The sequence below is a fragment of the Myxine glutinosa genome, chromosome 9 (assembly GCF_964187855.1).
Source record: "Myxine glutinosa chromosome 9, kmMyxGlut1.1, whole genome shotgun sequence".
Classification (NCBI taxonomy): domain Eukaryota; kingdom Metazoa; phylum Chordata; class Myxini; order Myxiniformes; family Myxinidae; genus Myxine; species Myxine glutinosa.
This window is the reverse complement of record NC_136269.1, coordinates 109,169,380-109,313,558: the sequence shown is the minus strand read 5'-3', so window position 1 is coordinate 109,313,558 and position 144,179 is coordinate 109,169,380. Positions and strand designations below refer to the sequence as shown.

At 44.8% G+C, this 144,179-nt stretch overlaps 2 protein-coding genes across 5 annotated transcripts in view; one reads left to right on the top strand and one right to left on the bottom strand.

Annotated features, from left to right (window-relative positions):
- The first annotated feature begins 38,625 nt into the window (after positions 1 to 38,625).
- On the top strand, positions 38,626 to 117,435 carry LOC137435103 (E3 ubiquitin-protein ligase Siah1-like). Its single transcript, XM_068128571.2, has 3 exons — positions 38,626 to 39,439; positions 85,244 to 85,539; positions 115,149 to 117,435. Exons 1-3 carry the CDS (start codon positions 39,044 to 39,046, stop codon positions 115,402 to 115,404), a joined length of 948 nt encoding a protein of 315 aa, XP_067984672.1. The 5' UTR covers positions 38,626 to 39,043; the 3' UTR covers positions 115,405 to 117,435.
- Positions 117,436 to 127,749: 10,314 nt separating this feature from the next.
- The window catches only part of LOC137435104 (brain mitochondrial carrier protein 1), a 69,918-nt gene continuing 53,488 nt past the window's right edge, over positions 127,750 to 144,179 (bottom strand). For 3 of the 4 annotated variants that reach the window (XM_068128574.2, XM_068128572.2, XM_068128573.2), the window contains 5 exons: positions 137,306 to 137,401; positions 136,043 to 136,167; positions 134,313 to 134,445; positions 133,288 to 133,368; positions 127,750 to 128,698 (listed from right to left, as the gene is read on the bottom strand). In XM_068128574.2, the coding sequence (XP_067984675.1) occupies positions 128,657 to 128,698; positions 133,288 to 133,368; positions 134,313 to 134,445; positions 136,043 to 136,167; positions 137,306 to 137,401 (477 nt within the window). In that variant the 3' untranslated portion in view covers positions 127,750 to 128,656. Of the gene's footprint in view, positions 128,699 to 133,287; positions 133,369 to 134,312; positions 134,446 to 136,022; positions 136,168 to 137,305; positions 137,402 to 144,179 lie in introns of all 4 variants that reach the window. The other variant, XR_010986000.2, reaches the window with a different exon arrangement.

Genomic DNA, 144,179 nt, shown 5'->3' with positions numbered 1-144,179 from the left:
AATCACACGTAGTCGGCCCTGTGGGCCATAAATAAAGAAAATAAAAAGGACACATTGGGCACACTTTATTGCAAATAGGCCGCCAGTAAGAAAATGAAAGAATGACAACATCTGGAAGACCAAATAATAATAACCAGCAGAGGGAGCCGAAGAGCAAGAGATCACCTGCAGGGTTAGGGGTTGTTGATTTATTTTTTATTCTTGAACAATGGTGACTGTACGGATTGGTGCTTGGGTGTGTATTGGTGCGTTTTTGGGTGCTTTAATGGTGCGTCGATGCAGAGCAGACTGTCTCCCCCCCAGAAAGAACAATCACAGGTCCTGGGTTAGTTTTGTAAATAAAAATAGCATCATTGTAAATAATGCTCCCCACCGTCAGTGTATAGTTTGAAGACCATTCCGCAATTCGGTTAACTGTGGGCGTAAGTCTGTTAGGCAGGGTGCAATGGAGCAGCGGGACACATTTATTTATGTTTTTAAACTGTCGCACTCAGGGTCAGGTTAAAAGTAGAGGGAACTACACCTACGTGTCACACTAAATAAAAGTTGTAGGCCCGGGCTGTGCCTAAGAGGAGGAGGGTGCAGTGTTGCGGATATGAGAACTGTATATTTTTTTTGATTGTGTAAATTATTATTATTGTTTATTCTGCGCCCCCTGCCTCCGGAGCTGTGTAAAGGTGAAAGGGCATCCCATAATTAGTCCACAAGCATACCCATCAGCCAAATAATAGAATATCCCTGTTTGATAGTTATCTCTTATTCTGTGTTTTAGAGTAAGGCTGTGTCTCCCATTAATTGAAGTACTCCATTGCACCAGTAAAAGAGAATAGATCCCCTTTCCTTCCCATCCCCAAAATCTCCATTTCCTTTTAACATCCCCTCTCGTGATTGCCAACCCTCGATTACCAATTACCTCCCCTCCAAAACCGCCATTGAACATGTGCTCGAGTCGGGGAAGAAAGGCGTGCCCGCCCGTCGTCATCAAGGGCGGAGCCAGAGGGTCGCGCGACCAACCAGGGCCGAGGTGAGCACCCCGATGGGCGTGTCCAAAAGGCCGGCGGCTTAATCGCCGGAGGCGCTATAAAAGGCGCGCACGCAAGTCAGTAGTGAGTTGGTCGGGAGTGAGTCGTCAGAGTCAGTCAGAGGAGTCAGAGGAGTCGGTGGTCAGTTGGTTGCGGTGAGGAGTCGGTGGTGGTGGTCAGTGGTTGCGTTGGTTGCGGTGAGGAGTCGGTGGTAAAGAGTGAGTGGACCAAGAAAGAGTTGAGGGTTGGACCAGACGAGTCGGACAAGGCCTGGCAAAGCACGCGACGTCCACAGCAGCCACAACAGCAGCTTGGGGGCCTGAACGGCGGTTTGGAGCAGGGCCGTGAAGGAACGGCGGCTGCTAAACGCGCCGGTTGTGCTGCAGGACCCCCTTGGACCTTCCTCTCCCTCCAGCCATCCACCTCCTGCCTTTCCACCCTTCTTGTGTACGTGAGTTTGTTCTGTTTGTTCTGTCCTGGGTTAATTAAGTCTGTATAAGCTAGTATTTTCACTGTGTCACCTGCGTCTTATGTGCTTGTAAATAAACGTGACTGCTTTCTTTTTGCTTATGTGTGTAAATAGTAAATAAATTCAGTAGTATTTCCAAACCTTTCTTTGTCTTCTTCATTTTCTTCTTCTTCTTCACATCCGTGTCGCCTTTGTCTTTTCCCTATTGAATAGCTGCGGTGCGATCCGGCCAACGTTTGGGTGAAATCGGGTTCTAATCGGGGAGTAACTGTTCGGTCGCGGAGCCTCCGCTCGGCAAACAACATCTAAACCGCGATCAGTAACAATATATATATATATATATATATATATACATATATATATATATATATATTTATATATATTTATATATATATACATATATATATATATATATATATATATATATATATATATATATATATATATATATATATATATATATATATATATATATATATATTGTTGCGGATATGGGATTTGCATCCATCCATATCCGCTTGTAAATATTCCCCTATTTCCTCAATACTTCCCAACTATCCCCAATCCCCCATTCCCTAGTCCCATTTTCTGTAAACAACACTCTGTAGACCCGACTTCCCCCTATTTCCCCCCATTAAATGTCGCATCCAGGTCCACCGCATCTCACGTAGACAACTATAGGACATCTTGCTAGTTATTCTTAGTCTATGTCAGTTAAGGATTCGTTTCCATTAATTCTGACCCTTCGTTGCACCAGAATGTGATTGTATGGCACCGTTAGGAAGTTTAGGACCTCCCAATACCTCCCCGCAGCTCTTCCTCACGGTTCAGAAACAACAACAACAACAACAACAGCGCGGCGGCGGTGTGCACAGGGAGTGCGCGTCCTCACTCCGGCTTGGTTGGTAGGGGGTGTTGGGAGGGCATGAGGCCTTCCCAGCGAGCCGCCATCGAACATGTGCTCGACGGGGTTACCACATAGGGGCTCTCTGTCAGCTCCTCGTCAAGGGCGGAGCCCGGTAACCCCCCGCAGCCAATAGAAGCGGCGGACCGGTCCCATCTGGGGCGGAGCCAACCAGCCGAGGGCGTGTCACTCCCCGCTGAGCATGCGCAGGAAGAGGGAGGTGACGTCAGATGCGCGCTGAGCTTGGAGAAAGAAAGACGCCACCTCCGAGCGCTGTGAGGCCTCCCTGCATCTCTTGGACCGTGCTTGATCCTGTCCCCGAGCCAAGGTGCACCTTGTGCTATCGAACTACCTGTCCTTCCCTGCCATCAATCCCTGTGTAAGTCAGCCTTGTCCCGTTTGTCTGTGGTCTGTCTAGGAAAAGATAAGACTGTAACTAAGTGCCTATCTCTTCTGTGCCTTTACCTCACTACCTTGTAATCTACCCCTTTTCTCTCCCACTGTAATTATATCCTCCTCCGGAGGTCTTGAGAACTGTACCCCTTGCGTCGTTTCATCTATCCCAGTCGTTGTGTCCTTTCCAATCATTGATTTAGCGTAGCGCGATTTGGCCAACGTTCGGGTGGAATCGGGTGAGTTGGGGAAGAATCGGGGGAACTGTTAGGTCGCGGTGGACCATCCGCTCGGCCCATCATAACATCTAACCGCGATCCGTAACAATTGGTGTCGAGGAGTGAGATACGAGGCCCGAAGCGCGCTTAACGCGCTCAAAATTACAAGCAGTTGGAAATTGTTTTGTTTTACAAAAAAAAAAACGAATTTTGAAAGTTGCGCTATGGCAGATCAAGACGGCTGGGTTCCGGTAGAGGAGAGTGAGGCAGGGTCGATCCAGGACCAAATTGAGGGACAAGAGGAGAGCGAAGCAGTGAGTTCGGCAGGTTCGCAAGATGGCGCTCTCGCGCACGAGGTTGCGGGCGCGCAAAATGGCGCCTCGCACATGGCTACGGCGGCCGCACCCGCTGCACAAGTGGGAGGGATGGCCCAAATGCAGGCCCTCATGGAGCAATTTATGGTACAAATGCAGGCGTCCCTCAACCTGCAGAAGGACGAGATGAGGGCTGATAGTGAGCGATTGGGGGGCAGAATGGGGGGCAAAATGGGAGAAATGGGGGAACGGTTAGAACAAAGGATGGGGTCCAATAGCGAGAAATTGAGGGATGACATGGGAAACCAGATCGGGGGTTTAAGGAATGACATGGGGGCCCAGATCGGAGGGTTAGGGAGTAGAATAGAGGGATTAGACAATAGATTAGGGGAAATACAGGAGGGTTTAACGGGGGTAGAAAACAGAATGGCCGCTCAAGAGAATCAAATGGAAGGGATGAAAAAGGGGTTAGAGGGGTTAGAAAACAGTATGGAAGGCAAATTGAGGGACATGAGGGACCAAGCGGAAAGGGAAGTTTAAAAAATGGGGCAGCAGATAGAGGGGGTCAGAATGGGGGTAGAAACTAAATTGGATGCTCACAGGGAGGAAATGGAGCAGATGAGGGTGGCATCTGGGCAGGAGATGCAAGTGATGGGAGAGGAGATCAGAAGAGGTGTGAGTGAGGAGGTCGGAGGAGTGCGCGAGGAGGTGAGGCACTGTAAGGAGCGCATGGAGAAGGAGGTGAGAAAGGGGACTGTAAAATTGCAAGGTGGTATAGAGGAGTTGACGCTGGGAGTAGAACAACTGACAGTGGGACAAAAGGAGTTGGGGGACCAGGTAAAGAAGAACACAGCGGTAATAGAGGGTTTAAAATCGACACAGAAGGAGATGAAAAAGGACGTAGGGGTAATTAAAAAAGAGTGTCAGACGGTACATGAGGACCTGACGAGGAAAATGAACAAGGTGTTAGAGGTGATGGAGGTTAAAGAGCGGGAGGTGCGGGAGCACATAGAAAAAAATAAGGTGGAGTTAGAGGAAGAACTTAAGGGGGCGCACGAGGAGATGAAGGAGGTGAAGCAGAAATTAGAAGAAGTGGAAGAAGGGGTGAGCGAAATTAAGAAGCGACGGAGAGAGGATAAGAAAGAGATAAAGGAGGAAGTAAAAGAATTGGTCCAAAGTCTGTGTTCGGATCGTGATGATGTGCTCATTAACCGGATGAGGGATTCGCAGGTGATGGAGGAGAAGCGAAGAGAAAGAGGACCCGGTGGAAGTGGTGACCAATATGGTCGTGCGTATGATGCGCCAGGTGATTTAATAAGCTTGGGCGTCGAGATAGACCCGGATGTTCGTGAGAGGCCAAGAGTGAGGTGTATGGCTGGTCCGGAGGGTATGGAACGAGGGTGCGAGCGAGAGGGCCCGGTGATGGGAGAGGTGCGAGGTGTGAGTGAGCAAGGTTGTGGTGGTATGGAATGGGTAGCGGGTTGCGGAAGTGTGACCCATGCATCGACACCAACAGGGGTAGTTTTTAGAGGGACAGGGGAGGCACGAGAGCCCCTTGGGGGTAATGTACTGTGGGGGCCCGGCCGGTTCGGCCCCGCGCTGACCCCGCAAGGGGCGACGCACGGGGTCCGGCAGGCGGGCAACGACTCACATACGAGGTGGTCCCACAAGGTCCCACTAGCGCCGTTTGACGGTGGGTAAGGGTGGCATCCCTGCCACCCTTCCCATGATGGGGGCAAATGCGCTATAGCTTATGGGGTGTATGGCAGTGAAAATTAGCCCGGGTGGGTTAGGATATTGTGTGTAGGGATCTAGCGAAGAGGACATTAGGTAACGTTAAGGTTAGTTAGTGACAAGGATACCTGTAGTGGGGACGCAGGTAGATTAGTGTGGATGATAATGACGAGGGAGCGCAATAGTTTAAAGGGACGACTGGGAAGCGCAAGTTTCAGAGGGGAGTAGTTAGATGAGATGATGCTGTGTGAGAACTGGACAGGTGTGTGGAGCAGTGTATGAGTAGTGAGTGTTGTGGATCAGCGCAAATGCGCTTGGGGGAGAGAAGGGTGCAGGCGGCACCAAGTAGGAGAGCACAGGTGTGTGGAATACATGGAGTATTGGAATGAGTGGTGTGAGAGAGTTGGAGTAAGTGGTACGGAGTGGTGTGCATGGTGCGAAGGTGTGGATGGGGGAAGAGTGGACCCCTTTTCACGAGTACCCGGGGAGGGTAGTTTAAAGAATAGTTAGAAGGTATAGGTAAATTGTGGTTGGATATTGGCATTTGTGGTGCGGATGCAGAATGGTATTGTGGATGGGTGCATTGGTGTGGTGAAATTGGCTGGTCGTGTGGCCTGTTAGTATGAGTGTGAATGGTTGGGCACTCCGCCACTGTTAGATGTCAGCCAGGTGAGGCCGCAGGTGGGCTCTGGGAGCCGTTAGTGTCAGTGGGTGCCTGAGGATCCCGGGTGTGGATCTGGCAGGCCGTGCCAGAGAGGGCACTGAGGGGGTGAGAGTGCGAGAGGGCCTTCCCCAGTTAGTTAGGTTAGGGTGAGGAGCAGGTGAGCTCGGTAGGCAACAACAGTGGTGGAGGTGTGCAGGTGGGCGGACCAGCTGGGAGCGTCACACGACCCAGCCACCGAAATTGTGCGGGGGCACCGAGTGATGAATCGGGGGAGTGAGACCCCAACTTGAGAAGCACCACAGTTTGGTCAATGGGAATTGGTTTTTAGAACCCATAGTGTAAGTGGGCCAATGGTTTGGCAGGAGAAAGACCACGGGTAATTTAAAGTTGTTAAAGTCATTTAGGAAATAGTTAGGATTGATGAACCTGTCGCACCATACGCAGCCACTTACCTGAGGTGGTGATGATGACTCCACACCTGTGTTTCTTTGTTCTGTGTTGCAGGAAAGGAGAATTGCTGTTTGGATTTGTGAGACGCATCACGACGTGGATAAGACATTGGGGTGATTCCATCTCTCCCTCCTTAGGAGGGACTGATGATGAATTGGTGATGGCAGATTTTGATGTTGAATTGGAGATGGCAAATTTTGATGAGAGTTGGAAATGGCAAATTTGATTGGTTAGGAGGGAGAGAAGACGAATTTGGTTTATGGGAGGAACGGGGAAGACAGTAGGGACGTTTGTTGATGTGTAAAGTAGATGTTTATGGGTAGTGTTGTGTTTTGTGGATACAGTAAGGGGTAAGGGAGGGGCAATGTAGGTTACCTGGTGGGGGGGGGGGGGGCGTACGGTAGGAACGTACCTGTCTCACCTGGTTCCCATGTGCCCCCAGTGTGCATTACCTTGAATTGCGTGCACTTTTGCGCCCTTACCACCTTACTCACTTGTCTTCTTTTGTCTCCCACCTCCGAGGATCTGGCTTTGGGGCAGAGAGAGAGAGGAGAGAGAGGTGCTGGCTCCGCAGTTGTGGGCCTGTACTTCCGCTGCTTGCTGCCTGGATCGATACACCATATGGACCGCAATTTTTGTGGCCGCCCACAATGGACCGCAGTTCTTTTGCGGTCAAGCACCACCCGTGGATGGACCTCTGGGTCAACGTGGCACCTATGCCATACAGGTGAACCACTTTTAGTTGGCCCCCCTGACGGCCACAATTTAGAAATGGACGCGGTTGGCGCCTTTCTTTATTTCTAAAGAAGCCAGAAGGCCAAGTGCACTCCATGAAGGCAAGACCAGCGGCAGAACATCGGCCGGCTGCGACACCACCGGTGACCATGGACACTTGATTGTGCATTTATTATTGAACACTTTATTGGTGCACCGGATGGTGCTGACTGTGCATAATGGGGTGGTGCTTTTGGTGCTTGGACGGGGTGCTCTGCACATTATTAAAGGCCGTAGGGCCACAGGGCACTCGTGGGTTGGTGTATCGATGCTGGCATGCGTGCTCTCTCTCTATGCATAACATCTGCATGTGTTCCTCAAAGAACAGGTCCTGGATCGTAGTGTAAATATCAGTCTTGTATAAATGATGCTCCCTACCGGCTGTATGTTTAGTTTGAGGATGCTTTCCACGATTCGGTTATCCTGTGGGTGTGTTTCTGTTAGGAGTAGGGTGCAACGTCGCAGGGGGACATATTTACTCATTTGTGAACATCTGTAAAACTGTCGCACTCAGGGTTGAGTTAATAGTCGAGGGAACTACATCTGAGTGCCACACTAAAGTAGGTAAAAATTTATCGGGTCGGGACGCCCCGAGGTAGAGAAGGGTGCAATGTTGCGGATATGGGATTTGCATCCATCCATATCCGCCTGTAAATATTCCCCTATTTCCTCAATACTTCCCAACTATCCCCAATCCCCCATTCCCTAGTCCCATTTTCTGTAAACAACACTCTGTAGACCCGACCTCCCCCTATTTCCCCCCATTAAATGTCGCATCCAGGTCCACCGCATCTCACGTAGACAACTATAGGACATCTTGCTAGTTATTCTTAGTCTATGTCAGTTAAGGATTCGTTTCCATTAATTCTGACCCTTCGTTGCACCAGAATGTGATTGTATGGCACCGTTAGGAAGTTTAGGACCTCCCAATACCTCCCCGCAGCTCTTCCTCACGGTTCAGAAACAACAACAACAACAACAGCACGGCGGCGGCGTGCACAGGGAGTGCACGTCCTCACTCCGGCTTGGTTGGTAGGGGGTGTTGGGAGGGCATGAGGCCTTCCCAGCGAGCCGCCATCGAACATGTGCTCGACGGGGTTACCACATAGGGGCTCCCTGTCAGCTCCTCGTCAAGGGCGGAGCCCGGTAACCCCCGCACCCAATGGGAGCGGCGGACCGGTCCCATCTGGGGCGGAGCTAACCAGCCGAGGGCGTGTCACTCCCTGCTGAGCATGCGCAGGAAGAGGGAGGTGACATCAGATGCGCGCTGAGCTTGGAGAAAGAAAGACGCCACCTCCGAGCGCTGTGAGGCCTCCCTGCATCTCTTGGACCGTACTTGATCCTGTCCCCGAGCCAAGGTGCACCTTGTGCTATCGAACTACCTGTCCTTCCCTGCCATCAATCCCTGTGTAAGTCAGCCTTGTCCCGTTTGTCTGTGGTCTGTCTGGGAAAAGATAAGACTGTAACTAAGTGCCTATCTCTTCTGTGCCTTTACCTCACTACCTTGTAATCTACCCCTTTTCTCCCCCACTGTAATTATATCCTCCTCCGGAGGTCTTGAGAACTGTACCCCTTGCGTCGTTTCATCTATCCCAGTCGTTGTGTCCTTTCCAATCATTGATTTAGCGTAGCGCGATTTGGCCAACGTTCGGGTGGAATCGGGTGAGTTGGGGAAGAATCGGGGGAACTGTTAGGTCGCGGTGGACCATCCGCTCGGCCCATCATAACATCTAACCGCGATCCGTAACAATATATATATATATATATATATATATATATATATATATATATATATATATATTGTTGCGGATCTCGGAGTACGGCGGTCCCCTTACCGAGGGGGGGTTAATCCCCTCGTCAATTAAGCTGGCCGTCTCCGGTCCTGCAGCTATGACATCACTTCCGGTCAGCGCTGAATAGGGTGGTAGGCCAATTGTTCCTATTACCTAATTACCAGCGCCTTCTGGTAAGCAAGGAAATGAGCCCCGCCTGAGCCGCGGCTGTAATGGACACGCCGAGCGAAGCGAGCCACGACTCAGGCCGTTAACAAAGACTAGACCCGATTATAAGCGGTTCTTATGTCGTGCCACCGGTATTCAATTGGGAAAAGACTAAAGCGACCGGATGAGAGGAAAACCCAAAGAATAAGAAGGGTGAAGGAAGAACAAATATGATTTATTAACTACACTACAAGAGGAAATGAAAGGCAGCAAGAATATACAAAAGGAGGAAATAAAAGGACATAGGGCAACCTTATACACTCTTATATAACACACCCAGGACAATACAAACACACTTACACGAATGGGGTGGTGGTGGTGGGAAGGAAGAGAAGGGTCCAAGCAGATGGTTCCAGGCTCCGGGTCCGCCGCGAAGAATGGCAGGCAGCTGGTGTCGTTGGCGCACGACCGGACCTTATAATTATGCGGGGGGCTGGGATGCCGTGTACTTAATCTTCGTGCCAACTCTCTCTCGCCCAACGTTTGTCTCAGAGGGTACCCTCGCGCAAGTCACTCAAACAACGTGACAATCAATCGAGCGCTCCCCGCGCAGTTCGTTCACATCAGCATCCCCCGGCGCAGTCTGTCAAAGGGCTTCACGCTCGCGCTTATATGATCGCGCGTTGCAAATCAAACCGCCTTCATAGGGCTACACCTACTAACGAGCTCACATCAGCCCTGGTTGGTCAGTGAGGGCTCACTGGCTCCACCCTCGACGGCTCGTGGGCGAGGCCACACCTCTTCCCATGGCTCCGCCCCTTCTTTCCTCGAGCCAACCTCGTGTTCAATGGAGTTTGGAGCCAGCGCTAAGGCAGCGACGATGGCACAATGCAGCGAACGCTGCTAATAAGATTATGTGACAGCATTGGGAAGGACAAGCCCTGTCTGTAGGTGCTACTGGCACTTTGGAGAGAGAGAGAGAGAGATTGGGGGTAATTGAAGGGGCCTAGGTTATTTGATTAATACAACGCAGATTCAACTTTTGGAAACAGATCCTTAACTAGAACACATACTAATGAAATAACTAAAGAAGAAGCCTATGGTGTCCTACGTATTGCAATATGACCTAACTAGGGTGTGACCTTTGACCTTTTACACCAAAAATGGGAATATTTACAGGGGATTATTTATAAGGGATATTACAATATTTACAAAGTGGAGGGTTCTAAAAACCACAACACTGCACCCTCATTACCTCCAGGGCCGTCCCGGCCCGACAGAACTTTAACTTAGTGTGACACTCAGGTGTGGTAACCCGCTACTATTAACTTCACCCTGAGTGCGACATTTTTAAAACAACTAAGTATGTCCTGCCTGCTGCGCTGCATTCTGTCTATCAGACTCACGCCCACAGAATAACCGAATCACGGAATTAATTCTCAAGCTAAACATTGATGGTGGGGAGCATTATTTACAAAGACACTACTTGGTATTTACACGCGAACCCAGGACCTGTCTTTTGGGAAACAAAAAGAAGATGTTTTGAAAAGAGGAAAGGCATGCACTGCACTGCACCGATACCACCAATAAGCACCAAAAACACCAAAGCACTAAAATGCACAAAAAGCACCAAAATGCAAAAAGCACCATACGGTGCACAGTCATCACAGTTCAAATAATAATCAGCAGATGACGTGCGACGTCTTCTCTGCTGGGCCGATGTTCTTGGCTGCTGGGCCAATGGTTCTGGGTGACTTCTTTGCCTGCGGCCTATTTGAAATCTAAAAAAGGCATGAGACCGCATCCACTTTTTAATTATGGCCAGCAGGGGCCAACTTAGGGTGGTCCACCTGCATGGCTTAGGTGCCACCTTTACCGTGGTCCGCAAGCAAGATCTCCTGGCCACAATGGCCGGTCCCCAGCAGAGGTGCCAGGCCCCAAAACGTGGGGTCCATGAATGTGGTGCTCGGCCACAGACCTGTGGTCCATACAGTGGGGTACCGGTCCAGGCAGGCAGCAGCAAGGGTGCGGGCACACAACTGCGGGCACCTGCACACTTTCCCCTCGGCACACAAAGACCACGGTCCATGAGTGGGGAAGGAAGACAAGCAGGGTTAGCAGGGTGCAAGGGCGCAAGAGTACACGTCAACACAAGGTAATGCAGAGGTGAGGTGCGCAGGAGTGCGAGCCGAGAAAGCTCGTCCCTACCGTATGTTCCCCCCCTGTCACCTAATCTCCCCGTGCCCTTACCCCGTATGTACACAATTTACAAATTCGTCGCTATCGTCTTGTCTTCCCCATATCTCCCCTAATACCAAATTCGTCAACAATCCCTCTAAACCCAATTTGCCATTAATCAATTCATCATCAATCCCTACTAAGGAGGAAGAGATGGAACATCAGCACAATGTCACCCCCATGTCATAATGCGTCTTACATACCAGACATTTGCACAAACCGGTGGTGTGGAGTCCTGTCACCTTGGTGAGGGGATGCAGATGGTGTGAAGAGACTTTCAATCCTAACTACCTTCTAAATGACTTTAACACACTTACTCTACCCGGGGTCTCTCCCTGCCAAACCATTGGCCATTTTACACTATGTAGTTCTAAGAACCGAACTCCCATTGAACAAACTGTGGTGCTCACCAATTTGGGGTCTCACTCCCCCGATTCTTCACCCTGTGCCCTCGCACAATTTCTGGGCTGGGTCGTGTGGTGCTCCCAGCAGGTCTGCTCACCTGCACACCTCCGCCACTGTAGTTGTCTCCCGAGCTTACCTGCTCCTTACCCTAACCTGCCTGGGGAAGGCCCTCTGGTGCTCTCACCCCCTACTTATATTCCTTATACTCTTATACTCTCTGCCAGAGAGTATAAGGAATTCCACCTTATACTCTCTGGCATCGGGCTACCCGGGTCCGTCCTCCGGATCCTCGGGCCCCATTGAACTCTAACTCTACCTGGCTCCCAGAGCCTACCTGCGGCCTCACCTGCCCGACAGACTAACAGTGGCGGAGTGCCCATTCAATCACACTCGCTAACAGACCACACGCCCAGCCAATTTACTCCACTAATGCACCCAACACAACACTTCTGTGCTACTACTCGCACCACAGATGCCAATATCCAACCACAATTTACCTACTCCCTCTACCTACTTTTAAACTACCCTCCCCGGGTATTCGTGAGGGGTCCATCCTTCCCCATCCACTCCTTTCGCACCAACCACTCCACTCCATGTATTCCACACTACTCACTCCACACCATCCATTCCATACTCCATTTATTCCGTACCATCTATTCCATGCTCCATTCACTCCAGACCATTTATTTCATGCAACCATTCTCCATTCACCTGTACTTTCACCTGCACACCTTGTGCCCACACACCTGGTGGCACTTGCACACCTGGTGGCACCTGCACACCTGGTGGCACTTGCACCCTCCTTCCCTCCAGGACCATTCACTCAATACAATACACTCAACTCAATGCACAATCACACCTTTCACAATACTCTGCTCAATCACTTCCTACACACACACTGCATCATCTGATCTACCTGGTTTTCCCTCTAACTTAGTGCTTCCCGTCTTCCCTTATACTATTGCACATCCCACGTCGTTATCATCCAAACTAATCTACCTACGTCCCCTACTACAAGTATGATTTCGCTACTTAAATCTACAGTTACCTATGGTCATTTCTAAACCCTAACATTATCCAAGCCCTCCCTGGCTAGGTTTTCACCGCCATAACCCCATAAACTATAGCTCCTTTGCCCCCCAAAAAAGTGTGAGGGATGGTAGGGATACCACCCCCCGACACTGGGTATCAATTTCCAATCATCACTATTCCCAATTTCGAATCACTAGTAATTTCAAGCCAATTCCAATTTCAAATCCCTATTAATTCCAAACAATAACACTATCATCATCACAGTCCGCTATATCTGAGCCTCCTCGGTACGTCCATGCATTCTTTACAGCTCGGCTTCGCAAAGCCGAGCAATGCATACGGGTGGTTTGGTCTGCTGTAGGTTGAGTCCGTCCGGCACTCGATTCAGGGGAGGAGGTTTCGTCGGGCCAAGGCACCAGGCACCATCCCGGCGCAAGGCCTTGCGCTGCCAAACGCGATGGCCCAGCCTTGCCCGGGTGGAACGTCGCCACCACAAGGGGGCACCACTCCGACCCCTCCTCCTCCCTCTCGAACTGGGCCGCCCGCTTTTCCTGGCAAAGCGCGGATTCGACCGTGCAGGGCAGGGCCCGGCCCGAATCGGGCATGGCGCTCCGAGCAGGAGCGACGCGCCACCGATCCCCGCTGGTTCCCGCAGCACATAACGAACACCACGCACCGAGAGCTTGCGTCGGCTATCCGTCAGCCTAATCGCTGCCCCGGTCAACGTCGATGCCCTACTCGCATGCTCACACCACTCGTTCCGTTCTTTACTCACCAAACCCGGCGCTCCAATGCCTCTCGTACATCCCATGCATTCTACTCGCGCACATTCTTGCACATCCATTCCACCATTCGCACACTGTTATCACACACTCCGTTCCACACCTTTCTTCCCCCGTTACGTCCTCCATAACACTCACCACGGGTGTGCACTCCTGCACATACCCACTCACGCGCTCCGATGTGCCCTCCTGCACACGCGCCACAACCAACTCAGGTGTGCGTTCTCGCACACCCGCCACAACCAACTCAGGTGTGCATCCCCGCACACTCTCCGTGTCACTCTCATCACACATACACTCTGATGTGCATTCTCGCTCACACTCGGTTTCACTTCCATACTCTGTCGTGCACTCTCCCTCGCTCTCGGTAACACTCTCGCGCTTCGACGCCATTCGTACACGCGCGCCATTGCCATTCACACAGCGCACCATGGACCTTTTACGAGCGCCCGGGTTACGCCTGCATCCCAAGCGCGCGAAAATTCTTTTTGCACCAAACACAGCCCGACTCACCTGGGCGCTTCCTCTTCCTCCTCGCTCCAACACCTGCAAATCTTTATAAGGATTAAGCATGGCATCACGATGTGGAGACGGACTTTGGGCATATTCCATTTCTCCCCTCAATTCCTGGACTACCTCGGTCGTCTTTTCAATTTCAACTATAATTTCTTTGATTTCTTTTTCCTCGACGACCGCTGGCACTACTACAATAGAATTTTCCAATTCCGCGGCCGCCGGCTTTCCCATAACCCGGGTCGCGATTTCTATACCCGTCCACGTAACTGCGCTTTGCTCCAACTCGCTTCTCCCGCGTTCCTCTAGCCACGTTACCTCGTCGTGCACCGATGTGCCTCTCCCGCTCGCCATGCGGTCTATGTTCTCCCCACATTTTTGTATGCGGTCACCCATTCTGTCCCCAAATTTACTTATTTGCTCACTCATTCCCCCAATTTGGTTTCCCACATCGTTTCTCAATCCTCCAATTTGGTTTCCCATCTCATTTCTCAATCCTCCAATTTGGTTTCCCATCTCATTTCTCAATCCTCGAATTTGGTTTCCCATCTCATTTCTCAATCCTCCAATTTGGTTTCCCATCTCATTTCTCAATCCTCCAATTTGGTTTCCCATCTCATTTCTCAATCCTCCAATTTGGTTTCCCATCTCATTTCTCAATCCTCCAATTTGGTTTCCCATCTACTCAATTTGGTTTCCCAACCCCATTTGTACGGCTGCCTGCAGCTGCGCAATGAGGTCCTGCATATTCATCCCCCTAATTTGTGCAGCGGGCGTGGCCCTTGTCGCCGCCATGTGCGAGGCGCCGCCATTTTGTGCTCCTATAACCTCGTGCGAAGTGCCGCCATTTTGCGCGCCTGCAACCCCCTCTACCGCACCTTCTTCAACCTCCGCTTCCATTGCTCCCACTGCCTCCCTGGCATCCTGGGTTGACTCTGGCCCCTCTTCTATCTCCCCCACCGGCATCCGCTCACCTTGATTAATCCATGGCACGATGTAAAATTTAGATGTTATAATAATAATTTTCGGTCGCTCCTAATTTTGACCAAATTTTTCAGATGGATTAAAAATTTGGTTCGGGCTTCAATCCCACTCCTGACACCAATTGTTGCGGATCTCGGAGTACGGCGCTCCCCTTACCGAGGGGGGCTTAATCCCCTCGTCTATTAAGCTAGCCGTCTCTGGTCCTGGAGCTATGACGTCACTTCCTGGTCAGCGCTGAATAGGGTGGTAGGCCAATTGTTCCTATTACCTAATTACCAGCACCTTCCGGTAAGCGAGGAAATGAGCCCCGCCTGAGCCGTGGCTGTAATGGACACGCCGAGCGAAGCGAGCCACGACTCAGGCCGTTAACAAAGACTAGACCCTATTATAAGCAGTTCTTATGTCGTGCCACCGGTGTTCAATTGGGAAAAGACTAAAGCGACCGGATGAGAGGAAAACCCAAAGAATAAGAAGGGTGAAGGAAGAACAAATATGATTTATTAACTACACTACAAGAGCAAACGAAAGGCAGCAAGAATATACAAAAGGAGGAAATAAAAGGACATAGGGCAACCTTATGCACTCTTATATAACACGCCCAGGACAATACAAACACACTTACACGAATGGGGTGGTGGTGGTGGGAAGGAAGGAAGAGAAGGGTCCAAGTAGATGGTTCCAGGCTCCGGGTCCGCCACGAAGAATGGCAGGCAGCTGGTGTCGTTGGCGCGTGACCGGACCTTATAATTATGCGGGGGACTGGGATGCCACGTACTTAATCTTCGTGCCAACTCTCTCTCGCCCAACGTTCGTCTCAGAGGGTACCCTCGCGCAAGTCACTCAAACAACGTGACAATCAATCGAGCGCTCCCCGCGCAGTTCGTTCACATCAGCATCCCCGGCGCAGTCCGTCAAAGGGCTTCGCGCTCGCGCTTATATGATCGCGTGTTGCAAATCAAACCGCCTTCATAGGGCTACGCCTACTAACGAGCTCACCTCAGCCCTGGTTGGTCAGCGAGGGCTCACTGCCTCCACCCTCGACGGCTCATGGGCGAGGCCACACCTCTTCCTGTGGCTCCGCCCCTTCTTTCCTCGAGCCGACCTCGGGTTCAATGGAGTTTGGAGCCAGCGCCAAGGCAGCGACGATGGCACAATGCAGCGAACGCTGCTAATAAGATTATGTGACAGCATTGGGAAGGACAAGCCCCGTCTGTATGTGCTACTGGCACTTTGGAGAGAGAGAGAGAGATTGGGGGTAATTGAAGGGGCCTAGGTTATTTGATTAATACAACGCAGATTCAACTATTGGAAACATCCTTAACTAGAACACATACGAATGAGATAACTAAAGAAGAAGCCTATGGTGTCCTACGTGTTGCAATATGACCTAACTAGAGTGTGACCTTTGACCTTTTACACCAAAAATGGGAATATTGACAGGAGATTATTTATAAGGGAATATTACAGATATTTACAAAGTGGAGGGTTCTAAAAACCACAACAATATATATATATATATACACATATACACACACATACTAGTGTAACTCGACCCGCTCCGTGCGCCCCACCACACGACCATTTCCGTGTCTTTTGTGTCTTCAGGGTCTTTTGGTCTTCATGGTGTTTTGGGTCTTCATTGCCATTTGAATCTTCAGGGTCTTTTCGATCCTCGGGCCTTTAAGGGTAGTTTGGGTCTTTAGGGTGTTTTAAGTCTTCAGGGTCTTCAATGTCTTCAGGGGCTTTTGGGTCTTAAGGGTGTTTTGGTTCCTCTGGGTCTTTATGGGTCTTTGGGGTATTTTGGTTCTTCAGGGTATTTAAGGGTCTTTTTGGTCTTCGGGGTGTTTTGGGTATTTTGGGTCTTCAGGGCCTTTTGGGTCTCCTGCACCATTTGGGTCTTAAGGGCCTTTTGGATCCTTTGGGCCTTTAAGGGTATTTTGGGTCTTTGCGGTGTTTTTGGTCTTCGGGGTATTTGGGGTCTTCAGAATATTTGTGGTCTTTTGGTTCTTCAGGGTCTTTAAGGGCCTTTGTGGTCTTCAGGGTGTTTTGGGTATTCAGGGTATTTTGGGTCTTCTGGGTCATTTGGGTCTTCCGGGTGTTTTGGATCTTCGGGTGTTTTGGGCTTCGGGGTGTTTTGGGTCTTCGGGGTGTTTTGGGTCTTCGGGGCCATTTGGGTCTTCAGGGTATTTTTGAGCCTCAGGGTATTCAAGGGTATTTTGGATATTTGGGGTGTTTTGGGTCTTCGGGGTCTTTTGGGGTCTTCAAGGTATTTTGGGTGTTTAAGGGTGTTTTGGCTCTTCAGGGGTCTTGGTGGTCTTAAGGGTCTTGGGGGACTTAAAGGGTCATCAAAGGTCTGAGGGGTCTCGGCAGTCTGAACGTAATTAAGAGGGTGTTAATATTTTTGAAGAAGACGTTCTGATCATGTTTTAGCATACATACAAACCGACACAACGACATAACCATATACGTTTGCTCTATTATAATATATATATATATATATATTCGATCTGGACAGAAAGTTGTAGATATCAAAAAAAGGAGGTGACCGTCAAAATGAAGCAGACGGATGAGAAGCTAATAATTTGTCTTACTTGGCCTAAATATACTTTATCATGATCGACACCTGGATACATTTTATTTTTGTTCAGTTTCTTCCTCCTTACTTTATCTTTTATATCCAGGAATCAAAAGCAACAACGTTTCCATCGACAAATGACACATGGTTTTCACACGCAATGAAGAACCGACAAAGAAACACGTCATGATGTTCCATTATTTCAGCTTTAAAAATGCCACAACTTGCTCCTTGAAATGTGATTAGAAAAAATAAATGAAGACGGATAAGTTGAGCCCCGGGAGTTATGGCCCTGTTTTGCCTTCTTGTACCCACCTAAGTAGATTACAAACCAACAAAGACATGGCTGTCTGCACAGAAATGCAAGGGAATTTAATCAAGTTGCAGTTGGTGCTTAATGGTGAAATTTTTTTCATATAAAGATATAAAAGTGAAGAATAAGCCCATCATCAGATTTGGTATAACCTCTTGTACTTTTTGTTTGAAATTTCAGTTTAGTTTTTCTTATAATCAAGGACTGGACTGTGTTGTAGGCCTGCATGATTCACAGAGTTGAGGTTCAATGTTGCAGGATCTAATCTGTGGATTGTGAGCACCACATGGTCAAGTCTCCATGTCTGAATAAATCAACCTGCGTTTGTGCAATTGGCCAGAAGATGGTGGAAAAAGGTATAATTTCTCGTTTGTGTTCTCAATGCCCTTTATGTGGCATTAAAACATAGTACTACATGTTGTTGTTCCATAAGCAGCCAGTGGCTGCTGGTTGCATCATTTTCTGGAAGTGTGGCTGTGTTGTTGATGCAGTGCCCATTTCCATCTGGCTCGTACTCATTTTGGGTCTTTTGGGTCTTCGAGGTGTTTTTGGGTCTTTTGGGTCTCCGAGGTGTTTTGGGTCTTCGGGGTCTTTGACGGGCTGAGTCGACCCACCTGGTGTTAATTCAATGTCACGACAGGGGCTCGAATAACAGGCTGAGTCAACCACCCTGGTGTTAATTCAACGGCTTGAAGGGAATCAAACTCAAGACCCGAGGATCTAAAGCGAGCTACTTTAACTATCAAGCCAACACCAGGCACAGTAGGCTACTACATAATATTTATGCATTTGCGTTAATCAAATTGAAACTTACGTAATCATTAATTCAAACTCGATGGTATTCATAGAATACTTACCCTGCGTAGTCAACTTGATGCGAGCCAACTCTTCTGTTTTAAAACATTTTTTTTCTTTGATCCAATATGGCTGCCAGACCACGTGAGCGATGGCATCATAAATTTATATTCTCTAATATAATTGTTGCATAGATCACGCTCAATACATTTCAAACTGATCAGACTAAGCGTTGTCCCTGTCGAATTATGACGTCACAATTATGGCACCAATGACATCATCGTTAACAACACCTATTCCCCATATGAAGTTCTTTACAATGAGCCATGTTTCACTTTTTTCCATGCAGCGGTTTTGGAGATTTCGAGGTGCAACATTTTTCGGTTTTTCCAAGATGGCGCCTGTACCACATGACCTATGACGTCATAATTATCATTAAAATATTCTACATGAGGAGGCGCTCCTAAGGTAAAAATTTCGTGCCCATCAGACCAACAGTTGCTGAGAAAAAAAAATTCACAATGATCGGATAAGTGTTGTACTTGTTGAATTATGACGTCATAACGAAGGCACCGATGACATCATCATTAACATATCTTATTCCACATGGTGAGTACTTGACAATGAGGCATGTTTCAATTGTTTCCATTTAGCGGTTTGGGAGATATATAGGTGTAACGTTTTTCCAAGATGGCGTCCGTATCACGTGACCTATGACGTCATATTTATGAATAAAAAAATTCTACAGGTGGGGGCGCTTCTTTGGTAAAATTTCATGTCAATCGGACCAACGGTTGTTGAGAAAATGAATTTTTAAAATGCAGACACGGCACACGTACAGCACACGGCACACATACGCAACTGAATGCTTAAGCCCACTTTTCGCTTCGCGAGCGCAGGGTAATACACATTGGTTCTACAATAATGAATGAAAAGGTAGGACAAGATGGTGATGTCTGGACTGGTTTACCACAGTTTGGGGGACGTTGTGGGTTGAAATGTGATTGTCAAAAGGCAAAGGTATCAATGGTTTGGATGATATAGGTTCGTGGAACCAGAACGAGCCTCAAGGTAAATTTCTACGTTGATATCAGATTGCCTTTAAGTATCTAGGGGGTTAATTAGTGACCTCAAGCCAGGTGTTTGTTGCCGTAACAGTTAAGGTGGCTGGCTTGAGATCTTAGGGTTGGGTTTGAGCCCCTGTCATGCTCCTGAATGAACACCACGTGGGTTGACTCAGTCTGTCATACTTCCGAGGTCGGCAAAATGACTACCAGCTTACTGATAATGGGGGACCCTGTATCAGTAGCACAGCCGCACTTCCAGAAAATTATGCAACCAGCAGCCACAGGCTGCATATGAAAGAACAACAATATTAGTGACCTCCAGGTGTGTTCCTAGCTGTAGCGTATATGCCATATTTTATTCAAGATTGGCACATTGGAATGTTTATCGGTCTTAAACCGGTTTATTGTGCAGTTTTATGATTTGCCCTGTCTTTGTGAGAGCTTGGAGAGTGGATATTTAGTTCACCGGATTGAGAAGCTTCAACGGTGTGGGCGCAGGGGGTGTAGCTATAGCCCCGGCCTTGAGGGAAAGCAAAGTGGGGCACTTAGTTCATACCCAACCCCCTTTACCCACCCCAGTCCCCGGTCCCTCGATTCTCACTATTCCGGCCACCTCCAGCGTTTACCTTGGTGCATTTCTCACATTTAATAGACCCAATGTAGACGCAGTGATCCCAATGATGTGGGTGTCACTGCCCAGTAACAGCAGGTGATCTCGGATATTATGTCATCGGATGCCAAACCTGAAAATGGGACCGGCTGAAACCATCATGCTGGTTTTTTTAAGCTTTAAAGGGATTTGTGTGCCGAGCTTCTGATAATCTAGGTTGCTTTCAGGTTGAAATCAACTGTATATTTATGTCTAATGCAGTGACATTTGTTGGAAGCACCGAGGATGGTCTAAGGCTCTGAGCAATCGCATATAATGGTTATTTTCAAATTATTCACATTGTATTATATATAGTTGGTATAAAATATCTCTCAGTGTGAGTAGGAGATCGATTTCCTTGGGGCATTACTGTAAATGGCTAGTAAAACGAAGCAGGAGGGAATAGTCACGTGGATTTGCACAAGTTTGTATCAATACGCATCTTGGATAGGGCTGTTTCTGTCTGAAGGGCAACAAAAGAATTTTTTTTTTTTTTTAAACCGTTAAAATACAGCTTTAGGTAAAGGCAAAGGTATAAAGAGTAGGTTTAATCTTTGACAAGACACCTCCAAATTGTTGAAAATGAAACGGGAGATGATTGGACAAAATGATCAATAAATGGATGCTTTGTGACAGGTGAGGAAGTCTCCGTTATGCTTGAGCCGGCATATTCAATGTCTCACTTGAAACCTCTGAGCTCACTGAAATTGCCCTCTTACTCCCGATGATCTCCCGATGTCCCTGCTCCCAAGACCTGGTGGCGCATTGTTCACCAGTCCTGGGTTTAGTTTTTGATCCGTCATTTCCGTCAACTAGAGGGGAAATGTGGGGCATAGCTCAAAACAACACAAAATTCCTTAAATCTCCATTGATGAACAACCTGAACTACATAAACATTTTGATCACCCAAGTGGAGAAATTGCTGAGGTTATTGTACAGGGTTAGTGACAAAATTGTACACAATTTAAATTACCTCCGCCAAGGAAGGTGAACGCAGGTTATGTTTTAACCCCTGTCTGTTTATCAATTCGCACTACTGGAGATGGAGTTAATCAACCACTACTGGAGATGGAGTTAATGAACCACTACTGGAGATGGAGTTAATCAACCACTACTGGAGATGGAGTTAATCAACCACTACTGGACATGGAGTTAATCAACCACTACTGCAGATGGAGTTAATCAACCACTACTGGACATGGAGTTAATCAACCACTACTGCAGATGGAGTTAATCAACCACTACTGGAGATGGAGTTAATCAACCACTACTGGAGATGGAGTTAATCAACCACTACTGGACATGGAGTTAATGAACCACTACTGGAGATGGAGTTAATCAACCACTACTGGAGATGGAGTTAATCAACCACTACTGGAGATGGAGTTAATCAACCACTACTGGAGATGGAGTTAATCAACCACTACTGGACATGGAGTTAATGAACCACTACTGGACATGGAGTTAATGAACCACTACTGCAGATGGAGTTAATCAACCACTACTGCAGATGGAGTTAATCAACCACTACTGGAGATGGAGTTAATCAACCACTACTGGAGATGGAGTTAATCAACCACTACTGGACATGGAGTTAATGAACCACTACTGGAGATGGAGTTAATCAACCACTACTGGAGATGGAGTTAATCAACCACTACTGGAGATGGAGTTAATCAACCACTACTGGAGATGGAGTTAATCAACCACTACTGGAGATGGAGTTAATCAACCACTACTGGAGATGGAGTTAATCAACCACTACTGGAGATGGAGTTAATCAACCATTACTGGAGATGGAGTTAATCAACCACTACTGGAGATGGAGTTAATCAACCACTACTGGACATGGAGTTAATCAACCACTACAGGAGATGGAGTTAATCAACCACTACTGGAGATGGAGTTAATCAACCACTACTGGAGATGGAGTTAATCAGCCACTACTGGAGATGGAGTTAATCAACCACTACTGGAAATGGAGTTAATCAACCACTACTGGAGATGGAGTTAATCAACCACTACTGGACATGGAGTTACTCAACCACTACTGGAGATGGAGTTAATCAACCACTACTGGAGATGGAGTTAATCAACCACTACTGGACATGGAGTTACTCAACCACGACTGGAGATGGAGTTAATCAACCACTACTGGAGATGGAGTTAATCAACCACTACTGGACATGGAGTTAATCAACCACTACTGGAGATGGAGTTAATCAACCACTACTGGAGATGGAGTTAATCAACCACTACTGGACATGGAGTTAATCAACCACTACTGGAGATGGAGTTAATCAACCACTACTGGACATGGAGTTACTCAACCACGACTGGAGATGGAGTTAATCAACCACTACTGGAGATGGAGTTAATCAACCACGACTGGACATGGAGTTAATCAACCACTACTGGAGATGGAGTTAATCAACCACTACTGGAGATGGAGTTAATCAACCACTACTGGACATGGAGTTAATCAACCACTACTGGAGATGGAGTTAATCAACTACTACTGGAGATGACCTCTGGTTGATGGCCTTCCAGTTATTGACATATCTTTTGTCTGTTGCAGAGGGTTGCTGCTCCCAATGCAGAAGTGTCTTTTTATCGGGAGCTTATTGCCGGAATCGTTGCTGGAATTCGACGTGCACTTCTTCCATTGTTTTTCCTGTTTGTGGGCGTTTGTGAACCCAGACACTGACAACAATCCGTTGTTCAATGGTGTAGTTGGTTGTAACAGCCCTGTTAAGTGTTAATTCACCCCAGATCCACTTTTCTGAAATACCGACTTCTTTCCTGGAAGTCCTAGCAGTGTCCATGTGTTGTTGTTTTTTTTTTTACCTCTCCCACCCCCCAAACCCCTTCCCACGCCTTCTCCCCCCAAGCCCTCTAACTCCCACTGTCCCTGTTCTCAAATGTTGTACTTGTGTGCTTCCCCCTCTCTCCCCATTTTGTCTCCCGCTCCCTTTATTTCGTCTTTTGTGTCCGTTTGCTTTTTTGTCATTAATGTTAGCTCTTACACGAGCCTCGATCTTGTATACAAAAGGAAAAAAAAACACCCGTGGGTACGTTCACTGAACCTGAAAAAAGGGAACGCATTAACACTCTGCACCCAAAGTTAATGCCACAACTCTTACAAGGGGTGACAAGACATCGTTGCCACCCTGTAGAATACAGCCAAAGACTTCACACATTTTGAGGAAGACGCTTCCTTGATCACCACTCTTTCAAACTCATTTTTGCCTTCTGCAAAACTTCGATGTTGGATTCGTGACATTCCAGTCCCATGAAATCAGCCTTTTGCTGTTGTCAACGAAGGATCGTGATCAATATTGATAACAGCCGCTGATATGAATACATCGCTATAAAAATGAGGAGGACATACAACTTGGTCTCTCTCAAAATGCTCACAAATAGCATTTGCAGGATCAGCAGACATAGTACCAGGGGCGGATCCGGGGGGCGCAGGGGGTGCGCACCCCCCCCCCCCCCCCTCCTTCGATCCAGGATGAGGGTGCAGGCGGTGCGAATCTGCTGAACTGTTGGACCAGGGAAAAACACAAGGAACTGCAGAAACTTCCAAGAACGCACGAAATGCCGTTTCTGACGATCAATATTTTAAAATTTCCTGGGGGAGGACCCCCACACCCCCACCCCTTTATCCCCCCCCCCCAGCACTATAGTTTTATGTACCCCCCCCCCCCTCCCCCATCTTGAAATTCCTGGATCCACCCCTGCGTACTCTATCATATGACACACACAGGCCAAGTTCATGAAGTCGATCAATGAGTCCTCTTTTGCGGGTGGTAGCCCATGTAGATTGGTAGAGGTGTTTCTTGGCTTCATGTGTTATTGAATCCCGGTGCTTCTTGCTTTTAACAGTTAAATTTGATGAACTGGGTATAATAGACAGTGCTGCTCCAGGGGGGGGGCTCTTGACCTTTAATGCTTCGTCCTTCAAGATTCATGTTTACAAGTGCAAGTATGGACGCAGGAACCTTATCGGAAAATATTCCACTTATTGCTCTTCAATGCAGTGTCTTCCATCTTTCTGTAGGAGATTCTTCCATCTTCCATCTTTCTCGCTTCATCCCTTACATCAAAAATTGATTTTAAAGAAAATTATTTTTCGTTCATGTGTACTGGGCTCATGAGTCCTGGTCAACCGTTCCCTTATTCTCTAGCCACTTCGTCTTCGCCCTTTGGTAACCCATCCCGACCCAACCCTTTAAAAATCCTGAGTCCTGAGAAAAATCGGCATTTTGATCCTCTCGAGCTGTAATGTGTCTTTTAATGGATGAACGTCCTACGCACTCTCTTTATCCCTCCAAGAACCACATGGTAAATCTCCCATTGTATTTCTGTGGTCAGCTTTTGGGAGAGTTTAAACCTTTGGATCTCCTAGGCCTTACCCATAGCTATAAGAGATCTTGGGCAAAACATCTGTCATAGCTGGGCACAAAAGTTGGCCACGACCTTGGAATGGTGCACTCCCTCAAAATTTGGGCACTACCTTGAAATGGCGCACTCCCTCAAAAGTTGGGCACTACCTTGGAATGGTGCACTCCATCAAAATTTGGCCACTACCTTGGAATGGTGCACTCCCTCAAAAGTTGGGCACTACTTTGGAATGGTGCACTCCCTCAAAATTTGGCCACTACCTTGGAATGGTGCACTCCCTCTAAAGTTGGGCACGACCTTCGAATGGTGCACTCCCTCAAACGTTGGGCACTACCTTGAAATGGTGCACTCCCTCAAACGTTGGGCACTACCTTGAAATGGTGCACTCCCTCAAAATTTGGGCACTACCTTGGAATGGTGCACTCCCTCAAAATTTGGCCACTACCTTGGAATGGTGCACTCCCTCAAAAGTTGGGCACTTCCTTGGAATGGTGCACTCCCTCAAAATTTGGCCACTACCTTTGAATGGTGCACTCCCTCAAAAGTTGGGCACTACCTTGGAATGGTGCACTCCCTCAAAAGTTGGGCACTACCTTGGAATGGTGCACTCCCTCAAAAGTTGAGCACTACCTTGGAATGGTGCACTCCCTCAAAAGTTGGGCACTACCTTGGAATGGTGCACTCCCTCAAAAGTTGGGCACTACCTTGGAATGGTGCACTCCCTCAAAAGTTGGGCACTACCTTGGAATGGTGCACTCCCTCAAAAGTTGGGCACTACCTTGGAATGGTGCACTCCCTCAAAAGTTGGGCACTACCTTGGAATGGTGTACTCCCTCAAATCTTGGCCACTACCTTGGCTTGTAATGGTGTGCAAGGCTTTTATCTAAAGGTCCATGGAATATGGGTCACCATTACGTGCTGGTCCCTCATTGAGGCCATGGAGTATACGGCCTGTGTCAATGACATCTCACAACATGAGGCTATCTCAAATTCTGCTCATTTCTCGTCGCAGGCAAATTGTTGACCTCGTCATATTTTTCTGTCTCTTTTCCGATTCTTTGTCTCTGGTTCTCCTGCAGCAGAACCATCGGTCACACGTTACATGAGAAACATTTTGCTTGCAACATTCTCCAAGTCTCAAATGGATCCTCACCTCAATACATTCATCCCTGTCTTCTCTCATCTGTGGAACCGTCTTCCAAAGTCTCAGGCTTTCCCTCATGCTCTCAAGTCTGCTTTCCATCGCCACCTCATGGTCTTTCCCATCTCTAGCTCCAAGTTCACTACACCCACTGAGACACTGTCCCCCATTCACGTGTGAAGTCTAAAGGTGAGCAGGCAAAGATACTGCTGCAGCTAGTTAGTTGTGAAGGTCATCTAACTGTTGAAAGGAAGTTGGAGTAGTGAGCAAAATAAAACAGAAGCTTAGCCAAGAAAATTTAAAAGGTCTTTGGGCCAATAATGCTGCCATTTATTCAGCAGAATGTAAGTGCAATTATCGGACCAAGGCCATAGCCTGAGAGTAAAGAAGAGGAGAATGAGGGAAATAAGGCAAGGGTTTACATTGATGATGTCGGAGCAAATTCCAAAAAGTTAGACAGATTTTAATTGTGACGTCATACTCATTGATTAGTCGATTGTTGTTAGCGGTAAGGTAATGTCGCGTTTTTAGTAACCATGGCAACTGCATGTAACTTCATTGTTTTCATTTCAGGTAGTGCCGATGGACAAACAGAGCACAGAAATGGCAGAGAGACGATGCATTATCCACAAGGAATCGCTTCATATGGACCACGATGACAGTTCAGTACATCCACAAAATGTTGACTCTTGGAAGATCTTGTTGGAAGCTGCCGAAATCAGAAATGATGCTCCGATTTATCTGTCGCAGACAAAGAAATACGAAAAGTATTGTTTATCATAGAAAATGCAGAAACATATTCACCATGAAAAGAGATCTGGAGGCCTTGAAACGCAAGGCTCACCTAATGTCTGGGGAGGAAATTGAATCCGAATGTTCCACATCCAAGTGGCCGAGCAGGAGGACATCATCCGAATCATGAATATACGAATTGTGGAAAATGTGCAAAAGTGAAACGACACAAAGGAACAAGTACATGTGAGACATTAGTCAAAGCAGAGGTCACCTTCACTCTGTCATACCTCTTTTTTCACCTCTCTGAAAGAAACGCCCTCACTCTCTTCAACCCCACGTCTCCCTCCAGGTCTTCAAAACAGCTGTTCACCTCCATCTCATATCTTACCCCATCCAAAACCTTGATCTTTTCTACCCCGATTAATCCACCCCAAACCCACCTCCTTCAAATTCCGTTTTCTTTCCTGAAAGTCCTTGCAGTGTCCATTTTGTTTATCCCGTGTACCCAACCCCAACCCTCTCCCTTCCACAGATCTCCTCATGTCACTGTTATCTACTGTTGTTGTGCTTCCCTCTCTCTCCCCCTCTTGTCTCCCGCTCCCTTTGTTATGTGTTAGCTGTTACACGAGCCTCGACCTAGTATACAAAAAAGTAAAGCTAATGGCTGATAAAAAGCTTGGAGAATGTACAATTCAAAGATGTGACTCAAAAGTCTTAGCTGTCACCAGCAGGGACATAGTATCTGCAGAAGCGCACCATCATTTTGCTTGTTCTATAAATTACACAAGACCCAGAAAAGATACAGATGTCGACGACATGAAGACAGGGAGTGATCAGGAGCTTGAAGCCGACAATGTCTTGAAGAAAGAATCGTACTAAGAACTGCGCCAGTACATACATGTTGTTGTTGTTGTTGTTCTCCTATTCTCTTTATGAGGGGTGAGGTCCAATGGCACCAAGCTCCTGCCCGGCCTTGACCACGATCCTCCTCAACTCTCCTTTGTCCTCAGCCAACTCTCTCCACTCTCCAACCACCGTCACCTTACTTATTTATATCCCTCTTCACACAATACTCCCATCTCAACCACGGTCTATCTCTTTTCCTCCTTTCTTGTTCCCTCAACCTATCTGCTCTCTTTGCCATTCTCGCTTCCCCCATCCGCACCAAATGTCCAGCCTATCTTTTTTTTTTTCTTTTTTTTTTTTTGTATACTGGATCGAGGCTCGTGAAAGAGCTAACATTTACTTCACAAACAAATCAACCAGACAAACAAAACACAAAAAGAGGGAGCGGAAAACAAGATGGGGAGAGAAGGGGAAGCACACAAACACAACATTTGAGAGCAGGGAGATGTGTGGAAGGGAGAGGGCTTGGGGGGAGGAGGCGTGGGAAGGGGGGGGGGGGTGGAGGGAGAAGTATAAAACACAAGGACACCAAGGACTTCCAGGACAGAAGTTGGTATTTCAAAAAAGTGGATTTGGGTTAAATTAGCGGGGGTAGAAAAGATCAAGGTTTTGGATGGGGGAAGATAAGAGATGGTGGTGAACAGCAGTTTTAAAGACCTGGAGGGTGGAGTGGGATTGAAGAGAGTGAGGGAGTTTGTTCCAGAGGCGGGAGAAGAGAGGAATGAATGAGTGAAGGTGAGCAGAGAGTCTTGATTTTGGCAGTTTGACCATAAGAGGGTTGCAGGCAGATCTTGTGCGACCTGTAGGAATATTTGCGGGACAGAGCCCAGAGAGAGCTGGGGGGGCAAGGCCAGAGAGGAGTCGGTAGAAGATGGAAAGACCACCAACCTGCCTGCGGTGAGTGAGTGAGAGGCCCTTGGAGTTAGCTTCATCGCGGGAGATTCCAATGATTCTGAATGCTTTGGTTTCAACAGCGTGAAGACGAGCTAGGTGTGAGGCAGGAGCACCAGCCCAGAGGGGAGAGCAGTATTCCATTGAGCTGCGGATGAAAGCCTTGTATGTGGTGAGGAGCTCAGGTGTGCCAAGGAAGGACTTTGCACGACGGAGGATGCCCAGTCGGCGACTGGCTTTGGAGGCCAGATTTGAAATGTGGTTTTCCCAGGAAAGATCATGGCAGATAGTGAGACCCAAAAGCTTGAGTGACAGAACTTCTTGGAGAGGATTATTCAGAAAGTGGATGGGAGGGTTGTCCAGTCGGTCTTTTCGGAGAGACATCGTAAGAGTGTGAGATTTGTCAGGATTGAAAGACATGTTCCACTTGTTTGCCCAGTCTGTGATTTTGTCCAGGTCTGCAGAGAGTAAGGAGGCAGCAGACTGCCGATCTGAGGGATGAAGAATGGAGCGACAGAGAGTAGAGTCATCAGCAAAGAGATACAGAGGATTTTCAAGAGAGTCGGAGAGATCATTGATGAAGACCAGAAAAAGCACAGGGCCCAGAACACTGCCTTGTGGAACTCCAGCCTGAACAGGAAGAGGAGATGAGAGAAACCCATTCAGGGCCACACGTTGACTACGACTAGAGAGGAAGTCCGCCAGCTATGCATGGAGATTTCCATTGATACCAAAAGAGGAGAGTTTGGTGAGCAGAGCGGGGTGCCAGACCGTATCGAAGGCACGTGATATGTCAAGGGAGACTGCTCTAATTTCCTGTTTGGCATTGAGGACCTCCATCCATTGTTGAGAAAGCAGAAGCAGCATGTCCAGAGTAGAGTGTCCAGGTCTGAAACCAAATTGATGATCAGAGATCAAGCCATTGGAGAAGAGGAAAGATTTCATATCTGAAGCAAAGATGGATTCCATGGCTTTGCTGATAATTGGGAGAAGGCTGATTGGTCTGTAGTTGCTGGGATCTGTTTTTGCACCTTTTTTGTGCAAAGCGGTGATGTTGGCAGATTTCCAAGCAGATGGAAGATGACCTTGAGCAAAAGAGAGGATGAAGAGAACAGAGAGAGGGAGTGAAAGAGCAGAAGAACAGGATTTTAGGACCCGTGGGCTGATGCCGTCAGGTCCAGTTGCAGAATCCGAGTCGAGGGTTGACAGAAACTTTGCCACCTTGTCAGGAGGAAAGGACACAGAGTCCAGGAGCAGCTGGGTACGACTGGGTACGGTGGGTACAGAGAGGGATGGGTTTGGGACAGAAGATTTAGAGGCAAACACAGAGTTGAGGCATTCAGCTTTTTCACGCGCAGAGTCAGCCGTGTGGCCATTTGAGGTGAGGGAGGGGATGGAGGGGGAACAAACACCAGAAACAGATTTGACCAGACGCCACCAGGATTTGGAAGAGGGAGACAGATAAGAGAGTTCAGTCCTGAGAACGGAGAGATATTGTTTCCTGGCTCTCCTGAGGGTGGACACACACTTGTTTCGGGCTTTGTGAAAGGAAGTGAGATTTCCTTCCGTTGGATTTGCTTTCCAGGAGACGAAAGCAAGTTGCTTCTGGGCAATAGCCTCACCACAGGATTCCGTGTACCATGGATGGGAGGAAGGGTAAGACAACAGAAGACGAGATGGGATAAATCTGTGTATGAGAGAGAGCAGTTTGCTTTGGAAGAATTCCCAGGAAGAATTTATGTCAGAGGCAGTCGAGATGGGAGACCAGTCCAGATGATTGATGGCTGCTTGAAGACCGCTGAAGAAGATCTCAGCCGGCATCTCCCCGTCAAGCTCATCTGCACATCAAGCTCCTTCCTCAGTTCATTCATTCTCCTTCTATCCACCCTCTTCACTCCCACAATGCTCCTGACCCAGTTGTTCTCGCAAACCTGTAGCCTCTGTTGTTGTCTCTCTGTGGGTGCCGCCATCTCGAGACCGTAAAGGTAGGCCGGCATTACACACTATATCAGAACCTTTCCTTGAAATTTCCTTGAAATTTTTCCGTCTGCTATTACACCCTCTACCCTCCTCCATGCATTCGTACCAACCTGAATCCTCTTCCACATCTTTGCGTCTGACTTACCATCCCCGGTCACTGTCCCGCCCAGATACTCAAACCTATTTCCTTGTCTGATCTCCTTCCCCTCTAACCTGATATTAATGTACTAGCCGAAACCCGTGGAACATCCACGGAAGGGAGGATGTGGTGTATGGATAGATTGTACCATTATGGATGGCATAGGGGATTTGCTTGTCCGAGTAAGAGTAAGGAAGAAAGATGAGAATGAAGAGTGCGTATATGAACAACCATCGCTGACACCGGCACAAATGCATGCTCTGGATTGTCCACTCAGTGGACGGCTTGCTTTCACCTTGGCCTGTCCAATCAGCGGACGGCTTGCTTCGCCTTCGCCTGTCCAATCAGCAGACGGCTTGCTTCGCCTTCGCCCAGCAGACGCCAATACGATGGCGTCGTAAGATGGCATCGTATCGGCAGTTAATCGGATGCTTTTGGGCCCCAACGTCGGCTAATTCACATTTTTCGAGTATGGCTGTACATGATAAACAAAGAGTGCGGTTCGTAGATCGTAAATCCATTAGTGCCGTGGGCATCGGGTCACTGGGTGCGGCGTAAAAGGGATAACAAAGTCGAGTCCTTACGCTATTATTATATAGATTTTCTCTGCTGCCCGACCCACATCACCTCCATCTTCTCCATGCTCATTTTCAGCCCATGCTTCTCAAATACATCCTTTCACTTCCCCAGTACTTCCTGCATCTCCCACCCACGCTCCACCACAACAACCAGATTGTCCGCATACAATATCCTCCCCGGAATATCTTTCATATTTGCCTTTCTGTTTTCCAGGAAAAAAAACAATTGTTAAAGTCAAGAAACTAATAGAAAAGTTGGAAGCAACTATGAAATCCAGAGGAGCACATGGCTTAAAGGAAGGAACAAAGAAACATATTTGTCAGAAGCTGAAATTCGATTTGGGGGAGAGTACTCATATTTTTCCAAGAATAAAGGGAAGCTTGTTGTTATGCCTGACCATATTACTCTGCAAGAAGCGCTGTTATTTAATGTACCAAAGCTAATAAACAGTGGGAAAGTTGCAGCCACACTCGGATCAAATATTTGTGAAGGGGTCATTGGCATCCATTCTTTCACAGAATGTTACCGTCAGTGCATTTGCTGGTAAAGGGAAGCGTGGACTCAAACGAATCACGTCAAACAAAGAGGTCCAATCTGCCGATGCAGACTTGGGTGAAATGTGGGATGTAACCGATGAGCTTAGGGGCAAACTTGAGGAGCTCACTTGTCTGATGTCTGCAGCGAAATCTGAAGTATCGCCATTTTTCATCCGATTGACTTGAAAATTTAACAGCTTTTGCATATTAAGTCAATATATTTGGAAACCAACAATTTTTAAGGTCAAAAGGTCAAAGGTCATCTCAAGGTCAAACTTCCAAAATCATCAATTTTCATCTGATTGACTTGAAAATTAAATAGCAATTGCATAGTACCTCGCTGAATTGGGAAACCAACTATTTTTAAGGTCAAAAGGTCAAAGGTCAACTCAAGGTCAAACTTCCAAAATCATCAATTTTCATCTGATTGACTTGAAAATTAAATAGCAATTGCATAGTACCTCACTGAATTGGGAAACCAACTATTTTTAAGGTCAAAAGGTCAAAGGTCATCTCAAGGTCAAACTTCCAAAATCATCAATTTTCATCTGATTGACTTGAAAATTAAATAGCAATTGCATAGTACCTCACTGAATTGGGAAAACAACTATTTTTAAGGTCAAAAGGTCAAAGGTCAACTCAATGTCAAACTTCCAAAATCATCCATTTTCACTTGAAAAATCATCACTTTTCATCATATTAACTTGAGGATTAAACAGCAATTACATAGTACATCATTGAATTGGGAAACCAACTATTTTTGAGGTCAAAGGTCAACTCAAGGTCAAACTTCTAATAACATCAATTTTCATTTGAAAAATCATCAATTTTAATCCGATTGACCCGAGCTTTGATTAAGATCGTCGATTTTAATGAAATTGACAATTTGATGTATCCATGGCAACCTTTTTGGAGGGGTGGGTGGATTTTGCAAGTACGTGCTCTGCATGACGTCTTCTTGTTTTTTTATTGACCCTTTGTTTGATTTTTTTTTTCAATAAAAAGGCTGAGGCCATTAAATCCACCAATGACCCCACTGGGGATAGCGGGATAGCTGAGAGATATTCCCACTCCATGTTTAGATGTCCATAGTCTGGATTTGAATCTCAACCCTGACTATAAACTGCCACCCTGGTGTTGCACATGTTGCAAACTGCCAATGTACCAACAACGTGTTCAGAAGGATGATAAGCCAGAGAAATCATCTCCTGGTAGGTACAGGTGAATCATCACATTCAATATCTCACAGTTCAATTCGCAAAGAGTTGGCAAGTCATCGCCGGCATCCTGGCCAAATTCCATATACCTGCGCTGACCTATAGCATCAGCAGAAGCACAGCGCTGAACTCCCAGCAATGATGCAACGTGCAAGTGCAAGTACTGAACTCAAACGAATGAATGACTGAATGAATGCATACATTCGGTTAGAGATGGAAGAAAAACTAAATAAGGAGGGAAATAGGGAGAGTCGGTGATTAAATCCCGCCATATTTGCGTACATTAGAGAAGGATGGTCACTCGTCTCTTCATTCCAATATCATGTGTATGTATATAAATTAATATAAAGAATATATATCTGATCAGTGCATTGATAAGCGAAACCATATGTGGAATTCAATGTGTGTCTAGATTGAAATATCTCAAACAATTTCAGCAAATCCTTCATTTTAATTGACATAATACACTAACTACATTGATTTAAAGCACTGTACTGCGTGGTAACCACAGCTGCAGGTAATTACGCTTTGTGTTGTTAGGCCAAAACACAAAATAATGAAGCTTAGACTCCCTCCCATTGAGACATACCTGAAATAATTCACATCAAGGGGTAAACATCTGGCGACACTAACGAGGGGTAAACACCTGGCGAAAATAACGAGGGTAAACACCTGGTGAAAATAAGGAGGGCATAAACACCTGGCGACCCTAACGAGGAGCAAACACATGGCTACACTGAGAACGGGCATAACCAAACTGGCTACACTAAAAACGGGTAAACACCTGGTTACACTAACGGGGGGTAAACACCTGGCGAAAATAACAAGGTTAAACACCTGGCGACACTAATGAGGGGTAAGGTAAACACTTTGCGACACGAACGAGGGATAAACACGTGGCTACACGAACAGGGGGTAAACATCTGGCCATACTAATGAGGGGTAAACACCTGGCTACACAAACGGGGGGTAAACATCTGGTGACAAGAACGAGAGGTAACCACCTGGCGACACGCATGAAGGGTAAACAACTGCCGACATGAATGATCAGGTAAACACATGGCTACACGAATGATCAGGTAAACACCTGGCTAAACCATAAAGGTTTAACCTTAATATTGTTATGGTATAAACGGGAGAGTATTCAAGGGGTTTGAAAGATCCCACTCCTGACACCAGAATGTTACGGTTCTCCTGTTTTCCGCTTTTGGGCGTCGCCTCTGGATAACTCAGCATTTGCCACTCTTAGCTCTGGCTGAATCCTCCTGCCCAAAGTCGGTTTAACGCACCGGTGACCTAAGCGATGAAAATGGGGACCATCCCGGCTGTTACGAGACAGACCATAGTCAGTCGGCCGAGCGAAACCAACATCACGTAACTACACCCGAGATCGAACTTGGATATAAATCCAAGCTGGCCAAACGCCTCAGCAGTCTTGTGTCGTCATCAAAACGGACAGAATAAGTCAAGACACGGTTTCTTAAAGAAATGACCTTTATTGCCCGTAACAAGAAAAAAGGCAAGTCTTTACAACAGCAGACCAAGCAGGTGTTTACAGGCAGATGAGACAATGAAATTGCATATATGTACATTAATTACAGCACTCATACATTCCCCTTATTAGGCCGTGGGCAGTCCGACGAAAAGCGGCTAGAAAACACTTTTCGTTCCGAGGAAAAGGTGCGACTTGAACTTTTGGCTGCTGGTAGACAAATATATGGTGGAGTGTGGGGCAAAAGTTCTCCACGATATTACAGCCCAGGAAAACACGGTGAGCAGTCAAATTTGGGTGCTAGGGTCAGAAAAGTGATTTTTTTTTTTTGGCATTTCCCCATTTTCATGCCACTGTAGCTCCTCGAATATGCACCTCCAAGCTTCCACTCTCCAAGGGCCATCAGATACAGGAACATATCTCACAAATCAGAATTATTGACATTGCAAACGCTTTACTGTAAACATCATCAAAACTGCAACAAGGTGAAAAAAAACGATTTTTTGAGAATTTTCTCATTTTTACGAGGCTGGATCTGCTTCAAATATTAATGCAGATTTACGAAATGAGTCATGAGTCATGACAGCAGGGCATATTGCCTATCTTACACTGAAGGAAATATCATGGTCATGTACTAACTAGTGTAGTTGTTACAAAGGATGCATCTGGATCTGGGTACTTCAACAGTGCGAGCGATCAAATTGTTGATATAAGTACAAATGATGTTGACAAGGCTTCATTTTCCACATCAATAGACCTAGAGATTTGAAATTGCACACAGTGATACAATCACCTGTTGACCTCACCTGAATGGAATGCTGACATCATACTCGGACTAATTGGGGCTAGGTGACCATAGTAATTAGGTACTTCATCATTAAAACACAGATACACATTATCATCTTCTTTGCAGCTGTGCACACAGGTACGGAAATGGTGCAGTGCTACTGATAACTACCACATCACTTTCCACAAATCGAAGTCTTTTCAAAGAGTCACCTTCATAAAATGACCAATTAAGGCAGGACAAGCAGCTAGTTTGGCATAAATAGGTCATCTGACTATTGAAAATGAATGGACACGGTACGACACCAGTTCAAATTGTACCACGCAACGACTAATTAGGGGAAGCAGTTGTTGTAATTATCTGCTACAGTGGCTGGATTCCTATGGCTGGATCTTGTCTCATCCACAGAACTGACAATTCATCACCTGTAACTTGCCAGCCGTGACCGACTGGAGAAGGAGCATTGATGATGGGGGAGATGGCCAGTTCAGATCTGCTTGATAGTTGGCCCGTAAAATATGTTGGTTGCAGGTGTCTTGTAGGTGGCATACACTGTTCTCCTGGTTATGAAGCCAAACAAAATATTATATTATGCATCATTCACATCACCTCCCGAGTCGATTGTCAATAACATAAATGAACCTCCCCAATAGAGCCTCCAATACAGGTTACCACCGTTTTAGAGGCCATTTTTCCCCGCAAAGCAGGGGTTGGCCTTTTTCGGGGACCGTGGTTGTTGTTGTTTTTTGGTCCCCTTTTTGGAGCAATGTTTTACGGCCGGATGCCCTTCCTGCCGCCAACCCTGGTTGTCGCCAACCCTGTTTGGCGCCAACCCTGTTTGTCGCCTTTTTACGACACACAGGGAATTACCAGTGAACTGGTACTCAATTAGCCGACCTCAGAAGGTATGATACAGGCTGAGTCAACCCCCCTGGCTGTTAATTCAGCGATCGACCGGGATTCGAAACCCAGGATCCTTGGTAATCCTAAGCTGGCACCCTAGCCGCTAGCCCAACACCACCAGGCAACACCAAGCAACACCTCCAATACAGGTTGATATGTCGAAATCTGCCCTAGTTTGGACCGGGATTCGAACCCAGGATCCCTTGGTTTTAATCCTAAGCTGGCACCTTAGCCGCTAGCCCAACACCACCAGGCAACACCAGGCAACACCTCCAATACAGGTTGATATGTCGAAATCTGACCCTAGTTTGGTCAAGCCTTGCACGAAGTTTCTCTTTTGTACATGATGGAAAATGTTCTCCTTTTACCCATCTCATAAAACGAGCTTGTGGAGTCACACCCTGTTAGAGTATGAAACCCAATGAGACTCTGAGACAATGGCTCCGCAAGGCCATCTCTGATGCACCCTATATCAATCACATGGGTGCGATTCTTGAGGCCAGTCGAAAAAAACAAATTTTCTGGTATTTATGAACTGAGAGCAGTGTCGATCACTGCACGACATCAGTATGTGGACTTGGACTGTGAATGACAATATCACGATGACTGGAACTGGGTCCATAACGCCTCATCTGGGTCCACCATCTATGGTCCACATTGCCTTGTCTAGGTCCACCATCTATGGTCCACAATGCCTCTGCTGGGTCCACCATCTATGGTCCACCATCTAACCCTAACCCTAACTGTACGTGGAGCTGACCACTACCTGAAAATGCAAAGCCCGTCCACGTCCGTTTGTATCCCGACATCTTCCGTATCTTCTTCTTCTTCCAACTCAAAATAACAAAAAACAGTTTAAAAAAAAATGCCAAATGAAAATTGAATGGAGCCTTGACCTTTGAGCTTTAGATCTAAAAAAAAAATCAGCTTCTAGCTTTTGATTGGTGACCCAATTCTGTGACCCAATATGCAAATTCTTAAAATTTCAGGTCAATTGTACGAAAATTGACGATTTAATACAACCTGTACATGATGCTTTGACCTTTTGATCGAAAAAAAACAATCGACTCCTACCTTTTGATTAGTGAACTAATTCAGTGATCCAATATGCAAATTCTTTAAATTTCAGATCAATCGGTTGAAAATTAGCGATTTTACGTGATGTTGATCTTTGACCTTTTGATCTAAAAAAACAACAATCAGCTTCTAGCTTTTGATTGGTAAACCAATTCAATGACCCAATATACAAATTCTTAAAATTTCAGATCAATCAGATGAAAATTAACCATTTTATGTGACGCTGACCTAAGGCCTGGACAGACACAGACACACACACACACACACACACACACACACACACACACACACACCATCATGGGGCACTTAGTTCCTTGTGGTATGGTGGACCCAGACGAGGCATTATGGACCATAGATGGTGGACCCAGACGAGGCATTGTGGACCATAGATGGTGGACCCAGACGAGGCATTATGGACCATAGATGGCAGACCCAGACGAGGCATTGTGGACCATAGATGGTGTACCCATGCGAGGCATTGTGGACCATAGATGGTGGACCCAGACGAAGTATTGTGGACCATAGATGGTGGACCCAGACGATGCATTGTGGACCATAGATGGTGGACCCAGACGAGACACACACACACACACACACACACACACACACACACACACACACACACACACACACACACAGTCTCACACACACACACACACACACACACACACACACACACACACACACAGTCACACACATATACACACACACAGTCACACATACACACACACACACAAACACAATACTCAAACACACAAACACAATACTCAAACACACACACACACAACTGGAGGCAATTCTGGGTTCGGTGACGAGCCTGAAAAGAGCCCTTGGAACAAAACTCTTAAAAAGTTGAACAGTTTGGTCCATGAACCGTGTTTCCCTTACCGAAGCGGAGGTGGATACTTTGGGTCCTGTCGGACTCCGTACCACCTCCTAAAACCCGCAAATGGAGATAACAACCAACGACACACATACAGACAGAATTACAAAACCCCGTCTCCTGCTGTGCAGAGGTCGGGCTAACTACGAAATAACTATTTAACTATTGGGGGATTTATGTGGATTCTCAGACCACAACCAGTACACACCCCACACACCGCACACCGCACACCGCACACGTCAACTAAGAAGAGTAAGACGAAGGGACTATTCCCATGTCCATGTGATCGACTCATCATGAAGGAACATATACAAAGTACTTCAATGCATCTTGTAAGTGTATTTAAAGCTGTTTTTCACAAAATAAAACCATTACAGTCGAACGTTGAAAAGTATTTGCAGCGCCTCAGATTAAAAAATATATAAATATCGCGAAACAGGCTGGAGTGACCAATCAGATGTGTGTTCGGTGGTCACGTGCCGCGGTGACCGTATTTACCCGCTCACTCAAAGGAAACCAGCGAAGGCGGGAAGGGCAACCTTGATGCGTTGCCATGGCAATGTAAACGTATCCTGGAAAGGGAAAGGACATTTCATTGGAACACAAAATACATTTCTGAGGGAATATTTTGAGGTATTTTTATTTTGCCGGTAATCTACGATATTAAAATTTCAGTTTTGTTTTTAAAATGTATTCCCAATTGCACGTCCCGTGTGCAGTGAAACCATCGAACGAATTGTTATAAAGTGTATTCCTTTGCGCACGGTGGTTAATGTGCAACGAAGGAAATACCTGAAGGTATTACAGGTGGTGATATAATTTGGAGGTGCTCCTTTAAGTTGGTGGCGAGGTGCAGCCGCGCGAACGCGCGTTCCACGTGAGGTGCGCGCGTTCCACGTGAGGTGCGCGCGTTCCACGTGAAGGTACGAAGTGTAAACCGATGTGTTCTGAGTGAGCTCGGCCAAGGCGGCTGCAATCTGTTCGGTCGGAGGTGCCAAAGGGACGTGCATTGTGCCTCCAGAGGTGTGGGACCGCAGGTTGTTAAATCACCACAACGGTGGCCGGTAGGGGCCACGGGTCTAATTCGGAGCCGTGAGGTAATCGGTCTTCACCTTCATCGCCCGATGCCGGCGGAATGAGTCGACCTCCTTTGGCCGGGGTGGCCGGAAAAAGCGGCAAGCGTACAGCGAGCCCCGGGCCTGGCCCTTCCGCGGGTGTTTCGGGCCTTTCGGCCCCTGGGGGACCGTCGACGTCTGGTTTGGGACCTGGCTCGATATCTCAGCGGCCGCAGCCGACGTCTCCACGGCAGCACGGCCGGGCTCCGTCGGCCGAGCTCACGGCGCTTTTCGAGTGCCCCGTGTGTTTCGATTACGTTCTGCCACCCATCTTGCAGTGCCAAGCGGGTCACCTGGTGTGCAACGGTTGTCGGCAGAAGGTGTCCTGCTGTCCGACATGCCGCGCCGCACTCTCGCCCTCTATCCGCAACCTGGCCATGGAGAAAGTCGCCTCCACCGTCGCTTTTCCTTGCAAGGTTAAAACATACATTGAGGACCGACATTTTTGTTTCCTTGGACCATGCTTGCACACGTATCATAGTCTAAACGAGGACAGGTCGTGCAGTGTGGACGTGAATGTATGGTGCATTGTGGACCATAGATGGTGGACCCAGACAAGGAAATATGGACCGTAGATGGTGGACCCAGACGAGGCATTGTGGACCATAGATGGTTGACCCAGACGAGGCATTGTGGACCATAGACGGTGGACCCAGACGAGGCATTGTGGACCATAGATGGTGGACCCAGACGAGGCATTGTGGACCATAGTTGGTGGACCCAGACGAGGCATTGTGGACCATAGATGGTGGATGCAGACGAGGCATTGTGGACCATAGGTGGTGGACTGAGATGAGGCATTGTGGACCATATATGGTGGACCCAGACGAGGCAATGTGGACCATAGATGGTGGACCCAGACGAGGCAATGTGGACCATAGATGGTGGACCCAGATGAAGATATGTGGACCATATATGGTGGACCCAGACGAGGCATTGTGGACCATATATGGTGGACCCAGACAAAGCATTGTGGACCATAGATGGTGGACCCATACGAGGCAATGTGGACCATGGATGGTGGACCCAGACAAGGCAATGTGGACCATAGATGATAGACCCAGATGAGGCAATGTCGACCATAGATGGTGGACCCAGACGAGGCATTGTGGACCATAGATGGTGGACCCAGACGAGGCATTGTGGACCATATATGGTGGACCCAGACGAGACATTGTTGACCATAGATGGGGGACCCAGACGAGGCATTGTGGACCATAGATGGTGGACCCAGACGAGGCATTGTGGCCAATATATGGTGGACCCAGACAAGGCAATGTGGACCATAGATGGTGGACCCAGATGAGGCATTGTGGACCATAGATGGTGGACTGAGACAAGGCATTGTGGACCACAGATGGTGGACCCAGACAAGGCAATGTGGACCATAGATGGTGGACCCAGACAAAGCATTGTGGACCATAGATGTTGGACCCAGACAAAGCATTGTGGACCACAGATGGTGGACCCAGACAAGGCATTGTGGACCATAGATGGTGGACCCAGACAAAGCATTGTGGACCACAGATGGTGGACCCAGTCGAGGCATTGTGGACCATAGATGGACCCAGATGAGGCATTGTGGACCATAGATGGTGGACCCAGACGAAGTATTGTGGACCATAGATGGTGGACCCAGACGAGGCATTGTGGACCATAGCTGGTTGACTGAGACGAGGCATTGTGGACCATAGATGGACCCAGATGAGGCAATGTGGACCATATATGGTGGACCAGACGAGGCATTGTGGACCATAGATGGTGGACCTAGACAAGGCAATGTGGACCATATATGGTGGACCCAGATGAGGCATTATGGACCACAGATGGTGGACCCAGGTGAGGCATTGTGGACCATAGACGGTGGAGTGAGACGAGGCATTATGGACCATAGATGGTGGACCCAGACGAGGCAATGTGGACCAGAGATGGTGGACCCAGACGAGGCATTGTGGACCATAGATGGTGGACACAGATGAGGCATTGTGGACCATAGATGGTGCACCCAGACAAGGCAATGTGGACCATAGTTGGTGGACCCAGACCAGGCATTGTGGACCATAGATGGTGGACCAAGATGAGGCAATGTGGATCATAGATGGTGGACCCAGACGAGGCATTATGCACCATAGATGGCAGACCCAGATGAGGCATTGTGGACCATAGATGGTGGACCCAGATGAGGCGTTGTGGACCAATGACGGTGGACACAGATGAGGCATTGTGGACCATAGATGGTGGATTCAGATGAGGCAATGTGGACCATAGATGGTGGACCCAGATGTGGCATTGTGGACCATAGAAGGTGGACCCAGACGAAGCATTGTGGACCATAGATGGTGGACCCTGGTGAGGCATTGTGGACCATAGATGGTGGACTGAGATGAGGCATGGTGGACCATATATGGTGTACCCAGCTGAGGCATTGTGGACCATAGATGTTGGACACAGACGAGGCATTGTGGACCATTGATGGTGGACCCAGATGAGGCAATGTGGACCATAGATGGTAGACCCAGATGAGGCATTGTGGACCCAGACGAGGAAATATGGACCATAGATGGTGGACCCAGAGGAGGCATTGTGGACCATAGATGGTGGACCCAGATGAGGCATTGTGGACCATACATGGTGGACCCAGATGAGGCATTGTGGACCATAGATGGTGGACCGACATGGCATTATGGACCATAGATGGTGGACCCAGACGAGGCATTGTGGATCATAGATGGTGGACCCAGACGAGGCATTGTGGACCACAGATGGTGGACCCAGACGATGCATTGTGGACCATAGATGGTGGACTGAGACGAGGCATTATGGACCATAGATGGTGGACCCAGACGAGGCATTGTGGACCACAGATGGTGGACCCAGACGACGCATTGTGGACCATAGATGGTGGACCCAGACAAAGCATTGTGGACCACAGGTGGTAGACTCAGACGAGGCATTGTGGACCAGAGATGGTGGACCCAGACAAGCCATTGTGGACTATAGATGGTGGACCCAGATGAGGCATTTTGGACCATAGATGGTGGACCCAGATGAGGCAATGTGGACCACAGATGGTGGCCTCAGATGAGGCTTTGTGGACCATAGTTGGTGGACCCAGATAAGGCATTGTGAACCATAGATGAGGCATTGTGGACCATATATGGTGGACTGAGACGAGGCATTGTGGACCTTTGACATTGTGGACCCAGACAAGGCATTGTGGACCATAGATGGTGGACCCAGATGAGGCGTTGTGGACCAACGACGGTGGACCGAGATGAGGCGTTGTGGACCAATGACGGTGGACACAGACGAGGCATTGTGGAGCATAGATGGTGGATTCAGACGAGGCAATGTGGACCATAGATGGTGGACCCAGATGAGGCATTGTGGACCATAGATGGTGGACCCAGATGAAGCATTGTGGACCATAGATGGTGGACCCGGGTGAGGCATTGTGGACCATAGATGGTGGATTGAGACGAGGCATGGTGGACCATATATGGTGGACCCAGCCGAGGCATTGTTGACCATACATGGTGGACCCAGACGAGGCAATGTGGATGCTGCACATTATTGTGGTTCTTTGCTCTCACAAGGAGTCAATAAAATTAAATTCAATTCAAAAGGTGCACTGTTGACTAATGACATCCGACTGCAGGCAAACTGATGACCGCCGACACAATGGAGCAGTGGATGCTGGCTCACAGAGGACACTAGACCGTTGGTGGACAGACCATGGGCACAAGCACATCGGGCACCCACTGTGTATCAGTTTGCTGGTGGAACAGGATAAAGGCGCAGGTGCACTGAAGACCAGCACCAGAACAAGGGTGAAGGTGCAGGAGATACCAGGACTAGGGCGCAAGTATAGGATGTAAGTGCAGGCACACCATGGCATGGGCGCATTGGGGACCGGGACGAGAGCTCACCTGGGGACGGGACGAGGGTGTGGGCTGACCCAGGGCTGGGACAAGGACGCAATGGGGACTGGGATGAGGGCTCGACGAGGGCGCACGGGAGACCGAGACGAGGGCGCATGGGCACATTTGGGACGAGGGAGCTCTGAGGGCCGGGACAAGGTCATGGGCGCAACGGGAACCGGGGTGCACCGAGGGCATGGGTGCAACGTGGCCGTGGGTGCAATGTGGGCATGGTTGCAACGTGGGCGTGGGTGCAACATGGGCATGGGCGCAACGTGGTGGTGGGGCTAATGGGGAACGGGGTGCGTTGGCCGCTGGGACGAGGGTGTGGGTGCAACGGGCGCCTGGCAGGACGAGAGTGCACTGGGAGCCAAGATGAGGGTGCGGGCACACCGGGGCGAGGGCGCACGGTTAACCGGGACGAGGACGCACGTTCGCAGTCGACCGGGACGAGGGCGCACGCGCGCAGTCGACTGAGACGAGGACGCACGTGCGCAGTCGACCATGACGAGGGTGCACGTGCGCAGTCGACCGGGACGAGGGCGCACGCGCGCAGTCGACCGGGACGAGGGCGCACACGCGCACAGTCGACCGGACGAGGGCGCACGCGCGCAGTCGACCGGACGAGGGCGCACGTGCGCAGTTGACCGGATGATGGCACACGTGTGCAGTCGACCGTGACGAGGGCGCACGTGTGCAGTCGACCGGGACGAGGGCGCACGTGCGCAGTCGACCGGACGAGGGCGCAGTCGACCGGATGAGGGCGCACGCGCGCAGTCGACCTGACGAGGGCGCACGCACGCAGTTGACCGGATGAGGGTGCATGCGCACAGTCGGCCGGACGAGGGCACACGTGCACAGTAGACCGGACGAGGGCGCACGTGTGCAGTCAACCGGGACGAGGGCGCACGTGCGCAGTCGACCGGGACGAGGGCGCACGCGCGCACAGTCGACCGGGACGAGGGCGCACACGCGCGCAGTCGACCGGACGAGGGCGCACGCGCGCAGTCGGCCGGACGAGGGTGCAGTCGACCGGACGAGGACGCACGGGCGCAGTCGACCGGACGAGGGCGCAGTCGACCGGACGGGGGCGCAGGCGCGCAATCGACCGGACAAGGGCGCATGTGCGCAGTCGACCGGTCGAGGGCGCAGTGGACCGTGCACATGCGCAGTTGACCGGACAAGGGCGCACGTGCGCAGTTGACGGGGATGAGGGCGCACGCGCGCAGTTGACCGGGACGAGGGCGCACGTGCGCAGTTGACCGGAACGAGGGCGCACACGCGCAGTTGACCTGACACGGGCGCACGCGCGCAGTTGACCGGACGAGGGCGCACGCGCGCAGTTGACCGGACGAGGACGCACGCGCGCAGTTGACCGGGATGAGGGCACACGCGCGCAGTTGACTGGGACGAGGGCGCACACGCACATGTGACATGAATCCAGACGAGGGCGCATGTGCACAAGTGTCCGGGTTCAGGATGAGGAAACAAGTGCCCCACAAGGACGTGGTCACCATAGACATTTGAATTTGGGCCCAGGCAGACCCTGGACCACTGATTCAGGCAGTCTGTATGTTGTGGATGGTGACAAGCCACAAGCATTCATTAGGCTTTGAGTATGAACATGAATTTTCTGCGGCTAGAATATGGACTCTGAAGAGACCCATCATAAACTTATAATATTTTTTTAACCTGACGCGAAAGAACAGGACATCACTGTTTTTGATACATATTCTTTAGGTTTAATAGTACGATTAATGTGCTTGTACGTCAGTGCCTTAATATCAGCATTTGCTTCAACTTTCGTACTGTGTGCCCTCCTCCGCCCCCAACTCCCTGTCACCCCAATGACCCGCTGACACCAATCAATATTGGCAAGAAACACCTTTGTGGTTTTTTTTACTCAAGCAGAAATGTTTTGTATTTGATCTGAGTAGGTCACACTGTGGTATTAAAGGGACGTTATTTATGCAGTCGTAAGGACGGACGGGTTGCAGGACGGGGACAAAGCAAAAATTTCATTTTGCATATGAAACAAATAGATCAATAGTGTTGGAATTTTAGCTTCTTCCCCTGTGCTTGTTCCTCTCTCCACCTCAATCTCTCCATTTTCTAAACCTTTTTGTGAGTTTCTCATTCTAATACTGTATCCCCATCTCCACCCCACATGGCATAGGTAATCTTTTGATGACCCCTAAAATGAATAATTCAGTCAAGTGCCCACAGGTTTATATTATTTAACTTGTGACAAATCATTTGTTTTTAAAAAACGTTAATTTTGTTGGTACAGGTATTGCGGCTTGTGGGATAGTACAACGACAGAGGTCATTAGACAGAAAACTGGGGCAAAAAAAAAAAGTATTGGGGTTACAAATGTACGTGTACCGCATGAAGAGTTGCAAAGGTACGTGTACCGCATGAAGAGTTGCAGAGTTGTAATTGCAAAATAAGGGTGAGAACAGGATCCCAGGTAAAGCTCAGTAATCGAAATGGGAGAGACCATGAGGTGGGAAGCAGACTTGAAATGTTATAGGGAAGAATGTACAACATCAGACTATAGAAATCAGTTCCACAGGTGAGGAAAGACGAGTACTAAATGATGGAGGTGAGCGTTGAGTATATACTTGGGGAAGGTAACAAGAAAGCCCTTCTGGAAGATTCTGTATGACCTAGAGGGGAAGAGGCTGTGCTGAGAGGCGAGATGGCAGGAGGAACATGCACCAGGACAGAGCCGATAAGAGACTGCTTGGCCACCCACCTGCCGGTGGTGAGCAGGGAATGGACCCCGAGATTCGGCTTCCTGATGTGATATTCCAATTAGATGGCTAGCCTAGGATTCCAGGGCCTCAATGCAGGTGATATGGAAAGCAGCAGCACCAGTCCGCAGAGTAGAACCATATTCCATGACAATGAGGTCTGTTGCAATTTTACTTAAATTACGCATGAGTGAAGGATGCTTTGTTATTGCTTCATTTGATTTGATGCATCCTTTCAGTCTTAGACATTTTGTGGCAGTTTTTCTGGCACGGCTCCTGCTCAATTCCAGCCATATTCTTGGAAATTTTAGTTTTCAATAGATCAAAGTCTCTTGGCCTCATGTAATACACAAGCTGGTTCAAGAGCTGTGTAGTTCATGAACTAGAAAGACTCGCTGCCTTTGGGAGCATTGGCAAGTCGTCTCCTCACCCTGCCAAGGAGTGGGTTTACCCTGGGTGCTACCAACACGTATGCAAAATTTGGTGGAGAGTTTTCTTCTGCCAGCCATGTTTTCTTCTATGATTTTCAGATGTACATACTTTTCAGAATTGTATACATGTATAAATTTGCCTTATTATATAATATAGTATGATGCCACTAATCCTCTTGATCTTGGAGAGATGGCGAGATAGATCCATGAAGGTATTGTCGCGTCCGCAGCTAGTTAACACCAGCCTTGTACGGATGAGCCGAACCAGCCTTAACTCCCGGGGCGATCTCCAATTTTGGTGGTTATTGACACGTGCGGGACTGAAGAGACATTAAGCGTTTAACATAATTCGGGAAGCGTGGCCTGCCAGCCCTGTTCCCTTGCCCACCGAACCATGGTAGCTCCACCTCTCCTGGTTGGGTCTTTACTGTATCGTGTCCATGGAGCGTGATTCGCTTGGTCGGCTGCCGTTTTGCTTGGCCGGCAGCTGCCATAAATGTTAGGAATGGCCACAGAGGGCATCACGAACAGGGGAAATTAACGTTAAACCCTATTATTAAGTAACACATCATCATCCCTCATATGATGAACATTTAAATACAACCTTAAGGGTGTAGTACTGGTGAAAAATTGAGAAAACTACATAGGTACCTTTGAGAGGCCTTTACACAAAAACAAAGTCAAGTTAATATCTAATTTTCAGTTTTTCTTGAAAGATATAATCTTGGCTTTAACTCAGACCAGTTTCAACGCTTCTTTGTCATATTACATGCATATAATTTGCATAAATTAGACCGTCAATAAAAAACAAGGAAAAACAAAGAACACATTTCTACTTCTATCTTCTATGTCACCTATCATTCTTTTCACACAAAACTTGGTACATGTATTATACATGTGTTACTCTACTACCTGATGAGAGGATTTTGTGAAATTATGTCAAATGTTCACTAATTAGCTAATTATGCCAATTACCAGATAAAACTTGGTTGTCCTTCAATAAATCCACAATGGCTACTCCTATAAACAAAAGCCTTCATCATTTTAAAGGAAGTGATATTCTGAATATCCTGTCCAAATTTCAGCCCAAAAGAATGATGCATTTCCCAAGTTATAACAAATTTCATGCAAAATATTATATTGAATTGAATTGAAATTTGAATTTTTCAATAATTAGGGGTACTTCTATGACCTCTAATTAGTCTAGTAGGAAGACTAGGTCCCCCTGCACCCCCCGGAGATATACTTCTAATCAGTGTTTCTAGATTGGAAAAAATGTGTAGAAAATGATTAGCTATGGCCCCAAGCTGAACAAATGTCCCACATACCATTTTTATGCAAATTACTGCTGCAAATTTTATGCAAAATTATGCAAATTTTATGCAAATTTTTGATGAGGAGTAGAGTTGAGGGGTCTTTGAGGGCTTCATCGAGGTGCTCTCGGTTGCAAGACTGGGTCATTCTGAGAAGCACAGCAGGGTCAGAGATCATGATGTTCTCCTCCTCAGTGAATCTCTCCATCAACAGCCTCTCCATTGCCTCACACACTGTTTTGAGGCAAAAGAGGGACTTTGCGTAGGCCTTTCCACTGAGAACACCTTTGAGAGATCCACTTGTTACTAGTTGTGCCTCAAAGAGAATCTCTGCATATCCAGAACCACGCATCTTGTGTCCAGTGAGCATCCCGATGTAGTTCATGGATGTGTGGAAGGGTCCAATCGTTACTACATGACTAGCAAATTCATTTGGCCAGCGCCAGATGATGGGAAGGGCTTTCATGCAGACACCCAGATCAAATGTATTCAGGACCCATCTCTGACCCACCTCAGCAGTTGCTGCCTCGGAACGCTTCAGTAGCTCACGAACAACTGCGTTGTCTGTGATCGGTCTGTGCCTGGTGCCTGCATGGCATGGCAATGGCCTGCAGCCTGTGCCTGGGCTAGGGGGTTTCACCTCTGCAACTGGTTCTCCCCCACCCAGCAAATCAACAGTCGACTACTGCACGCCTATCCACCAACCGATCACAGACAACGCAGTTGTTCGTGAGCTACTGAAGCGTTCCGAGGCAGCAACTGCTGAGGTGGGTCAGAGATGGGTCCTGAATACATTTGATCTGGGTGTCTGCATGAAAGCCCTTCCCATCATCTGGCGCTGGCCAAATGAATTTGCTAGTCATGTAGTAACGATTGGACCCTTCCACACATCCATGAACTACATCGGGATGCTCACTGGACACAAGATGCGTGGTTCTGGATATGCAGAGATTCTCTTTGAGGCACAACTAGTAACAAGTGGATCTCTCAAAGGTGTTCTCAGTGGAAAGGCCTACGCAAAGTCCCTCTTTTGCCTCAAAACAGTGTGTGAGGCAATGGAGAGGCTGTTGATGGAGAGATTCACTGAGGAGGAGAACATCATGATCTCTGACCCTGCTGTGCTTCTCAGAATGACCCAGTCTTGCAACCGAGAGCACCTCGATGAAGCCCTCAAAGACCCCTCAACTCTACTCCTCATCAAAAATTTGCATAAAATTTGCATAATTTTGCATAAAATTTGCAGCAGTAATTTGCATAAAAATGGTATGTGGGACATGTTTTCAGCTTGGGGCCATAGCTAGTCATTTTCTACATATTTTTTCCAATCTAGAAACACTGATTAGAAGTATATCTCCGGGGGGTGCAGAGGGACCTAGTCTTCCTACTAGACTAAATAGCATGATTCTTGTTTATAAGACTATAAGGAAACTGTTCAGCTAAAAAAAAAAAAAAAAAAAAAAAATCACCTGTTCACCAGTACTACACCCTTAAGCTACATTTTCCCTACTTATGTGCATCAAAATGCTCCTACGCATCACATGGTCCATACTATTTCTATACAATTCTACCTTTCCTACCGTATTCTCTTACCTAACCCCATAAAAGTAACAATATTTTACAAGTGTCTGGTAAGTTTGGGAATACCCTGTAAATTAAGGACTTTTTCATGAGTCTTGGATTACATAGATTAATTTTTTTCTTCAATAGGCACTTTTTTTTCTTTTTCTTCTATCAGGAACCTGTTTTTTTGATCTGAACAGATCCATGATGAATTGACTTAGGGGGCATCTATGTAAATGGGGTAGGGGGGTGGAAGGGGTGAGTACGCAGAGTGAAAAGTGAGGTTAAGCAGTTGGTTAACTTTGTCTGTCCATCTATCTTTCTGTCTTTGTCTGCCTGTCTGTCCACAAATGTCAGTTTATGATTGAGGAACAACTTTATTTCAATTGAGTGTTATATTTTGAACATTAATCGGAAAACAAACCTGCTGTAAGGCATTACTTTAGTTCTGAATTCGTCCTAATCGCACATGCACTGAGTACTTATCCATTGAAGTTTTGTCAAAATGTCACAATGACGTGATTTTTCTTTTCAGAATCTGCTTGAGGTTTGTTGTATAAGGAAGAAAATCTTCTTTTTGTAATCTTTGGATGGCTCATGGTATGCGTTTTTAAAGAGAAGGCAATGCTTCAGCACTTGATTTCAATGTTAAGGGTTTAATTGGTGCTTTGGATTTTGATAAATGTATTCCGACACGTCCGTTTCGCTGCATATTGGTTTTATTTGGACCAATTTGAAATCCTCTACTCAAGGAAAATTGTTGCCTGATGTGCCATCTCATGTAGATGTAACGAGGAAATGTTTTTGGTTATTTTTGTTGTTGATTTATTTCATTAATATTTTTGCAACCATACCTAAAAATATCCACATCGCAGACACGTTGGTGGCCTCTTTGTGTTACCGCCTCTCTTTCTTCCAGTCTAGCTACTCTCTCAGCTCCCCGACCGTCCCTAACTCCTCCAGACCACATGTGTTCTTCCAGTAATGCCCTCCTGGTTGTATCCCCCAAATCGAGGCTCTCTTCCCACCTCCACTCTTGTGTTCTTTTTCTTCTCCCATTTGTTTTCTTCTCCCATTTGTGTAACTGTGTAACTAACATTTACCTTTGTGTAACTAACTGACTTCAGTCACACCCTTCTCTCTCTCGGCCTAGGCAGGGCATCAAGCACTCGGCGCACCACCATCGCAAATCGTCCTCCATCCTTACCCCCGATCGTTTCTTCCCCCATTAGCTCTACCTACCCTAACCCTCTGACCACAGGTTTTCTCCACTCCCTTCTTCATATTCCTTTGCTTGTGTCCACCTGTGAACTCACTGTCTGTATGTTGACCATTTTCTCTGTCTCTTTGCTCTTCCTTAAGCCAATTTTTATTTTATTTTCAAATGTTCGTTTTTATTTTTTACAATAAACCTTTATTAGTGAATAGTAATTGTACACCGCTCCTTTCCTATGCCATCTCCAGGCATTGCAAATCGTCATTGCCGGGCACCAAAGGGGGCTTGGCAGTGACGCACGCTGAAAGAGAGTACTCAGTTTTCACTCTGGTTTCTTGTTTTCTTGGTTGTTTGTCCGGACGATATCTCAGCCATCCTTTGAGCTAGGAAGCTGAAATTTCGGCACAGTAGTGAGCAAGTCCTTTGTCAAAAACGGAATTTTTTGTTTTTTGATTAATCAATTAATTGAGGAGTTATTTAATTATTAGCGATTAATTAAGTACTTATTTAATTAATTAAATTTCCTTTCTCTTCTGACCATTAACTCAGGCACCTTTTGAGTTAGGAAGCTGATATTTGGACATGCCAATGACCAGGTGATTTGGCTGCAAAGGCTATTCATGATTTATTAATTAATCAATTAATCAATTAATCGATTAATTATTTAATTATTCGATTAATGATGAATTTTTTTATTTTTTTTACTTAGATTCTGATGAAATGGTGGTGGTTTATGTGTTCTCTGACCGAATTGATTAATAATTTAATTTTTTTATGATTATTATTTATTTATTTTCATTATTAATCATTTATTTATTTTCTTTCTCATTTGGCCAATATCTCAGGCACCTTTTGAGCTCGGAAGCTAATATTTGGACATGAGTGACCAAGTGATGTGGCTATCAAGGATATTTTTGATTTATTGATTCATCAATTAATCAATTAATCGATTAATTATTTAATTATTCGATTAATTACTTTAAAAAAAAAAATCCAGTTACAGATTCTGATGAAATGGTGGTGGTTTATGTTTTCTGTGACCGAATTGATTAATAATTTAATTTTTTCATGATTATTATTTCTTTATTTTCATTATTAATCATTTATTTATTTTCTTTCTCATTTGGCCAATATCTCAGGCACCTTTTGAGCTGGGAAGCTAATATTTGGACATGACAGTGACCAAGTGATGTGGCTATCAAGGATATTTTTGATTTATTGATTAATCATTTAATCGATTAATTATTTATTGATTAATCGATTAATTATTTATTGATGAATCAATTAATTATTTAATTTTTTATTAATGACTTATTTAATTAAATTTCTAAAAGATACATCTTCGGATGAAGCACTGGTGGTTTAGTTATGCTATTAGCCAATTGATTAAGAAAATATTTTGTGATAATCTTTTATTGATTTTAATTATACAATTAATCAATCAATTAGTGTACACCTCTCCCTCCCAATGCAGCCTCAATGAGCTGCACTGCGGTATTGCCGGGCGCCAAAGGCGCCCCGGCAATGCCGCGCTGTAGGATATTTAATTATTTGGCATGGGGGCGGTGTACTTTGAATGTATGTGTACTTGTTTTCTTGTTGTATTTGTATTGTATTTATTGTATGTGTACTTGTATTTATTTCTTGTTGTATAGAAATAATGAAGTTTAGCAAGTAGCATCCTGGCTAAATGTTTCACCAGTTTTGATTACACTTGCTGTTAAATTTTGATGTCAGGCAAGTAATGCTGTGTTTGACTTAGGTTGCCTTGAGTAGTTGTTCAGGACTCCCTGTTCCATGTGCGTTTGCTTGTGAGACATATACTTTTGTTGACAATAATTGTGTTCCGGTTTAGTTTTTCATGGATCGAATGGCATGTTGGAACAGGTTGAATGGCATGCTACCACTGATGCAGATAATGTTAGCTGAAATTGCACTGCGAAGTGTGCTCACAGCAATAATCGCAGCGAGAAGATGATGTAGACACTCCTGTGGGCTTCTGCTCACTTTGGCATTCGTACCGTGCCGTTGGGGGAATGGAAAATCTTCACTGAGGTTTGTGGCATTCGATTCCTTTTGCATCCATGGCGACCAACTGAAGACGCTGCTGTTACCTTGGAAATGTGTGATGGAAGCAAGCGTGCTGTGATGTGCAGCTACTTTTGTCTTTACAGTTTTTCCCCCTTTTTTTCTGTATGGCTGGCATATTGCTGTGCCACATTCTTACAATGTTATTGATTGCCTTTTCATCTCTGACTTTGATGCTCAGTATTTAAAGAAAACATCGATAAAATGGGCTTTTTTGCACTTTGCTCTGCTACAAATATGGAGAGAAGGGATAAATCCATCCGTCCAAGCACGATATTCCGAGATCGGAGTATTGATGCTGCCAAAGCAGTTCATTGGCAGGGAATTGGATACCTGTCTTGCCGTCGCCTTGCTTGTGGCAGTTACCCCACGTGTGCGAAGCAAAATGCGGGATTACGCAAATTGGTTGTTTGACATCCATTGGAAGGAGGGCACACACATTGATGAATCGCCCTGCCTGTGAAACACTGTCGACTGACAGTTTTATAGCTGGGTCGGGAATCAAACCCTAACGAGACAGCTTAGAGGCGAGAATGTAATGTGTTAAATAAGGTGGCGTAAAAGACGCTGCATCAACGGCGGTAAACTTCCGGGAAAAAAAAATCATACGACCTTTAAAACCTTTATTTTATTTAAATTTAATTATCCACTTGGACACTGAATGAAATGAATGAATGATCGTTTTAAGGGACGAGGGAGCACGCGCGCAGTTGACCGGGACTCCTACATGCAACTCCTATGATGGAATTGAACGTAGAGCGTACAGGATTCCATAAAATAAAACACAAAATATAATGGCATTTTACATCATCTCGACCAATCACATTTGCTGTTCGCAGACCCATCCCATGTTATCTTGTTCTCAAGACTGCATGGGGTAAGGTGTTCTATGAACTCTCTAGTTGGGAAAGGAATTTGGAACTCTATGAAAGATCCTGTAGAGTTTTTAAATTCCACAAGCTAAGTGCAAGTAGGTGGGACTTTAAGTCCACTCCGATATAATTGTGGACTCCATGATGCAACATCCTGTTTGTGAAGTACCAGGCTGTTTGTTGCAGAGTTACATTCTGATAGGAATCAAACCCTTACAAGACAGCTCAAATACGAGAACACTACCTCTGAGCTCTCCTTTCATGAGAAGGGGTTCAATAGGGGAGTATGGTAAGCCTTATAAAATATACATTTAGGTTGATGGAAATAATGGGGAGAAATATGAATCCCATGGGATAAACTTTAATATTGCTCCGTGTGAAGTATGGTTAAGGCTCGCATAGCTCTGTGGAGGGGCGCTGGTGTAGATTGAGCACACTGAAATACTAAAGCCCTCAAAGTGGTATTGAACTTTGGAGCGCGTACTCCAGCGAGGACTATTATTTCTCTAGAAATATGCGTGGGTGGACAGGAAAATTGCCCGTCCTCATTTGCAGACCCGCCTAGGCCAAAAGAGGACATCTCATGAAGTGGCGAAATGAGACTTCATGACGTGAAGGCTGTCTCGTCACTGGAGTTTCCTCTAATTGGTGTAGCTCAGGTTCCAATCGCAATTATATTTATTGGGTTCATGTCTTTTTTCTTTTCTTTTTTAACTGGGAGTCTGGGTAATATCACCGAAATGTCAAAGGAAGTAAATATGATAGAGGTTGCTCTTTTACAAGTTGTGTTTGGACTTTTTTTTAAAAATTGCTGCACTGTCATTGCTGTTTCTGAGATTGAATCATTTACTGAAGTTAAACTATGCATGCTTGGCCCACAATAGATGTCAAAAATAGCTGGATTTTATCGTGCCATCTATATTCATTCATTCGATTTGCTCTTATTTATTCATTCAATAATTCATGATTGCATTTATTCAACTCGTAGTAAAATTTGCAAACAGTTTGGCGACCGACAGGCAAAGACTGATAGAGAACCGTCTTTGGAGGCCATCCCCTCCCCACAGATCGGGGGTTGGCCTTTTTGGGGCACCGTGGTCCCCTTTTTGAAGCAATGTTTTACAGCCGGATGCTCTTCCTGCCGCCAACCCTGTTAGTCGCCTCTTGCGACACACAGGGAATTACCAGTGAACTGGTACTCAATTTCGGAAAGATGACAGACTGAGTCAACCCCCCTGGCGTTAATTCAGCGATTGACCAGGATTTGAACCCAGGATCCTCGGATCCCAAGCCAGCACCCTAACCGCTAAGCCAACACCAGGCTCCGCAAAGAGCGATAGACGGGCCATATACAGTACTGTCTATCATTTCTACATGGGGTAGCGGTAGCGGTGAGTGTTATATTGGGTGATGTGCTCTGATCTTGGGGAAAACCGCTGGACTGACTTTGACAAGCCTGATAAGACGGGTATTTTCTATTAAACAAATGACATGCTTTTAGCAGCCACCTGTCTCATGTGACCATTTCCCCTCTGTGGAATAGGCGTGCATATAAATGCCAGAATTGGTGATTTAACAGCATTGATGCTTGCATCTAATTGGCCACTGTTGTACTCTGTAAAAGGGTCTCCAGGGTATTCAGTGCTGAGAATGGGAGGCATTGTGGTCTGTATTAATGAAAGGGAAACGTTTGAAGTAAAATGGCTGTTTTTGCAGTTGCATTGATGCAACCAAATTGTTTTATGTAATGAACATCATGAGCAAAATATTTTGTTACTTTTTGAATGGAATTTCATCTTGTTATTCTTGCCTTTGGACTACAGTCCGCACTAGGCTTTGAATTTTTTATTCATTTTAAAGAATCACTCAATTGTTATGTAGTGGACAAATCAGCATAAAGATATATTATATGAAATATCTCCCTGATTAGTTTGATGAAAATTGATTTGCAAACCCTATGATGGAATTGAACGTAAAAATATAATACTCGTACATACAGTACTTGGCTTTTAAGAACAAGCAGCTATTTAGTTTGCTTTAATGGAGATGTTTAGACATCTAACGTCCGTGTACTTTGGGCATTTTCCAAAAGCTTTTAGCATGAGTACTCTGCTGTTTTACATGAATCTCCCCCCTTCAGCTCTGAGCAAGTGCCAGTGGAAGCATAAAATGTCTCGCCTTATTGTAGATCTAACCCCAGACAATGTAAAGTTGAAGAAAAATGCCAGTTTGGTTTGGACTCCATGGTACTTTAACCGTCTCCAAAGTATCCAATAAGCAATGCTTGAATGTAACTTCAAAAATCCAAAATCCTCAGATACCAAAATATTTTGCTTTATTCTTGTAGATCTCGTCAAGATCTATCCAAAATATTTTTGGGCGATATATATATATATATATAGTTGCGGTTTTTAGAACCCCTCACTTTGTAAATACTTGCAAATAATATTCCATCATTTAATAAGGTTAAAGGTTGCACCCATAGTTAGGCCACAGCAACACGGAGGTCACCATAGGAATTTCAGTTATTTCCTTAGTATGTGTTTCAGATCAGGCTGTGTTCCCAATAGTTGAATCTGCGTTGCATTAATCAAATAACATAGGCCCCATTCGCTTCCTTTCCAACCTCTCTCTCCCAATTCTATTGCGCACCTCCGCTTGCTAGCAGCGTTCGCTGCCTCGCTGAGCTTCTGCTCAAACAAACGCCATTAACCATGCGGTCAAGCTCGAGGAAGAAGGGGGCGGAGCGCCGGGAACGAGGCGTGGCCCTGTCAACTCGCCGTCAAGGGCGGAGCCGGTGAGCCCTCGCCAACCAACCAGGGCTGAGGTGAGCTCGCTGGCGGGCGTGGTTTCGAAGAGCGCGGATTGATCTCAAAGCGCATTATATAAGCACACGCGTGAAGCCCTTTTAGGAACTGCGTGAGGGAGCACATTTTGATACGGACTCGTTGGGAAAGGCGCTTTATGAACTTATTGATCGGGAGGCGCGCTTGTTTCAAAGGACTCGTTGGGAAAGGCGCTTTATGAACTTATTGATCGGGAGGCGCGCTTGTTTCAAAGGACTCGTTGGGAAAGGCGTTTTATGAACTTATTGATCGGGAGGCGCACTTGTTTCAAAGGACTGCGCGGAGACGCTCATTGCACGAACTGCCTGTGATATGAGCCATTGATCGGGAGAGAGAGAGAGAGAGAGAGAGCTGGCACGAGCAACGTATTACGTACGCCGCATCCCAGTCCCCCCGATATATGTAACCCCGAGATACGTAAGGTCCGCTCGCGTCCGACGATACGCGCGAAGCTGCCTGCCGGGTTTCGCCCGCGGAACCGGAGCCTGGACTGGAGTGGACCGGAGCCGGATCCCATCGCCTGACCATCTGCCTGGACCTTCCTCCCCTACCACTACAATCCCGTGTGAGTGTGTCTGTTCGTCCTGGGGTCGTAATAAGTTAAGACTGTATAGATAAGCTTGCCCTGTGTCCTTTTGTTTCTTCTTCTTCTTGTACATGCTTCCCTTTCCTCTTATTTTTGGGTTTGTTAATAAATGTACCTTGTTCTTCCTTATTTTTGGGTACCTTGTTCTTCCTTTGTTTCCTAATCCGATCGCCTCCGTCCTTTCTTTCAATTGAGTACCTGTGGCACGATTTCGGAACTGCTCAGGATCGGGTTTAGTTTTATTGTTAATAGCTCGGGTCGCGGATTGCTAACAGCTCGGCAATTTCAATCTTATCCGTGGTTCGAGCGGGAGTTATTTCCCTGCTTTACGGTCGGGTTAGTAAGTAGGTATTTGGGACTTCATTGACCAATCACCATAGCTAATTCCGACCGGAAGGAGCGTCATAGCTTCCAGGATTGGGGGACGGCCAGCTTAAAAGACAAGGGGATTAACCCCCCCTTGATAAGGGGATCGCCGACCCCCGAAGCCGCAACAATTGGTGTCAGGAGTGGGATTGGACCCGAACCAAATTTTCTACCATCTGAAAAAAAAAATTTGGTCAAAATTTCGAGCGGCCGAAATTTTATTACATCCAAATTAAATCATGCCATGGATAACCAAGGCGGTCAGATGCCGGTGGGGGTAGAAGTAAAAGAAGAGGTAATAAACCAGGACCCCCGGGAAGAATTGGGAAAAAAAGAGGAGAACATTGATAAGGGTGCGGCAGCTGGGAAAGGAAATGGCGGCCTCCCGTACATGACGGCGACAGCCGGGCCACAGTGCCAATGGACTGGGGCCTTTTTATGGTGCATTTCAGCGCATATATGGAGGGTGACAGGAAGGGGATGGATGCAATGATGGTGACCCGAGGGGTCGACATGGAAAAAATGAGGAACGAAGCAAGGGACAACCCGGATGGATTTCAGGAGCAAATAAACGCCAACATAAAAAAGATGGGGAAAGGAATAGACCGCATGTCGGGCGGGAAAGGTACACGGGTACACGACGAGGTAACGCGGCTAGAGGAGCGCGGGTTGAGCGAAGTTGAGCGAGGCGCAGGTAACTGGACGGGTATAGAGATCGCGACCCGGGGTATGGGGAAGCCGGCGACCGCAGAAGTAGAGAATTTGATTTTATTAGCGCCAGCGGTCGTCGAGAAAGAAGAAAATAAAATCGAACAAATAGTGGAAATTGGAGAGACGGCGGACTTAGAACAGCACTCGCGGGAGGAAGGAATGGAAATTGTACAAAGTCTGTGTTCGCATCCTGATGCCGTACTTGCTAATCCTTATAAAGATTTGCAGCTGCGTGTGGAGAAAAGGACCCCGAAGGTAAGCCGGGTGATATATGGTGCGAAGAGGTTTAGCGCGAAAGTGTTTAGCGCGAGAGGATTCTTCGCGCGCTTGGGATCCAGGCGTAACCTGGGCGTTCATGGAAGGTCCTTTGTGCGCTGTGTGAGTGGAAATGGCGCGCGTGTAAGAAAAAAGTGTGCGTCGAAGAGTGAGTGTGTTACAGAGTGTGAAAGTGAGGATGAATGCACATCGGAGTGTACGTGTGATGAATGTGATACAGAGAGTGAGTTGGTTGTGGCGAGTGTGCGAGAATGCACACCTGAGTTGGTTGTGGAGCACGTGATTGGGTGTGCGACAGGGGATTGCACACCCGTGGGTAGGTGTGCACTGAGTGGGTGTGCAACAGAGTGCACACCCACGAGTGGTATGGAGTACGTACCGGGAGAGTGTGCGCAAGACGGTGCACAAGAGAGGTGTGTTACGAAGTGTGTGATAACAGAGTGTGCGAGGAGAATGAATGCACAAGAATTTGTGCGAGAGGAATGCATGGAATGCATGGAGTGTATGGAGACACCTGGATGTGTGAGTATAGAACGGGTAGCGTATGGATGTGAGCATGCTAGTCGGGCATCGACATTAACCGGGTTAGCGTTTAGGCCAACGTATAGCCGACGCTAGCTCTCGGGGCGTGGTGCGCTTTGTGTGCTGTGGGGACCGGCGGAGGTCGTAGCCACGGCGGTTTCTCAAGAACCGCCATGCGCGATCCGCACCGGGCTCCGCCCTGCACGGTCGGTGCCGCGTTTTGTTAGGCAAAGCGATCGGCCCGGTTCGATGGGAAGGAGAAGGGTTCGGAGCGGCGCCCCCTTGCGGTGGCGGCGCTCCGGCCGGGCAAGGCTGGGCCATCGCGCTTGGGAGCGCAAGGCCCTGCGTAGGGATGGTGCTTGGAGCCTTGGCCCAACAAAACCTCCTCCCCAGAATCGTAAATGCCGGACGGACCCAACCAACAGTAGACCAAACCACCCGAATTCATTGCTCGGCTTTGCGAAGCCGAGCTTTGATGATGTAATGACGCACCGAGAGGCTCAGAATAGTGGACTAATAGTAGTAGTGTTGGCGATAGTGATGTAGAGGGATGGTAAGTCTACCATCCCTTCTTTTTTGGCAGAGGAGCTATAGATTTATGGGATGGCAGTGCAAACTAGCCCGGGAGGGTTAGGATAATGTTATAGGATCTAGAAAATGACCATAGGTGACCGAGATTTAAGTAGTGACAATTGTACAAGTAGTGGGGATGTAGCCAGGTTAGATGGACTATAATGACGTGGGATGTGCATAGTTTAATGGGCTGACATGGAAGCACTAATCTTAGAAGGGCAATAGATAGTTAAATGATGCTGTGTGTATGAGCTTTAAGTTTTGGATGAAATGAGGAATTGAGAGGCAATGCTCGGGAAGGATGTGTGTGTAAAACTGTATGAGCAGAGTAGTGTGTACAAGTGTAAGGTGTTGAGTGATTGACTTGCATGATGTGCAAGTGAAGTACAGGTGTATGGAGAATGGTTGGATGGAATATATGGTCTGGAGTAAATCGAGTATGGAATGAATGGTGTGGAGTGAGTATTGTGAAATACGTGAAGTGGAGTGTATGGTGCGAAGGAGTGGATGGGGGAAGGATGGACCCCTTCACGAGTACCCGGGGAGGGTAGATTAAAAGTAGGCAGAGGGAGTAGGAAAATTGTGGTAGGATATTGACATCTGTGGTGCGAAAGTAGCAGATTACTGCTTGGTTTGGTGCATGAGTGAAGTGGAATGGCTGGGCGTGTGGCCTGTTAGTAAGAATTGTTGAATGGGCACTCCGCCATTGGTAGTCTGTCGGCCAGGTGAGGCCGCAGGTAGGCTCTGGGAGCCAGTTAGTTTTTTTTTGTTGTTGTTGTTTTTTGTATACTGAATCGAGGCTCGTGAAAGAGCTGACATTTACTTCACAAACAAATCAACCAGACAAACAAAATATATAAAAAGAGGGAGCGGACGACAAGAGAAGGGGAAGCACACAAACACTTGAGAGCACACAACATTTAAGAGCAGGGAGATGTGTGGGAGGGAGAGGGCTTGGGGGGAGGAGGCATGGGAAGGGGGAGGGGGTGGGAGAAGTATAAAACACAAGGACACCAAGGACTTCCAGGACAGAAGTTGGTATTTCAAAAAAGTGGAATTGGGGTGAAATTAGCGGGGATAGAAAAGATCAAGGTTTTGGATGGGGGAAGATAAGAGATGGTGGTGAACAGCTGTTTTAAAGACCTGGAGGGTGAAGTGCGATTGAAGAGAGTGAGGGAGTTTGTTCCAGAGGCGGGAGAAAAGAGGAATGAAGGAGTGAAGGTGAGCAGAGAGTCTTGATTTTGGCAGTTTAACCATAAGAGGGTTGCAGGCAGATCTTGTGCGACCTGTAGGAATATTTGCGGGACAGAGCCCAGAGAGAGCTGGGGGGGGGCAAGGCCAGAGAGGAGTCGGTAGAAGACGGAAAGACCACCAACCTGCCTGCGGTGAGTGAGTGAGAGGCCCTTGGAGTTAGCTTCATCGCGGGAGATTCCAATTATTCTGAAAGATCATTTCAGAATGTTTCAGAATGAGTTCATGGGGCCCGAGGATCCAGAGAAGGACCCAGGTAGCCTGACGCCAGAGAGGGCGGTCGCGGGGTAAGGGAGCCAGAGGGCCTTCCCCAGGTTAGGATAGTGAGGAGCTAGGGAAGCTCGGGTGGCAACTGCAGTGGCGGAGGTGTGCAGGTGAGCGGACCTGCTGGTGAGCCACACGACCCAGCCCTGAAATTGTGCGAGGGCACCGGTAGAAAAACCGGGGGAGTGAGACCCCAAATTGGTGAGCGCCACAGTATGTTCAATGGGAATTGGTTTTTAGAACTGCATAGTTTAATGATGGCCAATGGTTTTGCAGGGCAAGACCCCAGGTACTTTAAAGAGAGTTAATGTCATTTAGAAGTATAGCTAGGATGAAAGTCTCTTCGCACCATCCCCATCCACTCACCTAAGGTGATAAAACTCCACACCATATTTTGGCAGACATTTGGAATGTAAGACGCATCTCGACGTGGGGGACATTGTTTGTATTCCATCCCTTCCTCCTTCGGAGGGATTGGGGACGAATTTGGTATTAGAGGGAACGGGAAAGACAAGACGTTAGCGACGGATTTATAAATGTGTAAATACGGGTAAGGGCAAGGGTAGGGTCAGGTGACATGGGGGGTGACGGACGCTAGGGACGAGCTTTCTCAGCTCGCTCTCCCGTGCCCTTCATGTCTGCATTGCTTTGTATTGATGTGTACCCTTGTGCCCCTGCCCGCTGATCTGCTTGTCCTTCCTTCCCCACTCACGGACCATTGTTCTTTTGTGCCCGGGGGGGGGGGGGGGGGAGTGTGCAGGTGACCACAGTTGTGCGCCCGCACCCTTGCTGCCTCCGGCCTGCACTGATGCACCATAAGGACCACACGTTCTGTGGCATATCACCGCCTTATTGACCACACGTACTGTGGCCTGGCACGTCTGCTGGGACCGGCCACTGTTGCCAGCGGTGTCTGGTTGCGGACCACTGTGTTTTCAGAGTGGCCGCCATGCCATGCGGGTGGACCACCTACGTTGGCCCTGCTGGCCAGAAACAATAAAAAGCGGTAGCGGGTTGTGCCCTTTCTTATTATTAAATAGACAGCAAGATGAAGATCAAGACTTCAAGTGCATTCCTCTTCCCTCAGATCGGCAGTCTGCAGCCTCCTCACTCTCTGAAGACCTGGACAAAATCACAGACTGGTCAAACAAGTGGAACATGTCTTTCAATCCTGCCAAATCTCACTCTCTTACTATGTCTCTCCGAAAAGATCGACTGGACAACCCTCCCATCTACTTTCTCAACAATCCTCTCCAAGAAGTTCTGTCACTCAAGCTTTTGGGTCTCACTATCTGCCATGATCTTTCTTGGGAAAACCACATTTCCAAGCTGGCCTCCAAAGCCAGTCGCCGACTGGGCATCCTCCGTCGTGCGAAGTCCTTCCTCGGCACACCTGAGCTCCTCACCACTTACAAGGCTTTCATCCGCAGCTCAATGGAATACTGTTCTCCCCTATGGGCTGGTGCTCCTGCCTCACACCTGGCTCGGCTTCACGCTGTTGAATCCAAAGCTTTCAAAATCATTGGAATCTCCCGCGATGAAGCTATCTCTGAGGGCCTTTCACTCACTCACCGCAGGCAGGTAGGTGGTCTTTCTGTCTTCTACCGACTCCTCTCCGGCCTTGCTCCCCCAGCTCTCTCTGTGCTCTGTCCCCCAAATATTCCTACAGGTCGCACAAGATCTGCCAGCAACCCTCTGATGGTTAAACTGCCGAAATCTCGGCTCTCTGCTCACCTTCACTCTTTCATTCCTCTTTTCTCCCACCTGTGGAACAAACTCCCACACTCCCTTCAATCCCTCTCCTCCCTCCAGGTCTTTAAAACAGCTGTTCACCACCATCTCTTATCTTCCCCCATCCATAACCTTGATCTTTTCTACCCCCACTAATTCACCCCAGATCCACCTTGTTTGAAATTCCAACTTATTTCCTGGAAATCCTGGCAGTGTCCATATGTTTATACCTCTCCCACCCCCCCCCCTTCACATGCCTCCCCCCCTTCACATGCCTCCCCCCCTTCACATGCCTCCCCCCCAAAGCCCTCTCCCTCCCACAGATCTCTCGATGTCTCCATGTCTCTCGGTCCCTGCTCTCAAATGTTGTGTTTGTGTCCTTCCCCCTCTCTCCCCATCTTGTCTACCGCTCCCGATGTTATTTGTTTTATGTGTCTGTTTGTCTTTCTGTGTGATTAATGTTCGCTCTTTCACGAGCCTCGATCCTGTATACAAAAAAAAAAAAGAAAAAAAGAAAAAAAAAAGACAACCGGAAGCATCGGCCCAGCAGACAAGCAAGAAGACATCAGACATCATTGATTATTTTAAAATGTTTTTTTTGTGTGCATTTTGATGATGGTGCTTTTTGGTGCTTTTGGTGCATTTCTTATTATTGGTGCATATGGGTACATATGGTATGGTGCATCGGTGCAGTGCATGGCAATGATTTTCCTCTTCTCAAAAGATCTTTTCCGTGTTTCCCACAAAAGACAGGTCCTGGGTGAAAGTTTGTAAATAATTAATTAATTAGTGTTTTTGTAAATAATGCTCCCCACCGGCTAAATGTGTAGTTTCGAAATAATTCCGCAATTCGGTTAGTCTGTGGGCATGAGTCAGTTAGATAGGATGCAACGCAGCAGGCGGGACATATTTAGTGTTAAAACTGTCGCACTCAGGGTGAGGTTAAAAGTAGAGGGTGACCACACCTAAGTGTCACACTAAGTTAAATTTGCTTCGGCCTGGGTCGGGCCTGGGGGAAAGGAGGGTGCAGTGTTGCGGTTTTTAGAACCCCTCGCTTTGTAAATACTTGTAAATAATATTCCATCATTTAATAAGGTTAAAGGTTGCACCCATAGTTAGGCCACAACAACACGTAGGTCACCATAGGAATTTCAGTTATTTCCTTAGTATGTGTTTCAGATAAGGCTGTGTTCCCAATAGTTGAATCTGCGTTGCATTAATCAAATAAGATAGGCCCCATTCGCTTTCTTTCCAACCTCTCTCTCCCAATTCTATTACGCGCCTCCGCTTGCTAGCAGCGTCCGCTGCCTCGCTGAGCTTCTGCTCAAACAAACGCCATTAACCACGTGGTCAAGCTCGAGGAAGAAGGGGGCGGAGCGCCTGGAACGAGGCATGGCCCTGTCAACTCGCAGTCAAGGGTGGAGCCAGTGAGCCCTCGCCAACCAACCAGGGCTGAGGTGAGCTCACTGGCGGGCGTGGTTTTGACGAGCGCGGATTGATCTCAAAGCACATTATATAAGCACGCGCGAAGCCCTTTTACGAACTGCATGAGGTAGCACATTTTGATACGGACTCATTGGGAAAGGCGCTTGATGAACTTATTGATCGGGAGGGGCGCTTGTTTCAAAGGACTCGTTGGGAAAGGCGCTTTATGAACTTATTTATCGGGAGGCGCGCTTGTTTCAAAGACTCGTTGGGAAAGGCGCTTTATGAACTTATTGATCGGGAGGCGCGCTTGTTTCAAAGGACTGCGCGGAGACGGTGATTGCACGAACTGCCTGTGATACGAGCCATTGATCAGGGGAGAGAGAGAGAGAGAGCTGGCACGAGCTACATATTACGTACGCCGCATCCCAGTCCCCCCCCCCCCCCCCGATATATCTGTAAGGTCCGCTCATGGTCAACGACACGCGGCGCGCTGCCGGCCTGCTCCCATCACCACCACGGCACGAGTCGGGACCGAGCGAGGAGCCTGACCATCTGCCTGGACCTTCCTCCCCTACCACTACAATTCCGTGTGAGTGTGTCTGTTTGTCCTAGGGTCGTAATAAGTTAAGACCGTATAGGTAAGCCTGCTCTGTGTCCTGCTATTTCTTCTTCTTCTTGTATATTCCTTTCGTTTCCTCTTTGGGTTTTTGTACATAATAAATAAACCCTTATTTGTTCTTCCTACACTCTGGTTTCCTCTTATCCGATCGCCTCCGTCCTTTCTTTCAATTGAGTACCTGTGGCACGATTTTGAAACCGCTCTGGATCGGGTTAGTCTTTGTTAATGGCTCGGGCCGCGGATTGCTAACCGCTCGGCAATTTCCATCTTATCCGTGGTTCGAGCGGGAGTTATTTCTCTGCTTCACGGTCGGGTTAGTTAGTAAGTAGGTATTGGGGATTTTATTGACCAATCACCCTAGCTAATTCCGACCGGAAGGAGCGTCATAGCTTCCAAGATTGGGGAACGGCCAGCTTAAAAGACAAGGGGGATTAACCCTCCCCCCCCCCCCCCCTTGATAAGGGGAGAGCTGACCCCCGAATCCGCAACAAGATATATATATATATATATATATATGTATATATATATATATATATATATATATATATATATATATATATATATATATATTGGATCCCCTCCCACGTGAATTATTTTGGCCTAAACTTGGTAAAAATAGCAAAAAAATCCCAGAGAGGGGTTAAACAAAAAGGGTTTCACAAATTTTGGAAGGCTGATTCTTACAGCTCCCAACATTTTAGGATCTGCATCTCCTATAGGGTAAAGGGTTTAGCTGAAGATCAAATAAAACTCGTCACCACTTGTCTGGCAACTTGCCAAAAGTGGGTTAGGGTCTCCTGTTTTTTTTTTGGTTTTTTTTTCCTGAAAAGCCCTATTAATTATTATTATTCAAACGAGGTGCTACACACCATTGTTACATCTAAGTTGAGCCAAGGATGTTTTTTTTTACTGGTCAAGGCTACCTTTTAAACTTTAGGTTGACCTTTGCTAGGTCACAGGTCAAAGGGATGGTTAAAAAAAGAAAAGAAAAAAAGAATGACTAACATTTTTGAACTGCCGATAATTTGAGTGAAATGAAGACGTCCATGAGAAATGAATAAGCAGTATTATGCATGCAATAATTAACATAAGAGAGAAAGTTTCTGTCTGATGAAGACTGCTTGGTTTGCAAAAGAATGGCCGCAACTGTTCCCACAGGTCTAAAATAAAAACATTTACGTTTTTGAAATCGCACTTGTAGGTTAACGATTTGAATGAAGTCCGACCATGAGGAGATTCACATTTTCACAATCACTCAACCTATGGTTTTAGTCAGAAGATTCCATTCCACACTAGTCACAAACTGGCCTGCCAGTAGCTCCTACCAGAGCAAAACCAATGGTCATGTTGTTGGCTGCTATACTTGTGGAGTGTCCTTCCCATGGTTCCAGGGATTTACCGGGCATAAAATTCGAGTTGAGGGACAGAATAATTTTGTACATTTGGACAATGATACAGTTCAACGTTCATTCCTTCCGAAATTGAAGTTTCCCCACACATAGTTCCACAACTACTATTGGAACGTACCCTTTAGAGATGGACCATCTTGAAACTTTTAGACACACCACATAAACGTCTCGCGTCTAGCGTCCTGCAAAACACAGACTATACATTTTCAGCAAGTAATGCACAAACTCTACCCAACCCAGATGGTGGGTACTCTGTGCTAGTCCATATTATAAAACGAAAAACACAGTCCGTGTTACAGAAATCGAAGATTCGCAAAGTACAATATATTGGTTGGTCTGGTCTGTTATTCTGTTTGTATGTCAATTGCCTAAAGGAAACATTTTACTCTGATCTTCATGAAACTTAACCACCTGGAGGAGATAGTGACAAGCTGGAAGCCTATTGCTTTTGAGGTCAATAGGTCAAAAGGTCAGTCAAATAAATCGTTAATTTTCATCCGATTGATTGATTGATATATATTTCATATATATTGTTGTGGATATGAGAATTGTGTTTTTTTATTGTGGTAAAATGTCACCCTCCTTCCTCCAGTTGTTGTGTATAAAGGTCAAAGGGCGTCCCTTAGTTAGGTCATATACCATCACGTAGCCAAATCATAGATGTCCTCCTTGTTGGTAGTTATTTCCTTATTGTGTGTATTAGATTAAGGCTGTGTCTTCCATTAATTGACACTCCATTGCACCGAATCCAGACAAGGTAGTATCCCCTTTCAATTTCCCCAGAACCTCCATTGGATTCCCCTTTCCTCAATTGCCAGCTGCATTGAGCGGTTCGCTGAATTCTGCTGCAGCTGTGGGTTGTTGTTTTCGCGGCAAGACTCCATTAGCCACGAGGTCATCTCGGAGCCGAAGGTGGGAGGAATCGGCCCAGTGCCGGGAACAAGGCGTGGCCTTGCCAACGCCTCCTCTAAGGGCGGGATCGGTGAGCCCTCGCGACCAATCAGGGCCGAGGCGACCTCACCGATGGGCGTGTCCTGGAGGCCGGTGGCTTGATCGCCCGAGGGAGATATAAGCGCGCGCGGAAGCCTTTAGTAGAGTTGCGTCAGAGATACGGCAGATGCGTGACCCAGCTGATTTCTGCAGAGAGCTGCCTCAACCAGCCCCGTTTCAACCAGCCGCGTGAAGCCCTGACGGGGCAGCGAGTGACCCTGCCGGTGTGCGGTGTAAAGCCGAATACAAGGAGCTGCCGGCTCCTCGCTTCCCGCCCGGAGTGGACCTGCTCGCTGTGCCCTGTGATTCCACCTGCTCATCCCTCCAAACGATTCCTGTCCTTCCATCCTTTTGTGTACGTGAGTTGGTTTTGTTTGTTCTGTCCTGGGTTAAGTAGTAATAATAATAATAATGCATTTATTTTATATAGCGCTTTTCAGGAAGCCCAAAGACGCTTTGACAGAGTGCAAAACATAATGCATAGCAAAACATAAAAACAATTGCAAAAAAAGAAGAATCAATAGGGAAATATTCAAAGCACAAAGGAGGGAGAAGGAGAGGAGATAGTCAGGGGTTAGATGCTGTGGGTTAAATGTTGAATGCAGTTTTGAACAGGTGGGTCTTCAGTGATGTTTTGAATGTGGTAAGTGAGGAGGAGTCTCTGATGGTGTGAGGTAGCGAGTTCCAGAGGGTGGGAGCAGCGATGGAGAAGGCCCTGTCCCCCCAGGATCTAAATTTGGTCCGGATGGGGGGGGGGGGTCAGGAGGTTGGTACCAGCAGAGCGGAGGTTGCGGGTGGGAGTCTGTCTGGAGAGGAGGTCAGCCAGGTAGGATGGGGCCAGGTTATGGAGGGCTTTGTAGGTCAAGAGGAGGATTTTGTACTGGATTCTCTGGGAGATGGGGAGCCAGTGAAGCTTGTAAAGGACGGGGGTGATGTGGTCACGGGTCCGGGAATGGGTGAGTAGACGGGCAGCGGAGTTCTGAATGTATTGGAGTTTATTGGTGATTGTTGAGGGTGAACCATAAAGGAGGCTATTGCAGTAGTCCAGACAGGAAGTGATGAAGGCGTGGATGAGGGTTTCTGCAGCCACGGAGGAGAGGGATGGACGGAGACGGGCGATGTTTTTCAGGTGAAAGAAGGCTGTCTTTGTGATCTGTTTAGTGTATTTGTCGAAGGAGAGGGTTTGGTCAAAGATGATGCCAAGATGATGCCAAGTAAGACTGTTTATAGGTAAGCTAAGGTGCACTGTGTCCGCTTCTTCTTCTTCTGTTTTTATTTTATTATCCTTCCTCCTCCTTGGTTTCTTTTAATTGTGTAAATATTAGTAATAAATTATATTCGTATTTCAAACCCTTTTTGATCTTCTTCTTCTTCACATCCGTCGTCTTTGTCTTTTCCCAATTGAATACCTGTGGGGACGATTTGGCCAACGTTTGAGAATCGGGTCTAGTTTTTGTTAACGGTTCGTGCCGCGGCTGCCATCCGCTCAGCAAATTAACATCTTATCCGCGGTCGCGAACGAAGCTGCTCACCTGCCTCTGGAGGGAGCTTGTGCAGCTTCAGGGACCACGTCGGTCAGTCACAAACGAGGGGACTAATCCCCCCTCGAGAAGGGATCCGAGGCCGACGTTGGGTTCCGTAACAATTGGTGTCGGGAGCGAGACACGGACCTGAAGCGCTTAGCGCGCTCAAATTAAGAGTGGGCCGAAATTTTGTTATAACATTCCAAATTTGAAAATCGTGCCATGGATGGTCAAGGTGACGGGATGCCGGTGGGGGAACTAGAAGAGGGGTTAGGGGTAACCCAGGACCAGAGGGAAGAAATGGAGGAGAGAAATGATGATGTGGTTGAGGGAGTTTCAGGCGCGCAAAATGGCGCCCTCGCGCACGTGGTTGCAGCGGCACCAAATTTAGCCACGCCCGTGAGCGTAGCAGCACCGGTGAATTTGAACCTCTTCATGGTGCAAATGGAGGCCCTCATGCTAAAGATGGGTGAGCAATTGGAAAGCAGAATGAGAGACGAAGCGAGGGGTACTAGTGAGCAATTAAGAGACGGGTTAAACAATATGGGAAATAAATTGGAGGGACTCGGAAGCAAATTTGAGGGATTCGGAAGCAGATTAGGGGACAAACTGGGGGGCATGGTTGGCCAAGCCAAATAAATTAATGAGGTGAGGGAAGCCGAGAGGGAGGTTGACCGCAGGTTGGGCGGGAGGAGCACACGGGTGCACGAGGAGGTAACGCGGGTCGAGAAGCGCTGGTTGAGCGAGGCGGAGGAAAGCGCGGGTACAATGACGGGTATAGAGATCGCGACCCGGGGTATGGGGCAGCCGGCGACCGTTGAAGTAGAGGGAATTTTATTAAAGCCAGCGGTCGTTGAGGTGAATAAAGAAAAAACAGTAGTGGGTATAATTGAAATTGAAAAGACGACGGAGGTAGCCCAGCAGTTGGAGGAAGGAATGGAAACTGTACATAGTCCGTGCTCACATCACGATGCTGTGCTCATTAATCCTTGTAAAGATTTGCAAGTGTTGGTGCAGGGAGGAAGAAGAACCCCCAAGGTGAGACGGGCTGTATGTGGTGCCGGGAGATTTTGTAAGAGGGGGTTTGGCGCGAAGAGAATTGTCGCGCGATTGGGATCGATATGGCACCCGGGCGTTGGTGAAGGGTCCCGTGTGAGTGGAAATGGTGCGCGTGTGAGGAAAAAGTGTGCGTCAAGGAGTGAGCGTGTTACAAAGTGTGGGTGTGAAACCGAGTGCGAGCGAGAATGCACTTCGGGATGTACGGAGCGTGAAACGAAGTGTGCGAACGGTGAGTGTGCACAAGACGATGCGCGAGGTGTGTTAAGGAAGTGTGCGAACGGCGAGGGTGCGCGGGAGGTGTGGTGTGTAACAGGGAGTGCGTTGGTGGAATGGACGGAGTGTGTGGAATGGACGGGCGGCATTGGAACGCCGGGCTTTGTGAGTGTGGAAAGGGTCGCGTGTGCGTGTGGGCACGCGAGTAAGGCGTTGACGTTAACCGGGTTAGCAATTAGGGTGATGGATAGCCGACGCGGGCGCTCGGTGCGCGGCATGCTTTGTTGGATGCGAAGCTTCGCGCGGATCGCGCTTTGTTGGATGCGAAGCTACGCGCGGATCGCGCTTTGTTGGATGCTAGGCCCTGCACGGTCGTGTCCGAGCCTTGGGCGAGGTGACCGGTCCGGTTCAGGGGCGAGTGGGAGGAAGGGGAACGGTGCCCCCTCGTGGGGACGGGGTTCCAACCGGGCGAGCCTCGGTCATCGGGCCCGGGACCGCAAGGTGCCACGCCGAGATGGTGCGTGGAATCTCGGCCCGACCAAGCCCCCCCCCCCCCACCCCCCGAACCGAATGCCGGACGGATTCAACCTGCAGGCGACCAAACCACCCGTGTTCATTGCTCGGCTGTGCGAAGCCGGGCTTTGAGAATGTAATGACGCACCGAGGCTCAAGTTTAATGGACGGTGATGATGATAGTGTTTTGGACCCGAAATTGAAAAGCAAAATTTGATGATTGGCAAAGGATTGGCAGATTGATTGGCAGATGATTGGTAGAGTGATTGGCAAATTTTTGATTGGCTGGAATTTGGTGAGCAAAATTGGTAGTGAGAGATGCCCGATGTGGTGGGATAGCAACTCTGCCATCCCTCACAACGGGGGCAAAGGAGCACTAGTTATGGGGTTGGCAGTGAAAACTAGCCCGGGAGGGTTAGGATATCGTGTGTAGGGATCTAGAGAAGATGACCATAGGTAACGGTAAGGTTAGGTAGTGACAATGATACCTGTCGTGGGGACGCAGGTCGATTAGTTTGGATGATAATGACGAGGGAGCGCAATAATGTAAGGGGCGACTGGGAAGCGCAAGTTCCAGAGGGGAGTAGCTAGATAAGATGATGCCGTGTGGTTGAGGATCGAAAGTGTATTGAGCGTGGAAGTGTATGGAGCAGTGAGTGAGGAGCGATTGAGATTGCACAGGTGTGCAACTGAACAGGTGTATGAAGAATGGTTGTGTGGAATACATGGAGTGTGGAATATATGGAGTAGGGAATGGATGGTATGGAGTGAGTATGGTGGAAACTGTGGAGTGGAGTGGATGGTGCGAAGGTGTGAATGGGGGAAGAGTGGACCCCGATCACGAATACCCGGGGAGGGTAGTTTAAGAGTTAGGTAGAGGGTACAGGTAAATTGTGGTTGGAAATTGGCATCTGTGGTGCATGGTGGAAGAATGGAGTTTGGATGGGTGCATTAGTGACGTGGAAATGGCTGGGCGTGTGGCCTGTTAGTGTGTGTAGTTGGTTGGGCACTCCACCACTGTGAGGATGTCAGCCAGGTGAGACCGTAGGTGGGCTCTGGGAGCCGGTAGAGTTGTTGTGGATGGGGCCCGAGGATCCAAGGACGGACCCGGGTACCCAGTGCCAGAGAGGGCACCGAGTGGGGTAAGCGCCAAGGAGGGCCTTCCCCAGTTAGATAGGTTAGGGTGAGGAGCTAGGTAAGCTCGGGTGGCAACTACAGTGGTGGAGGTGTGCAGGTGGGTAGACCTGCTGGGAGAGCTACGCGACTCAGCCCGGAAATTGTGCAAGGGCACCGGGAGATGAATCGGGGGAGTGAGACCCCAAATTGACAAGCACCACAGTTTGGTCAATGGGAATTGGTTTTTAGAACCCATAGTATAAGTTGGCCAATGGATTGGCAGGGGAAGACCCCGGGTAGTGTAAAGTGTGTTAAAGTCATTTAGAAGGTAGTTAGGACTGAGATCTCCTCGCACCATCTCCATCCACTCACCTGAGGTGACGCTACTCCACACCATGCCAGGTTTGATAATTTTTATTGTGCAAATGTTTGGGATGTGAGACGCATCATGACGTGGGTGTGACATTGTGCTTTGTGTTCCATCTCTCCCTCCTTATGAGGATTGATGATGAGTGGTGATGGCAAATTTTGGTTAGAGGGATTGTGGGGACGAATTTGGTGTAGGGGAAATATGGGGAAGACGTGACAGTAGTGAAGAATTTGTAAATGTGTAGATTTTTGTACATATGGGGTAAGGGCAAGGGTAGAGTAGGTAACAGGGGGGTGACATACGGTAGGGACGAGCTTTTCTCCGCTCAGTCTCCAGACGCACCTCACCTTGCATTGCCTTTATTGATGTGTACCCTTGTGACCTTACCCCTCGCTCACCTGTCGTCTTCCCCCCCCTTGTCTCCCACCCGAGGACTGTGCACCACTGGGCACCGAGGGGAGCGTGCGGGAGTCTGCCATTGTGCGCCCGAAACTCCCGGAACCAGCTGTCTGCATCGATGCACCACCTTATGGACCACATGTCTGTGGCTGAGCACCACTTATGGACCCCATGGGTTGGGGCATGGCCCCTCTGCTGGAACCGGCCATGAAGGCCCGAGATCTTGCTGGCGGACCTTGGTCACAGGGCACCGATGCCACACAGGTGAACCACAATAGTCAGCCCTGTGGGCCATAAATAAATAAAAATGGACACGGTTGTGCAAGTTTTATTATGTCCAAATAGGCCGCCAGTAAGAAAATGACGAAGTTTACAACATCTGGAAGAATAACATTAGCCAGCAGAGGGAGCCGAAGAGCAAGACCACCAGCAGGGTTTGGGTTTATTTTTATTAAGAACTGTGGTGACTGTGCACCGATTGGTGCTTGATGGTGCGTCGATGCAGGGCAGACTGTCTCCCCCCCAACAGAACAATCACAGGTCCTGGGTTGCGTTTTGTAAATAAAATAGCGTCAACTGTAAATAATGCTCCCCCGTCGTTCATGTTGTAGTTTGAAGACAATTCCGCAATTCGGTTAGCTGTGGGCGTGAGTCTGTTAGGTAGGGTGCAATGGAGCAGCGGGACATATTTATTTATGTTTTAAAACTGTCACACTCAGGGTCAGGTTAAATGTAGAGGGAACTACACCTACATGCCACACTAAAAGTAAAAGTAATAGGCCCGGGATGTCCCTAAGAGGAGGAGGGTGCAGTGTTGTGGATATGAGAATTGTGTTTTTTTATTGTGGTAAAATGTCACCCTCCTTCCTCCAGTTGTTGTGTATAAAGGTCAAAGGGCGTCCCTTAGTTAGGTCATATACCATCACGTAGCCAAATCATAGATTTCCTTCTTGTTGGTAGTTATTTCCTTATTGTGTGTATTAGATTAAGGCTGTGTCTTCCATTAATTGACACTCCATTGCACCGAATCCAGACAAGGTAGTATCCCCTTTCAATTTCCCCAGAACCTCCATTGGATTCCCCTTTCCTCAATTGCCAGCTGCATTGAGCGGTTCGCTGAATTCTGCTGCAGCTGTGGGTTGTTGTTTTCACGGCAAGACTCCATTAGCCACGAGGTCATCTCGGAGCCGAAGGTGGGAGGAGTTGGCCCAGTGCCGGGAACAAGGCGTGGCCTTGCCAACGCCTCCTCTAAGGGCGGGATCGGTGAGCCCTCGCGACCAATCAGGGCCGAGGCGACCTCACCGATGGGCGTGTCCTGGAGGCCGGCGGCTTGATCGCCCGAGGGAGATATAAGCGCGCGCGGAAGCCTTTAGTAGAGTTGCATCAGAGATACGGCAGATGCGTGACCCAGCTGATTTCTGCAGAGAGCCGCCTCAACCAGCCCCGTTTCAACCAGCTGCGTGAAGCCCTGACGGGGCAGCGAGTGACCCTGCCGGTGTGAAGGTGTAAAGTGTAAAGCCGAATACAAGTAGCTGCCGGCTCCTCGCTTCCCGCCCGGAGTGGACCTGCTCGCTGTGCCCTGTGATTCCACCTGCTCATCCCTCCAAACGATTCCTGTCCTTCCATCCTTTTGTGTACGTGAGTTTGTTTTGTTTGTTCTGTCCTGGGTTAAGTAAGACTGTTTATAGGTAAGCTAAGGTGCACTGCGTCCGCTTCTTCTTCTTCTGTTTTTATTTTATTATCCTTCCTCCTCCTTGGTTTCTTTTAATTGTGTAAATATTAGTAATAAATTATATTCGTATTTCAAACCCTTTTTGTTCTTCTTCTTCTTCACATCCGTCATCTTTGTCTTTTCCCAATTGAATACCTGTGGCACGATTTGGCCAACGTTTGAGAATCGGGTCTAGTTTTTGTTAACGGTTCGTGCCGCGGCTGCCATCCGCTCAGCAAATTAACATCTTATCCGCGGTCACGAACGAAGCTGCTCACCTGCCTCTGGAGGGAGCTTGTGCAGCTTCAGGGACCACGTCGGTCAGTCACAAACGAGGGAACTAATCCCCCCTCGAGTAGGGATCCGAGGCCGACGTTGGGTTCCGTAACAATATATATATATATCTGTGCAGTGTCTGTGTTGTGTTGTGTCATGTCTTGTGTTGTCTTGTCACTGAACTGCTTTCTCAAACTTTTGTGAAATCCTACCAAACTTCTGGTATGCACATATCTCACCCGTCGGTATGTCCTAAGGGTATTTCTTTTGAAAAAATCTCCAATTTTTTTGTTTTTCTGGACTTTTTTCTGGAATTTTTTTTTTCAACTTCAATTGTTTATAAAATGTGATATCACGTGTATTACAAATACATTTGTGCAAAATAATTGTTTGAATTATGATTGGTTTAAACCATGACAAAACGGCAACTTGGGTCCAGTCATTTATCTATATATCTACACATCTGGGCAGTGTCTGTGTTGTCACTTAACGACTCCCTCAAACTTTTGTTTCCGTGGTTGTGAAGTGTTTTTAATAACGTTGTGGTGGTTTTGAATCACGTGGTGGTGAGGTGTTTTGAATTACGTGGTGGTGAGGTATTTATAATTACGTGGTGGTGAGGTATTTATAATTACATAGTGGTGAGGTGTTTTTAATAATGTGGTGGTTCGGTGTTTTGAATTAGTTGGTGATGAGGTGTTTTGAATTACGTGGTGGTGAGGTGTTTTGAATTACGTGGTGGTGAGGTGTTTTGAATTACTTGGTGGTGAGGTGTTTTTAAATGACGAGGTGGTGAGGTGTTTTTAATTTCGTGGCTGTGAGGTGTTTTTATTACGTGTTTTATGGCTGTGAGGTGTTTTTAATTTCGTGGTGGTGAGGTGTTTTTATTACGTGTTTTATGGCTGTGAGGTGTTTTTAATTTCGTGGTGGTGAGGTGTTTTTATTACGTGTTTTATGGCTGTGAGGTGTTTTAAATTACTTGGTGGTAAGGTGTTTTGAATAACTTGGTGGTGAGGTGTTTTGAATTACGTGGTGGTGAGGTGTAATCGTCCCAAACTTCCAGTCCGCACCTACCCCTCCCCTATGTATGTGCTGAGGAGTTCTTTCTTGAAAAAAAAAACATTCAACCAAAATCTTCAACCTAAATTGCATATAAAAATGTGATATCACAAACACAACAAATAAATTTGTGCAAAATAATTGTTTGTATTATGATTGGTGTAAATCATGACAACACAGCAACTCAGGTACAGTCATTATCCTCAGCTAAAATAAGCATTGTCCTCAGTAACGACGCTTGGTGAGGTGAACGCAGCGAGCCGAGCCAAGCTAGTGTATATACAGTCACGTGAAAAAGTAAGTACACCCCATGTAAAGTTTTGACTTTTTAAACATATTTTAACAAACAGCTATTTGATCTTCATTTCAACAATATTGATAGATAAAGGTGATATAATATAACAAACATCATGAAACATTTACATTTTGTAGTCCATTGTATAATTTAAATAAACATAAATGCAAATTTCGCATGTGGAAAAAGTAAGTACACCCCTACATTTATCACTACTTCAAATACCTAAAATTAGAATCAGGTGCACCAGCTCAGGTGCAAATGATTAGAACATCGTCAGAGAGGATCTTGGAGGAACCTGTCTTATTTAAACCTCAGACATTTAGTTTGGTTTGCTCTTTGTTGTTGAAGTGTGCGGCGTCACCATGCCTAGATCAAAAGAGCTCTCTGAGGCCTTCAGAAAGAAGGTTATAGATGCCTACGAGTCTGGGAAGGGATTTAAAAAGATCTCCAAACAATTAGAAATCAATCATTCGCCTGTTCGGAAGATCATCTACAAGTAGAGAAGATTCCAAACAACTGCCAACTTGTTCAGGCCAGGCCACCCCAGCAAATTCAGCCCGAGAGCAGACCGCAAAATGCTGAAAGAAGTCTCGAAGAACCCCAGAATGTCATCACGGGACCTACAAGTAGCTCTTGCCACTGTTGATGTCAAAGTGCACGAGTCCACCATTAGAAAGAGGCTGCACAAATTTGATCTACATGGGAGGTGTTCCAGGAGGAAACCTTTGCTGTCCAGAAAGAACATCAGGGCAAGACTAAAGTTTGCCAATGAACACCAAGGCAAAGCCCAGCACTTCTGGAACAATGTGCTTTGGACAGATGAGTCAAAGGTAGAGCTATTTGGCCAAAGTACCAGAAGACATGTTTGGCGAAAACCAAAGACAGCATTTGACCACAAGAACCTGATACCAACTGTAAAGAATTGTGGTGGAAATATTATGGTTTGGGGCAGCTTTGCTGCATTAGGGCCTGGGCAGCTCACCATCAAAGAATTCACTATGAATTCTTCATTGTACCAGAGGGTGCTTGAGGATAATGTGAGGCCATCTGTCGGAAAGTTGAAGCTCAACCGAAAGTGGACCTTGCAACATGACAATGACCCTAAACATACCAGTAAATCCACTAAGGAATGGCTGAAAAGAAAGAAATGGAGGGTTCTGGAATGGCCAAGTCAAAGCCCGGATCTAAATCCCATTGAGATGTTGTGGGGGGGTTTGAAACGAGCTGTGCATGCAAGAAACCCCTCAAACATCGCACAACTGAAATAATTCTGCATGGAGGAGTGGGCAAAAATTTCTCCTAGTCGATGTCAGAGACTGGTAGACAGTTATAAGAAACGCCTACTTGAGGTTGTTTCTGCCAAAGGGGGCAATACCACCTATTAGAGCCAAGGGTGTACTTACTTTTTCCACATGTGAAATTTGCATTTATGTTTATTTAAATTATACAATGGATTACAAAATGTAAATGTTTCATGATATTTGTTATATTATATCACCTTCATCTATCAATATTGTTGAAATGCAGATCAAATAGCTGTATGTTGAAATATGTTGAAAAAGTCAAAACTTTACATGGGGTGTACTTACTTTTTCACGTGACTGTATATTGTTGCAGATCTCCGACGTCGGCTCTCCCCTTATCAAGAGGGGGTTAATCCCTTTGTCTTTTTATCTGGCCGACGCGATCCTGGGGGTTATAACGTCCTTCCCGGGCAGCGTTACGTAGGGTTTTTAGGACTAGGGATTCGCTACTACCTAAGTACTAACGCTGACCGGAAATGAGGAAATAACTCCCGCCCGAATCACGGATATGGATGGAATATGCCGAGCGGATAGCAATCCGCGATCCGAGCTGTTAACCAGTGACTAGACCCGATTATAGCGGTTCCGAATCGTGCCACGGGTACCCAATTGAGAAATGACTAAGACGGTCGGATTAAGAAGAAACCAGGAAGAACAAGGCAATTTATTAACAATGTACAAAGAAGAGGAAAGGAAAGAATGTACAAGGAAGAGGAAGAAAAGGTACACATGGCAGCCTTAATAACAGTCTTATTCAATTCCCTGGACATGGGCCCGATCACTCTCAGATACGGTCTCAGGCGCAGACTCACGTGGGGATGTAGAAGGTAGGGTGGAAGGTCCGGCGATGGCGTTCAGGCTTCGGTCCTAGACCCATACCAGGCGATGATGGTGGACGGCAGACAGCTCTCCGCGTAGCGTAGGCGCGAGCGGACAATTATACAGGGGAAGGTCGGTAAACTGGCGGTTATACGAAGCGCTTTTCACACACGTCCTTCCAATTGCAGCTGCCTCAATCAAGGCTCATAACACGAGTTCTTGCAATAAGTCGTTGTAACGCCGTTCTTTAGCGCGCTCTCCAACGAGTCCTTTTACCATCTCCTCTCCACTCTCTCTCTCTCTCTCTTGGCACGAGTCCTCTCAACAACGCGCTCGCCCCCTCAAGTCCTCTCAACCATGATAAGTTCTCTCGAGTCCTTTGTAATGAGCGCTGCTGCGTAAGTCCTCTCGAGGGCTTTGTGTGTGCGCTTTTATAAGCCAAGCCAGTGAACGCTCTGGAAGCCCCAACCACGCCCTGTCAGGCGATCTCACCTTAGCCCTGATTGGCTGGTGATGGTTTACTGGCTCCGCCTTGATGGCCGCTTGACGTGGCCGCACCAACATCCTTGCGCTCCGCCCCCCTTTTCGGGCCTCACCTCGTGGCTTTTTGGCTGGTTTGAGCGAGCCCAAGGGCAGCGAAGGCTGCTGGCCAAGGAGCGTAACAAATTGGGAGGGCCGATGTGGCACAGACTGGAGAGCGCTTAATGGCGTCGCTTGGAGGGAGGCTGCCAAAATGAACGAAAGGGGGCCTACTCTTATTTGTTTGACACAACGCAATGACAACGCATAAGGACATGGCCTTATCTAAACACATACTAAGAAATAACTACCGTCCTAGGGTGACCTACGTGTTGCTTGTGGCCTATCTATGGGGTGCAACCTTTAACGATGTTATATTTACAAGTGTGGGTTATCAAAACCGCAACAATATATATATATATATATATATACATACATATTGTTACAGACGCGGTGGTGGATGTTGGTTTACCGAGCGGTTTGGTATGACCGCGCCTGCACGTTTACCCGATTATACTCGAACGTTGACTAAGTCGCGCTATGCTAAATCAATGATGGAAAAGACACAACGGCTGGATTAAAATGACACGACACCAAGGGTTCAGTTCTCAAGACCTCCGGAGGAGGTTATATTAGGGCGGAAGGTCAGATTACAACGACAAGAGGGACAGCATAGAAAGGCAGGCACTTAGACACACTCTTATATTAACCCCGACAGACGACAGATAAACGGGACAAAAACTGACTCACACGGGGATTGATGGCAAGGAAAGCGGGTAGTCGATGGCTCAAGGTGCACTCTTGGCTCAAGGACAGAATCGACCCGGTCCGGTCCAAAGATGCGGGGAGGTATCGTCGCGCTGGGGGTGGCGTCCTCTGCTCTCCGTAGTTCAGGTGCATCTCTCCACATCCGGTAAGTCGCTGCGTATATCCGGCGGGGAGTGACACGCCCTCGGCTCGTTAGCTCCGCCCCAGATGGAATCGGCCCGTTGCTTCTCATTGGGTGCGTGCGGGGGGGTTACCGGCTCCGCCCTTGACGAGGGGCCGACAGGCAGCCCCTTCTTGGTAACCCTGTCGGCGCACATGGGTAATGGCGGCTAACCGAGCCGGAGTGAGGACGCACACTCCCCGCACGCCGCGCCCCTCTGTTGTTGTAGTTGTTGTTGTAGTTGTTGTTGTAGTTGTTGTTGTAGTTGTTGTTTCATGGGGAAGATGGGAGGAGGTAAGGGGAGGTCCTAAACTCACTACTGGTGCCATACGATCACATTCTGGTGCAACGAAGAGTCAGAATTAATGGAAACGAGTCCTTAACTGACATAGACTAAGAATAACTAGCAAGATGTCCTATAGTTGTCTACGTGAGATGCGGTGAACCTGGGCACGACATTTAATGGGGGAAAAAGGGGAAGGTCGGTTCTACAGAGTGTTATTTACAGGCAATGGGACTAGGGAATGGGGGATTGGGGATAGTTGGGGAGTATTGGGGAAATAGGGGAGTATTTACAAGCGGATATTGAGGCCAAATGCCATATCCGCAACAATATATATATATATATATATATATATATATATATATTATATATATATACACTGTATATATATATATATACTGTATATATATATATATATATATATATATATATATATATATATATATATATATATATATATATATATATATATATATATATATATATACAGTCATGTGAAAAAGTAAGTACACCCCATGTAAAGTTTTGACTTTTTCAACATACAGCTATTTGATCATTTCAACAATATTGACAGATAAAGGTGATATAATATTACAAATATCATGAAACATTTACATTTTGTAGTCCATTGTATAATTTAAATCAACATAAATGCAAATTTCGCATGTGGAAAAAGTAACTACACCCCTACATTTATCATGACTTGAAATACCTAAAATTAGAATCAGGTGCACCAACTCAGGTGCAAATGATTAGAACATCATTAGAGAGGATCTTGGAGGAACCTGTCTTATTTAAACCTCAGACATTTAGTTTGGTTTGCTCTTTGTTGTTGAAGTGTGCAGCATCACCATGCCTAGATCAAAAGAGCTCTCTGAGGCCTTCAGAAAGAAGGTTATATACCTACGAGTCTTGGAAGGGATTTAAAAAGATCTCCAAACAATTTGAATCAATCATTCGACTGTCCGGAAGATCATCTACAAGTGGAGAAGATTCCAAACAACTGCGAGCTTGTTCAGGACAGGCCGCCCCAGCAAGTTCAGCCCGAGAGCAGGCCACAAGATGCTGAAAGAAGTCGATAAGAACCCCAGAATGTCATCACGGGACCTACAGGTAGCTCCTGCCACTGTTGATGTCAAAGTGCACGGGTCTACCATTAGAAAGAGGCTGCACAAATTTGATCTACATGGGAGGTGTGCCAGGAGGAGGATCTACATGGGAGGTCTGGACCTTTGCTGTCCAGAAAGAACATCAGGGCAAGACTAAAGTTTGCCAATTAACACCGAGGCAAAGGCCAGCACTTCTGGAACAATGTGCTCTGGACAGATGAGTCAAAGGTAGAGCTATTTTGCCACAGTACCAGAAGACATGTTTGGTGAAAACCAAAGACAGCATTTGACCACAAGAACCTGATACCAACTGTAAAGCATGGTGGTGAAAATATTATGGTTTGGGGGCAGCTTTGCTGCATCAGGGCCTGGGCAGCTCACCATCATAAAATCCACGATGAATTCTTCATTGTACCAGCGGGTGCTTGAGGATAATGTGAGGCCATCTGGCGGAAAGTTGAAGCTCAACCGAAGGTGGACCTTGAAACATGACAATGACCCTAAACATACCAGCAAATCCACCAAGGAATGGCTGAAAAGAAAGAAATGGAGGGTTCCGGAATGGCCAAGTCAAAGCCCGGATCTAAATCCCATCGAGATGTTGTGGGGGGATTTGAAACGAGCTGTGCATACAAGAAACCCCTCAAACATCGCACAGCTGAAAGAATTCTGCATGGAGGAGTGGGCAAAAATTTCTCCCAGTCGATGTCAGAGACTGGTAGACAGTTATAAGAAATGCCTACTTGAGGTTGTTTCTGCCAAAGGGGGCAATACCACCTATTAGAGCCAAGGGTGTACTTACTTTTTCCACACGTGAAATTTGCATTTATGTTTATTTAAATTATACAATGGACTACAAAATGTAAATGTTTCATGATATTTGTTATTTCATATCACCTTTATCTATCAATATTGTTGAAATGAAGATCAAATAGCTGTTTGTTGAAATATGTTGAAAGAGTCAAAACTTTACATGGGGTGTACTTACTTTTTCACATGACTGTGTGTGTGTGTGTGTGTGTGTGTGTGTGTGTGTGTGTGTGTGTGTGTGTATGTATGTGTGTGTATATATATATATATATATATATATATATATATATATATATACTGTTGCGTTTGTGAGTGTGACGTCAGCGGTGGAACATTCGAGACCTGGAGGACAAAGACGCGGTCTCGTCATTTTTGGTCTCTTTTTCCTGACATTCGTCGAAGGTGGTCGCGCCCTTCTCCCTGTCCTGGCGTTTGTAGGAGGCGGTCGCATTTCCCTTTGTTCTGGCTTGGTCGCGTGTGGTGGTGGTGGCACATATTTGGGTCATGTGTGCTTGTGGAAAGAGACTGAACAAGAGAGGTTCGGGGCAGTCGGCATCGTGAGAAGTACCTCACGTTGGGACATTGAGAACCGCGACTCCACGCCATTTTGTGCGCATCCCACACGGTGCTTTGGAGGCGACGAACGACCAGCAAGCCTTACCAGCCATACAGTCACATGAAAAAGTAAGTACACCCCATGTAAAGTTTTGACCTTTTCAACATATTTCAACATACAGCTATTTGATCTTCATTTCAACAATATTGATAGATAAAGGTGATATAATATAACAAATATCATGAAACATTTACATTTTGTAGTCCATTGTATAATTTAAATAAACATAAATGCAAATTTTGCATATGGAAAAAGTAAGTACACCCCTACATTTATCACTACTTCAAATACCTAAAATTAGAATCAAGTGCAACAGCTCAGGTGCAAATGATTAGAACATCGTTCGAGAGGATCTTGGAGGAACCTGTCTTATTTAAACCTCAGACATTTCGTTTGGTTTGCTCTTTGTTGTTGAAGTGTGCGGCATTACCATGCCTAGATCAAAAGAGCTCTCTGAGGCCTTCAGAAAGAAGGTTATAGTTGCCTACGAGTCTGTGAAGTGATTTAAAAAGATCTCCAAACAATTTGAAATCAATAATTCGACTGTCCGGAAGATCATCTACAAGTGGAGAAGATTCCAAACAACTGCCAACTTGTTCAGGCCAGGCCGCCCCGGCAAGTTCAGCCTGAGAGCAGACCGCAAGATGCTGAAAGAAGTCGATAAGAACCCCAGACTGTCATCACGGGACCTACAGGTAGCTCTTGCCAGTGTTGATGTCAAAGTGCACGAGTCTATCATTAGAAAGAGGCTGCACAAATTTGATCTACATGGGAGGTGTGCCAGGAGGAAACCTTTGCTGTCCAGAAAGAACATCAGTGCAAGACTAAAGTTTGCCAATGAACACCGAGGCAAAGACCAGCACTTCTGGAACAATGTGCTCTGGACAGATGAGTTAAAGGTAGAGCTATTTGGCCACAGTACCAGAAGACATGTTTGGCGAAAACCAAAGACAGCATTTGACCACAAGAACCTGATACCAACTGTAAAGCATGGTGGTGGAAATATTATGGTTTGGGGCAGCTTTTCTGCATCAGGGCCTGGGCAGCTCACCATCATAGAATCCACTATGAATTCTTCATTGTACCAGAGGGTGCTTGAGGATAATGTGAGGCCATCTGTCGGAAAGTTGAAGCTCATCCAAAGGCGGACCTTGCAACATGACAATGACCCTAAACATACCAGTAAATCCACTAAGGAATGGCTGAAAAGAAAGAAATGGAGGGTTCTAGAATGGCCAAGTCAAAGCCCGGATCTAAATCCCATCGAGATGTTGTGGGGGGATTTGAAACGAGCTGTGCATGCAAGAAACCCCTCAAACATCGCACAGCTGAAATAATTCTGCATGGAGGAGTGGGCAAAAATTTCTCCCAGTCGATGTCAGAGACTGGTAGACAGTTATTAGAAATGCCCACTTGAGGTTGTTTTTGCCAAAGGGGGCAATACCACCTATTGGAGCCAAGGGTGTACTTACTTTTTCCACATGCGAAATTTGCATTTATGTTTCGTTAAATTATACAATGGACTACAAAATGTCAATGTTTCATGATATTTGTTATATTATATCACCTTTATCTATCAATATTGTTGAAATGAAGATCAAATAGCTGTATGTTGAAATATGTTGAAAAAGTCAAAACTTTACATGGGGTGTACTTACTTTTTCACGTGACTGTATGTGGACGCAAAGCTGAGTGCCGGCTGATTACCAAAACATTATTTATTTTCTATTATCATTCCCTTGTTTGTACATGAGTCTGAGTGGAGACGTCTTAAATTAGGAAATAGTTTTTACCTCACATTCATTTTATTTGGTTTACAATTACTTTTAATAAATTCATTATTTGTTGAATTTTACTTTTCTTGTCCTGGTTCGTTTCTTTGTTTTGTGGGTTCGGACTAACCCTGTGTGTTCCCAATCAGATAAGACTTCGAACCTTCCTGTGCGTGCGAAAAAATCCCGCCAAGTTCGAAATACGCCTCGGAGTTAAAACTCGTTTCGGTCGTTCGTCCTCTTGGGGTGTTAACCACGGGGACGCGACAATATATATGAGTAAAATTTGGTCAAACTTAGTCAAAGGTCAAACTGAAGGCCATCCAAAACATGTAAAACACCTATTAGGCTACAATTAGAAAATGTATCGACCAAATTTGTCATATTTTGGAAATTGCCAAATTGCTATTTCCATTGGCAACTATTGTTTATTTGGATTTTGCAGCATCTTTCTTGTTTGTTCATTCACTGGGAAATTTCATGTTTTGAGTGTGGGAAGGGAATGTGTAGTGTGGGCAGAGTGCACATTATCCTTGAGCCAGTGTTATAACCAGATCAATCTGCCTTCCAGTCTCTGTTTAGTGCTTGTGTTGTACCATGACATAAAGCAAAAATAAGGACATTCATGAAAATGAATGCTCATTGGTTTATGCTACGTTTTAGTATATACTATTATACTATATAGGGTGAATCGTATTCACCCCACCTCCCATGTTCCATTACTCATCAGTTTTTTAAAACTTGTATTAATTTGGTGGAAGCTATCAAAAGCTTAAACGTTCAGTCATTTAAGGCTCATTCATGTGTTGGAATGTGATCCTTCTGCATGTCAATAATTTCTTTTTGAATACTTAAAAGCAAGACTTTGCAACTCAGTTTCAACAATTAATTGTTTATTATCTGTTCCCAAAAGACCTTGTGCTTCTGGCCCATTTACTGAAAGCTTCCAATAAAAATACAACCATGGAAATTTTGACTAAATGAAAACAAAAATATTTTTACAAAAAATAAAAACAACTCCCCATTTGCTCCATATCCCCCTCCCTCCCATCCTCTATCTCCCTTCCCTCTTCTCTCCTTCCCCTCTCTCCCCCAATAAGCAAAGAAACCGGTCTGGCAGCTGATTGGGCATGTAGCGTTGGATTTCTCGAGTATGTACTACTTGTGAATGTTTTTCAGCTGTAGAGAAACTTGGGTAGAGTTTGAAACAGCTAAACGGCTTACGTACCTTGTGTTTTTTCATGGTTATTTTATGGAGCTTTATTTGGCTCAAAGAGCATGGGAGGAGTCTATTTATTTATAATCCTCGCCACATCGAATAATTGATTAGGTGAGAGCTGATTGGTTACTTATTCCCTCCAATTACGCGTGAGAGACGTGATTGTGTCATGAGAGACGTGACCGTACCATACATACCAAGTCGAGGCTCGTGGCAGAGAAAGGGAGAACCTACTGTGTAGTCAGTTAGGGTAAGTAATTTGGAATCTAATTGTTTTTTCTAGACAGATGACCCAGGCATAGTGGTCGGTGAAACCTTTTCCTGTAATATTCTCAACCCGAGTACCAATAACACCAGCAAACAGTTCTGTCGATTTCATCTGTTGCATCACCAACAGTGTTTCTTGATTTCACCAACAGTGGTGCTTTGGTACTCCAATCAGTTATCAAAAGTAATTTGTAAACTTAAAAGTTGGAGTCATTTCTGATTTCATACATTCACCTCGAACTGCTCTCCTTCCTTGCCGTTCCCACTCCTTTCCTTGCCACCTTTCACATCCATCGCTAATGTTGACAGTTTGCTCCAGCTGGCTGCCCACTGCTGCTGCACCACTCAGAAAAGCTATCGCACGAGGAGTCGTGCGAGTGGCGTCCGTACCCCTGCCCGTGCCCAGGAGCCTCGTGCAAGTGGCAGGGAACACTGGAGGCTGTGATGAACCATCTTGCGCTGGCACACAAATCGATCACCACCTTGCAGGGAGAGGATATAGTCTTCCTGGCGACAGACATCGAGCTTCCTGGTGCCGTCGACTGGGTTATGATGCAATCTTGCTACGGTCAGCATTTCTTGCTCGTCCTGGAAAAACAAGAAAGGTGTGCAAGTTGTCGCCAAGGCCGATGTGCTGATTAATTAGCCTGTTGGGGTGTAATGTTTCATCTGTGTTACCTATAGGTACCTCAAAATGCTGGTATCACTGTGTCTGTGGAAAGGACATTGTTGTTTGGGTTGAAGGATTAAGAATTTGTCCATTTTTCTCAACAATCCTAAATTTCGCCCTTCCCGTATTTTCGCACCAGTGTCTGCAACGAGCTAATGAAAATGAGCACTTAAAGGTCACTCCTGTTTGGCATCCGCATGATGTCAGCACAGTTGCTGACTGCTGTAAAAGGAGACTTCTCATTTTCAGGAGGAAAAAGTAATTGCCACCTTTAGTCAGGAATGACATTAATTGCTTTCATTGGATAGAGGCTCCTGATAAAACAAGATTCAAATTGCAGCTAATTCTATTTGTCAAACAATGGGATTGGGTGACCTCGTGCCTTGTGCAGTCATAATACTGATTCGTGGAGCGTACTATATATACTATAGCTACCCCGTGTGTTGATACGGTCAGCAAATTATCAATCTTGTCCAATCAACCAATTACCGCCCTTGTTTGTAACCTTGATTACCAAGCCTGGAGTATATTTGCATCTTTTGGAAGTACAATTGTCCTCTATTTTCAAATTCTTCCTTTTTTTCCTCTTCTACTTCTCTTCTTCTTTTCAAATCCCATTGTTTTGTTTATACTGGGCCAAAGTTTGAGTTTCATTGTACATGTAGTCTCTGATTTTGAATTATAAATAGGATTTTGCTTTTTCCTCTGAAACTACACACAGGGTTTTGATGAAACTTGACCACAACCTTTCTAGTCCATGATGTACTCAAGTTTGTTCACCGCCTTAAAGAAATCAGGGTGGTGGGTTGCCCCTAAAGATCTAGAGATAGATATTTGCTCTCTTCTCAGAAACTGCACACACAATTTTCCCCAAAGATACGTATTTGCTCTCTTCTCAGAAACTGCACACACAATTTTCCCCAAAGATACGTATTTGCTCTCTTCTCAAACTGCACACACAATTTTCCCCAAAGATACGTATTTGCTCTCTTCTCAAACTGCATACACAATTTTCCCGAAAGATACGTATTTGCTCTCTTCTCAAACTGCACACACAATTTTCCCCAAAGATACGTATTTGCTCTCTTCTCAAACTGCACACACAATTTTCCCCAAAGATACGTATTTGCTCTCTTCTCAAACTGCACACACAATTTTCCCCAAAGATACGTATTTGCTCTCTTCTCAAACTGCACACACAATTTTCCCCAAAGATACGTATTTGCTCTCTTCTCAAACTGCATACACAATTTTCCCCAAAGATACGTATTTGCTCTCTTCTCAAACTGCACACACAATTTTCCCCAAAGATACGTATTTGCTCTCTTCTCAAACTGCACACACAATTTTCCCCAAAGATACGTATTTGCTCTCTTCTCAAACTGCATACACAATTTTCCCCAAAGATACGTATTTGCTCTCTTCTCAAACTGCACACACAATTTTCCCCAAAGATACGTATTTGCTCTCTTCTCAAACTGCACACACAATTTTCCCCAAAGATACGTATTTGCTCTCTTCTCAAACTGCATACACAATTTTCCCCAAAGATACGTATTTGCTCTCTTCTCAAACTGCACACACAATTTTCCCCAAAGATACGTATTTGCTCTCTTCTCAGAAACTGCACACACAATTTTCCCCAAAGATACGTATTTGCTCTCTTCTCAAACTGCACACACAATTTTCCCCAAAGATGCATATTTGCTCTCTTCTCAAACTGCACACACAATTTTCCCCAAAGATACGTATTTGCTCTCTTCTCAAACTGCACACACAATTTTCCCCAAAGATGCATATTTGCTCTCTTCTCAAACTGCACACACAATTTTCCCCAAAGATACGTATTTGCTCTCTTCTCAAACTGCACACACAATTTTCCCCAAAGATACGTATTTGCTCTTCTCAAACTGCACACACAATTTTCCCCAAAGATACGTATTTGCTCTTCTCAAACTGCACACACAATTTTCCCCAAAGATACGTATTTGCTCTCTTCTCAAACTGCACACACAATTTTCCCCAAAGATATGTATTTGCTCTCTTCACAAACTGCACACACAATTTTCCCCAAAGATACGTATTTGCTCTCTTCTCAAACTGCACACACAATTTTCCCCAAAGATACGTATTTGCTCTCTTCACAAACTGCACACACAATTTTCCCCAAAGATACGTATTTGCTCTCTTCTCAAACTGCACACACAATTTTTCCCAAAGATACGTATTTGCTCTCTTCTCAAACTGCATACACAATTTTCCCCAAAGATACGTATTTGCTCTCTTCTCAGAAACTGCACACACAATTTTCCCCAAAGATACGTATTTGCTCTCTTCTCAAACTGCATTCACAATTTTCCCCAAAGATACGTATTTGCTCTCTTCTCAAAATGCATACACAATTTTCCCCAAAGATACGTATTTGCTCTCTTCTCAGAAACTGCACACACAATTTTCCCCAAAGATACGTATTTGCTCTCTTCTCAAACTGCACACACAATTTTCCCCAAAGATACGTATTTGCTCTCTTCTCAGAAACTGCACACACAATTTTCCCCAAAGATACGTATTTGCTCTCTTCTCAAGCTGCATTCACAATTTTCCCCAAAGATATGTATTTGCTCTCTTCTCAAACTGCATACACAATTTTCCCCAAAGATACGTATTTGCTCTCTTCTCAAACTGCATACACAATTTTCCCCAAAGATACGTATTTGCTCTCTTCTCAAACTGCATACACAATTTTCCCCAAAGATATGTATTTGCTCTCTTCTCAAACTGCATACACAATTTTCCCCAAAGATACGTATTTGCTCTCTTCTCAAACTGCATACACAATTTTCCCCAAAGATATGTATTTGCTCTCTTCTCAAACTGCCATCACAATTTTCCCCAAAGATACGTATTTGCTCTCTTCTCAAACTGCACACACAATTTTCCCCAAAGATACGTATTTGCTCTCTTCTCAAACTGCACACACAATTTTCCCCAAAGATACGTATTTGCTCTCTTCTCAAACTGCACACACAATTTTCCCCAAAGATACGTATTTGCTCTCTTCTCAAACTGCATACACAATTTTCCCCAAAGATACATATTTGCTCTCTTCTCAAACTGCACACACAATTTTCCCCAAAGATACGTATTTGCTCTCTTCTCAAACTGCACACACAATTTTCCCCAAAGATACGTATTTGCTCTCTTCTCAAACTGCACACACAATTTTCCCCAAAGATACATATTTGCTCTCTTCTCAAACTGCACACACAATTTTCCCCAAAGATACATATTTGCTCTCTTCTCAAACTGCACACACAATTTTCCCCAAAGATACGTATTTGCTCTCTTCTCAAACTGCACACACAATTTTCCCCAAAGATACGTATTTGCTCTCTTCTCAAACTGCATACACAATTTTCCCCAAAGATACATATTTGCTCTCTTCTCAAACTGCACACACAATTTTCCCCAAAGATACATATTTGCTCTCTTCTCAAACTGCACACACAATTTTCCCCAAAGATACGTATTTGCTCTCTTCTCAAACTGCACACACAATTTTCCCCAAAGATACGTATTTGCTCTTCTCAAACTGCACACACAATTTTCCCCAAAGATACGTATTTGCTCTCTTCTCAAACTGCACACACAATTTTCCCCAAAGATACGTATTTGCTCTCTTCTCAAACTGCACACACAATTTTTCCCAAAGATACGTATTTGCTCTCTTCTCAAACTGCATACACAATTTTCCCCAAAGATACGTATTTGCTCTCTTCTCAGAAACTGCACACACAATTTTCCCCAAAGATACGTATTTGCTCTCTTCTCAAACTGCATTCACAATTTTCCCCAAAGATACGTATTTGCTCTCTTCTCAAACTGCATTCACAATTTTCCCCAAAGATACGTATTTGCTCTCTTCTCAGAAACTGCACACACAATTTTCCCCAAAGATACGTATTTGCTCTCTTCTCAAACTGCATTCACAATTTTCCCCAAAGATACGTATTTGCTCTCTTCTCAAAATGCATTCACAATTTTCCCCAAAGATACGTATTTGCTCTCTTCTCAGAAACTGCACACACAATTTTCCCCAAAGATACGTATTTGCTCTCTTCTCAAGCTGCATTCACAATTTTCCCCAAAGATACGTATTTGCTCTCTTCTCAAACTGCATACACAATTTTCCCCAAAGATATGTATTTGCTCTCTTCTCAAACTGCCATCACAATTTTCCCCAAAGATACGTATTTGCTCTCTTCTCAAACTGCACACACAATTTTCCCCAAAGATACGTATTTGCTCTCTTCTCAAACTGCACACACAATTTTCCCCAAAGATACGTATTTGCTCTCTTCTCAAACTGCACACACAATTTTCCCCAAAGATACGTATTTGCTCTCTTCTCAAACTGCATACACAATTTTCCCCAAAGATACATATTTGCTCTCTTCTCAAACTGCACACACAATTTTCCCCAAAGATACGTATTTGCTCTCTTCTCAAACTGCACACACAATTTTCCCCAAAGATACGTATTTGCTCTCTTCTCAAACTGCACACACAATTTTCCCCAAAGATACATATTTGCTCTCTTCTCAAACTGCACACACAATTTTCCCCAAAGATACGTATTTGCTCTCTTCTCAAACTGCATACACAATTTTCCCCAAAGATACATATTTGCTCTCTTCTCAAACTGCACACACAATTTTCCCCAAAGATACATATTTGCTCTCTTCTCAAACTGCACACACAATTTTCCCCAAAGATACGTATTTGCTCTCTTCTCAAACTGCACACACAATTTTCCCCAAAGATACGTATTTGCTCTCTTCTCAAACTGCACCCACAATTTTCCCCAAAGATACGTATTTGCTCTCTTCTCAAACTGCATACACAATTTTCCCCAAAGATACATATTTGCTCTCTTCTCAAACTGCACACACAATTTTCCCCAAAGATACATATTTGCTCTCTTCTCAAACTGCACACACAATTTTCCCCAAAGATACGTATTTGCTCTCTTCTCAAACTGCACACACAATTTTCCCCAAAGATACGGATTTGCTCTCTTCTCAAACTGCATTCACAATTTTCCCCAAAGATACTTATTTGCTCTCTTCTCAAACTGCATACACAATTTTCCCCAAAGATACGTATTTGCTCTCTTCTCAAACTGCACACACAATTTTCCCCAAAGATACGTATTTGCTCTCTTCTCAAACTGCACACACAATTTTCCCCAAAGATACGTATTTGCTCTCTTCTCAAACTGCACACACAATTTTCCCCAAAGATACGTATTTGCTCTCTTCTCAAACTGCATACACAATTTTCCCCAAAGATACATATTTGCTCTCTTCTCAAACTGCACACACAATTTTCCCCAAAGATACGTATTTGCTCTCTTCTCAAACTGCACACACAATTTTCCCCAAAGATACGGATTTGCTCTCTTCTCAAACTGCCATCACAATTTTCCCCAAAGATACGTATTTGCTCTCTTCTCAAACTGCACACACAATTTTCCCCAAAGATACGTATTTGCTCTCTTCTCAAACTGCACACACAATTTTCCCCAAAGATACGTATTTGCTCTCTTCTCAAACTGCACACACAATTTTCCCCAAAGATACGGATTTGCTCTCTTCTCAAACTGCCATCACAATTTTCCCCAAAGATACGTATTTGCTCTCTTCTCAAACTGCACACACAATTTTCCCCAAAGATACGTATTTGCTCTCTTCTCAAACTGCACACACAATTTTCCCCAAAGATACGTATTTGCTCTCTTCTCAAACTGCACACACAATTTTCCCCAAAGATACGTATAATTTTGCTCTCTTCTCAAACTGCACACACAATTTTCCCCAAAGATACGTATTTGCTCTCTTCTCAAACTGCACACACAATTTTCCCCAAAGATACGGATTTGCTCTCTTCTCAAACTGCCATCACAATTTTCCCCAAAGATACGGATTTGCTCTCTTCTCAAACTGCCATCACAATTTTCCCCAAAGATGCATATTTGCTCTCTTCTCAAACTGCATTCACAATTTTCCCCAAAGATACTTATTTGCTCTCTTCTCAGAAACTGCACACACAATTTTCCCCAAAGATATGTATTTGCTCTCTTCTCAAACTGCACACACAATTTTCCCCAAAGATACGTATTTGCTCTCTTCTCAAACTGCACACACAATTTTCCCCAAAGTTGTGTATTTGCTCTCTTCTCAAACTGCCATCACAATTTTCCCCAAAGATACGTATTTGCTCTCTTCTCAAACTGCACACACAATTTTCCCCAAAGATACGGATTTGCTCTCTTCTCAAACTGCCATCACAATTTTCCCCAAAGATACGTATTTGCTCTCTTCTCAAACTGCATTCACAATTTTCCCCAAAGATACTTATTTGCTCTCTTCTCAGAAACTGCACACACAATTTTCCCCAAAGATATGTATTTGCTCTCTTCTCAAACTGCACACACAATTTTCCCCAAAGATACGTATTTGCTCTCTTCTCAGAAACTGCACACACAATTTTCCCCAAAGATACGTATTTGCTCTCTTCTCAGAAACTGCACACACAATTTTCCCCAAAGATACGTATTTGCTCTCTTCTCAAACTGCACACACAATTTTCCCCTAAGATACGTATTTGCTCTCTTCTCAAACTGCATACACAATTTTCCCCAAAGATACGTATTTGCTCTCTTCTCAAACTGCATACACAATTTTCCCCAAAGATATGTATTTGCTCTCTTCTCAAACTGCACACACAATTTTCCCCAAAGATACGTATTTGCTCTCTTCTCAGAAACTGCACACACAATTTTCCCCAAAGATACGTATTTGCTCTCTTCTCAAACTGCATACACAATTTTCCCCAAAGATACGTATTTGCTCTCTTCTCAAACTGCACACACAATTTTCCCCAAAGATACGGATTTGCTCTCTTCTCAAACTGCCATCACAATTTTCCCCAAAGATACGTATTTGCTCTCTTCTCAAACTGCACACACAATTTTCCCCAAAGATGCGTATTTGCTCTCTTCTCAAACTGCACACACAATTTTCCCCAAAGATGCGTATTTGCTCTCTTCTCAAACTGCACACACAATTTTCCCCAAAGATACGTATTTGCTCTCTTCTCAAACTGCACACACAATTTTCCCCAAAGATGCGTATTTGCTCTCTTCTCAAACTGCACACACAATTTTCCCCAAAGATACGTATTTGCTCTCTTCTCAGAAACTGCACACACAATTTTCCCCAAAGATACGTATTTGCTCTCTTCTCAAACTGCATACACAATTTTCCCCAAAGATACGTATTTGCTCTCTTCTCAAACTGCATACACAATTTTCCCCAAAGATATGTATTTGCTCTCTTCTCAAACTGCACACACAATTTTCCCCAAAGATACGTATTTGCTCTCTTCTCAGAAACTGCACACACAATTTTCCCCAAAGATACGTATTTGCTCTCTTATCAAACTGCATACACAATTTTCCCCAAAGATACGTATTTGCTCTCTTCTCAAACTGCATACACAATTTTCCCCAAAGATACGTATTTGCTCTCTTCTCAAACTGCACACACAATTTTCCCCAAAGATACGGATTTGCTCTCTTCTCAAACTGCCATCACAATTTTCCCCAAAGATACGTATTTGCTCTCTTCTCAAACTGCACACACAATTTTCCCCAAAGATGCGTATTTGCTCTCTTCTCAAACTGCACACACAATTTTCCCCAAAGATGCGTATTTGCTCTCTTCTCAAACTGCACACACAATTTTCCCCAAAGATACGTATTTGCTCTCTTCTCAAACTGCACACACAATTTTCCCCAAAGATGCGTATTTGCTCTCTTCTCAAACTGCACACACAATTTTCCCCAAAGATACGTATTTGCTCTCTTCTCAGAAACTGCACACACAATTTTCCCCAAAGATACGTATTTGCTCTCTTCTCAAACTGCATACACAATTTTCCCCAAAGATACGTATTTGCTCTCTTCTCAGAAACTGCACACACAATTTTCCACAAAGATATGTATTTGCTCTCTTCTCAAACTGCACACACAATTTTCCCCAAAGATATGTATTTGCTCTCTTCTCAAACTGCACACACAATTTTCCCCAAAGATACGTATTTGCTCTCTTCTCAAACTGCACACACAATTTTCCCCAAAGATATGTATTTGCTCTCTTCTCAAACTGCATACACAATTTTCCCCAAAGATACGTATTTGCTCTCTTCTCAAACTGCACACACAATTTTCCCCAAAGATACGTATTTGCTCTCTTCTCAAACTGCACACACAATTTTCCCCAAAGATACGTATTTGCTCTTTTCTCAAACTGCACACACAATTTTCCCCAAAGATACGTATTTGCTCTCTTCTCAGAAACTGCACACACAATTTTCCCCAAAGATACGTATTTGCTCTCTTCTCAAACTGCACACACAATTTTCCCCAAAGATACGTATTTGCTCTCTTTTCAAACTGCACACACAATTTTCCCCAAAGATACGTATTTGCTCTCTTCTCAGAAACTGCACACACAATTTTCCCCAAAGATACGTATTTGCTCTCTTCTCAAACTGCACACACAATTTTCCCCAAAGATACGTATTTGCTCTCTTCTCAAACGGCACACACAATTTTCCCCAAAGATACGTATTTGCTCTCTTCTCAGAAACTGCACACACAATTTTCCCCAAAGATACGTATTTGCTCTTCTCAAACTGCACACACAATTTTCCCCAAAGATACGTATTTGCTCTCTTCTCAAACTGCACACACAATTTTCCCCAAAGATACGTATTTGCTCTCTTCTCAAACTGCACACACAATTTTCCCCAAAGATACGTATTTGCTCTCTTCTCAAACTGCACACACAATTTTCCCCAAAGATACGTATTTGCTCTCTTCTCAAACTGCACACACAATTTTTCCCAAAGATACGTATTTGCTCTCTTCTCAAACTGCATTCACAATTTTCCCCAAAGATACGTATTTGCTCTCTTCTCAAACTGCACACACAATTTTCCCCAAAGATACGTATTTGCTCTCTTCTCAAACTGCATACACAATTTTCCCCAAAGATACGTATTTGCTCTCTTCTCAAACTGCATACACAATTTTCCCCAAAGATAGTATTTGCTCTCTTCTCAAACTGCATTCACAATTTTCCCCAAAGATACGTATTTGCTCTCTTCTCAAACTGCACACACAATTTTCCCCAAAGATACGTATTTGCTCTCTTCTCAAACTGCATACACAATTTTCCCCAAAGATACGTATTTGCTCTCTTCTCAAACTGCATACACAATTTTCCCCAAAGATGCATATTTGCTCTCTTCTCAAACTGCACACACAATTTTCCCCAAAGATACGTATTTGCTCTCTTCTCAAACTGCATACACAATTTTCCCCAAAGATGCATATTTGCTCTCTTCTCAAACTGCACACACAATTTTCCCCAAAGATACGTATTTGCTCTCTTCACAAACTGCACACACAATTTTCCCCAAAGATACGTATTTGCTCTCTTCTCAAACTGCATACACAATTTCCCCCAAAGATACGTATTTGCTCTCTTCTCAAACTGCACACACAATTTTCCCCAAAGATACGTATTTGCTCTCTTCTCAAACTGCATACACAATTTTCCCCAAAGATACGTATTTGCTCTCTTCTCAAACTGCATGCACAATTTTCCCCAAAGATACGTATTTGCTCTCTTCTCAGAAACTGCATACACAATTTTCCCCTAAGATACGTATTTGCTCTCTTCTCAAACTGCATTCACAATTTTCCCCAAAGATACGTATTTGCTCTCTTCTCAAACTGCACACACAATTTTCCCCAAAGATACGTATTTGCTCTCTTCTCAGAAACTGCACACACAATTTTCCCCAAAGATACGTATTTGCTCTCTTCTCAAACTGCACACACAATTTTTCCCAAAGATACGTATTTGCTCTCTTCTCAGAAACTGCACACACAATTTTCCCCAAAGATACGTATTTGCTCTCTTCTCAAACTGCACACACAATTTTCCCCAAAGATACGTATTTGCTCTCTTCTCAAACTGCACACACAATTTTCCCCAAAGATACGTATTTGCTCTCTTCTCAAACTGCACACACAATTTTCCCCAAAGATACGTATTTGCTCTCTTCTCAAACTGCATACACAATTTTCCCCAAAGATGCGTATTTGCTCTCTTCTCAAACTGCATACACAATTTTCCTCAAAGATACGTATTTGCTCTCTTCTCAAACTGCACACACAATTTTCCCCAAAGATACGTATTTGCTCTCTTCTCAAACTGCACACACAATTTTCCCCAAAGATGCGTATTTGCTCTCTTCTCAAACTGCATACACAATTTTCCCCAAAGATACGTATTTGCTCTCTTCTCAAACTGCACACACAATTTTCCCCAAAGATACGTATTTGCTCTCTTCTCAAACTGCACACACAATTTTCCCCAAAGATGCGTATTTGCTCTCTTCTCAAACTGCATACACAATTTTCCCCAAAGATACGTATTTGCTCTCTTCTCAAACTGCACACACAATTTTCCCCAAAGATACGTATTTGCTCTCTTCTCAAACTGCATACACAATTTTCCCCAAAGATACGTATTTGCTCTCTTCTCAGAAACTGCACACACAATTTTCCCCAAAGATACGTATTTGCTCTCTTCTCAAACTGCACACACAATTTTCCCCAAAGATACGTATTTGCTCTCTTCTCAGAAACTGCACACACAATTTTCCCCAAAGATACGTATTTGCTCTCTTCTCAAACTGCACACACAATTTTCCCCAAAGATACGTATTTGCTCTCTTCTCAAACTGCATACACAATTTTCCCCAAAGATACGTATTTGCTCTCTTCTCAAACTGCATACACAATTTTCCCCAAAGATACGTATTTGCTCTCTTCTCAAACTGCACACACAATTTTCCCCAAAGATACGTATTTGCTCTCTTCTCAAACTGCACACACAATTTTCCCCAAAGATACGTATTTGCTCTCTTCTCAAACTGCACACACAATTTTCCCCAAAGATACGTATTTGCTCTCTTCTCAAACTGCACACACAATTTTCCCCAAAGATACGTATTTGCTCTCTTCTCAAACTGCACACACAATTTTCCCCAAAGATACGTATTTGCTCTCTTCTCAAACTGCACACACAATTTTCCCCAAAGATACGTATTTGCTCTCTTCTCAAACTGCACACACAATTTTCTCCAAAGATACGTATTTGCTCTCTTCTCAAACTGCATACACAATTTTCCCCAAAGATACGTATTTGCTCTCTTCTCAAACTGCACACACAATTTTCCCCAAAGATACGTATTTGCTCTCTTCTCAAACTGCACACACAATTTTCCCCAAAGATACGTATTTGCTCTCTTCTCAAACTGCACACACAATTTTCCCCAAAGATACGTATTTGCTCTCTTCTCAAACTGCACACACAATTTTCCCCAAAGATACGTATTTGCTCTCTTCTCAAACTGCACACACAATTTTCCCCAAAGATACGTATTTGCTCTCTTCTCAAACTGCACACACAATTTTCCCCAAAGATATGTATTTGCTCTCTTCTCGAACTGCACACACAATTTTCCCCAAAGATACGTATTTGCTCTCTTCTCAAACTGCACACACAATTTTCCCCAAAGATACGTATTTGCTCTCTTCTCAGAAACTGCACACACAATTTTCCCCAAAGATACGTATTTGCTCTCTTCTCAGAACTGCACACACAATTTTCCCCAAAGATGCGTATTTGCTCTCTTCTCAAACTGCACACACAATTTTCCCCAAAGATACGTATTTGCTCTCTTCTCAAACTGCATACACAATTTTCCCCAAAGATACGTATTTGCTCTCTTCTCAAACTGCACACACAATTTTCCCCAAAGATACGTATTTGCTCTCTTCTCAAACTGCACACACAATTTTCCCCAAAGATACGTATTTGCTCTCTTCTCAGAAACTGCACACACAATTTTCCCCAAAGATACGTATTTGCTCTCTTCTCAAACTGCACACACAATTTTCCCCAAAGATACACATTTGCTCTCTTCTCAAACTGCACACACAATTTTCCCCAAAGATATGTATTTGCTCTCTTCTCAGAAACTGCACACACAATTTTCCCCAAAGATACGTATTTGCTCTCTTCTCAAACTGCACACACAATTTTCCCCAAAGATACGTATTTGCTCTCTTCTCAAACTGCACACACAATTTTCCCCAAAGATATGTATTTGCTCTCTTCTCAGAAACTGCACACACAATTTTCCCCAAAGATACGTATTTGCTCTCTTCTCAAACTGCACACACAATTTTCCCCAAAGATACGTATTTGCTCTCTTCTCAAACTGCACACACAATTTTCCCCAAAGATACGTATTTGCTCTCTTCTCAAACTGCACACACAATTTTCCCCAAAGATACGTATTTGCTCTCTTCTCGAACTGCACACACAATTTTCCCCAAAGATACATATTTGCTCTCTACTCAAACTGCACACACAATTTTCCCCAAAGATACATGTTTGCTCTCTTCTCAAACTGCACACACAATTTTCCCCAAAGATACGTATTTGCTCTCTTCTCAAACTGCACACACAATTTTCCCCAAAGATACTTATTTGCTCTCTTCTCAAACTGCACACACAATTTTCCCCAAAGATACGTATATGCTCTCTTCTCAAACTGCACACACAATTTTCCCCAAAGATACGTATTTGCTCTCTTCTCGAACTGCACACACAATTTTCCCCAAAGATATGTATTTGCTCTCTTCTCGAACTGCACACACAATTTCCCCCAAAGATACGTATTTGCTCTCTTCTCAAACTGCACACACAATTTTCCCCAAAGATATGTATTTGCTCTCTTCTCAAACTGCACACACAATTTTCCCCAAAGATGCATATTTGCTCTCTTCTCAAACTGCACACACAATTTTCCCCAAAGATACGTATTTGCTCTCTTCTCGAACTGCACACACAATTTTCCCCAAAGATACATATTTGCTCTCTACTCAAACTGCACACACAATTTTCCCCAAAGATACATATTTGCTCTCTTCTCAAACTGCACACACAATTTTCCCCAAAGATACGTATTTGCTCTCTTCTCAAACTGCACACACAATTTTCCCCAAAGATACGTATTTGCTCTCTTCTCAAACTGCACACACAATTTTCCCCAAAGATACGTATTTGCTCTCTTCTCAAACTGCACACACAATTTTCCCCAAAGATACATATTTGCTCTCTTCTCAAACTGCATACACAATTTTCCCCAAAGATACGTATTTGCTCTCTTCTCAAACTGCACACACAATTTTCCCCAAAGATACATATTTGCTCTCTTCTCAAACTGCACACACAATTTTCCCCAAAGATACGTATTTGCTCTCTTCTCAAACTGCACACACAATTTTCCCCAAAGATACGTATTTGCTCTCTTCTCAAACTGCACACACAATTTTCCCCAAAGATACGTATTTGCTCTCTTCTCAAACTGCACACACAATTTTCCCCAAAGATACGTATTTGCTCTCTTCTCAAACTGCACCCACAATTTTCCCCAAAGATACGTATTTGCTCTCTTCTCAAACTGCATACACAATTTTCCCCAAAGATACGTATTTGCTCTCTTCTCAAACTGCACACACAATTTTCCCCAAAGATACGTATTTGCTCTCTTCTCAGAAACTGCACACACAATTTTCCCCAAAGATACGTATTTGCTCTCTTCTCAGAAACTGCACACACAATTTTCCCCAAAGATACGTATTTGCTCTCTTCTCAAACTGCACACACAATTTTCCCCAAAGATACGTATTTGCTCTCTTCTCAGAAACTGCACACACAATTTTCCCCAAAGATACGTATTTGCTCTCTTCTCAAACTGCACACACAATTTTCCCCAAAGATACGTATTTGCTCTCTTCTCAGAAATTGCACACACAATTTTCCCCAAAGATACGTATTTGCTCTCTTCTCAGAAATTGCACACACAATTTTCCCCAAAGATACGTATTTGCTCTCTTCTCAAACTGCATACACAATTTTCCCCAAAGATACGTATTTGCTCTCTTCTCAAACTGCACACACAATTTTCCCCAAAGATACGTATTTGCTCTCTTCTCAAACTGCACACACAATTTTCCCCAAAGATACGTATTTGCTCTCTTCTCAAACTGCACACACAATTTTCCCCAAAGATACGTATTTGCTCTCTTCTCAAACTGCACACACAATTTTCCCCAAAGATACGTATTTGCTCTCTTCTCAAACTGCACACACAATTTTCCCCAAAGATACGTATTTGCTCTCTTCATAGAAACTGCACACACAATTTTCCCCAAAGATACGTATTTGCTCTCTTCTCAAACTGCACACACAATTTTCCCCAAAGATATGTATTTGCTCTCTTCATAGAAACTGCACACACAATTTTCCCCAAAGATACGTATTTGCTCTCTTCTCAAACTGCACACACAATTTTCCCCAAAGATATGTATTTGCTCTCTTCATAGAAACTGCACACACAATTTTCCCCAAAGATATGTGTTTGCTCTCTTCTCAAACTGCACACACAATTTTCCCCAAAGATACGTATTTGCTCTCTTCTCAGAAACTGCACACACAATTTTCCCCAAAGATACGTATTTGCTCTCTTCTCAAACTGCACACACAATTTTCCCCAAAGATACGTATTTGCTCTCTTCTCAAACTGCACACACAATTTTCCCCAAAGATACGTATTTGCTCTCTTCTCAAACTGCACACACAATTTTCCCCAAAGATACGTATTTGCTCTCTTCTCAAACTGCATACACAATTTTCCCCAAAGATACGTATTTGCTCTCTTCTCAAACTGCACACACAATTTTCCCCAAAGATACGTATTTGCTCTCTTTTCAAACTGCACACACAATTTTCCCCAAAGATACGTATTTGCTCTCTTCTCAAACTGCACACACAATTTTCCTCAAAGATACGTATTTGCTCTCTTCTCAAACTGCATACACAATTTTCCCCAAAGATGCATATTTGCTCTCTTCTCAAACTGCACACACAATTTTCCCCAAAGATGCGTATTTGCTCTCTTCTCAAACTGCACACACAATTTTCCCCAAAGATGCATATTTGCTCTCTTCTCAAACTGCACACACAATTTTCCCCAAAGATGCATATTTGCTCTCTTCTCAAACTGCACACACAATTTTCCCCAAAGATGCATATTTGCTCTCTTCTCAAACTGCACACACAATTTTCCCCAAAGATACGTATTTGCTCTCTTCTCAAACTGCACACACAATTTTCCCCAAAGATACGTATTTGCTCTCTTCTCAAACTGCACACACAATTTTCCCCAAAGATACATATTTGCTCTCTTCTCAAACTGCACACACAATTTTCCCCAAAGATACGTATTTGCTCTCTTCTCAAACTGCATACACAATTTTCCCCAAAGATGCATATTTGCTCTCTTCTCAAACTGCACACACAATTTTCCCCAAAGATACGTATTTGCTCTCTTCTCAAACTGCACACACAATTTTATCCAAAGATACGTATTTGCTCTCTTCTCAAACTGCACACACAATTTTCCCCAAAGATACGTATTTGCTCTCTTCTCAAACTGCACACACAATTTTCCCCAAAGATACGTATTTGCTCTCTTCTCAAACTGCACACACAATTTTCCCCAAAGATATGTATTTGCTCTCTTCTCGAACTGCACACACAATTTTCCCCAAAGATACGTATTTGCTCTCTTCTCAAACTGCACACACAATTTTCCCCAAAGATACGTATTTGCTCTCTTCTCAGAAACTGCACACACAATTTTCCCCAAAGATACGTATTTGCTCTCTTCTCAGAACTGCACACACAATTTTCCCCAAAGATGCGTATTTGCTCTCTTCTCAAACTGCACACACAATTTTCCCCAAAGATGCATATTTGCTCTCTTCTCAAACTGCACACACAATTTTCCCCAAAGATACGTATTTGCTCTCTTCTCAGAAACTGCACACACAATTTTCCCCAAAGATACGTATTTGCTCTCTTCTCAAACTGCACACACAATTTTCCCCAAAGATACGTATTTGCTCTCTTCTCAAACTGCATACACAATTTTCCCCAAAGATACGTATTTGCTCTCTTCTCAAACTGCACACACAATTTTCCCCAAAGATACGTATTTGCTCTCTTCTCAAACTGCACACACAATTTTCCCCAAAGATACGTATTTGCTCTCTTCTCAGAAACTGCACACACAATTTTCCCCAAAGATACGTATTTGCTCTCTTCTCAAACTGCACACACAATTTTCCCCAAAGATACACATTTGCTCTCTTCTCAAACTGCACACACAATTTTCCCCAAAGATATGTATTTGCTCTCTTCTCAGAAACTGCACACACAATTTTCCCCAAAGATACGTATTTGCTCTCTTCTCAAACTGCACACACAATTTTCCCCAAAGATACGTATTTGCTCTCTTCTCAAACTGCACACACAATTTTCCCCAAAGATATGTATTTGCTCTCTTCTCAGAAACTGCACACACAATTTTCCCCAAAGATACGTATTTGCTCTCTTCTCAAACTGCACACACAATTTTCCCCAAAGATACGTATTTGCTCTCTTCTCAAACTGCACACACAATTTTCCCCAAAGATACGTATTTGCTCTCTTCTCAAACTGCACACACAATTTTCCCCAAAGATACGTATTTGCTCTCTTCTCGAACTGCACACACAATTTTCCCCAAAGATACATATTTGCTCTCTACTCAAACTGCACACACAATTTTCCCCAAAGATACATGTTTGCTCTCTTCTCAAACTGCACACACAATTTTCCCCAAAGATACGTATTTGCTCTCTTCTCAAACTGCACACACAATTTTCCCCAAAGATACTTATTTGCTCTCTTCTCAAACTGCACACACAATTTTCCCCAAAGATACGTATTTGCTCTCTTCTCAAACTGCACACACAATTTTCCCCAAAGATACGTATTTGCTCTCTTCTCGAACTGCACACACAATTTTCCCCAAAGATATGTATTTGCTCTCTTCTCGAACTGCACACACAATTTTCCCCAAAGATACGTATTTGCTCTCTTCTCAAACTGCACACACAATTTTCCCCAAAGATACGTATTTGCTCTCTTCTCAAACTGCACACACAATTTTCCCCAAAGATGCATATTTGCTCTCTTCTCAAACTGCACACACAATTTTCCCCAAAGATACGTATTTGCTCTCTTCTCAAACTGCACACACAATTTTCCCCAAAGATACGTATTTGCTCTCTTCTCAAACTGCATACACAATTTTCCCCAAAGATACGTATTTGCTCTCTTCTCAGAAACTGCACACACAATTTTCCCCAAAGATACGTATTTGCTCTCTTCTCAGAAACTGCACACACAATTTTCCCCAAAGATACGTATTTGCTCTCTTCTCAAACTGCACACACAATTTTCCCCAAAGATACGTATTTGCTCTCTTCTCAGAAACTGCACACACAATTTTCCCCAAAGATACGTATTTGCTCTCTTCTCAAACTGCACACAAAATTTTCCCCAAAGATACGTATTTGCTCTCTTCTCAGAAATTGCACACACAATTTTCCCCAAAGATACGTATTTGCTCTCTTCTCAAACTGCATACACAATTTTCCCCAAAGATACGTATTTGCTCTCTTCATAGAAACTGCACACACAATTTTCCCCAAAGATACGTATTTGCTCTCTTCTCAAACTGCATACACAATTTTCCCCAAAGATACGTATTTGCTCTCTTCTCAAACTGCACACACAATTTTCCCCAAAGATACGTATTTGCTCTCTTCTAAAACTGCACACACAATTTTCCCCAAAGATACGTATTTGCTCTCTTCTCAAACTGCATTCACAATTTTCCCCAAAGATACGTATTTGCTCTCTTCTCAAACTGCACACACAATTTTCCCCAAAGATACGTATTTGCTCTCTTCTCAAACTGCACACACAATTTTCCCCAAAGATACGTATTTGCTCTCTTCATAGAAACTGCACAAACAATTTTCCCCAAAGATACGTATTTGCTCTCTTCTCAAACTGCACACACAATTTTCCCCAAAGATATGTATTTGCTCTCTTCATAGAAACTGCACACACAATTTTCCCCAAAGATACGTATTTGCTCTCTTCTCAAACTGCACACACAATTTTCCCCAAAGATATGTATTTGCTCTCTTCATAGAAACTGCACACACAATTTTCCCCAAAGATATGTATTTGCTCTCTTCTCAAACTGCACACACAATTTTCCCCAAAGATACGTATTTGCTCTCTTCTCAGAAACTGCACACACAATTTTCCCCAAAGATACGTATTTGCTCTCTTCTCAAACTGCACACACAATTTTCCCCAAAGATACGTATTTGCTCTCTTCTCAAACTGCACACACAATTTTCCCCAAAGATACGTATTTGCTCTCTTCTCAAACTGCACACACAATTTTCCCCAAAGATACGTATTTGCTCTCTTCTCAAACTGCATACACAATTTTCCCCAAAGATACGTATTTGCTCTCTTCTCAAACTGCACACACAATTTTCCCCAAAGATACGTATTTGCTCTCTTCTCAAACTGCACACACAATTTTCCCCAAAGATACGTATTTGCTCTCTTCTCAAACTGCACACACAATTTTCCCCAAAGATACGTATTTGCTCTCTTCTCAAACTGCATACACAATTTTCCCCAAAGATGCATATTTGCTCTCTTCTCAAACTGCACACACAATTTTCCCCAAAGATACGTATTTGCTCTCTTCTCAAACTGCACACACAATTTTCCCCAAAGATACGTATTTGCTCTCTTCTCAAACTGCACACACAATTTTCCCCAAAGATACGTATTTGCTCTCTTCTCAAACTGCACACACAATTTTCCCCAAAGATACGTATTTGCTCTCTTCTCAAACTGCACACACAATTTTCCCCAAAGATATGTATTTGCTCTCTTCTCGAACTGCACACACAATTTTCCCCAAAGATACGTATTTGCTCTCTTCTCAAACTGCACACACAATTTTCCCCAAAGATACGTATTTGCTCTCTTCTCAGAAACTGCACACACAATTTTCCCCAAAGATACGTATTTGCTCTCTTCTCAGAACTGCACACACAATTTTCCCCAAAGATGCGTATTTGCTCTCTTCTCAAACTGCACACACAATTTTCCCCAAAGATGCATATTTGCTCTCTTCTCAAACTGCACACACAATTTTCCCCAAAGATACGTATTTGCTCTCTTCTCAGAAAATGCACACACAATTTTCCCCAAAGATACGTATTTGCTCTCTTCTCAAACTGCACACACAATTTTCCCCAAAGATACGTATTTGCTCTCTTCTCAAACTGCATACACAATTTTCCCCAAAGATACGTATTTGCTCTCTTCTCAAACTGCACACACAATTTTCCCCAAAGATACGTATTTGCTCTCTTCTCAAACTGCACACACAATTTTCCCCAAAGATACGTATTTGCTCTCTTCTCAGAAACTGCACACACAATTTTCCCCAAAGATACGTATTTGCTCTCTTCTCAAACTGCACACACAATTTTCCCCAAAGATACACATTTGCTCTCTTCTCAAACTGCACACACAATTTTCCCCAAAGATATGTATTTGCTCTCTTCTCAGAAACTGCACACACAATTTTCCCCAAAGATACGTATTTGCTCTCTTCTCAAACTGCACACACAATTTTCCCCAAAGATACGTATTTGCTCTCTTCTCAAACTGCACACACAATTTTCCCCAAAGATATGTATTTGCTCTCTTCTCAGAAACTGCACACACAATTTTCCCCAAAGATACGTATTTGCTCTCTTCTCAAACTGCACACACAATTTTCCCCAAAGATACGTATTTGCTCTCTTCTCAAACTGCACACACAATTTTCCCCAAAGATACGTATTTGCTCTCTTCTCAAACTGCACACACAATTTTCCCCAAAGATACGTATTTGCTCTCTTCTCGAACTGCACACACAATTTTCCCCAAAGATACATATTTGCTCTCTACTCAAACTGCACACACAATTTTCCCCAAAGATACATGTTTGCTCTCTTCTCAAACTGCACACACAATTTTCCCCAAAGATACGTATTTGCTCTCTTCTCAAACTGCACACACAATTTTCCCCAAAGATACTTATTTGCTCTCTTCTCAAACTGCACACACAATTTTCCCCAAAGATACGTATTTGCTCTCTTCTCAAACTGCACACACAATTTTCCCCAAAGATACGTATTTGCTCTCTTCTCGAACTGCACACACAATTTTCCCCAAAGATATGTATTTGCTCTCTTCTCGAACTGCACACACAATTTTCCCCAAAGATACGTATTTGCTCTCTTCTCAAACTGCACACACAATTTTCCCCAAAGATACGTATTTGCTCTCTTCTCAAACTGCACACACAATTTTCCCCAAAGATGCATATTTGCTCTCTTCTCAAACTGCACACACAATTTTCCCCAAAGATACGTATTTGCTCTCTTCTCGAACTGCACACACAATTTTCCCCAAAGATACATATTTGCTCTCTACTCAAACTGCACACACAATTTTCCCCAAAGATACATATTTGCTCTCTTCTCAAACTGCACACACAATTTTCCCCAAAGATACGTATTTGCTCTCTTCTCAAACTGCACACACAATTTTCCCCAAAGATACGTATTTGCTCTCTTCTCAAACTGCAAACACAATTTTCCCCAAAGATACGTATTTGCTCTCTTTTCAAACTGCACACACAATTTTCCCCAAAGATACATATTTGCTCTCTTCTCAAACTGCATACACAATTTTCCCCAAAGATACGTATTTGCTCTCTTCTCAAACTGCACACACAATTTTCCCCAAAGATACGTATTTGCTCTCTTCTCAAACTGCACACACAATTTTCCCCAAAGATACGTATTTGCTCTCTTCTCAAACTGCACACACAATTTTCCCTAAAGATACGTATTTGCTCTCTTCTCAAACTGCACACACAATTTTCCCCAAAGATACGTATTTGCTCTCTTCTCAAACTGCATACACAATTTTCCCCAAAGATACGTATTTGCTCTCTTCTCAAACTGCACACACAATTTTCCCCAAAGATACGTATTTGCTCTCTTCTCAAACTGCACACACAATTTTCCCCAAAGATACGTATTTGCTCTCTTCTCAAACTGCATACACAATTTTCCCCAAAGATACGTATTTGCTCTCTTCTCAGAAACTGCACACACAATTTTCCCCAAAGATACGTATTTGCTCTCTTCTCAGAAACTGCACACACAATTTTCCCCAAAGATACGTATTTGCTCTCTTCTCAAACTGCACACACAATTTTCCCCAAAGATACGTATTTGCTCTCTTCTCAGAAACTGCACACACAATTTTCCCCAAAGATACGTATTTGCTCTCTTCTCAAACTGCACACACAATTTTCCCCAAAGATACGTATTTGCTCTCTTCTCAAACTGCACACACAATTTTCCCCAAAGATACGTATTTGCTCTCTTCTCAGAAATTGCACACACAATTTTCCCCAAAGATACGTATTTGCTCTCTTCTCAAACTGCATACACAATTTTCCCCAAAGATACGTATTTGCTCTCTTCATAGAAACTGCACACACAATTTTCCCCAAAGATACGTATTTGCTCTCTTCTCAAACTGCATACACAATTTTCCCCAAAGATACGTATTTGCTCTCTTCTCAAACTGCACACACAATTTTCCCCAAAGATACGTATTTGCTCTCTTCTAAAACTGCACACACAATTTTCCCCAAAGATACATATTTGCTCTCTTCTCAAACTGCATTCACAATTTTCCCCAAAGATACGTATTTGCTCTCTTCTCAAACTGCACACACAATTTTCCCCAAAGATACGTATTTGCTCTCTTCTCAAACTGCACACACAATTTTCCCCAAAGATACGTATTTGCTCTCTTCATAGAAACTGCACAAACAATTTTCCCCAAAGATACGTATTTGCTCTCTTCATAGAAACTGCACACACAATTTTCCCCAAAGATACGTATTTGCTCTCTTCTCAAACTGCACACACAATTTTCCCCAAAGATATGTATTTGCTCTCTTCATAGAAACTGCACACACAATTTTCCCCAAAGATATGTATTTGCTCTCTTCTCAAACTGCACACACAATTTTCCCCAAAGATACGTATTTGCTCTCTTCTCAGAAACTGCACACACAATTTTCCCCAAAGATACGTATTTGCTCTCTTCTCAAACTGCACACACAATTTTCCCCAAAGATACGTATTTGCTCTCTTCTCAAACTGCACACACAATTTTCCCCAAAGATATGTATTTGCTCTCTTCATAGAAACTGCACACACAATTTTCCCCAAAGATACGTATTTGCTCTCTTCTCAAACTGCACACACAATTTTCCCCAAAGATATGTATTTGCTCTCTTCATAGAAACTGCACACACAATTTTCCCCAAAGATACGTATTTGCTCTCTTCTCAAACTGCACACACAATTTTCCCCAAAGATATGCATTTGCTCTCTTCATAGAAACTGCACACACAATTTTCCCCAAAGATATGTATTTGCTCTCTTCTCAAACTGCACACACAATTTTCCCCAAAGATACGTATTTGCTCTCTTCTCAGAAACTGCACACACAATTTTCCCCAAAGATACGTATTTGCTCTCTTCTCAAACTGCACACACAATTTTCCCCAAAGATACGTATTTGCTCTCTTCTCAAACTGCACACACAATTTTCCCCAAAGATACGTATTTGCTCTCTTCTCAAACTGCACACACAATTTTCCCCAAAGATACGTATTTGCTCTCTTCTCAAACTGCATACACAATTTTCCCCAAAGATACGTATTTGCTCTCTTCTCAAACTGCACACACAATTTTCCCCAAAGATACGTATTTGCTCTCTTCTCAAACTGCACACACAATTTTCCCCAAAGATACGTATTTGCTCTCTTCTCAAACTGCACACACAATTTTCCTCAAAGATACGTATTTGCTCTCTTCTCAAACTGCATACACAATTTTCCCCAAAGATGCATATTTGCTCTCTTCTCAAACTGCACACACAATTTTCCCCAAAGATGCGTATTTGCTCTCTTCTCAAACTGCACACACAATTTTCCCCAAAGATGCATATTTGCTCTCTTCTCAAACTGCACACACAATTTTCCCCAAAGATGCATATTTGCTCTCTTCTCAAACTGCACACACAATTTTCCCCAAAGATGCATATTTGCTCTCTTCTCAAACTGCACACACAATTTTCCCCAAAGATACGTATTTGCTCTCTTCTCAAACTGCACACACAATTTTCCCCAAAGATACGTATTTGCTCTCTTCTCAAACTGCACACACAATTTTCCCCAAAGATACATATTTGCTCTCTTCTCAAACTGCACACACAATTTTCCCCAAAGATACGTATTTGCTCTCTTCTCAAACTGCATACACAATTTTCCCCAAAGATGCATATTTGCTCTCTTCTCAAACTGCACACACAATTTTCCCCAAAGATACGTATTTGCTCTCTTCTCAAACTGCACACACAATTTTCCCCAAAGATACGTATTTGCTCTCTTCTCAAACTGCACACACAATTTTCCCCAAAGATACATATTTGCTCTCTTCTCAAACTGCATACACAATTTTCCCCAAAGATACGTATTTGCTCTCTTCTCAAACTGCACACACAATTTTCCCCAAAGATACGTATTTGCTCTCTTCTCAAACTGCACACACAATTTTCCCCAAAGATACGTATTTGCTCTCTTCTCAAACTGCACACACAATTTTCCCCAAAGATACGTATTTGCTCTCTTCTCAAACTGCATACACAATTTTCCCCAAAGATACGTATTTGCTCTCTTCTCAAACTGCATTCACAATTTTCCCCAAAGATGCGTATTTGCTCCCTTCTCAAACTGCATACACAATTTTCCCCAAAGATACGTATTTGCTCTCTTCTCAAACTGCATACACAATTTTCCCCAAAGATACGTATTTGCTCTCTTCTCAAACTGCACACACAATTTTTCCCAAAGATACATATTTGCTCTCTTCTCAAACTGCATACACAATTTTCCCCAAAGATACGTATTTGCTCTCTTCTCAAACTGCATTCACAATTTTCCCCAAAGATACTTATTTGCTCTCTTCTCAAACTGCACACACAATTTTCCCCAAAGATACGTATTTGCTCTCTTCTCAAACTGCATACACAATTTTCCCCAAAGATACGTATTTGCTCTCTTCTCAGAAACTGCACACACAATTTTCCCCAAAGATACGTATTTGCTCTCTTCTCAAACTGCACACACAATTTTTCCCAAAGATACGTATTTGCTCTCTTCTCAGAAACTGCACACACAATTTTCCCCAAAGATGCGTATTTGCTCTCTTCTCAAACTGCACACACAATTTTCCCCAAAGATACGTATTTGCTCTCTTCTCAAACTGCACACACAATTTTCCCCAAAGATACGTATTTGCTCTCTTCTCAAACTGCACACACAATTTTCCCCAAAGATACGTATTTGCTCTCTTCTCAAACTGCATACACAATTTTCCCCAAAGATGCGTATTTGCTCTCTTCTCAAACTGCATACACAATTTTCCCCAAAGATACGTATTTGCTCTCTTCTCAAACTGCACACACAATTTTCCCCAAAGATACGTATTTGCTCTCTTCTCAAACTGCACACACAATTTTCCCCAAAGGTGCGTATTTGCTCTCTTCTCAAACTGCATACACAATTTTCCCCAAAGATACGTATTTGCTCTCTTCTCAAACTGCACACACAATTTTCCCCAAAGATACGTATTTGCTCTCTTCTCAAACTGCACACACAATTTTCCCCAAAGATACGTATTTGCTCTCTTCTCAAACTGCACACACAATTTTCCCCAAAGATACGTATTTGCTCTCTTCTCAGAAACTGCACACACAATTTTCCCCAAAGATGCGTATTTGCTCTCTTCTCAAACTGCATACACAATTTTCCCCAAAGATACATATTTGCTCTCTTCTCAAACTGCACACACAATTTTCCCCAAAGATACGTATTTGCTCTCTTCTCAAACTGCATACACAATTTTCCCCAAAGATACGTATTTGCTCTCTTCTCAAACTGCACACACAATTTTCCCCAAAGATACGTATTTGCTCTCTTCTCAAACTGCACACACAATTTTCCCCAAAGATACGTATTTGCTCTCTTCTCAAACTGCACACACAATTTTCCCCAAAGATACGTATTTGCTCTCTTCTCAAACTGCATACACAATTTTCCCCAAAGATACGTATTTGCTCTCTTCTCAGAAACTGCACACACAATTTTCCCCAAAGATACGTATTTGCTCTCTTCTCAAACTGCACACACAATTTTCCCCAAAGATACGTATTTGCTCTCTTCTCAGAAACTGCACACACAATTTTCCCCAAAGATACGTATTTGCTCTCTTCTCAAACTGCACACACAATTTTCCCCAAAGATACGTATTTGCTCTCTTCTCAAACTGCATACACAATTTTCCCCAAAGATACGTATTTGCTCTCTTCTCAAACTGCATACACAATTTTCCCCAAAGATACGTATTTGCTCTCTTCTCAAACTGCACACACAATTTTCCCCAAAGATACGTATTTGCTCTCTTCTCAAACTGCACACACAATTTTCCCCAAAGATACGTATTTGCTCTCTTCTCAAACTGCACACACAATTTTCCCCAAAGATACGTATTTGCTCTCTTCTCAAACTGCACACACAATTTTCCCCAAAGATACGTATTTGCTCTCTTCTCAAACTGCACACACAATTTTCCCCAAAGATACGTATTTGCTCTCTTCTCAAACTGCACACACAATTTTCCCCAAAGATACGTATTTGCTCTCTTCTCAAACTGCACACACAATTTTCCCCAAAGATACGTATTTGCTCTCTTCTCAAACTGCACACACAATTTTCCCCAAAGATACGTATTTGCTCTCTTCTCAAACTGCACACACAATTTTCTCCAAAGATACGTATTTGCTCTCTTCTCAAACTGCATACACAATTTTCCCCAAAGATACGTATTTGCTCTCTTCTCAAACTGCACACACAATTTTCCCCAAAGATACGTATTTGCTCTCTTCTCAAACTGCACACACAATTTTCCCCAAAGATACGTATTTGCTCTCTTCTCAAACTGCACACACAATTTTCCCCAAAGATACGTATTTGCTCTCTTCTCAAACTGCACACACAATTTTCTCCAAAGATACGTATTTGCTCTCTTCTCAAACTGCATACACAATTTTCCCCAAAGATACGTATTTGCTCTCTTCTCAAACTGCACACACAATTTTCCCCAAAGATACGTATTTGCTCTCTTCTCAAACTGCACACACAATTTTCCCCAAAGATCGGTATTTGCTCTCTTCTCAAACTGCACACACAATTTTCCCCAAAGATACGTATTTGCTCTCTTCTCAAACTGCATACACAATTTTCCCCAAAGATACGTATTTGCTCTCTTCTCAAACTGCACACACAATTTTCCCCAAAGATACGTATTTGCTCTCTTCTCAAACTGCACACACAATTTTCCCCAAAGATACGTATTTGCTCTCTTCTCAAACTGCACACACAATTTTCCCCAAAGATACGTATTTGCTCTCTTCTCAAACTGCACACACAATTTTCCCCAAAGATACGTATTTGCTCTCTTCTCAAACTGCACACACAATTTTCCCCAAAGATACGTATTTGCTCTCTTCTCAAACTGCACACACAATTTTCCCCAAAGATACGTATTTGCTCTCTTCTCAAACTGCACACACAATTTTCCCCAAAGATACGTATTTGCTCTCTTCTCAAACTGCACACACAATTTTCCCCAAAGATACGTATTTGCTCTCTTCTCAAACTGCACACACAATTTTCCCCAAAGATACGTATTTGCTCTCTTCTCAAACTGCACACACAATTTTCCCCAAAGATACGTATTTGCTCTCTTCTCAAACTGCACACACAATTTTCCCCAAAGATACGTATTTGCTCTCTTCTCAAACTGCACACACAATTTTCCCCAAAGATACGTATTTGCTCTCTTCTCAAACTGCACACACAATTTTCCCCAAAGATACGTATTTGCTCTCTTCTCAAACTGCACACACAATTTTCCCCAAAGATATGTATTTGCTCTCTTCTCAAACTGCACACACAATTTTCCCCAAAGATACGTATTTGCTCTCTTCTCAAACTGCACACACAATTTTTCCCAAAGATACATATTTGCTCTCTTCTCAAACTGCATACACAATTTTCCCCAAAGATACGTATTTGCACTCTTCTCAAACTGCACACACAATTTTCCCCAAAGATATGTATTTGCTCTCTTCTCAAACTGCACACACAATTTTCCCCAAAGATACGTATTTGCTCTCTTCTCAGAAACTGCATACACAATTTTGATGAAACTTGACCAGAAGCCTCACCTCCCATGATGTACCAATGTTTGTTCACGGCATTAGAAAAACTCCGGATCTAAGGCAGTCTACAAGGGGGGGTGGGGGGGGGAGGGGTGGTGGTTGCCCCCCAAAATAGGTATTTTTTTGTTTGTTTAAAGTCTTATGATTATGTTAGTATGATTCTGCATGCTGCTCTGTCTTCTAGGAACCGTTGAAATTGGTTTCAAATACCGTGATGCTGTTTAAAATACCTTTAGTCAGTGTAGTATCTTGCTTTATTCTACCAGGTGAGTGCCCAGGGGTATTGCCCCTATTTTTATTTATTTATTACAAGCACCTCGGTGTTAAAAATCACATTTACATACGACTAATTATATGCAGATGCTTCAAACGATCATGAAATAATAAATATTAAAAAAACAAGATTTAAAAAAGCAAAATTAATTTGAGGTTCATGATGGAGCAAAGGAAAAACCTATATTGGTAGAAATTGGCAGGGAATGGTCTTATCTCAACATTACAGCGTTGTCTCATGGGAAGGAATTAGCAACGCTTCACCTAATGTGGAATGAAAACCGGCTGTCATAAAGTGAGCACCTCAATCGGGATAAAACTTCAAACTTCCCAGCCAATCCCCAAATCAGCCGTGGATGATGTGAAGACGCCAGGGAGCACCGACCCAGTCCATCAATCGGCCAGGTCAGTGAAGATCTCCTGGTGAGGGAATGCGCTACTCTGATAGACTGTTTGACAAAACATAAGTAGCTGTTTTGTTCCTCACACATCCATGATTTGGAAAATGACTTTGGGGAGTCATTTGGCACTTGAGCACTCACTAATACAGTTCAAGCCATGAGTCGCAGGTGTAATACCACAGAAGAGCAACTGGACAAGTTTTTTCAACAGTCTGGTCTTGTCCACTTGTGGTGCCACGAATGGGTATCTCGCAGTTTCAGTGTGAGAACGGGTATCATTGCAACAATGGATCCAGTTGCTCATTGTTCTGGTCTGATGGCAGGGTCTGTGTAGTGTGTTAAACATAAGTCCAATCATGGGCTTGATAACGATCCCAATGGAGGACAGGTAGGGGACATGCTCTTTGAGTAATTTGTGGAGAAAGCCAACAGCCTATCTAAAATCAGAAGATGTTATAAAGTAATGGCCATGCTTCAGATGAGGCCACCAAGATGCCAAAAAAGAAATTCAATGGCTCCATTCCAGACATCCATGAATTGGACTGTTGGTTGTGGGGAGGAAGACAGTTTAAGGTGGTTCCTAAAATTGTTATGCAGTCAAAAATTAAAATAACGTCCATGACTTTTGTTAGCATAAAAAAAGATGCAATCTCTTTTCATTTCCTTAACATATAAGTGGTGGCTGCTTGGTTTCTTTTCCATTTTTAGGAACCACCATGCTCCAATGTCTTTCCTGCTCATGGTGTTGACTGGTCAGATGTTAGGCTTTTCGGTTGATTAAGATTTTTGACATTGCAGTTCAACATTCATCCATCTACCAATAATGTTATGTTAGTCATCATCGAGCGCTTCCACTGTGCTCAAGTCTGCACGTGAGGGACTGTTGGAGCAGTTTTAGTTTTTCAATTCGCTCCAAATTGAATCATGGAAGTGATGATAATCCAATTAGAATTTGACACCACATGGCTCGATGATATTGAGCAAAATAACTATCTCTGAAGAGGTCTCGGGGCCCTGTGCCAGTTCCACGAAAGTGGGCCCACCTGGTCCTCAGATCCCGGCCCAGTACCGCAGATGAAATCCCACCTGTTCCCGGAGTCTGAAGAAGTCCCAATTCTCGACATAATCTCGGATACCTATTTATAAACAAGTCAAATCCCGACTTTGAGTCAGTGGTGCAGTTTTCACTTCTTTGAGTGCTCGATTTCTATTAATTATTTTTATGTTGGTTGTGTGTGCAGGATTGAAGGGCACCAGCAGTTCTTTGCAGCAGTTCTGCTGATAGGCTCACGCAAGCAAGCCGAGGGCTTTGCGTACCGTCTGGAACTCAACGGAAATCGTCGCCGACTGAGCTGGGAAGCCGTACCACGCTCCATTCACGATGGCATCACTTCGGCCATCCTCAACAGTGACTGCCTTGTGTTTGATGCCGCTGTTGCTCATCTCTTTGCGGAAGCTGGAAATCTGGGGATCAACGTGACTATCTCGATGTGCTGACTTTGTGCAAGGGAAGTGGCTTTGCCAGTTTTGTTTCTCATAATCGGTTGGTTTGTCACTAAGCCTAGGTCTTGTGATCTTTGTTTGTTTTTGGATTTGGATGTAAGGACCAAAGTGGGAAAGCCATATGTAGGGAGAGTAAAGAAGGGTTAATTCTTTTAAATGACTCTTTTAGCTATTTATTTTCCTCTAAAATGTGAAGTGCTTTGTGATATTACTGTTAAATGCACTGTGTACATGCTTTATTATTATTATTACTAGTTATACTTATTGTTGTTGTATGGCAACTCAGGACAATTGACGTGCTGAAACCTAACTTTTTTTTATTTTTATTTTTACATTTTATGAGACAATCAGCAACTTCCACATTTGTGTCTGAGATAGGATATAATTAATATAAATGGTATGCTTTTCTTCAAATTCTAGAAATAGAAATGTAATTTCCTCAGGTGTTCAATCAGGGAGACGATTCGTAAATTCTTACAGAAAACAAAATTCATTTGTAGTACTCAATCATGAAGGTGATTTGTATTGCTTGGTAATTTGCCATCTTGTGTACCAAGGTAATGGAGATGTGATTTTTGCTCTCGGCATTGTGGTCCTGCTAATGGGGACATGGAGCGTTGAGCCATCACAGATCGTAGGGTTTGGAAAGCAAATGCTTTCCGTTGATCTGGGCAGTTGACTCTTTAGTGGACTTTTAAACCTGTCGACCCCAGTCTTTCTGTGGAAACCGTGAGCCATATAGCGTGCTGTGAATAGCTATGCTTTAACTCCCCTCCTCAAGGTTAAGTGCCCACAGTGAATGGTTGTAGGGCTAGTGTTGCTATGACCGCATTTTGCAATGAACTCACTCTTGGAAGGTGGTCGAAAACTATACCCTCTGCCATAAAAGAAAAAAGAAAAAAAAACATGTAGAATAGATAATGGAATTGTTTAGGACTGTTCCAAAATGTTCATGTGAAGTGTCCTTTTCGCACGAGGGATGTGCAGAACACCTGATTGCAAGTTTCCACAACTTAATTTTGTCATGCAATAATTGTTCAGCAAGTGCAACCCATGCAGCCATAGGGTTAAAGTGGGGATGTAAGACATTCTGAGCAAATTCTAAACTATCTTTTTGAGACTACACCAAGTGGATCATCCAAAAAACAACATTATTACATTCTTCAATGATCCATTACAATGCCACATCTGTCAGAAAATGAGGGGAATCGAATCGTTGGACACCTTCAAGCATAGTCTTCTGTTAACCATTTTGCAAGATTATTTAATGTGACGAGAGGAACTGTTTATGACCCTAGAAGGTATTGTCAAGCTTCCATGATCAACAAAGGATATGCCAAGAAGTGGACGTCCGAGGATAACGACTCCCACTCAGGACTGATACATTCACATGACCCATTTATACAATCACTTTCAAGCTGTCGAGAGGCAAACACACTCCCTGGGGTTCACAGGATACGTGACAACGTCTCGGGGCGTTTGCATGATGCAGGGATCCATGCTCGCCATCCTGTTCACATCCAAGACTTGCACAGTGACATCCAAGCACGCTTGCATTGTTCAAATCAGCACATCCAGTAGACAAAGAGGTGTTGGGCAAGTGCTATGTTCAGTGATGCATCCAGGTTTCTCCTTTTTGTATAAATAATCGAGGCTCATGGAAGAGCTGGTACACTGAATGGATCACGGTGTAACAGGAAAAAAAAGAACAGTGGAGAGGGGGGACTCCAACAGCACAGTCAAAGGGCAATATAGAGGGAGACTTGGGCAAACAATGGGTGGGTGGAAGGAAAGGGCGCATGGGTTGGATGGGATGGATGCAGAAGGAAACTCAGGAATGAAAAAATGGTGATTTGGAAGGAGGAGGTCTTCGGATGGGGGTGGGAGGTTGACTGATGAAGAAAATACCATGGTTTTGGATTTGGGGTGATCTGAGATGGTGGTAAACAGCTGTCTTGAAGACCTCGACGAGAGGGAAGAATCAAGATTGAAGAGAATATGGAAGTTGGTTCCACAGATGAGGGGAAAAAAAAGAGGAACAAATGAGTGGAGGTGAGCAGTAATCCTAGATTTGGGAAGTTTCACCACAAGTGGTTTATGGTGGATCATGTGTGGCCTGCAGAAACCCAGGGGAGGGGTGGGGAGGCAAAGCACGGAAATTGCAGAGGGTGCAAGTGCAGAAAGGACTTGGTAGAAGACAGCGAGACCACCAACCTTTCTGTGATTGAAGAGTGATAGACACATATACCCAGCTTCAACGTGGAAGATTCCAATGATTTTAAAGGCCTTGCTTTCGACAGTGTCAAGCTGAGCAAGGTATGAGGCAGGGGAGATAGTCCAGAGGGAAGAGCAATACTCCATCAAACTGTGGATGAAGGCATTGAAGGTGGATAAGTGTTCAGGTGTGCCAAGGACGGTCTTTGGACGATGGAGGAAGGCCAGTTGGCGAGTGGCTTTGGAGGTCAACTTTGAAATGTGGGTTGTCTAAGAAAGATTTTGGCTGACAGTGAGAAACAGGAGTTTGAGTGACTGAACTTCCTTAAGAGGATTGTTGAGAAAATAGATGGGGTGAGGGGAGGGCATTTACCAGACGGTCCTTTTGGAGAGAGATAATGAGAATGTGAAATTTGTTTGATTTGAAAGACATATTCCAAGTGTTAGACCAGCTTGTGATTTTGTCGAGGTCTGAAGAGAGGTAAGAGGCTGCAGCCTATATGAAGGATGAGGGATGTCACGGCAGAGGGTGTTGTCATCAGCAAATAAATAAAGGGTGTTTCCAGAAAGTCAGCAAGATCATTATTTATCAAAATCAGGAATAGGATTGGGACCAGAACTGCCTTGGAGCACTCCAGCCTTGACAGGGAGAGAAGATCAAAGGATTCTGTTGAGTGCCACACATTGGTTATAAGAGTAAGCAATGTGTGGAGTTTGCCTTGGGTGTCATAGGCAGAGAGTTTGGAGAGCAAGGTGGGATGCCAGACTATCGAAAGCACGAGACATCTCCAGAGAGACGACCCTGATCCCTTGTCTGACATTGAGGGCCTCCATCCATTGTTGGGTGAGTATAATCAGCAAGTTCAAGGTAGAGTTACCTGGTTTGAATCCAAATTGGTGATCTGAGATTAGGCTGTTGGAAAAAAGGAAGGATTTCATATCAACTGCGACGATGGATTTCATGACCTTGCTGACGATTATAGGAAGTGCAAGAGCATCATAGCAGGTTTTAGGATACGTGGGCTGATGCCATCCAGTCCAGTAGCAGAGTCAGAGTCTAGGGTTGATATAAACTTTTCCACCTTCTCAGGTGCAAAATATAGAGTCCAGGAGCAGTTGCATATAACTGGGAAGAATGGCTACAGAGTGGGGGGTTGGATATGCAACATTTGGAAGCTAACAGAATTGGGGCATTTGGCCTTCTCATCAGCAGAATCAGCTATGGTGCCATTTGCCATTTGAAGTGAGGGAAGGGATGGAAGGGAGCATACACCAGAGACAGACTTAAAACAAGGTGCCGCCGGGTTTTAGAGGAGGAAAGACAAGTTTGAAAGTTCAATCTTGAGGTTGGACAGATGTTGTTTTCTGGCTCTCCTGAGAGGATGCGCACTTGTTACGACCTTTTCAGAATGCACTGAGATTGCCTTCAGTACTGAGATTTTAGCATTACAGCATTGAGATTCAATGGCAACCTGATGGATCGATACATTTATGACATCTTATGGCAGCATGTGGTACCTACCTTTCAACATCATGGTCCAGGGATCATATTTATGCTCGCTAATGCTCCTGTTCACAGGACCATTCAAGCAAGGAACATTCTTGTCAATGCCAACGTCAATGTCATGACACCGTGGCCTGCTGTCTCTCCAGATTTAAATCCAGTTGAACATGTCTGGGATATCATTGATCGTCGTGCTTGAACCTTGCCAAGACAGCCATGGCCCCTCAATAAGCTGGAAGACAATGGTGCAATGCAGGAGGTGGACATACCTGGTATTGAGATTGGTACTTCCACCTTGGATCCCTAAATGAAAACATTTGCCACAACGTAGCATGACGTGATTGGGTCACAATGAAATTGACAAGTAATTCTTCAGCATTTACTTCAGTCAGAGGTTTGCACCTCATCTGTGTCCCTTGATATCACGTAAATAAATCACATCATCGACATTCACGTGTTCGGTTTATTTTTGTGGCGGAGAGTGTAAGCTTACTTATGTCGTTTCTGCAGTGAAGGGTTAATCAAATCATGTGCTGTGTCTTTGTATGCTGATGACACAAATATCTGACGGTCTCTGGACTGATTACCCCACATCGGTCTCTGGACTGATTACCCCACATCGGTCTCTGGACTGATTACCCCACATCGGTCTCTGGACTGATTACCCCACATCGGTCTTTGGACTGATTACCGCACATCGGTCTCTGGACTGATTACCCCACATCGGTCTCTGGACTGATTACCCCACATCGGTCTCTGGACTGATTACCCCACATCGGTCTCTGGACTGATTACCGCACATCGGTCTCTGGACTGATTACCCCACATCGGTCTCTGGACTGATTACCACACATCGGTCTCTGGACTGATTACCCCACATCGGTCTCTGGACTGATTACCCCACATCGGTCTCTGGACTGATTACCCCACATCGGTCTCTGGACTGATTACCCCACATCGGTCTCTGGACTGATTACCCCACATCAGTCTCTGGACTGATTACCCCACATTGGTCTCTGGACTGATTACCCCACATCAGTCTCTGGACTGATTACCCCACATTGGTCTCTGGACTGATTACCCCACATCGGTCTCTGGACTGATTACCCCACACCGTACTTCAGCAAACTTGTTTGTGTCGGTTTTTTGTTATTTTGAGGAATCCTATCAGCCAAAACAAGTGTGCCTGCGGCTGTTTCCTGGTGTATCGAACGTAATGGGTTGATAACGACTTGTTCTTGTGTGTGTTTATATATATATATATATGTATATACTGTATGTTTTGGTGACGTTTTCAGAGGGTGGTAAAAACATTATCTTGTTTGTCTGTCTTCTCTGTCTGTCCTACTTCGAGCATATTTGTCCGGTAGCTGCTGTCAAATGGCTCCCTTGCAATATTTGATGTTGATCACTTACTTATTTCTGAAGAGGGTTCAAACCCAACACAGCGAGTCACGTGTTGATGTCATTAACAATATGTTGCCCAAATAGTGAATGGATAAGGACATTTGGTTGAAGGGAGGGAGATTCGGTAGTGCCTGTAATGGTTTCTGAGTACATCAATTCCTACACGATATATACAAACTTGCATAACCGTAGTCTATCAAGTTGTCTTTTCTTATTCCTAAAATATTGAGATTAACATAGAATAATGAGTAACTTTCACCAACCTTATTTTTCTTGATGATCAAGTCTCTAAAGGCTGTTGCTTCTTGTTAAGCTTTTCACATTGTACCATTAGAAAGTCGTTTCAAATCATTGTTTTTGATAAAACGGTGCCAGGTTATACGATAGTCACCTTTGAGGATTAAAAATAGAGTATTACAAGAGATGGAATTTTTATCTGATATTTTTTTCCTCAGATGGAGACCTAGAGCCATTTAGAAGCCACTTATTCCTTTGATAACGAATGATTTTTAGTGCAATATTTGCTGAGGTTAAAGGATACACAAAGTACGTAGCTAAAGCTTGACTTGCATCCCATGTCTAGGTAACATCCCTTAACTTTTTGATGTCCAACTCTTATTTCCATGCACATGTTGACTGCATTAGTGCTGTCCAAAGTACTGTAGAGTCTTACTCCTGCACTTTTGAATTTTGTAATTTTTTTTCAATAAATGATTCCTGAAGAAGACCGTTCAATCCCTTCATCTATTGTACAATTCGAACCGTGGTTTCTGTCCGTGCATTTGGCTGTCTCCAGCTTCCGGTGGCCGCTTTTCACGCTGCGGTTGAAAAGCTGCGCACGCAGGCAAAGCTCAACATTCAATCAGAAGAAGAGGCATGATGATACCAAACGATACATTTTAATCACATAAATACAACATGGAATTGGTTTCTTTGACAGGGCCTTTAGATACCGACCTTAGTTTTATCACAAATATTGATCAAACCATGTCGGTGTTGTTAATAACAGTAGCTTATACTGAAAATCTATGAACAAAGATTGCAGTGCAGAGCGATTATTTACTTCAAGAAAAACCTCTATTTACAATTGTGACTTAAATAATCAACTTCAGAGGTTCAAAAGAAATAAATGTAATATTCATTGGACTCTGACGTAATTTGTTAGGGTTGGAGTGTCCACACTGACTCGACGAGGTATCGGGTTTCAAACCCTGGCCAAGTCAGTCATATCAAAGACTTTAAAAATGGCACGTGTTGCTTCCTTGCTTGATGCTCGATATATTTAACTACTCATACCATGAAGGGTAAGAGAGGGAGTAGTACGGCGGATAAGCTCTCATATTATCACAATTGTGCATTTTATGAGAAAAGCATGAAATTTCTAACATAGTTAGTGCATACCATAAGGTTTATTTTCAGATGTGGAGGGAAGTCAGATTTGACCTCTGAGCACCGTGAGAGGTCAAATCCAATATGGCCGCCAGTCCACCGGGTCTAATCTTCAAACGCGCTTAATTTTGGAACCAAACAGTGTAGAAAAACATTATAGGTGTCATTTCCAACTAAATTGGGGATGCCCATTCATTTGGTGATACTTTTGAGATCGCCAGAACTCAAGGACATGCATTTAGGTCAAGGTCAAATTACGTTAAATATCTATTTTTATGATACTGCAGTTGGAACTGCTGTTGGAAAAAGATCATTTGAGCTTTTAAAACTTTATTTTTTCAGGTACAGGGATAGGTACAGAACACCCAAAGACCAGAAATGATGAAAAAAGTGTTTACCCTGCAAGGAATGATGCAATAACCTCTGAAAAAATAACTGTAGTTCACCAAGTATGTCCACCAAAGCTTACATTAAATCAAGTGCAATGATGAAAATTGGTAATGATCTAAATCTAACAGTCTCCAGAACAGAAGCACAGTGCAGTGCACTTGAGTGCAGCTTTGGCACACTTGCAGCGTCCAGTGCACCCTTTCTTGCAGCCACAGTGGATCAATTCATGGCACTATTTTGATGCTTCAGGGAGAGTGGTCCAAAGAGACTGCCACCCAGTTGTCTCCTTTGTCCAGCCCCAGTCAGATGGGTCTGGCATCTCTGGATCCATGACCAATGCCTGGTTCCAACAGTTGGCCTGGTAGCAAGTGCGCTTGATGTGCTACCTGGGTTGGAGGAATGTTCTCTAGAGTTCTACACTTCTGTGTGAAGAGCTGTTTCCTGGCATCATTCACTTCCATGCTCTCACTGGTTTGCGGTTTGGTTGTACATCAGCACCACAAATCGCTCCAGCAGTAACATTGAGCCTTCACCGACCTCACTTGGCATGCCTAGGAGTCCATTGAAAGCATCATTCACCTCTGGGAAAGACTTCCAAGTTTCCCAGGCAGTCATCTTTCCTCTGCCATCGAATGCAGATACAGTATCACACCCGGTGAAAGCATGAAAGACTGCGAGAGTCAGTATCACCAAAGCGATCTCAAAAGTATCACCAAATGAATGGGCATCCCCAATTTAGTTGGAAATGACACCTATAATGTTTTTCCACACTGTTTGGTTCCAAAATTAAGCGCGTTTGAACATTAGACTCTGTGGACTGGTGGCCATTTTGGATTTAACCTCTCACGGTCCTCAGAGGTCAAATCTGACTTCCCTCCACATCTAAAAATAAACCTTATGCTATGCACTAACTATGTTAGATATTTCATGCTTTTCTCATAAAATGCACAATTGTTGTTGTTATCCGCTGTACTCGAGAGGTCACAAGACACAAAAACCTTGTCCACATGTGATAATTGTGTGGGATGGTCGACGGACAGGAGAGAGGGTAGGGTTCCCCACGAGGGAATTATTTATTATCACTTTGTAAAAGTACAGCGACTGAAAACTGAAGTTACGGATCAAACCATAGTCTAATTTAAAAAAAAAATTATATTCCAAGGGTATATACAGTATAGAGTTTAAGGTGAGTATTTTTACACCTCCGTCGACTAAGTCGCTGTACTTTTTATGTTTTCATTGTTTTCATTATGTTTTCAGGGTCTGTCTGTCTGTCCTTCCTTCCTTCCTCTCATCTATCCTTCCTTCTTTCTCGTTACCGCGATAACTTGAGAACGGCTGAAGGGATCTTAGTCAAACTTGGTGCAGGTATGCATAATGAGGTAAAGATGAACCGATTAGATTTTGGGGTCAGAGGTCATAAACCACAACAACAACAGGCATTTTAAGGCCATTTTCCCTGCAAGAGCGGGAGTTAGCCTTGCGGTCCCCATGACAATCTTCTCCATTTTGCCCTATTTTCTGCATCTCCCCTTGTTAACCCCCTGGCCCGCATTTCTTCTTCCACCATCTTTAGCCAAGTCTTTCTCGGTCTTCCCCGTCTTCTACTTCCTTCTACATTCATTTCCATCACTCTTCTCAACCAGTCACTTTCATCCTTCCTCAACACATGACCAAACCATCTCAACCTGTTCCTCTTCACAGGATCAATCACAGGCTCTATTCCCATCATCTTTCGCAATTCATCATTTGGCTTCCTCTCTCTCAACGATACTCCACACATCCACCGAACCATTCGCATTTCCACCCTTCGTTGCTGCTCTACGTTCATTACCCATGTCTCGCTCGATTGTGCTCCCATAAATCATAACACTTCACACATGCAGCATACACCTTTCCCTTCAGCTTCAACGACACTCCCCTCCTCGTCAGCACGCCACTCAGTTCCCGAAACTTCTTCCATGCACATCTCACTCGAGCAACCGTTGCCGAGTCTGATCCACCTTCTCCATTCAGCACGTCTCCGAGGTAGCAAAATGTTTTCACACTTTCCAGCTTCACGCCATCTCCAATATCCAACTCAACATTTCCTCCATCTGCAGCTCCCTCTGTGCACACCTTACACTTGAATGGAGCTGCCACACTGGTTAAAGACCCTCTCAAACCACTACATTTTTGATGAACCCACTCAGCGCATGTTAGCACGGACTCAGAGGTCATGTTAGGTAAAAATGCTGTTACCACGATAACTTGTGAACCAGGTATGGGATTCTGACCAAATTTGGAACAATTATGTGGAATGATGTAAAGATGAACTGATTAGATTTTGCGGTCAAAGGTCATAGTCTGTAATCGGTCTATAACTTGAGAACGGCTAAAGTAATCTCATTCAAACTTGGTACAGGTATGCATAATGATGTAAAGATGAACTGCTTATTTGGGGGTCCCGAAGTCAAAGGCCAAAGGTAAGAGGTCATGGTCATGTCAGGTAAAAATGTGATAACTTGTGAGCAGCTGAAGGGATTTAAATTAAAACTTGGTAGACGTATGTATAATGATGTAAACACGAATAGATTAAATTTTGGGGTCAATAGATCAAAGGTCAGAGGTCACATCAGGTTAAATGTGATAACTTGAGAACAGCTGAATGGATTTAAATCGAACTTGGTACAAGTATTATAATGATGTAATAAAGGTGGGCGGAGGCATATCGGTCGACGTCGTGACGTCAGTGTCGTTCTAGTTAATTAATGATATTGGTCATTAATCAATCACTAAATTGGTGACCAGCTGGGTGGAAGATTTGACCATGTGTGCCCCCACTTGTCCACCGTTACAATACTTTACAGATGTACTCACATTCTAATTGTACATACTTTATAGAGGTACTTGGTTAAAAAAGAAAGAAAAAGTGTGTAATACCGATTACCACCAGGTGGCGTTTGTGGCCTGTGTTGGCACAATATGTGGACGAACAGGCAGCCAAACAAACAAACGGTCCAAAATGCAATATGCTCTGGGAACGGTAACTCGTTCAAAAAGGTTTGTGACAAAGCAAAATTATTTTCTCATGGGATGGGATAAAGCAAGTTTGTTTTTGTTTTTTCCTCCACACAAAATGTCTCATGGAAGAGTTAAAACTGGCTGGTGAGCCAGTTCAAACTGGTGAAAACAATTTTGGACTGGTTAAGACAAGTTTGTACGTCAGTGGAAATTTTACATCAATCAAGGCCAGTAAGTCTGGCTTTCGGTGGTTAAAACTGGTTTGAACTGCCTGAAACAAGTTTGTTCTTGCAGAATAATTTTGCATTCACCTAAACTGATATAAGCAGGCATGGGCAGTTTGGAGCTGGTTTAGCCAAGCTGAAGGTGGTTGAAACTGGATTTAACAAGTTTGTTCTCATGCAAAATGTATGGAAATAAACAAAAGCCATGATTAGATTAACTTCCTGACAAAAACTACAGCAGGAACGACAATATCAAGCTCAAGGAGTCACTCCAAATGCAGTGTTTTTACAGCATTCACCCACATGGAACCCAGATACATCTCTACTCTGGACATGCTGCTTCTGCTGTCTCAACAATGGATGGAGGTCCTCAATGCCAAACAGGAAATTAGAGCTGTCTCCCTCGACATATCACGTGCCTTCGACACGGTCTGGCACCCCGCTCTGCTCACCAAACTCTCCTCCTTTGGTATCCATGGAAATCTCCACGCATGGCTGGCGGACTTCCTCTCTAGTCGTCGTCAACGTGTGGCCCTGAATGGGTTTCTCTCATCTCCTCTTCCTGTTCAGGCTGGAGTTCCCCAAGGCAGTGTTCTGGGCCCCGTGCTTTTTCTGGTCTTCATCAATGATCTCTCTGACTCTCTCGAAAATCCTCTCTATCTCTTTGCTGATGACTCCACTCTCTGCCGCTCCATTCCTCTTCCCTCAGATCGGCAGTCTGCTGCCTCCTCACTCTCTGAAGACCTGGACAAAATCACAGACTGGTCAAACAAGTGGAACATGTCTTTCAATCCTGACAAATCTCACACTCTTACTATGTCTCTCCGAAAAGATCGACTGGACAACCCTCCCATCTACTTTCTCAACAATCCTCTCCAAGAAGTTCTGTCGCTCAAGATTTTGGGTCTCACTATCTGCCATGATCTTTCTTGGGAAAACCACATTTCCAAGCTGGCCTCCAAAGCCAGTCGCCGACTGGGCATCCTCCGTCGTGCAAAGTCCTTCCTCGGCACACCTGAGCTCCTCACCACATACAAGGCTTTCATCCGCAGCTCAATGGAATACTGTTCTCCCCTATGGGCCGGTGCTCCTGCCTCACACCTAGCTCGGCTTCACGCTGTTGAAACCAAAGCTTTCAGAATTATTGGAATCTCCCGCGATGAAGCTATCTCTGAGGGCCTTTCACTCACTCACCGCAGGCAGGTAGGTGGTCTTTCTGTCTTCTACCGACTCCTCTCCGGCCTTGCACCCCCAGCTCTCTCTGTGCTCTGTCCCCCAAATATTCCTACAGGTCGCACAAGATCTGCCAGCAACCCTCTGATGGTTAAACTGCCGAAATCTCGGCTCTCTGCTCACCTTCACTCTTTCATTCCTCTTTTCTCCCGCCTCTGGAACAAACTCCCTCACTCCCTTCAATCCCACTCCTCCCTCCAGGTCTTTAAAACAGCTGTTCACCACCATCTCTTATCTTCCCCCATCCAAAACCTTGATCTTTTCTACCCCCGCTAATTCACCCCAGATCCACCTTGTTTGAAATTCCAACTTCTTTCCTGGAAGTCCTGGCAGTGTCCATATGTTTTATACCTCTCCCACCGCCCCCTTCCCATGCCTCCCCCCCCCCCAAAGCCCTCGCCCTCTCTCAGATCTCTCGATGTCTCCATGTCTCTCGGTCCCTGCTCTCAAATGTTGTGTTTGTGTCCTTCCCCCTCTCTCCCCATCTTGTCTACCGCTCCCGATGTTATATGTTTTATGTGTCGGTTTGTCTTTCTGTGTGATTAATGTTCGCTCTTTCACGAGCCTCGATCTTGTATACAAAAAAAAAAAATACAAAAAAAATAAAAACTGCTTAACTGCAGTGGGAAGGTCATGAGCAGCTCCAACATAGTGACATAAACACCTCTTCTCTCCAGCGAAAACAAGATTAGACTCCGATACATATTTCGCTCACAGCCAAATGCATTTTTCAGCTTTACCAGAACATTGAAAGCAACAATGTATCAGAGGATGGATCTAATCGGCACGTGTTCCATGCAAAGGCAGAAACGGAAATTGAATGCAGTCACAGCGAATAAAGCGAGTTAAAAAGCACAGTAATCCTCAACAAACAGGCAGCAGTGATAAGCTGCCCACATATGGTGATATACGTTTGGGTTGGAGGGCAAGGTGGGGCGAGTGGCCTTCGTTAGCCATCGAGGTTTCTCTCATTCATTGGTGCAAGAGACGTTTAATGAACTTTCCTTGTAAATGTTTCAGAATGAAGAGCAATAGAATGAATAAAAAAACATATGGTGTGAAGGAATGATGGATTAACATGAATACAATGCATCGCTTAAACAAAAAAACACTGGAACTGGCAGAAACAATGCTCCGCGTGGGTAAAACATTTCCATAATGAGCCGACGATGCTTACCGAAGAAACCAGAAAATGTTCTTACACAGGTCTGAACTTGGCTGTATCTTCCTCCAAGTATTTGGAAAATTTAAACTAAAATAAAAATTAAACTTAAGATGCCAAATGAGCGAAGTGGAACAAGCACCTGCATTTATAAAAGTCCTGTTAAGTCTATTTAAATTATGAGTTGGTCAACCAAAGGGAATGTTTCTACCTAAAGGATTGCAGGTGCCAAAACACCAACTTAGAGATGATACGATGTTTGTTCTTCTCATTGGATGTTCGACTCTATCGCAAGTTGCGTTACCAAGTCCATAGGTCAGGGAAGTTGCAGACTGAACAAAGACAGCAGCAATGCTTCGATTATCTCTAATGTTTACAAATATCTGTTTCCCCTGAAAAAGGGAAAGTTTTTTGTGTTTTGTTTTCAAATAAAAAAGGTAGACCCCCACCTCCCCTCCGTCCCGAGTTATTGAAGTCTTCTGTAAAAAGGTGGAGTTTTCAACAGACAAAATCCACAGGCTTTCCTGAGGGAAGCGAATGCGAAGGGCGACAGGCAATGCAATGAACGGCAAAGTTACGCAGAGCACGTTATCTACACAAGAACAGGACGAGCAGGAAAACCATCACCATGTTCCTCGTACAAGAAACGAGACCGAAGATGCAATCTCTTGATGCTTTCGGGCACCAAGCAGCAGAAGTTACGTTAGCGTCAGCTGATGCTCAGATGGCCGACCTCTTTAGCTGTTCGAAAGTGATGAAAAACTGCCCGCAAGATATATTCAAGGAACACAAATCTTTTTAAACCAGTGGTGGCAAAAACAAAATTTGGACCAATAAAATCGGAGACATTTGCAAGCAAATGCAAGTGTCTGCCATGATTTACACAAAAGAAATGTCGAGAAAAAGGAACTTCTAGCAGCTCTTCGTTCTCATTGCTACATCGTGAGGTTTTGACCTGTGTAAAATGCCCTCTCGAAAACAAATCTGAACTGAGAAAAATAAATTAAAACGTGAATTACAAAATGTTCATCAATGCAAACAGTATTTCTTAGAGTGGCCATATAAAGCATGTGGCCATATAATCAAGGTATTTCGATTTTACGAAATACACTCTCCAACATTAAAAAAACCGAACATGGAGAATGATAATGTAATTGTTGAAGGCCTGCTACAGCGTTCATTGCAAGTGCGTTTTTGGCACAAGGTTTGTGCAGAACATCTGATTGCAAGTTTACATGTAACGTAATTGCCACATGCAAAAATCGTTCAGCACGTGCAACTCGTGCACCTTCAGCTTTCAAGGGTGGCACGAGGTGTTGAGCAAATCCAAGGGAGTCATTCCGAGACAAAAGCATGTGGATACATTCTTAGACTAGAACAGCACTCGGTAGAGCGCACACCTCCGCCGGGCTGAACAGTTCATGTTTTGTATCCCACTGATAGGCCGGATCTGGATTCGGACCTGAACCAAAATCGAATCGGCTTGTTCTTGTCACCTAACCAACTCGTCCACCACGTTTAGTCATAACTCGTCAATAACTATTTTTAAAATAACATGTTATATCATTTTGGCCCTCTCTCTCAATTGTGAAGAATCACTTGTAAAAATTATTGGATCCAGATCTTCACCAAATTCAAATCAATTATTCCTGGTCACACACCCAACCTGGCTACCATGTTTCGTCCTAATCCATCCATGACGTTTCTTTTGAGATATCCTGCTATATAATTGGTTTTGGCCCTATCACTCAATGGTGAAGAATCACTATAAACATTCTCGGATCTGAATCAGGATCTTCCCCAAAATTGAATCAATCCATCCTTGTCACACATCCAACCTGATATCCTGCTCACAGACGAAAAAACATAACTTCCGTCCACCTTCGATGGCAGAGGTAACAATCCATTACAATGCCATGACTGTTAGAAAATGAGGGGAACATAATAATTGGATACCTTCAAGCAGGTTCTTCCATTAGCCATGTTGCAAGGCTCTTTAAGGAGAGCAACTGTTTGACTCCAGAAAACGTTATCAAGCTACTGGATCAACAAGATATGCCAAGAGGTTAACATCCCAGGATAACAACTGCCGCTCAGGACAGATAGATTTGCATGACCAATCTATGCAATATATATGCAATTGCCCAGAGTTCAGTGAACACACTCCCTGGACCTCGCAGGACAAGCATCAACACCGTCCGCCTTGAAGCATCTTCGTAATGGATGGATCCACGTCATCCTGTTCAGCATCAAAGACTTACACCGCAACACATCCAAGCATGCCAAATGAACGCAGACGCAATGGGAAAGTGTTATGTTTAGTGACAAATCGAGGTTTCTCCTAGAAAGGCAGGATGACCGTGTATACACTACCGGTCAAAAGTTTTAGAACACCTCAATTTTTCCAGTTTTTATTGAAATTTACGCAGTTTACTGTCCAGTGAAAAACCTGAAATGGTACAAAGGTAAGCAGTAAACTGCTCGAGGTTTAAAAAAAAGTTTAGGTTAGCAAAAACGGGAAAATAATGTAAATTGCACAGTTATATTGTAAAAAAAAAAGGCCTTCTTCAAGGAACAAGTAATGGGATAACAACTTACAGCTGTTCTGCAGCAATGTAAGTAAATTACGCCTTGGAAGTTGATGCAAACAATTCCTACAGATGTCCCAACCTTTGCTGATTACTTCATTACAAACCCCCTGTCTGTATAAAAGCAGTGTTGGAACAGACTGTTATTACACCCTCTGAAGCATTATTTGGACAATATTGCACTGCAGGAAGTAGTATGTTGGAAACTGGAGGAAACTCTGACAGGAAGAGGTCTGGCAGACCCAAAGCCACAACAGAATCAGAAGACAAGTTTCTGAGAGTCAACAGCCTGCGTGATAGGCAGCTCACAGGACAACAGCTTCAAGCACAGCTTAACAATGGTCGAAGTAAGCAAGTCTCAGTTTCAACTGTGAAGAGAAGACTTCAAACTGCAGGTTTGACAGGTTGAGTGGCAGTAAGAAAGCCATTGCTAAGATGGCAAAAAAAGAAAAAGAGGCTTGCCTGGGCCATGAAGCACCGACAGTAGACTACAGAAGACTGGAAGAAGGTCTTATGGACCAATGAATCAAAATTTGAAATCTTTGGTTCATCACACAGGGTTTTTGTACGACGTCGAGTCGGCGAAAGGATGGTTCCTCAGTGTGTGACACCAACTGTCAAACATGGAGGAGGAAGCGTGATGGTCTGGGGCTCTTTTGCTGGATCCAGAGTCGGCGACTTGCACAGAGTGACTGGCACCCTGAACCAAAAGGGCTACCACAGCATTTTTCAGCGCCATGCAATACCCTCTGGTATACGCCTAGTTGGTCAGGGGTTCATCCTACAGCAAGATAATGACCCTAAACACACCTCCAGGCTATGTCAAAACTACCTTCGAGGAAAAGAACAAGACGGTAGGCTTCAAATCATGGAATGGCCAGCACAGTCTCCAGATTTAAACCCCATCGAGCTGGTTTGGGATGAACTGGACCAGAAGGGTGAAAGCAAAGCAACCTACAAGTGCAACGCATTTGTGGGAACTTCTGCAACAGTGTTGGGAAGAACTTCCCAAACAATATTTGATTTCCATTGAAGAAAGAATGCCAAGAGTGAATTCAGCAGTTATATATGCAAAAGGTGGCTACTTTGCTCAGTCAAAAATTTTAATTAAATTTTGTTAAACAAAACGATTCTATGTTTTCTTTTTTATCTCCAATTGTTTATTTGTTCTACCGAGTTTCTACCGAGTTCTACTTCACAAAGGCTAACCCCCGCTCTAGCGGGGAAAATGGCCTTAAAACGATCATTCACATTCATTCATTCATTGTTTATTTGTTCTATGCTTAATTTCAGAGTACATCGAGACATTAAACTGCATAAATTTCAATAAAAACTGGAGAACTTGAGGTGTTCTAAAACTTTTGACCGGTAGTGTAGATCTACAGAAGATGCAATGAGCGATATGCCCCAGTCTGTATCCAGGAAGTAAGCGTCAATGTGGAGTGGCCCGTTTGCCTCCTCACTCACGAGGCTCCCTCACTGAGAGAATCTGGTGAGTAGGATCAGCGTCAGGAAAATGGACCACATTTCCATACAGCCGCAGCTGACGTTCACGTCAATCACTGCCAAGACAAGTGAATCTCTCTGTGACCTCAACATCCTCGCCACAGACAAGATATCAGCATCCACGAGGTCATTGAAAGCGTGGATCTTAGTCTTGATCCAGGAGACCCTTAATCACAGTGTCTCCGACTCTTCATTGAGCACCGGCATAAGGATGTCCAGAGTCTCTACAAAGATGACTGCATCATCTGCATAATCAAGGTCAGAGATCTTGACATTCTCAAATACTGCACTGCAGCTATATCCCTCCGACATCCTCCCCAGAATCCAGTCCATACAAGCACTGAAAAGTGTGGGGGTCAGTACACACCCATGAGGAACTCAAGTAACAACTGGAAATATGTTAGAGATGGAACCACCACGCCTCACAACACTCAGTACCAGAGTATACCTCAGAAATCAGATCAATCAGCTTTGGTGGCACCTAACCAAGACCGAGAATCCCCCAGGGGGAATCCCGATTCACTGAATCAAACACTTTGCGGAGATCAACATAGTCTGCAAGCAGCCAGTGCTTCAACTCTCACCTGCGTTCGGTGAGGACCTGAAGAGCAAGGATACGGTCAATTGTTGACCTCTTTTGCTATGGATGTAACGCAAGACTGCTCTGGGCGCCGGTGCTCAAGCAGCAAGAGATGATGGCGAACCCCATCAATAATTATCCGAGCAAAGACCTTGCACAGCACAGTGCAGCGTCGCTCCTCAGTAGTTGTTGCAGTCCTACGATCACCCTTCTCTATCCAGAGAGGGGCAAGGCCCCTCTTCCAGTCAGTTGGGATGATGCCTGTGCTCCAACCAGATCACAGAACGGCACGCAACATCATGAGTACAGCATGGATAGCACAGATCCAAGGAGCTTGATCCCCTTTCAACTGGTTCACCTCAGCCCGTTTCCACAAAGGCGGTTCACAGTTGATTGGAGGGTCAGCAATAGGGTTAGTGACAGCTTTGACATCAAACTCAACAGCTGGTGTGTATATTGGCCTGAGGAAGCTCATTAGGAAGTGGGTGAAATGTCGCTAGAGACCGGGTTTGCTCTTGCTCGTTTGTTACCAAATTATCAGAGTAGATCTGAGAATTAACGATTATTTTCAATGTAGCTCTGCAAATAGGCACATACTCACCGAGTGGCACTCACCGACCAAAAGTTAAACAAATATGCAGCACATATCCACCACACCACAATTTGAGCAAGGATACAATGATGTTCCAGGGTCCAAGGCGTAGCCAATTAGGCCAAAAGCCTTTATAAAAAGCCAAAGAACCTTCTGTCCTCCATGTCTGAAAGAGTGAACATAACAAGATTGGGGGCATGGGGTTTGAGGAGCAGTACAACCAAATTAAGAGCGGAATACTGAAATCAATTTACAGAGGTCATGTCAAAAATGAAATGAATACAAAGAAAATAAACAGGCAGTGAAAATAATGGATTTCTATCATGGAACAGTTTCTATTGTTACGTTTATAACCTCCGCCACCATAGGTGGATGGAAGTTATGTTTTTACCCTCGTCTGTCTGTTTGTCCGTTTGAGAACAATATATCTCAAAAAGTTGCGGACAGATTCGGAAGAAATTTGGCAGAGATGTAGCGTATGAGACACGGATGTAATGATTAGATTTTGGTGAAGATCGGGATTCGGCTACTATAATTTTCTAAGTGATTTTTAACCATCGGGAAAATGAATGAATGAATGAACGTTTTAAGGCCATTTTCCCCGCTAGAGCGGGGGTTAGCCTTGCGGGCCCCATGACAATCATGGTTCCCTGTTTGAGGCAATGTTTTTTTTATGGCCGGATGCCCTTCCTGACGCCAACCCTTGGTCACGCTCTTACGATGCGCAGGGATATTTTTTAACCATCGGGAGATAGGGTCAAAACGATACATAGCAGGATATCTCAAAAAGTTATGAATGGATTTGGACGAAACTTGTTGGACAGGTTGTGTGCGTGGACAAGGAAGAATCGATGCAATTTTGGTGAAGATCCGGATCCGGATCCGGCTAGTGGAATTTTTAAAGTGATTCTTCACCATTGAGTGATATGGCCAAAAAGGAGGGGTAGATAAGGGTATGAAAGACTGGACCTATGGTGATTCCTGTGATTTATTTTGATTAAATGTGATTCTGTATTGTGATTTTCTGGTCTACTCTGAGATACAAAACGTAAACTGTTCACCAGGCAGAGGTATGCTCTCTACTGAGTGCCGTTCTAGTTTTACTTGTACCTGAAGGAAGCAATGCAGTGTGCTCTGGTAGAGAATCGATCCTTGAATAACTCGCTGGTTCATCATGCGGGTACGAACCACATCGATGGGATTTGAGGCAATCGCTCCAGCAAGACCACAGGAAAAACTTGCCCTGTTAGGATCACAATGCCAGGAACCTGGTTAGTAAAACAGAAACAAAAAGGACAAAATAATACTAACCAAACAAGTCACAAGGTTGGACAACTATATGCCATCCTTTAACTCTTACCGTTCAAAAAATAAAATAAAACAAGCATTCTGAGTATTGCGCTGCAATACATGTCCCCTACCAAAGTTCAAAGTGCCATAACTTTGTCAAAAATGATCGAATATGCAAATTTATGCACGGTTGATGCTAGTTTTCAAACTTGATCTGAGGTATGCTGAGACACATGTGTGTCACGCCTCGCCTCGTTGATAAGCCCGCAATGTCGCTCTGTGGAGCGGCCTGCACGTATTGCACTGTGTGAATTATATAATTACCAACTCACGGTCTGAGGTTTCATTTCACAGTCTCAGATTCATATATATTCACGGTCTGAGGTCCCAGCGATTCAAGAGATATCCTTTTTTATATTTTATATTTTCGTTTAATTAACGATATCTGCCGAACCACGTGCCCTATTGCAAATTCCAAAAGGACATTTTAGTAGACTGACATGCTGAACAGATCTGTGAAGTTTCCCCTCGATTGGATCAAAAATGAGGGAGGAGCTCAGTTTTAAAGGTTCATGCTTAAAAACGTCATAACTCTGAAACCATGTGATGCATGACATCATGCTCGCTGGCTTTTTTGTTTGTCATGGGTATGCGGATTCTGCCTGCAAAGTTTGGCCTTGATCTGTTCAGCCGTTGCAGAGGAAAAGGAGTTTTTGTGTTTTCACGAAAAACAATATGGCGGCCGAACCACGTGACCTGTGACGTCATAATTACCATTAAAATATTCTACAGACCGAGTCCCCCCTACAGTGAAAATTTGATCTCGATCGGTCCTATTATTGCAGAGAAAATCTTTGTTAAAGGAAATTAAAACTTAAAATGGCACTGAGTTAAGGATCATCAGAATTATCAGAATTCCCAAAGTTCAAAGTGCCATAACTTTGTCAAAAATGATCGAAACGTCGTGAAGTTTGAACTTGGTCTGTAACTTATCATGAGGAAACCATGTACCAAGTTTGAAATCATTAGCATTAAGAGTTTAGAAAAAAAGTCCGGAAAACTGTTCTTTGCGTGACAGACTGACAGACTGACAGACGGAGGAGGGATGGCGTGCAAACCTATAGTCCCCTCCGGTGTACATGTACACCGGTAGGGACTAATAAAATACAGAGTCCATTGTACGAAGGCAAGAATGATGGAAAAACCCTTCTTTCTGTCCCTGAACCCCCGATTAACATTGCTACTTTAATTGAAATAAGTTTTGTGCCTTTCTTTCATAATGTTTTACGGTATTAAATAAATAACTAAATAAATGGGAAGGAAGCTTATAATGCGGACAAAAAAAAAAGAAAAAAAATCGGTTCGTGGAAATGAGGTTGGATAGGACAATGAATGCACACGACAAACTGGCTCAGACAAGGAGCGAACAAGAGACAATAGAAGATGAAGAGGAGATAGACGAGCATTATTGAAACAACAACATCAGCATGCCAAGAAGAGTTGGTCGCATCAATGACAAGCTCTGGTCACCCTCTTTAAGCTGCCCGTACACAAAATGTGTGGAGACGGTGTCGCCCATCACGCCCGAGGCAATCAGGTGCTTCTTAATCATGTCGTATACCGGCAGCTCGACTCCGACAACGACTGCCGCACGCTGTGCCGTCGGCCAGACGCCCTGGTCACACACACACCGTGCAGAATCCAATGTCCTCTCTTTCCACCAGTCATGTGCATGTGATCATCATTCTCATTTTAACAGCAGCCTCAAAATCTTAAACTAAAAGGCAAAGCAAGCATAATGCTCACGCTATAATGGAAATAAGTTGCAGTTTGCTTCATTTATGGCCAACAGATGGTCTACGACTATTACTACTAATTACTTGAATGGTTGGGTCAGGAAACATTTGTGGCAGAAGCATTTCACAAACCAGCTGGTGAGGCCTGACATTCAGCTGAAGGTGGCAGGAATTTGGAATTAGTCAGGGTGCCGGTGATAGCTCGCCTCCTTTTCGTGAACAACATCGTGGGAGCTTTAACATCCACCAACTAATGCCAGCAGATGGGCCACCCAGTTTAACGTCCACTCGAGGGACGACACGCATATTGATGTATCATTCTGCATGAGAAACACCAGGATGAGAGTTTGTAGCTGCGCGGAGATTCAATCCCAGGCTAAACATCTCAGACGAGTGTGTGCACCTCTAGACCATCCTGCCACCTCCTAATGACTAACAGAAGGTCATGCCTGTCAAATGTGTTGTGTTGTCGTCCTTCGAAGAATAAAATTCCTGCAACAGTCTCATTAAGGAAAGCCATCAAGGTAACAATATCCTCAAAAACATCATTATCAGTGACTGACAACCATAGAATGTGTCACCATCAGTACAGAGTAAAATAAACAAATAAAGAAACCTCCAAATGATCGAGTAATAAAATTAATTTATATATGACAACGTATTACTTTTGTGCACAAGTGCAGAATTTGCTGGCTTTACAAGCGGAAATTAATTTGGTAAGACACAACGTCAAATGCCGCACATTTTCACACTCGCAAGGTCGATGAGAAACCAAGAAGTACGAATCCCCACTTCAAAACCTTACACACATCTCGTGAACCAATCCTCAGTATGTTTTAAACAACCTGAACAAATAGTTAAACAGGAAGAGTTCGGAGTTCGGAAAAGACTGACAAAAAGCAGCAGCAAACAGAAAAATGCAGTCACCCTCTATAAATTTTAATGTCAAAATAAACGGTAAAAATACATTTGAATACACAATCTCAAATGAGTGATAATAAACAAGTCTCGCCTTACCCTCCACAGGCCACGGGTACCTTCTTTCTGGTAAATATCCACAAAGTTGTGCAACATGCCACCTGAAAGCTTCTTGCCTTGCGCCTGCATCCTGATCTAAAATGAAGATGAAGATGCATCAACATGTGGACAAAATTCATAACTGAAGTTAAGCTCAAATTATCGACCCGAGTCATGGCACAATCTACACTAAAATACACAATTTGGCGTCGTCGGTCTGTCTGACCGCGATGTATTCGGTCGGTAGTTATCATATCTCAAACAGACGTGGCAGAGGGACTAAAGGTCATACAAATAAGGTTTATCGACTTCATTTGCCCCCATTCCCCAGTTTTTTTTTTCCATCTTGGACAAACACCACATTAAGGTGTTTGGCCATACCTTATTCTAGTATTTTATTTCCAAGGCCGCTTCAAATAACAAGAGTAACAGCAATAACAATAATCGTGGTGTTTTCCAATGCGACACCTTATAACGAGAGAAGATATTGTGGAAGATTAAAGAATGTAGGGAGAGGGGAAGGCAGGGCTCAGAGACAATACACTTGGGTGGGGTGGTTAGATCTTTCAAAACACGTGGTCCGACACCTTTTATTTACATACAGCAAGTACATCATGCTTATTCTAAAAAGCACGATGAAATAACTATTCTAATCTATGCCCCATTTACCCCCCTAAGGCCAGATCTGTAACAATACAAACAATCTGATTCTGATATACCCGTTGAGGGCGGGTGATGGTATGTTACGGGTTGGGGTTTGATAGTACCGAGGGGTGGTGAGGAGGGGGTGGGGGAGGGGATAAATAAATAAATATATATACAGACTTGGCATTTAATATGGAATTTTTTTTTTTGGGGGTGAACTTACTTTTCAAGATGTCTTAGAACCAAAAGTTCATTGGGATTATGTTGAAATTATTCTAGATTTTGTTAATGTGACCTTTAAAAGAAACAAAAACCACATTTGACATTTCGAAACAAATAAATTGATCCTTGAAAGTGATGTAAACTGATATCGAACGCAATTCATGGACAGTACTGTGTTAAACTTCTGTACGTTTTCCAGAAGTATCTCTTTATTTTGCACATTAGCCAAAAATTTTTTTAACAAAAACAAACGTTAAATTACGACTGGGATTACGGACAGTAAAATTACAGTTCAGTACTTCGTGTAACCCCCACGAGCATTCAGGAGAGCACGTACACGTCGAGGCATGCTGTTCACGAGATTTGCCAAGGTTTGGACAGGAATCGCTTGCCATGCAGTGAGAATAGCCTGCTGCAATTCACGCACAGAGGTCGGCTGCTGGTCCAAGTGGTCGATTTGACGCGTTAATTCTGCCCACAAGTTCTCTATCGGATTCATATCCGGGGACATGGCAGGCCACTCCATATTGTTACGAATTCATGTGAATTACTATTCAGGTCTTTGCTTATCAATGTGTAGTCGATTAAAGGTTGTTGTGATTAAAGGGTCAGGAGCCCTTCTGGGAAAAAGGAGACCGGAAACGGAAGGAAAAAGACACGAGGTCCTGGAGAAGCGACGATCTTCTTTTTCTTCTTCCTCGCCGAACTCCGACGAGAGTGGGTATCGATATTGAGCAGCGGGGAGGACGCTACGTTTGCTACGTTTGAAAGCCCGTCTGACAAAAGGAGTTACCTGCGCAGGGTACTTACCCCTTGACACGTCAAGTTGCCGTGGGTCCGTGCACGGAACCCAGCGTCCGGCACAGTTCGCCTCACCGTCTACAAGGACGCGTACGGGTTGCACCTTGGGCCTCGCGCGCTGGACAAGCGGCGCGTTGCTTTGCCCGCTTTGCTTGGCAAGGAGGTGTGCGCTGCAACCGTTGTTCCCGGTACGTGACGTGCACGTTTGGGAGCACGTCAGCCAGGGGTTCGTTCAACCGCCCGTGTGCGGAGAAGCCGACCATCATCTTGGTCAGGAGGGGCCCAGAGACATTGTGAGGGACAGAGACCAAAGGGGTCGTGAGTACCCAAGGGGTCGGGAGTGGGGAAAGGGGACACACATATATAAGATGGCCATCTGAATACTATTGGTGATTAATTGTTGATTGTTGATGGTTGTTGATTGCTCGGGGAATATATCATTGATTGTTCCGGATCCTTGGTGTGGGGTTTCTTATGGATTGGAATTCATATTGATTGCGTTACGAAAGCGCCGAAATAATATATCTTTCTGGCGGATTTCCTCTCACGGTCCGGGGGTCACCGAGACCAGGTAGTCACCGGGAGGACTACGTAACAATATGCTCTACACCACGGTCAGCAAGAAAGTGTTGGATCATGCGAGCACGATGAGGCCGTGCATTGTCATCTTGGAAGACAAAGTTTCCTCGAAAGGCTGCACGAGCAAATGGAAGCAATGTTTCTTCCAGAATGGCCCTGTACTTGAACTGGTTCAGGTTTCCATTCAGAACAACCAGGTCAGTTTTGCCCCCTGCATGAAAAGCAGCCCAAACGGTCACCCCACCACCTCCAGCTTGGACTCTTGGCACTATACAATCTTTGTTGTAGGCTTCATGCACTTGTCTGCGCACTCGGACGCGGCCATCTTGACGATAGACCAGAAATCTAGACTCGTCACTGAAGGTCACGTGATTCCAGTGTCCTGGCTGCCATTGCCGGTGCTCTCTGGCCCATTGCAATCGGCGCTGGCTGTGTTGTCTGGTCAGGCGTGGCTTTCTCAGGGGACGCCTGGCACGATAGCCTGCTTGAACCAGTCGTTGGTTGACTAGCCTTCTGGATACAGGCACATTTGTCAGTTGCTGCCACTCAGCCCTAAGCCGATTAGCTGACTTGGTACGGCCATTGCGGACTAACCGGTGCAGCTGGCGATCATCCCTTCTTGTGGTTCTGCGGGGACGTCCTGGCCTCGGTATTGGAGGAGGGACACCCCTCTGGGCATTTCGTTTCAGGATCTTTGACACCTGACCTTGAGTGATGCCATACTGCCGAGCAATAGCACGCTGTTTCATGCCGTAATTTCGTAAAGCCACCACTCCATGACAAACAGCATTGTCGAGTTGACGGACCATCTCCAGAGGAAGCGGCAATAACTTTTGGAGACGTGCAGCTGCAGCAGTTGTTTTCCACTAATACAGAACGCAACAACACTTGTATACCCGACTGTGAAGCCAATCATCAAATGCACCTGTCCGTAAAGTTTTGCCACGCCACCTGTGATATAATCCTGTTGTTGACTTCTTCCTGCGACAATCAGTGACATGGTTCTTTTGACAAATAAATCACCAAAGTGTAAAAGAAACTCACCAGATTGATATACTGAGTTAAGAAAGTAAACCCAAGTCAAGAAAAAAAAAAATTCATATTAAATGCCAAGTCTGTGTGTGTGTGTGTGTGTGTGTGTGTGTGTGTGTGTGTGTGTGTGTGTGTGTGTGTGTGTGTGTGTTTTATATATATATATATATATATATAGATATATATATATATATTGTTACGGTCTGCGGTTAAGGATGTTATGTTTGCCAAGCAGAGGCCCCGCGACCTAACAGTTTCCCCGATTCACCCGATTCACTCGAACGTTGGCCGTATCGCGCCACAGATATTCAATGTGGGAAAACTCTAAAGCGACCGAATGCAAAGAGGAAGAAGAAGACGTACAGAAGAGTAACGGGATTTATTATTACACACACAAGCAAAAAGGAGCAGTCACGATTATGTACAGGGACATGAAAAAGCAGGTGACACAGTGAAAATTATTAGCTTATACAGACTTAATTGACTACCCAGGACAGAACAAACAGAAACGGACTCACACGGGGAATTGCAGAGTGGATTGGCTGGAAGGAGAGCGAGGTCCAAACGGGTCCGGCAGCACGATCGGCTCGTTGGGCAGCCGCCGTTCCTTCGCGGCCCTGCTCCAAACTGCCGTCCAGGCCCCAAGCGGCTGTTGAGTGTTGTTGCTGCTGTGGACGCTGCTGCTGCTGCTGCTGCTGTGGACGCTGCTGCTGCTGCTGCTGTGGACTCTGCTGCTGGCGAGCAAGGCGACGAATAGCAGGCTTTGTGCTTCCCTGGATGATCTCCTTGCTCTCTCTTGGACCTCACAACCCAGCTCTCTCTTTTGCACCTCACCATGCAGCTCAGCCTTGGACCTCACAACTCAGCTCTTGTCATAGCTCATCTCCTTGGGGAACGTCCCGCGGCGGGTTATATAGGCCCCGCCCCTCAACATTCGCGAACCTCCTTGATGTTTCTCTCCACACCCTCTCCAAGTCCAACCCCTTGTTCGTGGTTGGTTGAGTGGGGCTGACTCACTCCTCCCCTCTATGACGAGGTGGGGACCCGCCTTTCTTCCCCAACCCTGCCTCGTGGTCAATGGCGGCAATTGTTGGTTGGCAATACGAATGGCAATTGACGAAAGGGGAAATGGAGGTTTTTGGGAATGGGAATGAAGGGAATCTATCTTTTTCACTTGGTGCAATGGAGTGTCATGTTAATGGACAACAAAGCCTTAATCTAAAACACATAATAAAGATATAAGCTACTGAACAAGGGTTTTATCGTGTCCTTCAATGTGTGCTTTATGGAATTAACTACCGGGACGCCCTTTTAACCTTTACACAACACTGGAGGCAGGAGGGGCCAGAATCAACCAATGTTACACAGCAATTTACCACAATTCAACACAATAAAAAAATACAATCCTCATATCCGCAACACTGCACCCTCCTCCTCTTAGGCACGTCCCTGGCCTACAACTTTTATTTAGTGTGACACGTAGGTGTAGTTCCCTCTACTTTTAACCTGACCCTGAGTGCGACAGTTTTAAAACATAAATAAATATGTCCCGCTGCTCCATTGCACCCTGCCTAACAGACTCACGCCCACAGTTAACCGAATTGCGGAATGGTCTTCAAACTACACACTGACGGTGGGGAGCATTATTTACAGTGATGCTATTTTATTTACAAAACGCAACCCAGGACCTGTGATTGTTCTTTCTGGGGGGGAGACAGTCTGCTCTGCATCAATGCACCATGAAAGCACCCAAAACGCACCAACACACCCTCAAGCACCAATCGGTGCAGTCACCACAGTTCATGAATGTTCAATAATAAAAGAAATCGACAACCCCTAACCCTGCAGGTGGTCACTTGCTCTTCGGCTCCCTCTGCTGGCTATTATTATTTCTTCCAGTTGTTGTCTTTTTCCTTCATTTTCTTACTGGCGGCCTATTTGAACCGAAAATGAAATGCACCCAACGTGTCCATTTTTATTTATTTATGGCCCACAGGGGCCGACTAGTGTGGTTCACCTGTGGGGCATCGGTGCCCTGTGGCCAAGGTCCGCCAGCAAGATTTCGGGCCCTCATGGCCGGTTCCAGCAGAGGGGCCATGCCCCAACCCATGGGGTCCATAAGTGGTGCTCGGCCACAGACATGTGGTCCATAATGTGGTGCATCGATGCAGACAGCTGGTTCTGGGAGTTCCGGGCGCACAATGGCGGACTCACGCACGCTCCCCTCGGCGCCCAATGGCGCACAGGTCATGTGGGAGACAAAAGGGGGGAGAGACAGATGAGCGAGGGGTAAGGTCACAAGGGTACACATCAACAAAGGCAATGCAAGGTGAAGTGCGTACGGAGAGCGAAATGAGAAAAGCTCGTCCCTACCGTACGTCACCCCCCCTGGTCACCTACACTACCCTTGCCCTTACCCCATATTTACAAAAATTTACACCTTTACCAATTCGTCACTACTGTCACGTCTTCCCCATATTTCCCCTATACCAAATTCGTTCCCACAATCCCTCTATCCAAAATTTGCCATCACCAAATTCATCATCAATCCTCATAAGGAGGAAGAGATGGAACACAAAGCACAATGTCACACCCACGTCATGATGCGTCTCACAATCCAAAACATTTGCATCAAAAATAATAAAAACATGGCATGGTGTGGAGTTACGTCACCTCAGGTGAGTGGATGCAGATGATGCGAGGAGATCTTCATCCTAACTATTCTCTAAATGACTTTAACACACTTTACACTACCCGGGGTCTTTCCCTGCCAATCCATTGGCCATCTTACACTATGGGTTCTAAAAACCAATTCCCATTGACCAAACTGTGGTGCTTCTCAATTTGGGGTCTCACTCCCCCGATTCAACTCCCGGTGCCCTTGCACAATTTCTGGGCTGAGACTTGTAGCTCTCCCAGCAGGTCTACCCACCTGCACACCTCCACCACTGCAGTTGCCACCCGAGCTTACCTAGCTCCTCACCCTAACCTATCTAATTGGGGAAGGCCCCTCCTGGCTCTGTCACCCCTTGGTGCCCTTTGGCACTGGGCTACCCGGGTCCGTCCTCCGGATCCTCGGGCCCCATCCACAACTACCGGCTCCCAGAGCCCACCTGCGGCCTCACTTGGCCGACATCATCACAGTGGTGGAGTGCCCAAACCAACTACACACACTAACAGGCTACACACCCAGCCATTTCCACAACACTAATGCACCCATCCAAACACCATTCTTTCACCCGCACCACAGATGCCAATATCCAACCACAATTTACATATACCCTCTACCTAACACTTACACTACCCTCCCCGGGTATTCGTGATGGGGGTCCATCCTTCCCCCATTCACACCTTCGCACCATCCACTCCACTCCATAGTTTCCACCATACTCACTCCACGACCATCCATTCCAATACTCCATATACTCCATACCATTTATTCCATACAACCATTCTCCATTCACCTGCAGTTGCACACCTGTGCAATGTTACATGGTGCCACCTGCACCCTCCTTCCTTCCTGGACCATTTGGTCATCACAATACACATCACCATTATCACTCACTCAAACACTGCTCCATTCACCTGTCCAGTT

What these genes read in the sequence shown, in the direction of transcription:
- LOC137435103 (XM_068128571.2), top strand. Translation starts at nt 39,044, where the DNA reads ATGAGTCGACCTCCTTTGGCCGGGGTGGCCGGAAAAAGCGGCAAGCGT. An exon ending in CCGTCGCTTTTCCTTGCAAG is followed by an intron (nt 39,440 to 85,243) that starts GTTAAAACATAC and finishes TAATGTTGACAG; the next exon opens with TTTGCTCCAGCTGGCTGCCC. An exon ending in GTCCTGGAAAAACAAGAAAG is followed by an intron (nt 85,540 to 115,148) that starts GTGTGCAAGTTG and finishes TTGTGTGTGCAG; the next exon opens with GATTGAAGGGCACCAGCAGT.